The sequence below is a fragment of the Coloeus monedula genome (assembly GCF_965178545.1).
Source record: "Coloeus monedula genome assembly, chromosome: 6".
Lineage (NCBI taxonomy): Eukaryota > Metazoa > Chordata > Aves > Passeriformes > Corvidae > Coloeus > Coloeus monedula.
In genome coordinates, this window is record NC_138786.1 from 27022179 (window position 1) to 27149082 (window position 126904).

Sequence of the window (126904 nt, forward strand, 5' to 3'; positions counted from 1 at the left end):
CAGGCCTCCATGGTTACTTGGCTCCTCTGCTCTGGGACAGGGATTGCAGAGGTGACACCAGTGGGGAGCCTGCAAGCATCAGTCTCTACAGCAGGTCAGCAGGACAAGTTTCAGCTCTTCCCCCTGCCATTGCAAGAGGACATAGAGACTGACCGACACCTAACCTCATTTCCAAGATTCTCTCCCCCTCCACCTGGTCTCCCAAGTCTTTCATTCCCCATTCCTCTCATTCTTTCACTCTTCACCCTTTCTCTGCTCCTTGATTCCCTGCCTCTCCTCTCCTCCCATCCCACTCTCATTCTTTTTTTTACATTTCAGTCACAGCATTTGACTGTTGTGGCTGCTGGAGGATTTTAAATGCTTGTGCTTTGCCAGTACATTTGCCTTCCTAGATGCTTTGCAAGGTAAGAAGCCCGGATAGAGCAAGGCACAAGGCACACGGCCAACCAGAGTCAAGTGAGAAGGAGAATTCAGATCTGCAGGCACTGAGTCACCTCCTGCAAACCCCAAACAAGGTGCTTTTTTTTATATTTTCCCCAGCCTTTTTTTCCTCTTCTTCTGTCATTCCTTCTCTCCTTTGTTCATGTTCTTCTCTCATTTTACCCTCATCTTCCCTTTTTTTCAGTTCTCTCACTTCTGCTTTCCAGTTTTTCTGGGGTTTTGCCAGTGAGGAGGGTATCTTTCAGGGTGTAATTATCTTCCATTGGGCAAGAGTGAGGTATTCACAGAACAAATGTCACTGACTTCTCACACAGCCACAAATGAGGCCCCTGAGAAATGCTGAGGACTTTCTTTCAGGAGCAGTGACATACACTGATGCAGCAAAATGCCCTTTCTCACCTTGCCCTGCCTGGTCTGCAGCAGAGACACTGCTGCGTTTCCAGCTGTAGTTAACCTTGTCCAGCTCCACCCCAATAGGAATCGTTGAGAGCCATAATGTAGATTAGTGCCCTGTTAATGCCACTATTTTTAGGAGAGTAGGCCTGGCTTGTGGTTGTTTCATTCCTTCAACTTGAGCACGGCAGCGCAGGCTTGACAAGGGGAGAGGGGCTGGAGAGGGAAAGGTAAATATGGTATTAACCCGCCCACAGAGAGTCTGGAGCTGTTAGGAAGCTCTTCCACCCACAGTGTCTATTACAGCAGTTGTGGGACTGCTCTACATTATTTCAGCTTTCTGTGTGCCCTGGGGAGGGCTTTTGGTCTGTAGCCCACTCCACCTTCCCAGGCGAGATGTGGTGCCACCCGAGCCCCAGGCAGGGAGCACAGCTGGGAGCCAGCCCCACTGGCCACTCCTGCTGGGGCTCCAGGCTCTCCCTGCAAGGCTTCCCCTGGTGCAGGTGTAGCACTTTCCAGAATTAGTCCCAGCCTCTCCGAATCCAGAAGGTGTCTGGTCCTGACAGAGCATGCCACTGCACTCTGGGCTGGGGGCTCTGCCCTGCTGGCCTGGCCGCCTCCGAGGGCCTGGGGCTGGTCGAAGGAGCTTGTGGCTGCACTGAGGACCCACCAGGGACCTCGCACCTGCCAAACCTCGGTCCCACGAGGGATGGTTGTATGCTGAGCAAGCTCCATACCATTTTGTCACATGGCTGGTGGAGATTATTGTCCACTCTGACTCACAGGAGAATGCAATACGATCGATCGCAATACATACAGTCACTTTCAAAAACAAAGTGTTGTCTCGCCCTACCTTACAAGCAGGTGAGAAACTGAGCCCCCAGAGGGGCTGGCAACAAGTGCTTCCTCCCAAGTCCATTTTGTGTGTATCAACATGTAATATGAAATTTGTAAAGTCATATTGATATGTGTAGATTATATGTAACTCTGCATACTTATGTGGTGATTTCTTATGGCATTGACTGTTGCACCATGTTAAATACAATTTGGTTTTGTTTGATGAGTCTGTTTCGATGTGCTCTGTTTATTCCAACACCAGAAATGGAAACATTGGCAATACCTGGCTAACCTGCTGCAAATGATGGCACCATCAGAAAGGTTTTTAAAATTCTTATGAGTTGATCTTTTTTAAATGTAAATACTTCATGTGTGATTTATGTGACATTTTCATACTGACAGCTTGGCATTTATCATAAAAGACAGATAACACATATGATGTGTTAGTTTATCACCTCTAAAAAAAATAACCATCCCAGACACGTGGAGGAACAATGTTTGGGCTTGGGTTAATGATTGTGATTGGGCTGCGGCCAAACTGGATAACCTTGAAACTTACAGAAAAATCCAAATTTAGATCCACCATACAGTGACCCAATCCTAGTCTCCCATTTACACCATGATACCTGCCACACCCAGGCAGAGCTGGGAGAGTTTGGGAACTAGGAAAGGATCAGGCCTGAAAGCTGACTCATACCTGATATCCTTGTATTCTAAAGACAAAGTAAATGCAAGTCTTTAACAGTGTTCCCTGTCCTTCTCTTTATTCTCACAGAAAGTTAAAACCAACACATATGAAAGATGTAGGAGATGGAGGAGGCTGAAACAGAGAGGCTGGAATATTTCAACACAGTTGCTTACTAAAGAAGGTGGCAAAGAGGACAACAAGAAGGGAGAAGGGAAGAGATGGTAGAATAATATAAATTAAAAGGGAACAGAGTTCAGCTGTAGCTAGGATAATTACCAAATGAGCAGTGTAACTCAGTTATGGTAAGCTTAGCCCAGACACAGGCAGGATGAGTTTCAGCCTTCTTGTGAGCTGCTGTTGCTGCTGTAGCCACATGTGACTTTAAGTATCGTACCCAAGGTCTCAGGATGACCAGTTTTGTCCCACATGTATGCCAAGATGGAGGGTTATATTTGGGTCCTCAGAAGTGGCCACGTAAACACTATTATTATCTGACATGAACAATCCATTATGATGGGTTGGGCAGAGAATGGAGACAGTTTATTCTCAGTTTAATCTTTTTCAGTGACCTGAAAAGCCACTGTATTATCCAGTATTATCTCAAGCTGTGTCCTTGGCAAGGTTTGGAAAGTCCTCAGGGTTTGTGCTTCCTCGGTCACTGTGTTCTGGCCCAGCTTTGGGGCATTAATTTGAGAAGCCATCCCTAAACTGCAAAAGCCCTCACACACATGGAGCTTCCTCCTGTCACTTGCTGTAGCCTCTGGTGGTGACCAAAAAGCTGGGAGCAGCTCTTTTTCTAGTCTGGGACTAAATATGCTGGCTTCCACAGATGTCCCACTCAGGAAGCACCTGAATAGCCATCCTGGGTCTCCTACACTGTAGAGCAGAGCTACTCCTGTACTCCTGCAACCCTTGAATGCCACTTCATCCTTGCTCTTGCCATTGCCATGGCTTCCCAATGCAGGATGAGGGATCTGCCCCCTAGCAATAGAGGGGTTAATTCTGCTTTTCAAATCCCAACTCAGAGGATGGAACGGACAAGTTCTTGAATCCCAGTGCAAACCAGGCGGCTCTATGGAAAACACCTTGTACTAAACAGGGATTCTGTATCTAGTTGCAGAGTGACTACTTTGACAATGAAACAGTGGCATGTGCCAGCAGTTTTTGTTGAACTTTTAGGGCTATGGCTTCTCATGTGGAAATGGGGGGTTTGGGGTGCTTTTTCACTGGGTTAACCTGTCCCAGATGTCCTGTTGGGTCTCAGTAGTTAGAAGAGGCTGAATAGTAGAGGAAGGTGAGGAAGTCCAGCAAACACTTCTCTTCCTTCTGCCTTCTCTCCCCTTCCTCCCTTTTGTTCTTTCTTCTCTTTTCCTTCATCTTCAGAAGTTTCCCAGTACTGGGCATTCACCTCTGGATTATCGTATAGCTCTTCAGGCATTTTCTGGAATATACCTACATGTATGGCTATATACAGCATGTCTGGTGAGATGTGGCAACACATTATTGCAGCAGAAGTAAGGAAAGAATGTAATCCAGAGAGCAAACAGCTGTGTCCTGTATGTGTGAACAGTGAGGACTGTCACTGATGTTACAGCTTGAAGAATAAAGCCATGGTGCTTGATTCAGTGCCACAAGAGGCCAAAAGAGTTTATTTATCTTGAGGTCCTAAAAACATTTAAGATTCACCAGTTCCTTTGATTTTTGTGTGGTAATATTGCACTCCTCTGTAAGTTTTCCCACCGCAGTTTGCACTCCAACTGGCAGTGTGTGCAGGATTTCAGTCCAGCTTTCTTATGGCTCTTCCTGCCTGTCACTGTTAACACAAAGCCCTTCTAAGAAGAGCTGAAGTCAGATTCCCTGATGGGGAAAATTCCCCTTGGTCTACTGCTTCCAGCAAAGCTTTGCTCTCTTACACCAGCCCAGAATCTGGCCTGTGCCATGCTACAACAACTGGAGCACTTCGGAGCCCATGGGACCAGTGTAGTGTAAGCCTCTGTAATTGTAGGGCAGAAGAAATCCTTATGAGAAAATACCATAGAAACATGTCCTTATTCTAATGGCCATTATTTTTTTCTCATGAGACAACTAAAATCTGCAAAACTAGCTACCTTCTGGAGGGTGCTATTGCCATAGGTGCAGAAACACACCATGTAGCTGGGTGGGTACATGGGGGAGACACAGCAGCAACAGCAAGTGTGCATGAAGGTTTTAGCAAGCACCAGCACAGAACCTCTCAGCCCAAGAGCTGTAGTGATGCCAGCGATTTACTATCCCCAAGTGCAACTAGACTTCCTACAAGCACTCGAATGGATGGCTTTGTCAGTGTCTCCTCCCAGCTGCATCATTGCAGCAGGAGGCACCGGGGAGGGAGTGACATTTCCATTCCAGTAATGAAATCTTCTTGGCATTGCTCCAGTCCCCCAGGAATTCCTATCAGAAATGCAAATGACTTGGGGGGGAGTGAAGATTAGAGTTTGCAATGGAATTATATGAGTTTGCTGTGCCTCAGTTTCTCCAGCCCCCTCCTGCGGATAATGTAGTTTCCCTGCACTCCTCCGTTTAGCCAGGTTTCCAGGGTGTCGCAGGAGCTGCTGGGCAAGTGCTGCACGCTGATGGCTGTGACAGAGCTAAGAGCTGTGTCGTGTTGTAATGATATTGCTCCTTATGGCGCCTTTCAACCCAGATTCTCACCGTAACTCCTACGAAAAGGCAGCGCCAGATTTTTTTAAATACTGTTTGTAAGTGACTTTTTCCACGCCGTGATAGTAACCCTGTGGCAGCGGAGATCTCCCTCCTAAGTTCTCTCCCCACTTCTCCGCTAGTGGAAAAGTGGTCAAGGCCGAGCCGATCCTGCTTGAAGGGCACGGGTGGATCTCCTCACCTTGCCGGTGCTCCTCCACAGCCACAGCTCAGCCGCCGGGATGGAATGACCGACATCCAAGGAGCCAGGGGCCGAACGGTGAGGAGAGCGTGGCCGAAGGAAGGAGCTGAAGCTGGAGAGGGCCGGCCGAGGGAGATGGGGCCGGGGGTACTGCGTACATGAGGCGGGGCTCTGCTCATCCCGGCAGAGCCTCGGCTTGGGGCAGGGCTGAGTCCCGGTGGTGGCCCCAAGTCCCCCTGCCCTGGGGGCTGGATGGTGCGCCGGGGCTCTAGAGGGGCCACATGCAGGTAGGGGGATAACCGGCGCCCCGGCAGCTCCCGCGGATGTGGGTCACCCCCTCCCGGCGCTCTGGAAACCAGGCCGCCCGGCGGAGCAGCCCTCGAGGGGCGCCGCCTCCACACACCTCCTCGACCGCTGCCGCCCCGCCCCGGCCCGCCCTCCCGGGGGCTCGGAGCCCGGGCCCCGTCCCGGGGCGGTGGAGCGGGGGCGGCGGGCGCGGTGATTCGCCGCTTCGGGGGCGGTGGGCGCCCGGCTCATGCATATTCATGACGTGATGTCAGAGGGGGAGCACAGCGCGCGGTGACCGCCCGAGAGCGCCATTTCCTGAAGGAGGCGGTGGCGGTTGGGCAGGGGCGGACAGACGGACTGACTGACTGACTGACGGACGGACGGACGGACGGACGGACCCGCAGAGTGGCGCCGCGGCGGCCGAGCCGGCAGGGGGAGATCGCCCGGCGGCGGCGACCGGACCAGAGCGGACCCGACCCGACCCGACCCGACCCCACCGACCCGCGCCGTCGCCCCGCAGCAGGTTCTCCCGCGGCTCGCCCCGGCCGGAGCCAGAAGTTTGAGCGTCCCCGTAGCCTCCCGGGAGAGCCCGGTGTCGGGCGGCGACGCGGGGCTGCCCCAGCCGCTGTCGCCGCCGCCCGCACGGGCGGTGGGAGCCCCCCGCGGCGCCGGGAGCAGGGGGGAGGATGGTGGTGCGGGAGCGATGGAGCTGAAGCGGAGCATGGCGATCCCGCGGCTCCTCGTGCTGGGACTCTGGGCTGCGGTACTCCGGGGCGTCGCTGCCGTGGCAGGTGAGCGGGGCTGACAGCCCGCCGGTGGCGGGGCGTAGCGGCGGGGCACTGCCCCCCGAGACGCCGGGTGCGGCGGGAGGGGCTGCGGGGCACGGCTTCTGCCGCCGGCCGGGACCCCCGCGGGCAGCCCCCGTCCCGCCGCCTCTCCGAGTGTCGGCAGCCCGCCGAGGGTCGCCGGACAGGAGCGGCCGGGCGCGGCCCCGGGGTGCCTGGTCCGCCCGGTGCGGCGGCCGCGGGGCCTCGGGCAGCCACAGGTGGGGGTCGGGGCCGGAGCATTTTGCCGCTCCCGGCCGGGCACGGGCTGCTCCGCCGCGTTTGTGGAGCCAGCGACGTGGCGCTCGGGAGCCGGCGGTGCCGGCGGGGAGCCCGGGCTGTGCGAGCCTCTCCCGCCTGCGAGTAGAGTAGCGAGTAATCCTCCCCGGTGTTTGCGGAGGCATTGCTCTGCTGTGTGCCTAGCGCGGGCCGTCGCCGAGGAAAGCCGGGCGCTAACGCATTCCTGAGTGGCTTTTGTTGTTTTTTTTCCCTCGTGAACTCATTTTCCGAAGTTCCACCCCCCAGTCGGCAGGGAAAGGCAGCGTGCTGGAGCGTCTCGGCGCCCCGGCCAACCTCCTCCCGACTTCAGCGGGAGTTTGGGCTCCGCGCTGTATGTGGAGCGATGTGCGCGCAGTGAGACGGAGCTGGGGAGGCTGTGGCACAGGCTGGATCGCTAGATCAGTGTCCTAAGGAATCTGAGGAGCAAAAAGCCTTTACCCCGGCATGCCTGAGCAGACGTCTTCCTCTCTTTCCACTCCCAACATCACAAACAACATATTCTGTTCCTAGGAATTAAAATATTCAGAGGTAGCAAGTTGAAAAAACAAACAGATGTGTCATGTATTTTGACAACTAGTGTGTTCACTTGCTGTCAATTCAGACAACTGCTTGAAAAGAAATTTAATACAGTTTTATTTCCTATCTATACATGTCACAATCTGCAGCTCTTACAGGTAGGCTTGGCAGAACCTATCTGGATGAAATTATTTCTTGCACAGTCAAGAATGTTGTCAGATGAGAAATACTGAGTGGGAGAGTAAAATGAGGAATAGGTGGAAATTAAAATCCCTATTTGCCTCCTAGGTGATTCTTCCTGATACCTGCAGGAAGAGATGCTGCAGCCAAAACTGCATTTTTGACCTATGAAGTTATTAAAGATACCTGATCTCTAATTCTTCATTTTGGTTGATATTGGTGGAGGATTATACTTGGACAATATGTACAACTCTGACTGAACACCTGTACTGTATGTTAATTTCCTACATCATTGATTTCTATGCAAACTAAAAACCATGAAGGGTCTCTAACAATATTTCTTTGTTTAATTTGTGGCTAACTCTTTCAGCAGGGCAGTCTGAAGGATGCTGAGTAGTTTGATTTTCCATGAAGGCACCTGTAATGAAAATGTCTGTCAGTTTGTGTGTGTGTTCAGCAGCCTGACTACATCAGTTTTCTGTTAGACAGAGAGAGCTGCTATGAAGCTTTCATGTTATATTGTGAGTGGTGAAAGGGAGCATGCTTTCTGGCATGCACTGGGACATGTCATTTGTGTTACGTTGGAGTTAAGTAATGCAAGGTTAGATCATCCTCACCCAAGGTGATTAAATTGTTAGCCCAGCAAACGATCTGTAGCAACTAAACTCAAATGATCAACTTGTCCATTTTCCAGTGCTCTCTGTGAATTTGCTAAATGAATAACAGCAGATAGAAAGGCAAAAGACAGTGTGGGGAAACCAGCTGGGGAGTCTCATTAAGGAAAGGAATAAAGACCTTCTGCCTGTGTTCCGCGTTTGCTCCTAGACTACTGGTACTCATCTGGGTACAGGCTGCTGGTGGCAGAACACTGGCTGGTCACACAGTGCTGGGTCCCCTTCTCCCAGCTGTTACAACCGCGCTATGAGTTCCTCTGCTGCTCTTCTGCCCTGTGAGGTGGTGCCCTCGTGGCTGTGGGAGGGTGGCATTTTGGCAAGAAGGGAAGTGGCACATCCGAAGTCTGTGTTGGATCACTGGTAAGGCTTTAACAGAGTTTGAGAGCAACAGGGCTGCTCACTTAGCAGCGCTTTCTGACTGGCTCTGTGGGCTAGCAAGGCATCCTGTGAGAAGCTGACCAACCAGTGAACTGGGTGGAGTTGTAATGTACTGCGATAGATGGCCAGGCAAGAGGGATGGAGTAATTTTTCTCTGAAGGATGTGGAGTCCACTGCCAGGACATAATACTGGACAAGGCTAGACCTGTTCTGGTCTGTCAGTCCTGTGCCACTGCATAGGGAATAGCCACTCTCCCTAACAAAACTACCTGTACATTTATTTTCTACCTTCCTGCTTTCCCATGGTCTCCTTTGATCTTCTGGTTCCTCCTTTATATGCCTGTCTTTCTTAAATGCACTTAGATAGTTGGCTTCCGTGTCTTCTCATGGTAACAAATTCCATACATTTGCTTCTGCTTGAGGGAAACACTCCCCATCCACCCACACATGTAACAGTGCTCCGGGCCAAATTCTGATCGCTTCTGTGTCAATATAAACCTGAGCAGCTTTGCCAGCTCTGGCCCTGCTGCTTTGGGGTTGCAGTGGTGTAGCTCTGGGTACAAGGTGGTCCTTTGGCTGGACTGAAGGGTCCTCCAGGCAGCTCATTTAGCACACACCCACATCACGCGACAGAAATATCTGTTCTCTAAACAGCTCTGCTCCTCAGTGAGGTATGCTGTGGAATAGGCTTTCATGGGTTTTGCAAATTGTAGAGAAGCTTTCTGTAATGCAGGAGAACAGTGTATGCTGAATAACAAGACATAATTGATTCTTTCTCGTATCCAAGCTCTTTACAAATGCATACAATGGAGCAAGCGTGATGATTTTGTAGCAGCAGAAGAACACCGTAGCTTAAATTCAGGCCTGGGGAAAAGAGGGGGGTGCGGTAGCGTGTTGAACGGATGCAGTTAGCGCTGCTGGATCACTGGCACGGCGAAGCTCCCGGCGTTTCTGTGCGTCTCTGCTTGGGCACTGCTCTGCAGAACATCACCCTGCTGTTACACAAGCTGAAAAAATCCCCATGTACACACTGAACCACCACTTTTCTCCAACAATTGTGCTTTCAGTGCTTGTATTTGCCTATTGCTTAGCAGACATAGTAGAGCAGTGCTGAGACTAACACACTCCTCTGCAGCGTGTGCTGGTAGGGTATGCAATTCCAGACCACCAACCTAGAGTAATTTGCTGTACTCCAACCCCCCTTCTTCTGGGGGTGGGGCGGAGTAGTATTTTTTTTTTAGGTATGAAATTTACAGGACCTCCAATCAAATTAAAGGTGTCCCAGGGTCAACCCGTGAAACTAAATTGCAGCCTCGAGGGGATGGAAGATCCTGAGATGTTGTGGATCAAGGACGGAGCAGTGGTGCAAAGCATAGACCAGGTGTACATTCCAGTAGATGAAGAGCACTGGATCGGCTTCCTCAGGTACAACAGATGCAGAGAAGGAAGAATATCGTGGAAACTATTGCACAGTTTTCTGCTGTCAGCTATATCTCTGCAACTGCAGTGCCCTCAGTGGGGCAGGGTCCTGTGGTCTGCAGTTCACTGTGTGGCAAGGGCATAACTGAGAGCAGAACTGAAGCCACTGAACGCTGAGATTTTATCCACTAGAACCATACTGGTTTTCTGACAACTGTGGGGACAGGTGCTTTGCTAATGCTTGCGATGCTCGAGACGTGACTTCAAGGTGAAAGGATGTTCTTGCTTTGTTTGCTCATCTTGTTCTGCCATGCAGCAGTATAAATAGGTTTTCTCTCTCACACTCATCCTGTTCTCTTACTCTCTCTTTTGAGCTGTCAGTCTGCCTGAAGGGTGAGGATTGTTTATTGAAATGAGACTCCCAGGACTACATCCCCTTCCTTTCTTTGGGGAGGAGTGTTCGTCCTCTGAACCATCTCTGATTCATTTTGCAATGAATTCTAATTCATTCCTAGTACATTTACACTACATAGTATCAGTCCTGCCCCATTCAGAGGCACAAAACTCTTGTGCAAAGCAGATCTCTGTGCCTTTATTCCGGCAGAAGAGGGATGTCAGCTAGTTCTGGAAGTACTGAGTTAAACAAGACCCAAGGTTCTGCTCTGTCTTTTTTTATGCATTAAAAGAGCTTGTACAGGCAAACATACCAACACCATGAGAGCTTAAAGCTGTTGATTGACTGAGAATCACTCTTTGCTGAGCTCTGGCTTCATCTCCTGTTAGGTTTCTTGGATTGACATTGCACAGAGTCTCCAGTTCCACCAACTAAAAGTCTCTGTGTTAAAGCTTGTCTGTTAGAAACATTTTAGTAGGAAAAAACATCTGTGCACAGTAAAACTATTGCATAACATTATGTTGTGGAAACAGTTTGTCTTGAAACTATACTGTTTACTTCCCCCCAGTTCCACTAGTTAATGCTGCCCTTCACAATCTCAGTCTACTCTCCTTTCTTGTCTCTTGTTTTACTCCACTGAGAACTCTCTGCAGCACCAGAGATAAGTTAGGGTGCTAAATCTCGATGCATTTTTCTCCTTTTTCCTTTCTTCTCCTAAAGAAATCATTTCTACCACCCACGTGTGACTCTCTGCTGTGATCACTGTGTTTCAGAATATGGGCAGGACAGCTGATGCCATTTGAAGGTCCAGCTCTGAAAATCGGGCTGTAGTGGGTCCATTTTGTGCATTTCGGCAAACACTCTCCCTTTTCTGTCTTCCTTCCTGAGACGTCCTTCCCCTTCTCCAAGGAGGACTGCTAGCGTTAGAAAGGTGGGCATCAGCTCTGCGGAGGATCCCTGCATGGCAGCAGGCGCATGGCTGTGCGTCCCGCGGGGAGCAGTCAGCACTGGTGCATTGACAGACTCTCAGAGTCACACTGGTGCCTGTGGTAGCTGAGACCTTCTTGCTTTGGCACCAAATTCGGCCCTTGCTCATCATGCACCAGCATAACCCCTTGAAATCACAAACTGGGAGGCCTAAGGAGTTTTGCAGAGTCAGCCGCTCTTGGGATCAGAATAGCACTGAGCGCAGTTGCCACATGAGGCTGTTGCCAGTCCTGTCACCTGAGGCAAAGCAGTCGAGCTCACTGGAGGTTTGCAGTGTGGAGTTTCCTGCTAGCTCAGATGTTGTAGGCCAAGCTGTTGCACTTAAAGGCTAGCTAGAGTCATGATTCAGGATTGAGATGACCCCTTCCTATCCTCAGAGGACACAGATGACTGGTTTTCTGCGAGGATGTTTTGGAGGAAGACTGCTCTGTGAGGACTCTCTCCGCCCACTTTAGAGAGGAGCCTCCCATCTCTGCTGTTTTGCCATGTGCTTTGTGCTGGCTGGCTGTTGATCTCCTCCTCAGAGCTGGCTGTGTCTCAGTGGGTGTTTTCCATGCATCTGGTTTGCCAAACACTGGAGGGTCCTTTGGGGCAAAAACATGCTTTATCCACATAAAATATCGATATGGCTTTTGACTTTTTTCAGCTTGAAATCCGTCGAGCGGACAGATTCTGGGAAGTACTGGTGCCAGGTTGAGAACGGGGGGAAGAAGGAAGAATCACAACAAGTGTGGCTCATAGTGGAAGGTAAGGAGGAGTAGTAGTGCTGGTTTCCTTTCAGGGCTGACCCACCAATATGCTCTAGGTTGAAGTGGTGAGAGCAGATTGCTCCAGTGACAGGCTTCTTGGCTCTGAACCATTGCTGCTAACTGCAGGGAGATCGCTACAGAGCAGGAATAAGAAATAGAAGAACTGCTTCAAAGAGCAGAGCTGTCAGTTCACTGCCTTCTGGTTTTATTTTGGCATGTTAGGAAACAATTCTTTTCATGCAAACACATTTCTTTCCAGCTTTTAAATCCATTGTTGCGTTGATCTCTAAGTAATTCATAGAATGGTGAATAGTTCAGGTTGAAAGGGATCCATGGGGCACATCTGGTCCAACCCACTTCTCAAAGCAGGGTCACAGCCTGTTTCTGTGTATCAGCCAAACAGGTCTTTGTGGGCAAGGTACAGTTAACCCAGTTGTGAGCTTTGTGAGAAGTGCTGTACACCAACACTTCATAGCTGTGACTGTTCCATGAGCCACTTTTCTGTCCAGGGTTGTCTGGTAAGAATAGCTTTTGCATGGCTGCCCAAAAGTCACCTAAGGCAGTGTGGATTGGTGCCTTCTTACTTTCTCTAGGTTCATTTCCCTTGAGCCATGATTCTGTTAGATCCTCAGAAGCTACTAGTCATAGGATGGCTTCGTATTTGGTGAAGAAGTTGACAAGAACAGTGCATTTGCAGCAAGAAGTAGTTTTTTGGATGTATTTGGTAACATTTTGGGCCAGAGGCGAATTGACAGTCCTAAACAGGGGGGAGCAGGGAGGGTGTCGTGGGAGGTGATGTGGTCTGGGTATTTTACAGCAAAGGTCTTGCTCACTCAGAGCATGGAAACATTCATTGCAGCTCTCACAAGAAGAGTAACACATTCTGCCTTCCATCAATCCCAGGCTTTTGTCCCCCTAAATTTTCAGGTGCAGTGTCAACTGGAGAATGTTGTTTACAGCTTAAAACACTCTCTTGTGCAGAGTTTCTATTTCTATCCAGTTATCGTGGCCTGCTCCAGAGGTGGCTGCATTTGCATGGTGGGTGTGTTAGGAGTGTCTGGGTAACTCAGTGTGCTAAGCTGTCTGAAGAAAACGTGCTGCCCTTCTGGACTGCACAGGCAAAAAGTATCAAAGTCACAGAAAACCAGCTGCAGTTAGGTAAGGTGGAGTGTGTTGAGAATGAAGGCCAAAGCTTACAGCAGAAGTGAAACAAATGCAACCAGTTGCCTTTATGAGAAAAGCAAGTATGGCAGAAGGTAGTTAAACTTGAACTGGGCATGTAGTCATATGTAAAGGGACTTGGTGGATAAAATTAAAAATTAACAAGTAGTGATAAGGGGTGGAGTTTAAAAAATGTGTCAGCTGTTAGCATAAGAAAACACCTGGGAATACAAAAGCCTATCAGATCCACCTTCACCGTTACCTCTATGTGTTTCTTCCTGAGACGTGCCAGCTTTGTGTAGCAGTGGTTGCTCTATCAATAACAACTGTCCTCTGACTGAGAGAGGATCTTTACTCTGGTGATTTGCAGCCTTCAGAAAGTGCTGACACACTTCAGTGTGGCACACAAACAAATGTGGACTATTGGTGATCTAACTTTAAGTCAGCTTGACTGGATTTCTATACTGTATAATATCTGCCTTGAGATCTGCCTAGGTAATCTGTATCTGCCAGATTTTCTAGCAATGGTATTTGAACTGTCTTTGCAATAAAAATGTTTGATCTTATTAAACACTTCTTAGAATTTGCATGAACAAAATTATTTTGAACCTGTTTCCTGCTTTAGAAACTAGTCTCAGGCCTTACTGAGAATATGATAGTGTTTGATGCCTGGAGAGGTGATCTCAGAGGCGCACTGTGGAGTGTTAAAAAAATGGATTATGTTTCTTACGGAACTTTCCATCTGAAATTACACCTCTGACTATGTGGCTGTTCCTGGGGCTGCTAGACCCATTGTGGCTACAGTCAGAGACCAAGCCACACCTGTGTGGACACGTTCCCCTGAATTAGCACTGTCTCAAAACTGAGCTGTACATAAAAATCAGCCTTATAGGTCAGATGCTGGCTTGGAAGGGGGAATAGGTGGGATCATTTCCTTGTTTCGCCACTGATTGCCTGGCTGCCAGCTGCCCAGTGCCTCCATGGGACATCTGTGAAAGGGACGTGCTGGCACTCACCTCTTGTACCAGGAACTGGGAGGCTAAATGTGTCACAGGCAGCGAGGTGTCCAGGTAACATACGGACAGAGGCAGTGTGAGTTCCTCAGCTGGATGAGTCACTCCCTCAGTTATGAAAGTTTTTAATTGTGGTCTTGTCTGCTCTGTTTAGCTGCTCCCAAAGTCAGAAAACCTGCCGAGCTGGGCAGGATCTTCCTGAAAGTTTACCTTGGGTGTCATGACAAATGGACAGGAGGCAGGGATCCTGCTCACAGGTAGAGAAATGGTGATTATTTTCCCTTCTAATCTTCCTCAGAGAAGGAGGGCAAAGCAGGCAGTGGTGTCACAGCTGGTATCTCAAAAGCTTACTCGGTTTTATTGTTTATGTGTGAATGCAATAAATAAATGAAGTAAAATACGTCAGCAAAAACAAGCAGTATGCCATGACGATGTCCTGAACATTAGCCTTTGCACAGATAGGCACTGTCATTCCTCAACAGACTTGGATTTAGACCTGTTTTAGTCTGTTCGTTTACGTACTGCTCTAAAGGAAGGAGGCAAGGAAGGCACAAAGGAACTGCCACCTGAAAGACACAAACAGTGACTGCACAGTCAGTGAAAGACTGAAGAAAGCACTTTTGGCTGTAGCTTGGGGGAAACATCTAGCGTTAGGCTTCTAAATAATTGCCTGCTGGTGGAGGTGTTCAGCATCTGGCACACTGGTGCAAGCCCTTGGGCCTTTGGCCAGGGACAGACTTGTGTAATTTCAGCATGTGAATGCACAATGTTGTCAGTTCCTCTGTTTCTGTGAGGCAACAGATCAGCTTCCAGAACACATTTTTTCCAGCTGAGAATACCAGATTTTGGGGTAAGTGCAGTTGGTAGTAGCAGTGCTTGACACACAAAGATTTCTGTATAGAACGGAACTGAACATTTCTCTGGGCCTTCAGCTCTTCCACCAATCACCAGAAGTACATACTGGCTGTCCTGCATGGTTGGTGAAATTTCACTGAAACCGTGAGAGTTTTCACGTTTCCCGCAAGAGGAACCACATCTCTTGATGGGTCGAATTACACTCAGCTATTGCCACTTAGAGCTGACCTAAGGTAGGTAGCATTGCAGCTGCATCTCGCTCCCCACGGGCCTAATCGGAGACCTGTTGTACCAGCCGGGAGTCTTTCCACGGTGGGGAACAGATAATTACCAAAAGAGCTGTGTCCGTGGATAGCCTACAGCTCTGAAACAAATTACCCCTGACTCCAAGGCAGCCCGGTTGTCGTGGTGTCAGAGTGTGCTGGAAGGCATCTCCAGTCAATTAAGCTCCAGAGAGAGCATTGTAAATGCTCCCAGTCTCTCACTGCGGGGATTCTTTCCTCATTCATGGGTTTGTTAAAGCCAGTAGTTCAACACTTTCTCAAGCTTCACTTTTTAACGCATGGCAAGAAGTATCTGCAGCTGGATTAGCTGTCTTTTAAAGTGGTGTCTGCCACCACTGAAGTTTTTGACTGTTGCCTCTTTGAACTCCAGTCTCTCCAGCTGAAAAATTGAGAAAATACTACCACTAAAAGCTGTTTCATAAGGGAGTCTTGAATTGAAAGTGGTTTTTCAAAGGCATTGTGGGAAGCAAGCACTCTTTCTCTCTGACTTCTAGTGGTGGTATTTAGGCACTCATGCCCTGAGGTGATCCAGCATATCTGACCCTTGGTTTTTGTGAAGGGCTTAGAGGGCGTCGGGTTCAGCATAGCAGCTGGACAGATGGATGTCCAGTGTTGAGCACTGGTATTAGTGGAAATAAACAAGGGGCAGTTGCTCCAGTTATTGTCAATTGTCTGTTGCTTTTCCAGGTGTGCCCTACTTCACTGTGGAACCTGAGGATGTGTCCGTGTCCCCTAATGCCCCATTTCATATGGCCTGTGCTGCTGTTGGTCCCCCTGAACCAGTGACAATTGTCTGGTGGATGGGAGACTCTAGAGTGGGGCTTCCAGACGTCTCCCCCTCCATCTTAAATGTGTCAGGTAAGGCTGCTGGTGCTGCAGGGGATCACTTTGAGCATCAGAAGAGGAGAAGAGCTCTCTTCTGATCGTGCCTTGTACATTGGATAGCCAAATAGTGTGGGAGTGGTGTTTAACCCTGCATTAAGGGTTGAGTGGTCATGATCACATACAAAGATTATCTCAAGGGGTGATGGTTGCTCAGTGTGTTTTCTGCTGGCCTGAGGCACACAGGCTCTTGAGGCACACAGAGTTTGGGTGTGACTGGCACTCTTGTTAAAGATGCTACTGAACAGATGATGCATTGGGTGTCTCGTTCCATCTCGTGGAGGGTGTTCATGGTTGTATTGAGTGACTCTGTTGGTGCCATTTCTCTTGGAATTCTCCAAGCATTCACATGTAACAGATGCCATACCCTCCTTCTGTGCACAGCCCTGTCACACACTGCTTTCCCCTCTCTTACCCACCTCCATCTCTGTTCTTGCAGGCTTGCTGGATGCTCTTATCATTAAAATCTGACTGCCTCATGTAATTGTTTGACACTTCAAGAGTGATTGTATCAGTGCTGAAGTGGGCTGGTTGATACCCTTCAAGACCAAGGTTTGCCCCAGAGCAGAGCTTTCCCCAGCAGGGTCAGCAGAAGAACTCAGGAGCCAGTAGGTGTTAGGGCCTCTCTTCAGACCCCTTTTAGAAAAGGGTGATGTATCTCTACCAGGAACTGACTGCAACTGTTCTTGTGGTTACCTCTTAAAAGTAACTTGATTCTAGTTAGTTGTCCAACAGCCTTGTGTTATGTTTTCTGTTTGCTGCTGTTTTATTATTCTCAGCAGCCCTGACCCAGAGTTGAACTAGTTATTTAGAAAGAAAAGGTTTTACAACTAAGACCATGTCTGGAGCCTCTTTATCAGTGTTAATACAGTTACACCCAGGGTGAGTTTTTGTATGTTTTTGGCCATCCTTTGAGCTATCCAGTCCTATTCAGGCTTCCCTTAGAACCATATTTAAATGCAAATCAAAACATGATTTGTGATTTGAAATGGTTTCAATCATCTGCTCCCTCTCTTACGTAGCCACTGATGCTATTCTAAGTTGGAAATTAAAACTGCTCCCTTATGATATGATCTGCCTGTTGAAATGGAAACGGAAAAGATGGATAGGCAAGAGGGAAAAGACAATAAAAAAATAAGTCACTCCTTCTCCACTAAACTCATCGCATGGTGCCTCAGAAAATTTCTGGTTTTGGGGGGCAGTGGCTTGGAGGTCTGAAGAAGGACATCTACTCCTAGTGATTCTCCAAATTAACTGCTATTTTATATATTAAGTGTCATCGGCACCTTTATTTGCTTTCAGTGTTCTTTGGGATGTCCCTTGGGCACACTCTTCCAGTACACTTTGAGGTGTCCCTTGGGCATATCTTGTCTTTGCAGCTGAAAACATGTAGCAGGACACAACCTGCATGGCTGGATTACCAAAGTGTGTCAAAAAAGACAGTTGGTAAGAAAATGAGCATTGCTAGCCGAGGAAAGTACCACGCTCCGAAGAAAATAGTAACAAAGTACTTGGATAGAAAGCAAGCATTTAGAAGCTTCAGCAATGTTGTATTTTGGAAAGCAGTGCTGGCATGGTGCTAGGGAACATGCAGTTCCTGGTTTGTGGTGTGTTTTGGATTTTCCTCGGGGCAGGGCTGTGTTAGGTTCTGTCTTGGGACAGACCTACCAGAGCAGGTGCTGCTCTGCTGCTCTGCCTGGCCTTCAGCCTGCTGGCAGCATCTTCCTCTGGTTCACAGGGATGAGAATAGCACTCCCTCCTCTCTTCCATTACACCTTCTTTGCAATGCTGTTAGTCTCGGGCTTGGGAGATGAATCAAAGGTCAAAGACACTGTGCAAGCTGCTCTCTGCGGCTCTGAAATGTTTTTCCTTCCTAAATTGTATGCCCACAGTGTGCCAATCTTTAACTTTTCTCAGATAGAGCCTTTTAAGGCAACTGAGGGCCCAGACAAGTGACAATAGTTGCTGGACACAGTTCTCCAGGCAGCCTTGCAAATCTATCTCAGTTCTGATTAATTTGCAATATCTATATGCATCTTGGGGCAGCCAGACGTCAGCATGATGCCATGGGATGGAGGGATGCTCACAGAAGACATTCTCACTTGTATCACCCCTGGAAAGTGTTTCAGTGCTGGTTCAGTAGCATTTAACTTCTACTTCCTTTGTGTGTGTCTTCAAAAGCAAGGTGAGGGACAGGTGGGCACTGACTAGCAATAGGCAGCATCTGATTGCAAGTTTGCCTGGGCTTATAGGCCAGTTAGAAGATGAATGTTGCTCAGGTGAAGGCTGAGGCCCAAAGGCTTTGTGTGAGCTCCCAGTTCAGCACAATCCTTGCTCCAAAGATGCTCACCAGAATGTGAGAAGCACACATCTACTACCTGAGCACTGTAAGCTGCTGTCCTGACAGATTCATCCCTCTTTTTCAGTGCTTTCTGACACATCCATGAAATATTTTCTATGTTGCTACAGTCCCTCCATTAAAAATGTGTTTAGCACATTAGTTACTGAAATCTGCATGCCTTTGATTGGCACCCAGCTCACCCCTCCAACTGCCTGTGGAGCTTGAGCTGGATGTCACAAATAATTGAAATTCTGCTGAAGTTGAAGCTGGATTATATAGCTATTTCTGTTTCCTTTTCTTGGCTGATCTCCAGGTATTAATCAAAGCACAGTTTTCTCCTGCGAAGCTCACAATGTAAAGGGATTGTCTTCATCTCGGACTGCCACTGTTCAAATCAAAGGTGAGAGACTGGGTGCAAGAGACTGGGCAATGGCCTTGGATTTGCTCTCTGGGGAGGGAAAGTAGGGCTCCTTAATGCAAGGAGTTGCCTCAAAGCTGCCAGCACCAGTTGGAGCTCTCAGCAATCAAAACAATGCTTTGTGTTCTAACAGCAGTTCCCACTTCCTATGCAGGGCCGTATCCCAGGCTGTTGAGAATAATCCACGTCTGATTCAGGAGTGGAAATGTGATGTCAAATGACAGCTTTTCCTTGAAAAGGAGAGAGCTGGGGCAGTTAAGTTGTTTGTGAGAGATGAAGCTGATATAAATTTGCAGCAGGGAAATCTTTCCCTCTTGGGAATATATGGGTCTTGTTAGAGCTGAAGAGGCCATTACTTCTGCTTGCTTTTATTAGCATCACATTAGATGTTGAAAAAAATAAAGAAGGTGATCATCAGTGGCTAGTAAGGTCTGCTCATCCACACTGAGTTTATGAATTTTATTTTTTTAATTCTTTGCTCTTTAAAAGCTCGTTGAAAACAAGTAATTCCTAGCCTGTGCATGACCAGTTGCCATTTGGAAGTCTCCAGGCTGATGTGACATTTGCTCTGTTCCTCCAGGTGACTGAAACAGGGATAATCAGAGCAATCAGCTCTTCCCCTCCTCTTCATGTTGAGATGCTTCTGCATTTGAATTTTTAGTCATGCTTTAATGCACTTTTAATTACACAATCATCAGTTCCAGGAGAGGCATGGCACAAAAATAATTTGTTCCGAGTGGTAGCTTATTGCTCAGCACAAATACAAGCAATCCTTTATGTCTGTATCAGTATCAGAACTCACAGTAGTAGCTAATGTTCATTAAAGGACAGATCAAAATCCAGCTGTATCTACTACTCTTGGAGTGTGTTTTTGTTCAGGACATTGTGGTTACTGCTATGCCAAGAATGCAGAATGTTGGACTAGTAAGATTTATAACTTAATTTAAAGCCATTTGGAGTTGTTGCCTTGAAGGCTTGTCTACCCAGGGGAGTTAGTTATTGTGGAATTTATCTTCTATGGATATTTTTATCCTGGGATAGAATTTAGTTCACAAAGCTATTACACTTTAAAAAATCTCATCAAGCCATAATTTGAGAAGACATTTAGCATAAACAAGCTCTTTAATTTTTTAGTGTTAATACAGATTATTATTTTTTTTAACCATTAATAAGATGAAGGAGTAAAGACCTCAGAAGTCTCTCATTTCCCAGCAATTATGTTTAGCTGAAAAGCGCTCCTCAGGGGTCAGTCATCAGCTAATGAATCCACACAGCCTGTTTAAGAGGGACATACTGCCATCACACACTTGTGTCACACACACATGTTCTAGAGCTGAGAAAGAGCAAGCTTAAGTGACTCAACTAACATTGCACCAGTATGTGTGGCATGTCCTAGAGACAGAAAATCTAGAAGCAAGTCCAGTGCTGTAGTCATAAAAGTTACATCTGTAATACCTCAAAGATGTGTCTAAAAAAGTAGTTATACATTTACCTAAGTGATGAGGCTTTTCTGAATAGAAAAAGTTCTAAGATCTAGTACAGACCTGTTAAAATTAAAGCAAGGCTCCTACGCAGCAGAAATAGGGCAGGCTCAAATAATGTTTATTTCGTTCGTGATCCTATAAACATACAGAATTCAATGAAGTTGCTCCTGGGAGTAGTTGTGTGCACATGCATGTTCAGGGCCTTCCTCTCTTACACAAACCCATCTGCTAATGAGGACTCTTAAATCTTTCTACCATTTATTAAACAATTAGTTTCTCCTGTGTTTCCAGAGGCAAATATTTTTGCTAGGACGTTGACAAACTGTTAACATTTCTTCCTATTTGCTCCTGTTGTTGTTCATTATCTATTCTCTGTAGTGCCCACAATGTGCTGGGTGTACTCCAAGCAGAAAATTACTGTTATTGTAGCCCACAGTCCCCAGCCATGTACAAAGCCCCATTGTTCAGCCACTCTCTAAGCACAGAGGAAGTTAACTCTCATTATGTTAACGCTCAAGGTCCTGTTTTCTGACAGGCTTTGCTTTCCTTTATATGTGCAGCTAACACTTTTAGGGTTGTATCCCGTGTTTCAGAGCACAACCGGAAACAGCCGCCCACAGTTTTTTCCCAAGAGGTGGTGGGGAAATGCATCTGGCCCTTCTACAGCTTGCAGAGTTAGGGGAAGGTGCTAGCAAGCCTGCCCTCCTCAGCCCCTCGTTTACAGAGGGAGGGGGTGTGTTAGCTGCTGATTATTTACTCTCCCTGGTGTCCCAGCACGTAGCTCCTTCGGGCCTGCCATCCTGCCTTGAAAATCACGTGTCGCCCAAAAGCTAACGAGTGTGTCTGCAAAACTTAGAGTTACGGACAATGTTTCAGCAGTACCCAAGTAAGCAGTAAAAGCAGGATTTTTTCCCCATAAAGAGCTTACAAACCTGAACACTGGCATCGAAAGAGAATGAAACGAAGATGCAGGAAAGTTAACTCACAAAGAACTCATTGCCCAGCTTCCATCCCAGACCCTTGGTCTGCTGCCCCACCTCACACCCACACACCCTGTTCTTATCTAGGTGGCAGGCCACTGCCCTGGGTCCTGGTAACTGGTTAACCAGCCAACAAAGGCTTTATAGAGTTAATCTGTGTCACCATCTATTCCTCTCCTCCAGGCCCTCTGCAGAGACCTGGGCTTTTGGGCTCTGCATTTCTCTTGCAAGATGGCCCTGTGGAGATGCTGAAGGCAGCAGTACTGAGGTTGTCCTTGGTGCAATGAAATACAAGGGTGCTCTGGCACGGTAGAAGATGCAGCTGGAGAAATCCTGGCTTGCAATTACTTTTCCATTGCTGCTTTCTGGTGGATGCAACTCAGGAGACATGGAAAACTTGATCTGCAGGCAGAGCCTTGTCCTGAGGATGGGTTTTTGAAAGAAGACTCCTGAGGGTACAATTTGTTGAAGTGCTGCAGGGAAAGTATTACAGCATCAGCGTAGAATTTTTTAAAATGAGAAGAAGGTCAGGGGAGAGGTTAGTATTCATGAAGCTGCTAATTTTGTCAGGAGTGTCAGGAGGTGCCTGAATGAAAACTCAGAGGTGAAAAAGAGATGGTGAGTGGAAGGATAGGAATTAACTATGTGAAATTACAGTGAGAGGAAAGAAGAAGTCAAAGGGAAGCATCAAGGATCCTGAAAGGAAACCAAACAGTTTGGTGCTGTGCTGTGGTGGCAGGAAGCACAAGCATCTCGTTAACTGCCCAGTCTTGGAATCCTGATTTTGTTCCTGGCCCTGCCCTTAATTTGTAGAGTGGTATCAACCATGTGGCAGGCACTCCCTTTGGCTTGAATTTCCCCTCTGTAAAACAAAGTTTATTCATCCCACGGCTGAGGAGGCGGTTTTCAGTCCAGGCTCTGTCCCAGGGTGTTTCAGTGGGAGTCTGCAATGGACACCTGGAGGCAGCACAAAGCAGTCTACTGCAAATCCAGCTCCAGGGTATTCAGGTCACTACATCAAACCACCCTCCACCTGGTGCTGGCAGAGCTTGTGTCAGAGGCTGGACTGAGAACCTGAGGTGGGATTTTAAAGCCCTGACTTAGTTCACAATGCGGGTCCACAGGCAACCGTGTGCAGGGCTGAGTCATGCGCTGCAATGGAGGGGGCAGGAAAGAGCTGAGTAGCAAAGGAGTGAACATCACACACTGGCATTGCTATCAAAGAGATCAACCTGTGTGCATCCAGCAAGTGTGCTGGACAATGAGAGAATATCTGACAATAGCTTGTTCAATGTTAAGATAATAGTTTCATTCACAGCAGTCAGGGACACTCTCTAAAGATGTGATATTGTACCACATTTCTGTTAGTGATTTCACTGCATAATTTTTAGCCTCAAGCCTCTTCCACTTCCATGTGAATACCTGCTCAGTTCTGTGTACACTGAAAGGTCTCTTTGTTTCCTTCCTAGCCATGCCTCTCCCGCCTCTCAATGTAACTGTAAGCCAAGTCACCAGCAGCAATGCCAGCGTGGTCTGGGTGCCAGGATTTGATGGCCGTGCACCCCTCCATTCTTGCACTCTTCAGGTATGGCCTCTCTGGATTGTGCCCTGCCCTGCATGAATAACAGGACTCTCCTGAGCCACAACATTTCCTGGGCCATTGTCTGCTCTCCCATCTTATTAGCAGTGTTTCAGTTCTTACTTCACAGCCTTAAAGCATGAAAGCTTAACAGGAGGCAACTCGGGGCGTATATAGGTGCCAAAGTGCAGGTCATGAACTTCATGCTCAAAAGTTAAGTGTTAAAGACAGGCCACATTCTCCTTGCCAGCAGGTTTTCACATCAGTTGCTTTGTGGCAGCTAGTCCATGCAGGTCATTACACTGCAGCACACATGAAGCACACAGCACTCTGTGGGAAGTGCCCTTGAGCAGCTGTGGCTGCAGGGTGTGCACCCTTCCTGCATGGAGCAGTGGCCCATGGTAGCTTATTCCAGTGCAGGTGCCTGTGAATCCCATACCAAATCAGGCCTGTGCTGTGGGATGCCAGAGGAAGTGCAGGAAATTGGACATACCAATGAATCCAAGGGATGAGGAGCCTGCAAAGTATAGGATGTGGTACAGGAAAGGTAGGAATGATGGAGGTAGGAGACAGACTGGGCTTTTTGATACAAGATCAGGCCTATTTGCATGTTTCAGAGCAATTTGAAGCCCTGTCTCTAAATCTTGATTGGTTTTCCATTGTCAAAGACCAGTTCTTCCTAGAAAATCAAGCTTGATAATATTCTGTAGCTCTCCCAGGTGCAGAGTACTCCACATCTGAAAAATTGGTCTGCTTCTTGAAGTTCCTGAGAACAATGGTATGTGTCCAACCTCAGGCAGAGTTAGTTTCCGTCATTGCATACTTAGCTGTAGAATCAGATCAAAGAACAGGTAACCAAGTGAGAAAATAAATGGTGATACCCAAAGCAGGCTGTGCAAACACAGCTAGGCACGTTCCCCATGGATTTATTTGCCAGGCCTCTATGCTTTCCCTACCTGATTACAGCAGCATTGTGATCTGGAGTGGAATTTCTATGGGGTGTTGCCAACCATGCAGAGGAGGATTATAAACTCAAGGTATGCTGGAAGCAGTCTGGATAATTTGCTTGCAGTCCTCTTTTTATTGGGGGGGGAACAGAGATTTCATGCTCTGATGTTTATTATATTTCAGAAGTAAAAGAAATCATCTAGTTTTAACTGGTAGAAAGAACTCCTGAAGGCAGCTGGCCCTGGTCTCTGGGTTTTGTTGCTGCTTCTGTTCTTGCTCGCAGTTGAAAATGGTTTTCTTCCTCTGTTTTACAATGCCAGTTATCTCCAGCTGGAACAGCCTATTCTCTCTGGCTTGCATACTGCAATGCTAATCATTCTGGGGTTTAAGTTGTCCCTCTCACTTTTGGCAGGGGCAGGGGTGGGGGATGGGGCATGTGGAAAAGAGGTTGAATCAGAGCAGCCCAGTTTCTGTCCACTCAGCAGTCTCTCACCCCTTTTCTAAGCCTTTTCTGTTCTATTTGGGGAGGATGGAGTCTGGGAGCAGGGTAACTTGGCAATGACCCTGCACTGTCAGAAAACCGTGCTTCCTCTGACTCCCACATTGAGACATTCTGTGTGAGGCATTGACCTACATTTCCATGTGAAAATGCACGTGCTCCTGGCTCCTCATGATTGCACTTCTGCTGGGAGTCTCCCAGAAAGAGAAGGGGGATTGGAAGTTTGCTGTGTTTTTCTGGCACTCAGGCATTGCAGCGGGTGCCCCAGGAGCACCATGTTCAGACAAACAGATTGCTTCTGGGGACAGGGCAGGGAATGGCAGCGTTTTCTGACTTAACACAGGCCAAGTTCCAGGGTGTGAAAGGGGCAGGTGCAAGAGCACCAGCTCTTGGGAGTGTTGAACAGAAACTCATCGTCCAGCAGACAGGGTTTTACACAAAAGTTGTCTTGTTTTTTCCTTGCTTTGGATGAGACTGATAATGACTAACAACATGCTTTTCTATTCAGGAAACTTGAGATTCTTCCTTTCCACCAGCCAAATAAATCAGTGTGCCAAAAGTGTATGTGAGAGTGAGCAGAGGGGCAGTGAGAAAGGGAGAAAGGCTGCCATATAAAATATATAAAGTCCATATGACTCTTTCGCTTTTGTCAGTACATCTTGCTTTTACTCTCAGCTTTGCTATTTGATATGCACTTGAGGAGAAAGTCTGAGCCTGGGAGCTGTGCAGTGATTTCTGCTATTGTCAGTACAAAAGTAGGAACACTGAACCTGCCTGTGCATTAAAAGCACACAGTGATATCAGATTTAAATTGACATTCATGCTGCTTTAAAGCTCAGAATTGGAAACAAAAGAAAAAGAAGGGATGCAGGAGTGGTAAGAAGTTTCTTTTCAGTTAATTTTGAAACAGGTTAGTTGAACATGTCTACCATGTCTCTCATCCACTAAAAAATTGAAAGTATACAAACTTCTGGAAAAAAGAGGTTGGCAAAAGGTGACAGTAGGCAACAGGCAAGTTGCTCTACCAGTTTCCATAGTTTTCATTGCCCAGATTTAAACAAGCCTCAGAAGCTGGCTGCTACCACTCAAAACGACAAGCACATTTAGTTTTCTTTGAAGGAATAATAATCAACTGTAGAAATTGTAACATAAGGGAGGAAATGTTTTAAAATATGGAACCAAATTTTCATCTGGTGGAAAATTTTTGTACTGCCCGAGTGATGTCACTTCATGATTTTTAGTTTGACAACTCCCTTTTCAGTATTTTAAGCATCACTGGTACTATATCTATTCTTACACTTTCCTAAACTGACAATTAAATGGGTTGTTACCCATATGGACATGTTAGTCATATTGTTTATGGTAACAGTCATCTCTGTTTCACTCTTGGCACAGGTAGCTGAGTCACCAGATGGCCAGGAGGTCTCCACTGAAGTCACCCCAGTGCCACCCTTTGCCTACGGCGTGCAAGGCCTGAAGCATTCCACCAACTACAGCGTTCGTGTGCAGTGCAGCAATGAGATGGGCAGCTCCCCTTTCACCGACAGGGTTTATTTCCAGACCCTGGAGCTTGGTAAGAAACAGCAGACAGGAACAGGACAGCAGTTCTGAACCTGAAAAAGAGATGATTATAAATGTCATTAACTCCTTGCTAGTTCTGAAATATGGGAAGCATTATGCTGTTGGATTGCTCATCCACTGTAAGGGTCTCCTAGAACAAAACAAGAGCAGACAGTCAAGTGTGGTTAACAGCAGTGATGCATAATGCAGGAGCTGACCCAGCCATGGGGCTTCTGCATGCTGGTCCCATTAGCTCTGTGAGATTCTTGGGATCTTGAGAGAAATGAGAGCTGCTGACCTGTCTTCTCCACTTGAAGCCACAGAGTGCTGGTGGCTTGCAGAAGTTGTTCTCTGCCCTCACACCCTCTCTTTTCTGGATGATCTCAGGAAAGAGGGTGAAAATGCCATTTTCAGTGTGGATAGTGCCTTATTTTCCTGCACAGAGTGATTGTGTTCTGTTCTCTGCTTTCAGCTCCAAACAGCACCCCTCAAAATATCCATGTTATTCAAAGAGATCCTGGTCTGATTTTGGAGTGGGAAGGTGTGGCTCCAGATGTGCTGAAAGAAAATGTCCTGGGATACAGACTGGAATGGATTCAGGATAATGTAACTCAGGTAACAGATTGGGAAGGTACTGAGCCATTGAACACAGAGCTGCAGAAGGTTCATATTAAATTTTCTAGGCATTAAGGTCCCTCAGGGGATTAGATTGGTGACACTGCTTTTGTGCAAATGGATCTATTCTGACTTTAGGGAATGCCTCAGTATTTGACTTCAAGATTTAGGGCCATTTCCTCCTTCCTGGCATATTCAGAATTCCTTCACTTGAATGTTCTTCTGCAGTCAGACCAGTTCTCTGCCATTCCTTGTACAAGAAGGACGACACAGAGAGAATCCACTTTGTCTCTCTCTGACTCTTTCTTGGGCTGTCCAACTCAGACAGTGCAGGATCTGGGCTTTCTCTCTCCTGTGACTGGGCCTTGGCTTTCCAAATCCTAGGAGCAAAGGTGTATTTAACAAGTGAATGAGTTGTGCTGTAAATCACAGAAGGAAAGTTGTGGATTCTTAATACTTAGGGAGTTGAAAGGACCCTGACAGCATGAGAGCCTTTCATTTGTTCTTTGGCATTGACCTTTCCCAGGTATCTGTCAGCCTTTGAAGTTCACAGCATTTCTTATGGTTTCTAGCTTCCTAATAGGTATTTACCCAGTGCTTATTAATGAAGAGCAAGCCTATAATAATAGACAGCTGGAGGAAAAAGAGACTTATTTCCTATTTTGTATGACCCATTTCATACTAGGTCAGCATCATTGACTTTGAGTGATGGTGGTTTGAGTTCTCATTGAATTTACACTGTGTCAGTGGTGGCAGCCAAATACTCATGGGTTTGCTGTATGAAGAAGATCCACAAAACTACTGAAAATATGTTGGCCTTGCCATCCTAAGTGAAAATTGGCGCTGAAATTCAGAAGCCATTTAGGATTTGGTCAACAAGTTAGAACAGACAGACAGACTCCTCCCTTGGATTAAAACCACCAGATGCTTTACAGTAAATCACAAGAAGGAGGTATATCTTTTAATAGCAGAGAAAACCATATTTCTATAGCAACGTGCATGGGAGGACCTGAAAGGAAGAAATTATTAAACCTCCTATCTGCCTTATGCCTTGGGAAACTGCTAGCAATTTTTGGGAAGAGAAACCCAAGACAACAGCCCAAATCTCAGGCAAAACTGAGCTAAGGACTGAGGAGTCACAATTCCCAACCCTTGTTGTAGTGCCAGTGAAGTACATGGTACTGTTTTGGTTTAAAGGTGAAGTTTTACATTAGATGCCTTTTAAGACAGCTCACAGTTTGTTGTCATTTGCACTCAGGGGGAGATGGTCGTGCAGGACACAAAAGCCAATCTCACCATGTGGAATCCTCTCAAAGACCTGATTATCAGGGTGTGTGTGCTGAATTCTGCAGGGTGTGGGCCGTGGAGTGACCTCTTCCTGCTTGAAGCCCAGGAGGTCATGGGTGAGTGTCCACTATTTTCTCTTCACTTTGGGGGAAAAGTCAGAAATACTGGGACTGCTGCTTTTTCTGAGTCTTTTTCTTTCAGTGCTCACAACTTACTGAGACATATGGGCTTATACAACAGCACACTTCATCAAGGAGACTGGAAATTCAATAATCTTTAAAGAGCTAGTATAAACAAAACACTTCTGGCCTCTACTGTGTCTTCTTAGAACAGTGTTTTACTGTGCTTAGTGCAGAGCAGAAGGGCAGACACAAAGAAAATATGCAAATGAAGGTTTATACAGATTTACACAAGTAAATGTGACAGAAAACTCCTCTAACACAGATTCTCTTCTTTGATTTAGTTTTATGCCATTCCTGCTAGTTTTAGTGAAGCGTGGTTTAAACCATGGCCACACGGGTGTTCATAATGGTTTTTCTGAATGTATTTTTATTAAACCAGTTTAGCTGTCTCCAAGGAAAAGCTGAGCTACTGGTAGAAGAGGAAGATGATGGTACAGACGCTGTACCTTGCAATCTGGACCACGTGGAAGGGTTTGTTGGGAGCAACATGCACGTGTGGAGTGCACTCCTAGTGCTGAAGGGCAGTTAGGCTCACCTGGAGTGATTTGCTTCCTGCTTGTGTTTCACAGTGAATGGGAAATAGGAGTCAAGCTATGAAGCAGGGCAGGATGTTACATGGGGAGATGGGTAGAAGGAAGAGAATGCTCTTGCTTGAGAAGGAAACTGTAACAAAACTAAGGGGAAGACATTCCAAATAAAGATAGGGATTGGTGATAAGAAGTCAGTGAGGTGTGATCATACAAAAATCCCCCAGTCTCCTGAGGTTTTGTTTCCAAGTGCCCATGGCAGGACAAGATAGCAATCTCTAATTTCTGCTGCTGACCCACCTGCTGTTGCTAGCTTCCCACTCCACACGTTGTTGAGGAATCACATGGACATTGAGCTCTCCTGATCCCTCCACACTTAGGGATGGCAGGGGGACTCTAGAGGGGAGCTCCCAAGCAAGCAGGAGGTGGGGGGTACAGGCAACCAGTAGAGAACTGCATCCTTACCTGCAGGAGTGCATTTAGTGCTGGTTTTAGCATGCACATTTCTCAGGTCCTTTGGTAGCCCAGTTCCTGTGATGAAGTCAGCACTGAAGGTCAAGTGTGAGCACACAGTCACTGTGGGATCAAAGCCCTCAAATTATTTAAAACAGAATGAAGGGGTGTGGAGGTTCAGAGCTGAGCCTACTGAGGTTGGTCACTGGCTCCATCAGTTTTTTCCTCCTACTTTTTGATTAGGTATTTTCTGTGGTACCCAAATACAGATAAATGTATCGGAAGGAACTAGGAGTTCCATTTGGAAAATGGCCATCACTGGCAAGGAGCCCCAGGAAATGTTTAGGGTTTGCGTTTTACAGGGAGCTGGAATGGGATAATCCTGACAGCACTATCTGTTGTTGTTTGATTGTTTTTATTTACAAACCACTTCAAAAAAAGTAGCATCAGGAGTGGTCCTTGTTTTGGCCATATGTTGTCTGGAAGCACATATATTTCTTCGCAAGCATAACAGGCAGGAAGTAAAAGTTCACTGTGGAAACACTGACAGGCCTTAGGCAGCAGAGCTGCAGAAAGACTGCATTTTTGTTTCAGGCCTGGTAGAAAACATAAGTCGCTTGCTTTCCTAAAATAGCAAACTGGCACTGGTTGCTTTATGTGAGAAATGCCAGGGGTGGTTTCTGACCAGCTCCCAGTGCGGCAATAAGGATGACTAAGCTCGTATAAACTTTTACTCAAATTTGTCATCGCAGTGAAGCTAGTGGGAGCTCCACCCTACTTATGCAGAGATCTTGTGTGCTGTTAACAAAGATTGTTTTAATATTTTCAGAAACTTTCTCAGTCAAAACCTCTTTTTTTTCATTGCAGAGCAAGGAACAGAATGGTTTCATAGCTTTTTCCTCTCTGTAATCTTCACGATTGTAGGCTGGAGAAGACTCTTGGATTATGTTCTTTGCACACCTTTGAGACATAAACTTTCTGCAAAATAGAAGGACTCATCATCAAGGGGCTCCTAAATACTCTTCTAAACTCTTCTAATAATAGTCTTCTCTCTGCCTCGTGCATTCTTAAGGCACATGCTGGTTGAAAAAGGGGATGCAGGAGATGGGAGAGAGACAGAGTTGAGAGAGAAGAGGCAACCTGTGGGCTGCAGCCTCCCTCAAGCTCAGTGACACGAGTGGGAAGCAATGATGTGTGGGGCAGAGGAGGAGAAGCAGTGAATTTCAACATTAATTTCTATTTTTGACACATTTTCTATAAACTGTGGGATGGGCTCCTGATTCCCAGCCGTTCAGAAACAGGGAGAATAATTTAGTTTAGTTTTGTTTTCATCCACACTCCTTTTGGAGGGGCTCCCCAGAAATTGACCTAAATGCCTGCTCTCTCACCAGAGCAGCCAACAGACAGAGACTAGAAAAAAAAGCCTTGAGAAGTTTGTCTCACCACAAGGGAAGGAAACCTTGTTGTTAACTAGCAGAGAGGACCTTTTACATCAGTGTTGTTAGCTGTTTCTGATTGTTAAGCAGGAACAGCCCAAGTGATTGGCTTGGGAATTGTGGAGAGGGTTGGAATTACCTTTATTATATCGGAGAAATACAGCTTCTGTTTCTGATCTCTTCCTCTTCACAACAGCCTTGAAGGCTGGGTTGAAAGTTGCAACAAGAGGGAGTATCATAAGATCAGAGTCTGTAAAGCCTTCTGGGTGGTAAAAGAGTATGTGAGTCACTGAAGGAGATAAAATACTGGAAAATAAGTACTAAGGATCTGATAATTTGCTTCAAGTGGAGAAGTACTAGTTGCTTCCTCACTGGTCCACGATTCTGTGTCCTTAAACTCTATCTGTTTTTTAGACTAATATTACTTCTTTAAAAACTTGGATGATAAGGCTCATCAATGTAGCTGGTAATCAAGCCTCAGAAGCCTCTTGCCTGCCAGGACTCTGCCAGTAAGGGTTGTCTGACTCTTTGTCATATGCATCTGTGCAGAGATTCATCCAAATTCCAGCCCATCAACCTAACATCTCTTTTAGGAACAGGTTTATTTATACTGTCATGACGTATAACAGGATTACTTACATCATCAAAGATGACTCTTCCTTACCTTCTGATAAAGGGCAGTCAGCTGCTGAGGGTGAGCAAGTGAGCATGGAGATGAAGGAAGTGCTCAGGGACCTGGTACCTTTTCTTGTTAGCTCTTAAACAATTTGGAGATATGAGGGCTATCCTAGATTTTAATAAACCCATTCAAATTCACATTTAATCTTCAGTAATTGTATTTGGAGAAGAAGTCTCTCAGGGAATTGGATTAATTTATCATTTTTTTTTCCAGGCATACGTAATATTCTTTTTATTCATAACTGTATTGCTTATCTTCCTTGCCTGGCAGCTTGCTCAGATTGGCAGCATCTCCATTTTTTCTGTAGACATTTTGTACTCAAAAGTATACATATTCTGGGAGCAAGTATTATTTCAGTCTTGGAACATGTAGGCTGACTAACTTATTTCTTGACTCACAGTGGACTTTAAAATTTACCTTTTCTTTGGGGAGAGACACTGAGAAGCTGCAACCAACCAACCAATGTTGTGAAGTTACAGCTAATACCAAGTCCCTCAGGGTGCTTTTCTTTGTGGGAGGGGTTAGAGGAAAAATGTAAATATTTTTAACCAGATTGCCATGAGGCAATTGTCCTTCTCTGTGGTCTTTCAAAACATTGCCTGGCTGACATTCAGGTAGTGCTCAGTAGCCTGGTCAAGATTCTGATGTCTGTCTCAAACAGGACAGGGTGAAACCTGCACACAGAATGCTCACATTAAGCAATCTTTTTGTCATGAAGCTCCAATTTGAAGTACCTCACATCATGAGCTCATGTGAAATAGTACAATCTGGTGCAGCATCTATTACCTTCTCGAGGCCCAAAACCAGTAGTTTCTGATAACTAGATGCATCTGCTCTGCCTTTGCTGTGAGAAAGAGCTAGTTTTCCTGATGATTGGCTGAGTACTTGTTTATGCCAAATTCCAGTATACAAAGATCCACCAGGTCCAGCAGCATGACTTTCCCATTTAAAAGCAAAAGGAGAAATTGGTCTGTTTACCATTGATAGTCTTCTGTTTCCTGACTGGTGTTTTCTCCATCATCTAGGTGGCCAGAGACATCCTCCTTATGGGACATCCTGGGTTCCTGTGGCACTGGGCATTCTCACAGCTCTGGTCACAGCTGTTGCCCTGGCTCTCATTCTCCTTCGAAAAAGAAGAAAGGAAACTCGGTTTGGGTAAGGGAGTTTCTTCTTGTGCTGGATAGAGAGCTCTCTACTCTCTCTTCTATTGTGGTTTCTGACTCAATTATTTTTCAAAAAAGCATTGTGGATGGAGTACTTTTGGCAGCTTCTTTGGATAACTGTATTGGTTGGGTTTTTGTTGGGATTTTTTGGGGGGTTTGTTGTTACTGGGTTTTTTCCACAGTTTTGGGGTGCCTGCCTTTTCTTCAAAATGAGAACACCAAAAATACAGTAGAAAAAATGTTATGTTAATAGCTAGGCCTTATTAGACTATAGAAATATGAACTTGATTAAGGTAATTCTTAGCACTGCTGCTTAGGAGATTCAAAGAGAAAAGACCCACAGATGAAACATCTGTATTCTTACAGGCTGAGCCCTTTATCCCATGCTGGTTTTCAGTCTATCAGCTGATTGTAACTTCCTGACTGCCCAGAACCCTCTGGATCTGCAGTAAAGTTTCCTTTCCATCACCTCTGACACTTGGCTGCAGTTGGCTCCCTGCTGCAAACAAGGTTCCCGTTCTTTCCAGTCTCCCAGACCTCCCTGTCACAGCAGCATCTCTGTTTAAGTGACTCCTGCAACCTGTCCCAACCCGCAGCTTCTCCCAGGCACTCGGGAGGAGTGATTCCCCTGTTTTGGAAGGCTGTAGGTGCATCAGCAAAGCAGCATAAACCTGTTGTTCCCCCTCTCCAGACACACCCTCTTTAACAAGACAGTCTGCAGTACTTACACAGCAAGGGATGAGAAATCATCCCTACTGTCCAACACACCCTTTTAGAAGTGAATGGCCCATGTAATCATGGCTCTGTGTGTCTTTTCTGCCTCCTAGCCATGCCTTTGGCAGTGTGGTTGGCAGAGGGGATCCAGCAGTCCATTTCAGAGCTGCCAGGTCTTTCAACAGGGAGGGCCCAGAGCTCATTGAAGCAACATGTAAGTAAAGTGACTTGAGTGATTCTGCCTGGGAAGAATGTTCTGCATGTTTTCTCTCTCTGTTTTCACTGAAACTGATGTTTTTTGATCAAAAACATAGGATTAATTTACAATGAGGCTTAGATACTGTGAATTGCAGAGGTGAAGGGCCAGAATGGCTGCTGCCATGCCAATTACATAGCCCTTGCTAATTACAGCTACGGTCATTGTGTATATTAATGCAAGACACAAATTCGCTGCTCCCCTGCCCCAGTTTCACTCTACAGGGACTCCTTTGACTGGACTATAATCCAGTGGCGAGATAAATATGGCTTAACAATATTAGCAGTACTCTTTAAACTCAGTGTGCTGAGCTGTGCTACAAGCATGAACCAATTAATCAGTCTTGGAAAGCCAGGAATTAGTAACTTATCAAACAGGAGATTGAGTCCCAGGAATGGCCAGATGATCCATTAAGGTGATCTGTTTCTGTCTCCTGGTTCAGGAAGGGCATGGCTCCCTGTGACAGCACTGCATAGCTGGGTTAGGATGATGCTCCAGTCATTAAAATGGTGCAGCTCCATCAGCTTAAATTAAGCTGTGTGAACCAGTGTCTGTCAGTAGCTCTTTGGATTGGATTTTTGTCTTCTCAGTGTTATTTACATTATTTCTGTATTCCTGTTGTTCTTGGAGTGTTTAAGGGTGGTATTATCACACCCTCTCCCTTTAAGTACTCTAAGTACATTTTCTGATGTTTAAAAGTTGCTGGCCTCTTGTCTATGGTGAGGCTAGAGGACATGGAAGAGAATTCTGTCTTTTTCAGTGTTTCCTCCTTACAGTGTGGGAATCAGATTGGAGATGGAGATTGGAACAGGTGACTCTTGATGTTGTGACGGAATATTTAAATATCCCTTATTTGATGCTTCATTTTTTTTGTTGTTGGGTTTTTTTTTCCAGTGGAGAGTATAGGGATCAGTGATGAATTGAAGACAAAACTCAAAGATGTCTTAATCCAGGAGCAGCAGTTCACCTTGGGAAGAATGTTGGGCAAGGGTAAGAACCAAAACTGAACAAGGCTTACACTGAAAATCCCACTTGTGATACTTTTACTGTTGAGTAGGGAGAAGCAATTACAAGCAGCCTGTTTTCTCTCCAGCTTGTTGATGGAAATTTAAATGGTAATATCCCTTCCACTGGGATAAAATGTTTCAGAGATTTAGCATAACTGAGAGGATATTGGCTAAACCATTCCTGTAATATGGCTCTACACAATCATGAACTGCAGTCTACGCTCAGCTTTCCAAAGTAGTGTTAATTCACTGGTGTGTGAATTTCTTTCAGACATTTAAACAAAGGAATATTCAATTAAACTTCACCTTTTCCTTTTCCTTTATAAGACTAGTTTTATTGCAGGTTTTTTTTGACCCTTTCCTATGGGGAGCATTCTTCCACTCCATCCCTCCTAGAACAAATGTGTTTCTTTCAGAGCAGGAAGATGACCTTCCTGCAGAAGTGGTCTCAGAGGGATAACAATGCTAAGTAATTAAACAGCTGTGTCATCTGTTTGTGAGTGTTAGCTCTTGGCCAGTTTCTGGGATCCTGCTTCAACCCTTTTGGGCTGCCCCCATGGCAGGTAACAAACTGAAATTGGCTGCAGAGGGGCCCCAGGGCATGGCCTTGGTGTGGGGATGCCAGCTGGCAGGATCTGGTCTGAGTTGTCAGCCTCACTCCCACAACCCTAGGTTACAGGTTATAAGATGACATAACTGCGTTGCCTTGGGCTCTGCTGACTCTACAGCTGAGCAACAGCTCCATAGGATGGAAGCAGCACAAAATACCTTTGTTCCTTCCCATTTTCCTGGTTTGTGGTCAGATCCACTGCTTATGGTTTATGTGAAGTAAGCACGTGCCATAGAGTAGTGAAGGCCATTGGTGAAAAGCTAGTGGAAAGATAATGCTTCTGGGGTAGGTGTCCTGAGTGCCATATTTTGCTTTCTTCTTTTCAGTGTCAGAGTTCCTCACACTAGTGCATTTTGGGTGGGATAAGTGGTTACAAAATTAGGGAGAGCAGATCTAATGCAAAGAGGCTGTTGGGCTGTGGTATAAAGCTTCTTCAGGCTAAAATATTTTGAAGAAGTTTTGGCCTGTTGCATTTCCTCTTATCTCCCTTAGAGAACACACCAGGGCAAACACTGCCTTCTGTTAATCATCATATCACTCACACACAAGTAGGTACTCCTATGTTTTCTCTGGTCAGCTGTGATTCATAGAAGTCATTCTCTGAGTTCTGAGAGATAAGGCTGACTGTATCTCAAATGGTTGAGTCCTGGCACCATTGCTCTGCCCTGATGGCTGTCAATATTGAGAGCTTCCTCAGCCAACCCATCCACTTGCTGCTCCACCTAATGGCCTCCTCTCTGAACAGAAGCTCACTCAGACTTGTCCCTCATGATATGGCTTCCCCAGAAATGTCTGCCTGTGATCCCAGCCTAAACTCTGTCTCTGCATCATCTATCTGGTCAGGGATTGTTTTTTTCTCTTCTTGTTTTCCTTTGCCTTCTGGGCTGCCAGCACTGTGATCCCTGTCTGCTGGTAGTGATATCTCTTCTAGACACACATATGCTGAAAGCTGCTGTCTGGAACTGCAGAATGAAACATGAAGCATTTCTTATGGTTACTCAGCTTCTTTGCTAGTGACCCCTGAAGTGAACCTGCTGTGAATCATACTTTCTTCACAAGAAGCTGTTCCCTCATTGCCTACTCTGATAATTTTGCAGGAGAGTTTGGGTCAGTTCGAGAGGCACTACTGAAGCTAGATGATGGCTCTTTCCAGAAAGTGGCAGTGAAGATGCTGAAAGGTATGTGGAAGCAGGGCTGCCTGAATTACTTAAGAAAAGAGAGCTTGGAAAGATTAAATGTTGTCTGTCCTATTCTCAGCAAATATCCCTGATGCTCTTTATTCCTCCCTGAGCTTCCCACTCAGCCATTCTACCCATGTTGTCTCCCATCCCTTTCATGTCAGTCTTTTCGTAGTGGACAGTCTTCAGGAAAGGACCTATACCACCTTAGTTGCTTCTACAGCACACAGCACGTGGTGAATGCAACCAAAACCACTACATCATGCAGCACAGACAGCTCAGACAGGTCTGCTCTGCCCTAATAATTCAGCAGTGAAAGGACAGTATTCCTGCAAGCATGTAGCCTGGAATAAACAGAGTGTTTGGGCTGAATGCAGTGACAAGCTAACTCATCTCAGTCAGCACATTTGACTGAGCAGTCCAGCTCCCATCTGATTTGTCATTTGGTGAGTGTACCTAACAAGGGCAACTAACACTTTCATCAGGCAGAAGTCTGTGACAAGAAAAGCAATTAAAAGATAGGTATAAATCAAAGGAAACATGAATATATATGTGTTTATATATGTTAACCTACCTTATTTGATCCCTTTTGCCTGTAAGGCAAAAATTAACTGTGACTGAGTGAAAACAGTCACACTCACTTATCTCTGGAGCTCAGTTTGCTTCATAGAATAACAGCTTGTACTAAATACACTAATACCATTCAAGTGTAAGTTGTATCATTTTATCCAGTTTCAACAATAATTCTAATCAGTTTGCAAGCTTTTGTGTAGTTAGAATGTCTCCCTTCAGGCATCTAACTTAGGAACAATCTGTCAGCTTCCAGAGGCACCTTCCTTTCTTCATTGACTGTAAAAAGGGAATCTCCGTTTTGTCTTCTGAATCATATTGAAATTACTTGCCTAAAGCAGATAATGTGAATACTCCCCTACAGGTCTGAGTCTGATCTTGCAGCAGGACTGGAGGACTCTTGCTAAATTCAGCAGCAGTGGTGGAATCAGTCGACTGGGATACTTCTTGATTATATTGATATATTTCCATAAATCTGGACTCATAGCAATGAGAAATAATTTACTCCAAAATTTTTCTCATCTATGTCACTGCTGAATTTTGCCCAAGCTGTCTGGTAGTGTGGTTATTTAAGAAATCTTAGCTCTAGCACCTTACAAGACTCAGTCGTGCTAAGAGACATAAAAGCATTGATCTTTCATGCCATCCTTGTCAGAGATGAATTGGGCCCTGCTGTGCCAGTCAGGGGCTCCAAGGCCATCCCCTCAGTTTCAACATTTGTGTGGTGTCTCCCCTCCCTGACATTTGTTGTTTAGGTTATTTTACCTAATTAATTCTTACATCTTTAACCCCCACACAGTTTGCACAGCTTCCAAGGAAAGTTCTTACTGAGAAAAGAGCTGCTAACCAGTGGGTCTTTACTCTGCCAAGAACCAATTTACCAGATGTCCCTGATAATGTGCTTACTGCTGCCCATCCCAGGAGAGAGAGTCAGGCTCTGCTTTGTTGTAAAATGGCTTATCTAGCTATAGGTCTGAGAAAATGTGTTGCGCCACAAAGAACAAGCTTTTGATAATCATTATTTGTAAAGTCCCTTGGAGCCACCTACAAGGAAAGCAAACTTACAGTCACTTTTTCCAGCGGACATCTTCACCTCGACTGACATTGAGGAGTTCCTGCGAGAGGCTGCCTGTATGAAGGAGTTTGACCACCCTCACGTCACCAAACTGATCGGTAAGACAGCGCTGCTGCTCGTGCCACAGGGCACCTCCTGTTCCTGCATTATCCCACACAGCCTCCCTCCCCCCAGCAGTGCTGGTGCAGGCTCCTCTGTGCTGCCTGGAGTCCTGCACAGGTCAGCACTGCTCCTTCCCAGGCCCAGAGGGAGTTGGAGTGTGTGCAATGCTCCCCACACCTGCCCTCACACACCAGTAACAACCATCTCCTATTTAAGCTGTTTCTTTGGTTCTTGCAAATGAATCAGGGAGACTTTGGCTGGCTGAGGCATGTTTAAACTGCTGTGAAATGTGAGCAGGTGGGCTGGTAGTCTATAAATAGGAGGGAAGATTGTGCCTTTCCAAAATACTGAGTAAGAAGAAGACATTTGTGGGTGGACACTTTGGAGTGCGGGTATTTTCCAGAAGTGGAGATTGCTCTGCAGAGCGTGGGGTTGGGGCTGTCTGGTCTGGAGTGATCCTAGAAACACCTGTAGTTGGTCCTGCAAGACGAGCTGAGAGGCACTAGGCTCTTAGTACAGCTTCTGAAGTAAACAGGGTTAGAGGCATTTTACCACCCCCTGGCATAAAGTCATAGAAGCTTGGAGCATGGAATCTACCCACCAAAATGGCACATTTTCCTCCAGATCTGTAAGAGGAAGGTGCAGCAGTCTGTGAGATGGCCCTGGGAGTGATCTGTTCGCTAACGCCCTTTCGCTGTGTGTGTCCTCATCAGGAGTCAGTCTACGAAGCCGTCCCAAGGGCCGTCTCCCAATTCCCATGGTGATCCTGCCCTTCATGAAGCACGGAGACCTCCATGCTTTTCTGCTGATGTCACGAATTGGGGAAAACCCATTTGTAAGTCTGTCTTACTGTAGAATTCCTTCTGGGAGGGTAGGGATTTTCGGAGAATGTATTTGGAGCAGCTCAGGATTGGTCTCCCAAAGGCACTGGCAGATGATTGGATTTTAATACCAGAGAAGGTCGTGAGATGTGATCTTAAAGCATTTCCTTCCATCCATGTTGAGGCCCAGCTCCTCCATTCTATCCCATCCCCTCCCTATGTCCCCCATCCCTGCTCTGTAAAGTGGCAGCAAACCTTGCAGTTTTGTCATACGTGCTTGAAAGCCTCCAGTAGCAGAAGCTAAACTGTTCTTTCTTACAGAACTTGCCTGTTCAGACACTCCTCAAGTTCATGATTGACATTGCCAGTGGGATGGAGTACTTGAGCTCAAAAAATTTCATACACAGGGACCTTGCAGCTCGGAACTGCATGTAAGTGACTCATGAGTTTCAGAGAAGAGAAAGACCACAGTGGGTGAGGGAGGGATGAAAAACCTTTTGCATGACAGAAGCATGAGGGGTCCTGTCTGAGAATGCTGATCTTTGCATTTAAGTGACAATAGACATAGGGGAGTCAGGGTCATTGTGGTGGAGTGTGTGGTGGGGCTGCTGGGAGCAGGGAGCAACTCCTAAAGTCCCACTGAGCTTTCAAACAGACCCTTTTTATAAGGAACTTTGCCATCATTGGTCTGCACATAAAGTTTCATAGAGCTGATTACAATACATGTTTGTAATTAGCCACTCTAGTGGCTGTGTGTCAGCATAGGCTTTTTGTTCCACATTATAAAATAACAGGAGGGAATGGGTTTGGCTGTGTTAGTAGAAAAGAACTTTCATTGTATCCTGAAGTCTGTATTTCTGGTATCTATTTTGAGGACTTGATTATCACAATATAAGAATTGTAGTTTCCTTGAAAGCTTGTGGAGAATGCCTTTAAAAATAATCGCATGGTGAGCACATCGTATGACCCCACTTCACTGTTCTTGACACCAAACTACCTTGACTGCTTTGAAAGGAAGAAAAGTCCTTTTTTTATCCTTTCCACTTGGCTTCTTCCCTGAGAATGGAGTAAGGAACAACTCATTGTGAGAACAGAACTCTGCCTCTAAACAAAACCACAACAACCAATAAAATCCACAATGAGACACAGATTTCCAAAGGCATTTTAATGTCCAGATGTACGAAGAGCCTGATAAAGTCATGATGAAAAATGATGGGTTAGCCTGCTTTGACATTTATGAGGAACCCATACTGATTTTCTATTTTTGTAGACATCCTCCAGAGGAAGTGGAATGCCTGTTTCAGCACATCTTCTGGGGAAAGCAGGGAGTCCTTTATGAGGCCCAGGAGCATGAAGTCGATGTGGGCTTTACTTGGACTATCTGTCAACGTGTATAGGTTTAAGAGGGTGACAGAGCAATTTAGGACAGTAACTAGGCCTGGAGAGAAGATGGTGCAGATCTAGTTCAAGCAGTTTTAACAGGCAGTCTAGGCAATCACCTTATGATGTTTTCTTATTGCCAATATGGGGTGCAGGCCTTGGTGATAGCAGTGAGTATTGCAGATGTGCTCTGATAATCCTGGAAACGACAGAAAGTAGCTGGGTTTCTTTTGTGTGTGTAAGAGAGTAGACCATCTGAACATAGCCACTTCCTTACTCATAATTATTTCCCTGTTAGTCTGAAGGAACTAGTTTGAGACCACTAAGCTACTTCACATTGGTCACCAAGTAGATGAAATCATTCTCTTTTTGTGTAATACTTGGTGAACTATATACCTCAGTTCTCTGAACTTTTTTTTTTTTTTTTGCCTGAGGTAGCAAATAAATGCTTTCCTTTCCTCAATTGTGAAAACTTTCCCATAGGTTGGATGAGAACATGAACGTGAGTGTTGCAGACTTCGGACTCTCTAAGAAAATCTACAGTGGAGACTATTACCGCCAGGGTTGTGCCTCCAAGCTGCCAGTGAAGTGGCTTGCTCTGGAAAGTCTGGCAGACAATCTGTACACAACGCACAGCGATGTGGTGAGGTTTGCTCTAGTGCCTTTGGGGACCACTTGTATTCCTGCTAAAGTGGAGGAGTCCCACTGAGGGTAGGAAAAGGCCCTGGTGATAGGAAAGGGAGTTGACCTTGTGTTTGAGGGATGGTGCTACCTCTGCCTTGGGTGCTGTCAGAACTCAAGACTAAAAATATAGGAGAGCGGTTAATGGCAGAAGACATTAAGCCTTTTCTTCTTGTTGTCCTTTTGTCCTTTATTTTTCAGTGTTTATCCCCATCCTCCTCTTCACTTTTCCCCTCCTTCTCTTCCTTTTCCTCTCTCTATGCAGTTTCTTCTCTCTTACTCTTTGTCCTTTCTCTTCTGCCTGACAGTTTGAAGGTGACATTTGAAATGCATGTAACCCACACACTTATGTACAAGTGCAGCAAAGGTACTCTGTGCTGCAAAAGGCATTGGCAGAACTCCATAGCTCTGAATACATCAGTGCTTAGACACTCCCCGTAACTTTCCCCCTGGGGAGCGAGGCTAAACCCATTCATCTGAAATTGTTACTTATTTTTCTTTTGGGATTTTTTTTTCTGATACCATTTTCCCTCTTCCTTGCTGCCTTTTGATCTATTTTCAAACTAGCTTCCTCCTTCAGTCCTGTGGACTTGCCTTTCCAGTTATCCCTGTCATGATGTCCTTGAAGAGATAACCAAGAGTGCCTTCTAATGTGGCTACTGTGTTGCCCAGCCATTGCTGCATTCACTGTAGACAGTGTTTAGTGATTGGGGGTCACTAGTTCAGCCAGTTTACACTAGACACTGGACAGGGGTTTGCTTATGAAAATAATAATTTTTTACCCTCACAAACCTTGCAGTTTAGATGAAATGTACAACTGTGCAGAGTAGAGCAGGAATGAATGTGAGCCATAAGTGGTTTGTTCCTTGCCCTGCTTATTGGCTAAACTCTGCTTTCAGTTGTACCTGTATATTACTAGGAACTCAGAATCTGGTTAAATGAATTAAGAAACTGACTTGTGAGCCCTAAACCAAAATCTTCTTGTAGCTGGGAACCAACAAACTGATACCACATACCTTAGAGAACCATAAGTAGGAGAGGTCTGCAGGTGGAAGACAGGAGTAGCTCCCAAATCTTCCCCCGCTGCACTGCAGGATGGGGCTGGGCAGGGCCTTCAGCTGTCTCTTAAGATGATGTGTCAGCATCAGCAGCATCTGGTGGGTCATTTCTGTTTTCCAGCTAGAGTTTGGATAGTCCTTGCATCACTGCTGCTCAGATGACATTACCCAGCACAGTCTGAGCTTACTGAAACCAACCCCAGCGAGCAGGGAATGGTCTGTTCACTTGTTGTGTGCTGTTCTCTTTCAGTGGGCATTTGGGGTGACCATGTGGGAGATTGTGACCCGAGGGCAAACCCCTTATGCTGGCATTGAGAATGCAGAAATCTACAACTACCTCATCAGTGGAAACAGGCTGAAACAGCCCCCGGAGTGCCTGGAAGATGTGTGAGTACTCCTCACCCTGCTGACATACGATTTCTTGAGAAGTTTGGCTCACTGGAAGGAAACAGGGGCAGCTGGCTGGGATGCTGATCTGAATCTATCCTCTTTCCAGTACATAGAGCCATTCACTAGAAAGTCTCTGGGTTAGATACTAGATACTCTTTGCTGGCAGAGCTCCCAGGAACCTGTGGTAACTACACAAGCAGCTAACTTGGCTCAAGGGTTTAAACAGTGTCAGCATTAGCAGTTCTTGGCTTTGTGGAAACTGTAACTGTGTTTCCAGAATCACTGAACCCTGCCTTCTCAGGCCAGCATCTGAGCAAAGGGATGAGTTCCATGGCACACCCTGAGGGCTGAATAGAGAGGCAATCCAGCAAGACTATAAGGAAAGTGGATTGTGGAGGCAGTGGCCTTCATGTGTCTTTGAAAGCTTGGCCCTGTTTTCAAAATTTGTAATCTACTGGTCTCAGAAATAGCAGGCTGAGAGAGAAGAGAGCAGACAGGACAACCTAAAGTTGTGTAGATCAGTGTCCCACATTAAATTACATCTGGAAACGAATCCAGGACAGTCTTGAAGATTGACTGCAGACATTGTCAGACTTACAGGAAGGACCTAGATAATTCACAGGGCAGCAGGTAGCCACATGCTGCAGCTTGTGCTCCTGCCTTAATCCTGCTGCCAAGGGATCACTCTTGGCCAGCAGGTCACATGAAGTGTTTGCTCAGGAATCCTTCTTCCATGAGTGTTGGTTGGAGATTCCTGGTCTCCTCACATAGGGCTGAGATCTCCCAGGGAGTGTCACCATAACTTATCCCAGGGTAAAAACTTGCCTTGTCCGGACAAGGTGAAATCATTTCACTGAGGCCCAAGCAAGTCTGTTTTCTATGTGTTGTGCCCAAAGCAAGACGTAACTATAAGCACTGACTTTAGTGATCTAAGTCCTCTTTCCTCCCTCTTCCCCCCTACTCTGATGGTGGATTATTTCATGTGATTGCTTTTTCATTTTTCTTTTTTTCCACATAGGGAATAATCTGTACTCCTGTTACTGAAGCTGTACACTTTACCTTCTCAGCAGTTTGTTTTAACTTTTACTGAGTATAAATGAAAACATTGTTTTATCACTGCTTAAATTCATTACATGTCTGCATCTTGACTGCTCTGAGTAGCTTTGGTTCCAAGTTGTGGAGCTTATGGCTGTAGGATGTTAGAGATGCAGAAAGTAGAGAAGAGACTCAAAAACCTACTAGGTAGGCATTGGAGAAAAATCCATCAAAAACTACTGAAAAGGTACAACCACTGTTTTGTGAGGTCCTGTAGCTGTAGGTTATTGAGACCTGAGAGAATACCAGAAAGATCTCACTACATACTCACCCTCAGCTTACATGCTTTCCCCAAGCTACTGGGCTCTGTCAGTCATAGGGTGCTGGGGCAAATGGACTTTTGGGCTGATTCAGTAGTCAGTAGTTTTCTACTTTTCCTTCAAATGAATGACAGCAAGGGTGAAAAAAAGTATTTAATTTGGTGCCACAGAATTGGAAGTTTCTCTTTTATCTGCAGCATTTAGAATTATTTCTACTGTTTGTAAGGGATGTAAATCAGGATTAAGGCAACTGAATCATAGAAGCTTTCTGTAAAAGTAGTGTGAGATCAAAACAGTCTTGTGAATCTGATCACAAGCAAGGAATATAAGAAGTAAAATAAAACCCATCATGAAATGCTTTATTTCCCAGTAAAGGCCATATCAGATTTTTTTCCATTTACAAGTTTAACTGAGGTTCATTTGTATGCAGTGTTTTTCAGTGCCAGCACTGTGCTTTGTTCCTGTTCCCTGAAAAACTGGCAACAATAACACCATAGGAATGCAGCTGCCAGTCTTGTGGGTGATGCACAAAGAGGAGCAGGACAATGGCTCTGGCCGTGCTCCAGCGCAATGCTCCGGCCAGAGGCCTGGCCGGCAGGAGGGCAGCCAGCACAGACACTGAGCTGCGGACGTGGCCGCAGGGCACAAGAGCTCCCCTTCCTTTGGCCAAGCACAGGCCAGCAGAGCCAGTGATTGTCTCCTCATGCTGGCCCTGGGGCAGCCAGAGCTGAGGTAGCTCGTGTTTGACCATAGGAGAAAGGCTGCAGGATGGGACCTGGGCCTGCTAATGGCCCTGAACATGTCTTCGGCGCAGGGGTGGTACCTCTGTAGTTGAAAGGCCATTTCAGCATCCCTCTTCCAGCGTTGTCCATTCTTTAATAGCCATCTAAACAAACCCAGTGTGCCTTTTTCCAGTCCTGTTGACATCCTGTCAGGCAGCAACAGCAGCACACTTCTGTTACTCTGGGAGTGCTGAGTTAACATGGCACGAAAGAAGGAATACTCTGGAAATAACATGCACCTCCCACAGCTTGATCTTTGTTTTCTTCCTGTGATTTATCTGCTCTTGATATATATATGACAAACTAGAATTTGGAGGGATGGCTTCAGCTGTGGCAGAGATTGTGAGTGTGCTATTTTGTGAATAAATTCAAAAGCTATTACTAGGTGATGTCACACTCGCGGTCCTATTCTAGCTCCCTAGAGACAGCCGAACAAGGGCCTTACCACGAAATTCAGTATACTTTGACAGGGCTTTTGGGGTTTTTGATACTGTCTAAATAACTATTTTGACCAAAGGGAGAATGCCCTTGAAAATGGCAAGAAACAAGAAATTAGATCCACAATGGCCATCCATGCTGTCCCACTTGTGCAAGGCCAAAGCTGATAGGTTTTGGGGGAAGCATCAGTGTTTTTTAAGCTTCACTGCCCAGAGCTCCTGTTCAGAGGTGCAGGGCATGGCTGCTCCGCTTCTCAGTGCTCTTGTCTCCCTCTATGTTGCAGCTATGATCTCATGTGTAGATGTTGGCATCCTGAGCCCAAGCTACGCCCCAGCTTTGGAGTGCTCCGGTCCCAGCTGGAAATGATTCGTGGGAGGATGTCCACACTCTCTTCCAGTCAAGATCCTCTCTATGTCAACATTGGGAAGGACAAAGAGTCATCTGCAAGTGACCCTGCCCTGCACACCTCCTTTGGAAATGTGGATGCTGAAGAGACTGTTGCTGGGGCAGCTGCTGCTGTCACAAGTGACTATCGGTACATTATGAGCCCCTTGTGCCTTGGAGATGATGCTGACAGTGAAAGGCATCCAGATGGACAAGAAGGGGAGGACAAAAGCCTTCTGTATGAGCTAGAGACAGAAGGAGAGAAAAGTTGCTAGCCTGTACATAACAGTGACACTCTGCTTCCCTGGGACTGGATGTGTGCAGCATGGTGCTGTGTCTCCTGGAGCTCTGATGCCAGATCTGGAATGGTTTTGAACAGCACTGGCCAGGGCTCTTGGGCAGCTTTTGTAGCTTTCACCACCTGCGTGGGCTGCAGTGGCAAATAGCTTGGAAGAACTGCAACCCAAACAACCCCTTGGATTTGGGGGAGGGAGGCAGTAGGATTACAGGGTGACCACATCCTGCTGAAAGGAGTTCAGAGCTAAGGCAGCAGTCAGAGTCTGTGCTCTGCTCCTTCTCACTGAATGCTGGAGCAGAGCTCAATATACCTTCTGTTCAGTCAGTGCTTGCTCTTGTGTAGATGTTGTCTTCAGTCCTGGCTGCGTGACTTTGGGACTGGTACCTCTGAAAACAGTAGTGGGTATTTATACTGTCATTCAGGACAAGAGGGCAAAATTCCCCTCGTGTTCTCTCAGCAGTACTGCCTAGACTTGTTGCCTACCTCAGTGGTTCTCAAACTGATCAGCGGATCTGCTCCTACCCAGCACTGAATTTGAACATCTGGCTCATTCCATGCAGTGACATTTGCCACTTCCTCAGTCCAGGGCTCTTTTAAGAGTCTCAGACATTTTGGTGAGCAAGGAAATCAGAAAAAAAATGAAAATCCAGCATTCCTCTTCTCTCCATGTACCTTTTTTATGTCTTTCTTTTTCTTCTGTTTGATGCCAGTTCAGGCCTGACTAGACTTGCAGCTGACATTAAAATGCAAAGGGAGGAGGGCAGCTGGCTTGTGTGCGGGCAGAATCCAACTTCAAAGGGATGGAAAGGAAGCAGTGTAGAGAGGACTTAACAGCAGTATGGGGAAACAGTGCTAATTAATGCTAAGTACTGCCCTCCAGGAGAGGAAGAAGACTGAGATACAGAATGACAGACTTGCTCAGTTTCAGCAGGAGTGGGATTCAGCATTTGCTTCAAAACTGGATCCTTTAAATCGTTCTCTTTATTAGTCCTATGACTTCTTCAAATAACCAGGAACTGTAGCTGCTATAGTGACATGTGAAATCAGTTTCAGGAAGACGTGCGTGTTGGGAGAAGGGATCAAGTGGGAGATCTCTTTCTGAAGAGAGATGCTTCATGATGAAAAAGCTTGAGAACCACTGGCCTTCCTATTGAGGAGGTTTTCTGGCATGCTGTAAAAGTCGCATAAAACATGGAGTAGTATCACTGCAGCCTTCCAGATGGGGCAAAATTAATGGGTTTGCTCTTTGGGTTTTGTTTTGTTTTCCAATCAGCATGTCTGACTCACTGTAACTGCAAGTGCTTGTGTGGTTTTTAATAATTTAATATTTTACTATAAATCAGCATTTGTTTTGTGCAGTGGTTCCCAGCAAGGAAGTGCAGTTACATCTTACTCTACTTATCATAAATATTTGCTAGATCTTAATTTCTTTTATTTTCACTGCGCTGAGAACTTGGCAGTATTACTTAGGATTCCACATTGCACTTCCTCAAACTAATACCACAAATGTCAGCATTTGCTGAGTTGGCAAAGGTGGGACCAAAAAGTCAAATGAGATTGCAGACTTGGTATGAGAACACTCCACCCTTTTATACCCAGTATTTGCTTATTGTAAGGTTGGGGTCTAACTATAAAATTCAGGTCACGTTTCAGCCCTTAGTGAGAACTCTTCCTAGGGAAGGGGAATTTCAGCCTGGGACTTGGGCATGGGTCCTTTCTGTAAAGTTTCCTACTGAACAGAGATGTCCTACAGGTGTCTCCAGCAATGCAGTATGGTTTCTCAGTCACAGATACAAATTCTGCCATCTTACACCCCAGGCAGTGCAGGGTTTACTCTTCACTTAGCTGGAATGCTGTAAATGCAGGAGAGAAGATAACACCTAACAAAGGGTGACAAAAACCTGTGCAGTGCACTTTTGCCGTGAGGGCAGAAGGCTGCGCTCCCTGCAGCTGCCTAGGAAGTGCGGATGTACATATAGACTCTAACTCTGGGAAGCATGTCTTTAGTTTTTATGCATTTTTTAATAATAAAACCTGTACTGTGTTTGAGTCCCAGCCTCTTATCGGTGGCAGAATATGTGATGATGCTCACTATCTGTGTGGGGTCATAGTCAGCCCCAGCTGAAAGTCATCTTTCTACCTTCACTGAGCATGGTTGGGCTACTTGTTGGAGGCAGAGAACATGTTTGGCCTGCCCAAGGGACAGTTACTCTGCATTGCTCCAGCCTTGAGATTGTGAAGACCAAAATCTGATGGGTACGGGCCAGTGGTTCCAGAAAGAGACAGACTGTGGCCACCATTTTGTAGGAACCTGCGGAAAAGCCCTTACTGGGATGTGCTGCTTCCTGCCCGGGAATGCAAGACCTTTGCATCAGTTCCTCCCTGAAAATTGTCATGTGCACCCATCCAACTGCTGCCAGTACTCTCAGTGGAAGAGAGGTTTGGGGGCAGTGGGTAAAATTCAGCTCCTGACTCAAATGTTCCAAGCACAACATAAAAGAGCCCCTGGGTTTCCAGCTTGCAGAGAAGAAAAGGTGTACCTCATGCTTTTATTCTTCACAAGCAAGCAGCATGCTGCACGCCCTCTGCCTGCAGCTCACACAGAGAGGAAGAGTGATGGGAAACTGCACAAGCGCTCACCCCCCATCTGCAATGCAGGAAAAACGACTTCTGAAGCATGAAGCAGATGATTTAGTTAATATTTTAGGGTTCCAGTGCCCAGTGATGTCCCTTAGATCTGGTTCAAATGATGATTTAATCCTTTTGCATACAAGCCTGGACAGACCAGGTACAAATGAGGCTGTGTTGTGGGTGGGAGAGGCAACACCAGAAGAACTAGTGAAAAAAGAGTGAGGGAAGGAGATTTTAAAATGCGGACAGATGGGATGAGCTGTCAAGAGGGAGTTGGAAAGCAGAATGTGAAATTTTATGTATGACATACCAGAACAGAGAGGGCGTTGCCTCAGCTGGGGCCGAGCAGGTGTTGGAGGTGGGGGCTGGCTGTGTGTTTTGGTAAAGGATGAGGTGCTCTGGTCCACCCCAGGTGCCCTGCAGTGTTCTGCTCTTAAATCACAAAGAGGATGTACAGAGCTGGCCTGGCCCTGCGTCTGTTTGGAGACATCACTGTGATCCTGACCCCAGGGAAGCTCCAGCCTAACAGCTCTGATTGAGGCACCAGCCTAGCACACCGTTTCCTAAATAAAATGTTTCTCCCACAATCACCCATTTTTTCCACCATCCCAGTACAACAGTGCAGTCCCTCCCATCTTCCCAAGCAGCAGCCCTTGCCCAGTCTGCTGGGGCAGTGGGATGGCCAACATGTGCATATTTATGCTGAAGCAACTTCTGTCCCATACGGGTAAGCCTGACCACACTCCTTCATGCACATCTCCTGGAGGATGAGACAGGGTCTCCTTCTTTTTAACAGAGACTCAAGCCACTCGGGGCAGTTACCAGCTAAGTTGTGAGGCAGCATGACCCCACAGAACCTAGCAAGAGCACAGCAGAAGCTCACAGCACTGCCTGTGTTGTGTAGGGGTAGTTAGTGCATGAGGAGACATGCCCCTGTCACCTCCAGTGCCGAGGCTGACTGATGAGCCTCAGACTGTGGGCTGTGCTGGCAGGTCAGCCTGCAGATATGGGGATGCTCCAGCCTGATCCAGTACCTCATCAGTGTGGGGAATCTTGTGTTCAGGGCTGACAGCTCAGCAGGTGCTTGCAGTGAGTGCATGGATATACCTTGGAGCTACTGCACAACTACCCTGGGAGCAGCCACCTTCCTTCTTGACCTGTGTTTGGAGGAAAGCGTTGAAGTCTTGACTCTGTAAAAAACACTCCCTTGAAGTGAAATGCAATTAATTTTGAGTAAAAATCTGAGTCTCATTGATCAGTGAAAGGAACAATATTTGCACGTAGATATTTTCCTGATCTACATTCTGTACATTGCTGGTAGTATTTATCCTCCTCTGATGCTCAACAACCACCAACTTACGTAAATCCTCTTATTTTTTACCAGGGATTTCTGTGTGGAACCGATTTGTTATTTCACACCTGCTGTGCTCCCTTAAAACAGCAAGTTTTTCTACAAACACTGTATTCCTGTGGATTTGGATCCAATGGGTGATTGCAAGCCCTGGGTGAAGCTTGCCCCTACGTAAGGTTCTTACATGACCTTTTCCCTTGGTGGAGTCTCTGGTGCCCAATACTCATTGAATTTCCATCTGCAGTGAAGGTACTGATGTGGAAGTAATAGGGTCTGCCACATGCAGACTTTTCTCAGAAAACTTGTAGGAACTTAATTATTCTTCAGACCTCAATCTTGCCATCACATTTGGCTGAAATAAAGCAGTGGATTCAAAAGCTATTAGGGCCAACACATGCAGCTGGTGATCAGAGAGCCTTGTTACCATGGGAAACAGAGCTAGAAATCAATTACTTAGTCCAAGAACAGAAAAGACCGATGGACATGGGTTTTGATTGCATTTTCTGTCATACGAAAGGAACTCAGCGTCAGTATGAATCAGACCTCAGTCACTGCACTGAGGTCTAGCAACAACAAAGATGATTGACTCCTCACTCCCTAATTACTCCATGGATCCTCCAGCTTGAGGCATGCCAAGCCAAGTCACTCCCAACTGCAGTTACGTGAAACAGAACATCTTTTGGTTATATTTGACAGTAGGACTGAAATTAGCAAACAGGTATTTCAGCAGCACAGAAGGTATCTAAACAGCTTTTGTTTCCTCCAGATTCTTTTCATTGGCTCAAAATAGAACTGAAAGAAATGTGTGACCCCAGGAAATAGATGGCACTTGTTGATTTAAGCTTTGCTCAATTAAGTATAGATTTTATGGAACTGGACTAGTTTCCACAAGAGTCTTTATAGGAGCTGGCTCTTGCCAGCCTGTGGCGTAAGGAAGCAGAAATTCGTGACAAAGAAAGAGGGCTTGCATGCATAGATGATCCAGCTGGAGTACAGGAGATTGCAGCACATGCTGCAATGATAAACATACAGTGCCAGTAAATGTGACAGAAAGGGGGAGCTGAAAGAAGCAGCGGGTCATTGGAGAGAAGCAGACTGTACACTGCAACATGGCAGTGCAGCAAATTCAGAAGGTCTCTGCTTTCTTAGTTAATATATAAGACAATGATCCTGGCTGCTACCCTGTCATTACCTGAGTGGGAGACTGCTGCTGCCTCTCTACTTCTGTTCTGCCAATGAATGCCTCTGCGACAGCGACTTTGGCTTGTGTGACACGGTGCTAGCCAGAGCAGAGAGCCCTTTGGTCACTTGCTGCTGCCTCTCACTGTTCCTTCTTATTAAATTACCTTTAAATAAGCTAAAAACCCCCAAGGTTCACACTGCTAGATGACGTAAAGCAGCATGCCTCCCCAACATCAGGCAAGGTTCAGGGCTAATTAATACATTTCCTGGTATATTTGTCTACAGAATCCCACTTCTTACACAAAGATACACAAAGAGAAAGAGGAGCAGAAATACTGTGCAGGCTTGTGGCAGGGCATATGAGGAGGGACTGAGCTTTAACAGCCTTTTGTTGACCATGAACCTTAAACCTGAGCTGCAGGGTGTAAGGGCAAAGGAAGATGCACATTTGGGGCTTATGCAGGGGACACAAACTGCATTCCAGAAAGAAGCAGACACTTTGCTGTTGCCAGAACCCCTGCTAGGTAAAAAAACAAACCTGTGTCAAATCTGAAGTTCAAGGCTTGGCATCTCATCAGACAGCCGGGGCAGTTTAAGACCCTCTCCCCAATATTTGTTTGCTCCCTCTCTGCTGTAATTGGGGACCCCATCAGCCAGGGTGGTGCTGCTGAGGGTAGCGAAGATGTAGCTGATGATGCACAGAAAAGGATGAAGCACAGGCACATGTTTCTACCAGCACTGCTGTGGGGGTGGAAATCTCTGGCAGAGCAAACAGCCGGTGACTTCTCACACTCCCTCCCCCTTGTCTGATTCACTCCAGCTTGTCTGCCAACACTCCCAATTACGCCAATGCACTTCCATTGAAGCTGATATGCTGGGCTGTACCTGAGGCAATGATCAGGCTCACTGTGTGAAATCTTTCCCATATTTTCCACCTATTGATGAAGTCTCCCTGGGTCACCACTGAAATTGCTCAGGGCTGCTGCCCTACCAGCCAGTGAGTTTTTCTGCAGGCATCATCAGGCAATGAGCCAAATGAGAGGGGCTGAACCCATTCATTTATAGCAGAAATTAGCATGGCTCAGTATTTCTCTGTTTCCTCTCTTAATATACTCCAGGAAATATTGCCAGTATGCTGAGCTCTGTCGAGCTGTAGGGTAGGGAGCTGCAGTGCTGGAACTAAAGACGCAGTTGGCCCACAGGGATGTTTTGGGGGGATTTATGCTCACACACTCGACCATTGTTTTCTCAGTGGAGCAGACCTCATCCCAGAGGCCTCCTGCACTGCCAGTCTGAACCACCCACTGCTGATAGTGGTGTAAATCAGTGAGACAGGCACCGAGATCATCAGAGCTTGATTTCTGGCATGAAAATAACACAACTGAGGGAAGGATGTAGTCTATAACCTGGAAATACAACCAGTCTGCTTATATACCATGCCCTGACCTCTCCTGGGTGAAGACGATCTGCTGGGATGACGTTGGTTTTCTTCCTTGAGCCTGTTCAGCTGCTGAAGCATTATTTAGCACTGCTGAGCCCTGATGCTGATCCCACAGCAGGGGCACTGCGCAGCAGCTCACGGAAGTCCAGGGGATGATGCCGTCACAAGGCTGGCAAGAATTCAACATCGTGCTTTACAGCTTGCCTGTTTATCAGAAATCTGTGAATGTAGAAAATATGTGCTTTCCTTTGTTCCAGGAAGGCTCTAAAATTTCATGGGAAACAATTAATGGATTTATTTTTTCCATAAACATCTTACAGGGTGTCACTGACACTGAATATGGCAAACAAAGAGAAAGCTGTTCTTAGCTCAACATTAGTGCAAATGGGGATTAAATCTTAAAGAAGACAAGGCTTTCTGTGGTTTTGCTATACAGTAGTAGGATGAGGTGTATCTCTGTCTCTCCCACAACTCTCTTTTCCTGGACCTGCTAGCACAGATGGAAGCAAGGCACTGCCTTGTTTTCACCAGGTGTGGTTAAAGGGCACAACACGCCTTTCCCTCAGTGCAGGTGAACCCACAGACAATGGCTTCTGTTACCGCAGTTACTTCTCACTTGAGCTTTTGCTTGTAGGGAGGATGCTGGGAACAGGAGCTGGGGATAATGTGCAAGTTGGGGACATTTTTGACTCTGTAGCATGACATTTGTGTCTCGGAAACATCAGTCTCCTCTCCCACAGAGGGAATTGGAGCTGCTCTTGAGACTCATATGACTTTGCCTGATTTTTAAAATCCCTCACATTGATTGTTTATGATCCTCAGAAATACGCCCATAAAGGCAGTTGAACATAGGCCCTTCAGAAAGCTGAAGACAGTTATTTAATAATCTACAGGTCTGTAGGGGAAACCTTTCCCTGCAGGTTTTTTTTCCCCTGCAGCTCTCCCTGCTGCCAGCTCAGCCATGAAATCCTATTTTGCATCCCACAAAAGCAATTTCAGTATCTCCCTATGACCACACTGTCCTTCCAGTCCCTGCCCCAACTCAGATTGAGAACAACCATCCTGGCTGGCTTGGGGCAGCCCCAGTACCACCAGCAGCCCCTGATCCCTGCTAGCACTTAGACCCACAAGGATGCTGTGCATGACCAGCTGGATCCTTCCCCTTGCTGATCAATTCAGGATCTTTGCCACCATGCCACTGAACTGTTCTGAGGCACACTTCTTGAGACAGCCTCAGTGCTTTACTCTGCTTAGTGGCTTTGCCGGTGAACAGTGAAGAGTAATTCTGCTTATGTTTATGAATGTTTTTTTCTTGTAATTCAGCTGTCAAGAAGGAGTGGCAGATTGCAGAGTGAGAGAAAATTTGATTCTCTGGCTCCATGCAGTCTTAAGAGTTGGGAGATTTTCTTGGCCAGACTTTACTTCTGCTCAGTTATACCTATTGACCCCTGCAAAACTACAGGAAGCATCTGAAATGAGAATTTGGACCCAAACTAGTAATTTTTTTCTCATATTGAATTCAGCATGCAAAACCTGATGAAATTTCTGGATGTAGAGTTGGTGAGCTGCCCTATGAAGCAGGCTTGGGAGAGATGCAGAGACACCTTCAAGTGCCAGCTCTCAGACCACACAGAGTTCGTTGCTTGTTTGCTCCCTAGGCTGCTTGTGCAGTTTTGTGATGTGGTTATGTTGTTTATCAGCAGCATCTATGAAGAAACTGCTTTGTATATTTGATGATTGCCTTGTCTGTGCCATTTTAGTAGTTTCTCTGGATGCATGTCAGTGAAATATATAACATGAAAATACTGGCTTGAAGCAGACACCTTAGCATGTCCTTGCTTTAGACAAGGATGCTGCACTTATAGTGAATGTCCTGACAGTCCCTCTTGACTGCATGGGGGAGTTTTGGCTGAAGCCACACTGGGAGATACCTGTGAGAATGCATCTACTGCTCACAGGCTGCCTGAGGGCTGCCAGTTCCCAGGCCTGGTGAAGAGCTGGACTGAGGAAACCACCCTTGCCCAAATGGACACAGCACAAGCAGCAGGTTGCTAATGCCAGCTGCTCTGGTCTGTGAACATGCTCTGACTGCACTGCACACTGATGCAGCTGTAGCTTTTCAAGTAAGTTTCCTTGCCTCAGGCCAGACTGTGAGATCTGGTGCTCTGCTGCCAGGTGTCTGAGCTGGTCTCTGCATTGCATGCCTGCCTCAGGAGCTTTATTTTTGCTTTGCATCAGCCTCAGAGGTAGGACGTGGGCAGCAGACAAGTGCCTAGGGCAGCGAGTTGCTTTGGATGGCAAAACTGCCCATCCTGGTGCTTAGTCCTGCCAGGGCAGTGCTGCTGGGGCCAGGAGACAGGGGCGGGAAGAGGGTGCCCTCATGCTCAAGTGGGCCAGCCAATGGCTTTGTCTCCTCTCACCTGCTGTTGACCACTGAAACACCCTTGGGGAGGGCAAAAATTTTTCAAATGCGTGGGAGTCTCTAGATGGTCCGCAATGGTCTATGAATGGTTTCCAACCCACCCAGAAAACCTGTGCCCCCACTGCTCGCCCTCTGAGCAGTACCCCAGTGCTTGGTGCCTGCCTCTTCCCTTTCCCCTACTCCACTCTGTCCCTTTTCCTTCCTCCATGTTACCCACCGGGTAGGCCTCCTGCTTTGGGGAAGGTCCAAGGCCTTGGCCCCACTGTTCCAGTGGCAGTCTGGGCTGCAGGGGCAGAGCTCTGCCCCTTGCAGGAGGGACGAGTTGTGCCTGCTTCATGTCTCCTTTCATCGGGAGAGGCTGCAGGGCACAGGTAGAGTCTGTCTGTTAGATCTGTAATATCGTTTGGGGCTCTCAGAATTGCTTTAAATGAGGATGTTGCAGCGTGAGAACTACTGGCTTCACATATCTGAGAAAACACCACTTTCAGTTTAAAAGGAAATAATTCTAGGAGCCAGGAAGAGGCTTGGATGCTGTCGGGAAAGTCAGCCAGGAGCGCTGGCATCGGGTGCCTCCGCGCCGCAGCTGCTTTCGCACTGCCGCCGGCAGACGTGTGCAAGGGGTTTGCAGCTGGAGCTTCCTGCCGGGGCTCCAGGACAGCTCCGTGCTCACGTGGATGACGAGCGACCTGCGTTTGGGTTCCGCGGCGTGTGTACGGCCACGGAGGAGGAGCCCGGGGCCGCGGGCAGGGAGGTGCCCCGCCCGCCCGGGGCCCCTGGGGCAGTGCAGCCGCCGCCCCTCCCCGCGGCGCCGCGCCCCCACAGCACCTCAGGGCAGGTTTGTGCCCCGGCCCCCGCCCCCGTTTATTAGCGGGGCTCGGGGCGATGGCGCTGCGACAGCGATCTGAGCCCGGGAGCTGCGCGGCAGCCTCCGTCCTCGGGGCTTGGGTGGGGGAAGCATTAACCCCTCGCGTCCCGGTGTCGCCCGTCACCGTGAGGAAGGGGCAGCCCAAGGCCTGGGGACGGTGGGTTTGAACCATTCGGGCAGGAAAGGGTTTGTTAGGCTGCGGTCCCTTCAGAACGGGAAAAGGAAGGAAAAAAGACGGGTCAGCTAGGCTTGTGGCAGCAGAAAAGCCAAAACTGCGGCAAACAAAGCAGTTGGGAAAGCGAGGCTGGGGGAGCTCCGCCGGGATGGTCGGGGCTGCTCCCTTCGGCGAGCGATGATCTTTGGCCGCATTCCAAAGGTAGCTTGTGCCCGTTAGGAGCTCGCCTACAGCAAGAAAGCCAAATCTCAGTGTTTCGTCGCTGATTCGTTCCCAGGGAGTTTCTGGGTTCAATAAACACCGTGCCAGGGGTGAACTGCAGAGAGACGCGCCGGCGCCAGCAGCTCCCTTCCTGTGGGTGCTGCCGCAGGTCTCCCTCCTCCCTGTAGAATGACTGAGGGTGAGGAGCTGAAGTGCAGCCCTATTTCACCCTGCCATCTTTGGGCTGGGGAAGGCAACAGCTTGGGAATTCAGAAGTCGCAACTGTCCCTGGCCCTCGCGGAGGGAAGCTGGGACGATCCCTCTAAAGAAGAGGACTTGGCCACCACCTTGCAGTCTTCTGTAAAAGAGAGCAGAAGCCCAGCCTCAGAAGCACGGGCTCCTGCAAGTGTCCAGAGACAGGAAGACGTAAGAAGGAAGGCTGCAAGGGGTGTCACTGAAACTGCGGGAAAAACAAAAAACTCTCCAACAACATTTTTAATGTTAGAGAGTCAAGGCATTACTTTATTATCTGGCCAGGATGTACCACAGGAATCATCTCATCCACACATAGCGCGGGTGTGCAGAGAGAATCATTGCACGACACATTGCATTTACTAGATTTTTCAGATCTTTTATACGGTCAAAACTCATACAAACTAATTGGGTCAGTGTTCACTGGTCTCAAGTTGTGTAGTTCTTAGTATTTGGTCTCCTACTGGATGCAGATTACTTCACTTCCGATGTTAATTAGATCTTCATTGCTTGATTTTCTTGTAAGTCTTTTCCGGAGGAGACTCTTCCAACTCTGCCAGAGGCGGAGTCTGGGGTAGATGTTCATAGATGGCCGCTGATGTTCTGTTGATGTTCCGTCGATGGCCTTATCTTGTTGGGGCTGCTCCCAGTCTGTTGAAATGCTGAGTCCATCAGCATTTCACCTAGAGAAACAATGCCCTGGAAAGAAGCTTCAGTTCCCTTCCCCTGGAGCAAAGATGAACAAACCTGGCGAAAGTCATACATAGAAATTTTTAAACTGGTATGTTTTCCAACAGGGGGAGCGGTCTGGAGACCTCGATGAGCTTTGGGGGGGCTTTATCACCTCTGTCAAACAAAAACAGCAATAAAGCTAGGGGCAGGTCTTCTACTTTGCCTGCCATTTTTCCTTGTCGAATTATTTAAGAAAACCTGGACAGGCTGTCCTACCAACTTTACCTCTCCAGTCCCAGTGCCTAATTCCTGGCCTCTGGCTTTGGAAAGAACCTTTCTTGCTGTACAATTACACTGCTACCTTTGCAGCCCTGGTGACCGACATAAAGGGAAGGTTCAGGTTTAAATTGTGATGAGGATGCACAACAGCAGCGGCTCCAATGTAACCAAGACAACTGATCTTTATTAAACTTTGCCCAACAAGAAAAACATTAGGGAAACTCTTAGAAAGCAGCCATCATAAATGAACCCTTTCCATGTATTAAGATAAGAAAGTCATTGTTTGGAATCCAAAATCCATGCTGGAAAGCTAGTAAATGTCAGCTTCACAATTATCTCAGCAACCTTTATCTGGTTCCTATGTGTGCAATGCTGATTTCATGAAAAATTCACATATTATTTTCTTCATATGATCCTGACTTGCTCAGTGCCCAGGAAGTTGCACCCTTAATTCTGACATTTTGCAGGCTTTGAATGATTGATTAAAGCATTTAAATAACATACATCAAACATAAGGGTGGTGGTGGTTGTTAAATGCAATTATTGTTGTTTAAATGTAATTATTTTTACATTTTGACTAATTATAAATGGATATTGTTAATGGGAGAACAAAATTTGTTTATAGGGGTTTGATTTCTACAGTTATCAGGAATAAACAGAGCAGGTAATGGGTTTGGCAATAAAATGCCAGCCTTAGGCATAGACCAGATTTAGCACCACCCTTTCTCTTTGTATCACACTTCCTTCCTCCCACGAGCTCAGCCCACTCAAAACCTGCATCATTTCTTCCTATAAAAGGATGTGCCTGTTTCTGCTCAGTTTTCTAAAGCCTTTATTTCCTAAATATGCTCCTCAGTGGGAACACTCCTGTTGGATTTCCAGGCGCATTTTATCACTCTTAATGGGATGGGTGGGGATGGAAGAACTGAAAAAGTTGGGTGTTGATTTCAAGTGAAGGAAAGAGGCCCACAGTGAGCGGTGTGTGAACAGGAGGGTGGAGAGAACTGGGATAGTGAGTGGGAGCCTCTGGGTAAACAGATGATGTGGAAGAGCAGTGTGGTCCTTGGGCAAGCACACCCCTGGAAGAACAGGTACTGACTGCTCTTTCTCCACCTTCCCCTTTTAAAGGTTTTATTCAGAAGGGAAAGGAGGGGGAGAGGAGGATTATTATTTTTCTTGCTTATTTAAAGTTCCTAAATCTCTAATGGACTTTAGTTTCCCAGTACTTAGCTTTCAAAAAAACAAAAAACAAAACCAAAAACAACCAAAAAACCCAACCAAACAAACAAAAAAAAAAACACAAAGAAACAAATAGCCAACAAACAGAAGGATTTTTCTGCAAAACCTCGCTATGTAATTTGGGCATCTCTGCTTTATATGATGTGCACATTTTTGAAGTTGAGATTTCCCAATCTAATTTGCATAGGAACTTCTTCAACACAGCATTCATGAGATCTACCTCTTTCCAATAAAGGACATTTTTTGCACTTAAGAGACCAAAACAACACTTTCCCCTCCCCCCCACCCCCCTTAGCTGTAACACGCAGTTGGCTCATTTCTGTGATATTCACAAACACCATCAGGTTTCCTGCAAAACTACTCTAGTCATAATGTCTTTTCCTTCTGAGAGATTATCAAAGACCTACTTCCCCTCCATGTATTATCTTTTATTTGTCCAAAACTCCAATATCTTTGATTGCCTTGGCATTACTTCTTTATCCTTTTCTATGTTTGCAACATCATTACAGTTAATGCCAAACAATAAATTTTATTTGCCTAACATTTCCTCCGTTTGGCCTATTAACTAAAACAGATCTTGCAGCTGGGAATTGGGCACTCCATCCCTTAGAGCAGCAGGAATTTCAAAGAAGCTATCCCCCAATCTGCTCAGAAATTCCAAAAAGACAGGTCCTAAGCCCACCAGCACTTTCTCCATTGTCACCCAAACCCTTCTGAACTTCGGCTGTAAGATTGTAAAAGCCCAACAAATGTTTAGCTTATGTACCAGCTAAAATATCTGTAACCTTTGTATACAGATTCCTCAAATATACTTATCTAAGACATGAAGGAAGTTATCTTTGAGCTTCTCAGTGACCTGAGAACCAACCACTCAATTCAGTATCAATTCAACATGAAGTTCAATTTTGCAGAAGTATAAATCTACACCTAATTAGACACTTCCCTTTTTACATCCCTCATGGACTCCCCAGCCATATTGTCACACATTCTCAGTAATGTCACAATGCCTAGGGAATGCAGATTGCTGTAGATTGCTGAGCACCTTTTGAGGCCAAGACCTCCAACACAGAAATTTCAGCCCAGGGCTACATGATGGTGCTGTTTACCACCAGCTTTTGTTTAAATTTTAAATTAGTTTCCATTACATGTCATCTTCCTTTCCCCTAGCCAACATGAAATTATTTCTCAAGACTGCACAAGAGGCCTGGCCTTTTTCATTGACACAGTTATAGCCCTCAGTTGGTTACAATTGCCACACAGTTCAGCCAACCTGCACACGCCCATGTTACCCAGAGCTCGGGGGGGGGTTCTTTATATATTTTTTTTTCCTTCAACATTTGTTTCATTATTTCTCTGTATACCAAATACAGACTTTCTGGATAAAAATCTCCAGAATCATCTTTTGCCTAAACCACGCAGGCCTGTTATATTAAGAGGTATTAGTGAATACATCTCTATGCTGATGGACCTTTATTTAACTCTTTCAGCTCACACGTAGCTTCAGGTAGCTTCCCGGTAACTCGGGGATTGGTGTGAGTGCCAGTTCAGTGGGCGCTCGACAAACAGGCCCGTCCCCGGGAGCCCTGCCAGGTCCGAGAGCCTTGTGCGAGCGGCAGCAGCATCCACAGCGTGGGAAATCCTTAGGAACCCCAGCATCGCACCGTCGGCGTTCTCTCGTAGCTCTAGTTACCGCCGGAACATCGCACCCCGCCGCACAGGAACCCTTGTTCCGTGATTTACAAATGCTGCCGGGCAGAAGGCGGAGGAAAGACGAGGAGTCCCGGGAAGGCGCCGCGGGCGGCCGAAGGGAGTGCGGTGCCGCGGGAGGAGCGCGCCCGCGGGGCCGGGGCCGGCGTGGCCGTGGGAACGCGCTCAGGGCCCGGACACCCCTCCGGAAGGGCGCGCACCCGGCACGGCCGCCGAAGGCGCTGCCGCGCGGCCCCACGCGCGAGCGGCGTGTTATCCCTCGCGCACGGCCGGGGGAGGGGCGGGAAGGGCGTGGCCCGGCGGCGCCCGGGGAGCGGAACTGCGTCGGCGGGCGGCTCCGGCCAATCGGCGGCGCGCCGCTGGCGGGGCGTCGCGAGGCAGCTGCACCGGGCGGCCGCCGCCGGCCCTCACGGCCCCCCGCGCACCGCCCGCACGGCCGCGCTCCGGTATCGGCCTCGCGGGGGCGGGAGAAGAGCCAGGGGAAGGGGCAGGGGAGCGTGCGCCGCCCACGTGATGGGCCGCGGCGGCCAATGAGGACGGCAGGAGGTCGCGCGTGGCGGGCGAGGGCCGCGTGGACCAGGGCGTTGCCGGGCGGCGCGCGGAGCCGGCGGCGCGCGGAGTCAGGTAGGAGCCGCCCGGCCCCCCCTTCCTCCCTTCCGTCCGTCCGTCCTTCCTTGGAAGTTTTTCACTCGAGGTGGCGCGAGGCGTGCGCGCGTCACGTGAGCGCGGCGGCCGCCCAATCACGCGCGCGCGCGCTGCCTGTCCGCGCGCTGCCGCCGCGCCCGCTTTTGAGGCGAGGGGGTCGCGCGCGGGACGGGAACGGGACCGGCGGCCGCGAGCTCCCTTTCGCGCGCCCCCGCGGCGCTCCGTCCAGGGGCGCGAGCGGGCGGGACCCGGGGGCGCGGGTAGTGGGTAGCGGCCGGCGGTCACCTGACCGGGGGGGTTGTTAAAGGGACCGAGCGGCATCCGGGCTCTCCAGCCGGGAAGGGTCGAGGAAGGCCCGGCCCCGGGCAGCTGCCGCTGCTCCCTAAGCCATCGCTCTCCCAGGGACCGGCCCCCCCGTGGGGGCGTGGCCGGCGCCACCTGTGAGACGGGGCTGGGCTGCCGGGAGAGCCTTTCCCGGGAAGCGGCCCTGGTGCCCCTGGGGTGCCACAGGCCGGCGGGCTGGCCGGGGGCGGAGCGGGGCCCCTCGGCCGGGGGCGGGGCGGCCCGCGGGCGGCGCGCGTGCGCTCCGGCACGTCGCGGGGGGCGGCCGCGGGGGCGCGCGGGGCAGCGGTGCCCTCGTTGGTGACCTTTAGTACCGTCCCGTTTGAAACTCCTCGTCCTGAGCTGATGAATTTAAAAGGGAGTCGAAGCGCGAAGGCGAGCTCAGTGAGGAGTAGGTAGGCACGAGGGTCAGCGACTGTGTCAGTAGCTCGGGGAGATGAGTGGTTTCCCATTACGTGGTTGGAGTGTATTGCCCGACTTCTTAAGTTGTCAAGTCTTACACAACAGTCACGCTGCATTGCTCTTGGCGTGAACTGTGTGAAGGCATGGGCCGTCTGTAATCGCACTTGATGGCATCGGCTAGAGCCCCGAAGATTTGAAGTTGCTGCAGGCTCTGAAAAGCGAGGGCGGATGTAAAGAAAAGGGCAGACTGATGCTTTGGTCTTGTCGCTTGCAGGTGTTCTGCCCGATGCAGCTGCAGTACGCTTTCAGTGCCCTCAGGCACAGTGCCTTGTGAGTTTGTACTGAGGACTGGAAAGGGAAATTGATTCTGCTTTAAAAGTATTCCTGTAGGTGAGCATTTTTGTGCGCCTTTATGTGGCGAAAAAACCCCATATTTCTTAGGTCTGGTGGAGATGGGCAGCATTCATTCACTTCTGTATTTCATCTAACAGCAGCTGGCTGTTAACCTCACGCATTGCTGGCTCAGTATTGGTGCAGATGCTGTTGAGCCTGCCATGGTGGGGAAACGTGCAACTGGAGGAAACCACTTGTGAATAAACTTTTTTGGTCACCTTCCAGAAAAAAAAAAAAAAATAGGAAGTTCTTTCCCTTTGACTTTAGACCACTTCTTCATTTATACACAAATCCCCTAGATCATTTCTGAAGTTCGTGGTTGTTTTTAAAACCTGGTTTCCTAAGGAATGGGAAGTCCAAGACATTTTTCTTACAAACAAATGGAGTAGGTCTCTGCCTAGTGGTGTGAGAAAGAGCTCTTCCGTATGAGGACGCTGTTGTCTGTTTGCTGTTTCATACACGGCAGAGGATCTACAAAACAAATTCAGCCATCGCATGTGCATAGGGAATAGTGTCATTAGCCGTGGCACCAGCAGGGCTTACTTCGTGTCTTATTCTTCCCTAACTAAGGATGTGTTGTGCTGTGTTGGTTTGCTTTTTTTAAAATCTTTTTTAAGACTGGGTAACCTTAGAACAAAGAATCAAGTTATGATGGTGGGGTTGCTCTTCTCTCTCCACACAAAAATGGAATGTGCTTTCACTGTTGGATTTTGGCTAGTTTTAGTACCTGGAATAAATCCTTGATATGTCTTTTGCTGAACTGGATAAGGAAGAATGCAGTGAGAATGATGTGTGTGAGAAGGACGATGAAGGCATGCCATGAGAAGAAAGCAACCAGAAGAAAGTTCTTTTGTTTTAATTTTTTTTTTAAATCAAGCCCGAAACAGAAAGGCATTAAAGGAATGTGAACAGCATAAAAGAGAGAAAATGAATGTGGGAAACAGATAAAACCTATGTACAATAAAAATGCATTCTTTGTTCCAATCATTATGTTCAGGAAAAGCCAATTTGGAGAATGACAAGACTGTGACCCAGATACTGTTAAACTAATACATGTGATGTTGGAATTGTGCTGTTTTGCTAACTCTTGTACAGTGCTTTCTGCAAATGTGGTGTGGTCTGCCTGACCACAGAGTAAGTCAATAAACAGTAATGAAGATGGATATAAACCTGGAACACATTGCCAACAGTCTGGGCTTTAATTGCGTCACTTTCCTTTTCACCATAACTTAGAAGGGGAGTACAGGTTCCTTGGCAGTTCTAACTTGCTGAGCCATTGTTAACTGTAGCAATGAGTATTGCTATAAAAGAGCTGAATATGTAGGATAGTCCTGAACTCAGGTGAGGGCTTTTTATTTGCCTCATTTTTTTTTGTCCTATGATACAGACAAAATCCCCAGCTGAACATTCATGTATGTGATAAATGTTCCCCATGATGGTCATAAAGGGATTGAAATTCATCAAAATGCTGCTATTCCTGCTGATTATAGCTAATTTCTGCCAGTGTTGCATGGCAAAAAGCATAAAACATTGCTTTATTGTTTTATTTTGTGATTTTTGGTAGTTAAAATAATAGTATATTAAAAAAATACAGCATTCACTGAATGTATGAGTAATGGGCATATCACTGAGTGATGAAATATGGGAAGTAATTAAAAAACTTTAATCCAAATGTACCATGTTGTATACAGATAAAAAAGAGCATTTATTTCTAGTTAACATTGGCTTTTCCCCCTGCCCTCTCGCCAGTGGTTCATTCTTTACAGAAATCACAGAATAATTTGGGTTGGAAAAGACCTCCAAAATCATGGAGTCCAACCTTTGACCCATCACCACCTGCCAAGCAGACCATGGCACTGAGTGCCACATCCACTTTGGTGTGTTTCCATTGTGCAGTCCTCAGTGTTTGGGAAGTGTTTCCCAAAAGTTCAGGTAACTCTTGAGAGATGCAAAATATTGTGCATTATACGTTGCAGGATTAATGCTGTTTGACAAACTACTGACTTTATGGGGAGCTGGAAGTTCGGGCTCCGTGGCATGGTATGGGTGTTGGAGAGGTGAAGCAGGAGTTCTCCCTCCCCTTCACCCCTCAGGTATGTGCCCTCTTCCTCCAAAAGCAGCTGCTGCTCTTGCAGGCATGTACCTCTCAGTTGGTGAAACACTTTCTGAACTACCACCTATTCATCCTGCAATAGTTGGGGCTCTGAGTGTGAAGTGAATTTGGTTTTAGTATAAAGCAATGCTCTGGGCTGAAATCTGGCAGTGCACAAGCTGTGTCAGACTTTGTGTGGGGATAAGTGCTTTCTGACTGCAGCTGTGTTTCAGCATGTTTGCATCAGTAAGAAAGCTAAAAAAATTTTTTTAAATGTCTGAAAAAATATTTTTTTCCTGCAACAGTCCATTTCTTTCAATATTGTTTTTCTTAATCTCATTTTTTGGCTAGATTCTGCCACCACTTTCATCTTTTATCTTCTTGGCACTGAATTATACTTCTTCACTAAAGCTAAAGAAAGAATTTAAGCTAGTTTCCTATCAAAAATAACATTACATAAACTTTTTTTAAAGTACATTTGGGCTGGGGTTCTGTTGCTTAAGGACACAGGTCTGGAGCTGACATAGATGCTGCTAATTACTAAAGACATCCGTGTGCAGCAAACGTTCAACTCTGGGAGACTACTATTTGTCCGGAGAAGCAGTTGGAGGCCAGTGGGGCTAGTTACAGCATAGAAAATGGCACTAGATACCTTTCTATATGCAGTTTAATCCAGAGTTTTGGTTGGATTAACAGAATTTCCTGTGGGGTGCTGCTGTTAATCATTCTCCAAGGTGGCAAAACATTGTCTAAAGAAAGTATGTTTTTTGTATTTTAACTCTTCTAGTGTGCACATTGCACAACGCTTCTGACTGTAACATTACTAGGTTTTCAGCTCTTTAAATGCTTGTGGATTTTGGTTTTTTGGTTTTGGTTTTTTTTTTTTTAATGGCCAAAGTTTTGGATTTTTGAGCCCAGTCAGGGCTGTCTGGTCATAGTGAGTGATAAACTTGTAGCCTGCTGTAATAAACTGCTGTCTGCCGCTGTGGGTGTGTTACAGTGGCACAGCTGGTTTTGATAGCTGTTGTTTCCAGCTAGTGAGCGTAGTTTCAGCTAGTGCTTGTTTTTAGCAACTGAATTTAAGAGCTTTATGCTCCAGTAATGCTCCCGTAGTAAGTGTCTTTCAGACTATACTGTGTGACAGAAATGCCCTGTCATGTATCTACTTGTGTAGTAGCAATCTTTGTATTCAGGGGATTGCTAACATAAAATGTGATCGACACCTCTTCTGTGTTTTTCACAAGTCGGCAGCTGTTCTGTTTTGCTTAACTATGTATAGTTACATGTATATATACTCTACAAGGTATGTTGTTCTCTCACATGAACATCTTTAGTGAAGCTTGGGACTTGTGACCCTCCAATTCCTGATTTGTTACTGAATCTTTACCACAGGTTAGACATAAGAGTGGCTGAAGAACAGTTTGTTACTGCAGCTCTAGCATTTTCAGTCTCTTATTATATATAGCATGTAGGCTTGAATGGGTGCTTTATAGCACAGCACTATGTAGGTGTTACTGAAGGGAGGAGTGTGATTTACTGGGTGCTGAAATGCAGCTTGTAAAGACTGTAGTTCATACCTTCAAGGGAATATGTCTGAAAGGAGCATTTGGGGGAAGAGTGTACTTCTTGGTGGTGAACTTGAGCATCTCAAATACCTTATACCAGCCACTGAGGGGATGGTTGTAACTCCCTCTGATCAGGGAGGACAGTATTCAGTAGGTTCAAACCAGCTCATTTCTGTGCTGCCAATTCATGTTTAGCACAAGCAAGTCCTTAAAACTGGTGTTTGTACTGATCTAAATGAGATGTTGTTCTTTACTGCAGTACTGCAGTTTCTTATCAGCTTTAAGCTTCTTAGAACTGGGTTACTTATGCTGGTGGGAGTCTGTAGTACTGCTGTGACTTCTACCGATGAATCTGTTCTCTTGATAAACCAGGGGTTCAATTTTGGTGTGGGCAAGCATTTCTACTTGCCTTAGGTAAAATTGTAGCAAAATCTCTGGCAATGTCAGCAGTCTCTGGTTTGTTTCTTTTATCATCACTGGAACAAGTGGCTTGTGGGCCATGAACATGGGGCACTGTCTGCTCTTCAGTTCTGTGTCTGCTCTCAGTTGTACAAATTACTCTCTTGCTGAAAAAAAACCCTACTTATTTTTGTACTGTCATTGTTCAGAAGCAAATTGGTTAATACAAAAACAGAGTTGCTATCCTGTGGCCCTAAAACTTGATGACCGTTCTACAGAATATGTGATGACTGTAGGTATAAAATGACTACTCCTGAAATTGGTATAATTATTTCTGACTGGATTTGTTACAGGAAAAATACTGTGCTGGATCCAACAGCTTGAGGCTGTTGCAGCTCCACACCCCCAAATATGACCAGTAATAAGGCTGAAAATAAATTGCTGGTAGGCACAAGCCCATAGAGCACATGCACACTGACATTTACATGTAAACATGTCTGGTCATACGGATCAGGCAGACACATAGATACAGGAGCACAGCAGAGACAGCCATATCCTGTTCCCTTCCCTATCTGAGGAGGAGGAGGTTGCACACATATATGTGTGTGTGTGTATACATATATAAATTTATATATTTATATGTATGTCCTGGGTAGATACCCTCCAGCAGCTGAGCTTAGGCACTCTAGGTTGGTTCCTGAATTCCAGTCTCCCTGGTTGCTGGCATGTGGACACGGCAGCTCCAGAGCCAGAGTGCTGTTCCCAGGGCTGGCACGTGCTCTTTCTCAGGTGGCTGAGACTACCCTGCTTACCTGATGTCCAGCACCCCTCCACCCACATGACCCTGCCATTAGAGACAGAGGTGTGCATACATGCACAGAGCCAGTGGCATTCCCCTGGGCCTCTATACAGACCCACCTATGTTAATGTTTTGATGCACATTTATCAAGTTTCTTAAAAATGTATTTTCTTTAGTTCTGTGCTTCTGAGATAATTTCCTATAGCATAAACTTACGTTGCCAAGAAATCTCCAAAGAGGTGCTGGCCTTTTGTAATGTTGCTCTTGTTTTGCCCATTTTCAAATAAGGCAAAAAACCCCAAATAGATTGAGGAACAGTCCTGACAAACTTAAATTTTTGTAACAGTCAGTGCAAAATTCGGGTATGTGGGTGAGCCTGGACCTTGGTGTCACCCTGATAACTGATGTCTTTGCCTTCTGGCACCATGTGTAAGCCTCTGTCGTTTCATAATGGATGCAGTGTTGTAAAATAACCTTAATGGAAAAAGGGATTGGGGGGTGGGGGGTGGGGGGGGGGGGGCTTCATGGAGGCGTTTCTGTCTGCAGCCGAGATGCATTTTAGTGTGAATTCCCTTAACATCCAGAATTCTGTTTTAGTAGGCCTATTGTCAGGTGTTTATAACATGTAATTCCCATGGTGTATGTGAAGGCCTGCCGGGCTGGGCATGGGGCGGCACCTGCTCTGTGCAGTTCTGCGGGCGGGAGGGCTCTGTCGAGGCCGTGTCAGAGCTGCGCTGAGCCCGGGCTGTTCGTTCGCCAGCGCGCCCGTAACAGCGGCCAGAGCCCGGCTCCGGGGCGCGGTGTGACAGGTCTGTGTCAGCCCCCTCAGAGTCACGGAGCCCTTCTTCAGCTGCGAGGGTCAGAGTCTGAGCCGCGCTTTGGCCGGTCAGAGAACTTGCTCAGACGATGGAAATACCGCTGACTTCGTTGCTTCCTCAGCTGAGGGTTTCCCGGGGAAGCGGCCGGTTCCTGCCGGCGGCCGCGTTCCGAAATGTGGAGAGGCGCGGTGCGCGTTGCCTGTGCCGAGAGCGGTGTTCCTTTCCCGGAGGAGGCGGCCGCTGCCCTGGGAATGGGAATGGCGGGGCGGTGCCGCCCCGCTCGGCCCGCCGGGGAAGCTCCTGGGGCTGAGGCGGCGCCGGCCCCGACCGCCGGGGGGCGCCGTGCGCCGCGGGCCTCGCGCGCACTCCTCGCGCGGGCGCGGAGGGAGGCGGAGCCGCGCGACCGGGGCCTTCGACGGCCGCCGGCGCGTGAGCGATGCGCGCGCGCGCCCGTTCGAGAAGCTTCCCCGCGCGCGCGGCGCTGCGCGGGCCGGGCCGGGCCGGACGCCGGGCCCTGCGCGCGGCGCGGGCACGTGACGGGCAGGCGGGAGGGAGGGGGACGCGAGCCCGCTATACGCCTGCGCGCGCTGCGGCGCCATGACGTCAGCACGGTGCGCACGCACGTTGTCCCCAGCTGGCGGACACACGGTCCGCGTGAGAAAGGAAGCGGGAGGCCGCGCGCGCTTCGCGCACGGTAACGACCGGGGAGCGGGGCCGTGCCGGGAGCAGCGGCCGCCTCGCGCGCGAGTTCCGCGCGCCTCTCCGCGCGCCCTCCGCCCGCCCGCCGCTCGAACTGCGAAAATTGACACCAGGCGCGGGCACGAGGCGGCCGGGCCCGGGCCCGCCGGCCGCGCCCCGGCGGCCACGCGAGGCGCCGTTGCGCGCGGGCCGCCTCGGGAGCGCCGGCAGCGTCCGTCCCGCCGGGCAGGGCTGCGCCGGGTCCCGGCGAAGAGCGCCGCGGCTTCCCCACGTGCGCGCGTCCCGCTGCCCTTCGCCAGCCGGGGCGGGAGGTGGTTCCGGCTCCCGCTGCTCCTGGGCGGCCGCCGCAGGCGGCCGCTGCCGCTCTCCATCCCGAGACTTCTGGTTAGGGTCCGACCGGCGGGGCCGGGGAGGGGAGCGGGGGGCAGGTGGGGGGGGAGGAGGGCGTTCAGAGCGACAAGTGCTGCGCTCGGCCCGCAGCCGTGACGCCACCGGCTCCGGGCGGGGCCCTCGCCGCCGCGCCCGGGGCGGCCCCTTCAGGTGCCCGCTCGGTCGGTCGGTGTTGAACGGCGGCGCGGCGCGCGCCATGGGGCTGCCGGCGGCAGCGCGCGGCGGGTGGAGGCGGGTGGGGCAGCCCCGGGGCTCGCGCGCTGCCGCCGCTCCGCTTCCCACGGTGCCTCCTGGTGCCCGTCCGCCCCGGAGCGCCGTGCGCGGCGCCGCGTCCCGGTGGCCGGGTGGGGAGTTGGGCTGTTGGGTTTGTTTGTTTGAGAAGGACGCTCTCGCGTCTGAATGTCGTCCCGCTTTTGGCGGGTCTCAGTGCGGCTTGTGAGTGGTTTTGGCTGCTGCTTCTCAAGTACAAGGTCTGCGTGTAGAGAAATCTCTGAAGCTGTTTAGAACTTCAGCTTTCACAAATACACGTGTTTCCCCTGAAAGACTGGTTTGGAGTCTACGTGCTATAATGAAACAGGCTACTGTGTGTCACCAGATGTAATAAAACGTATGAAACTGCTTTCTGGTAACAGACCATACTAGTGGTGAAATAATGTAGATTTTGATGACTCTAATTGCACATAATAATATTTTAACCTCGCATGTCTCAGACTGACTTGATACTGTGCGTGGTGCCTGCAGTAGAAATAAATGCAGCGGTATAACGTAAGAACTTTAGGTGTTGGAGAACAGGAACTGTTACTCTGTAGGTCTTTATATGCATAGAATTTTAGCTAAACTCATGGTTGTTGAAGTTTTTTGTCATTTTTTTTTCTGGTATGTCTTAAGTAAGATAATTTAATCTAGTAAATTTGAAATAATCAAGTAAATCTAAAGCTACAGGTGTTCCACATATCTTAAACCATGTCTGAAAACCCTTTGATAGTGTGTTTCCTTTATGAGCCAATACAGTTCTGGTGCATACTGCACAGCATTAATGTGAACTCACTTTCTGACTGTATGTTTACTATACAAATGTTAGCTTCACTTACCTTGCCAGTATGGACCTCTGAGGGACACCACTTGTCACTAATGTCCCCTGGGACTCTGAGCTGTTGATCACTACCCTCTGGATGGGACCAAACAGTCCAGCCATCAAATCCATTTCTCTCCAGTTTGAAGAGAACTTTGTGGGGACTGTTTCAAAGGCTTTATGGAAGTCCAGATAGAGAACATCTGTAACTCCTCCGTTGTCCACCAGTGCAGTCACTCTGTTGTGGAAGGCCACTGGGTTGGTCAGGCAGGACTTGTCCTTGGTGAAGCTGTGCTGGCTGGCCCAAATCACCTCTGTCCTCCATGCACCTTAGCATAGCTTCTAGGAGGATCTGTTCTATGATCTTCCCAGGCAGGTTAGTAGTTCCTAGAATACTTCTTTCTACCCCTTTTTAAAAAATGGATGCAGTATTTCCCTTTTTCCAGTCATCTGGGACTTCACCTGACTACCATGATTTCTTGAATATTATGGAGAGTGGCTTTGGCACATCAGCCAGTTCCCTCAGGACACTGGGATGTATCTCAGCTTTTAGCAGTGGTGATTAATTTTGGTCTCTGGTTCCCACCAGCTAGATACTTGATGTAAGAACCAATAATTTTCTGTCAGTGTTGTATTCCACATACAATAAGGATCAAAATACAAACATCTGGATGTGGAAATAGGATTCTTGTGAGTTACCAGAAGTGCATATTTTAAATTTTCACATAGAGAAATATACAGGCTATTTGAAAAATGAAGTAGTTTATGATCTTTAGTTACAGTGTTGACATAATCCTTAACTTGGGAGGTAGACACACAAAGGTGGAATTGTGTATATGCAGATAAAAGTAACTTCCTTAGTTCCTTAAACAGTGATTATGTTAATCATAACAGTACAAATGTTTTCTTGTTTTATTTAAATTATTTCCATAATTGAGAAGATAAAGGAAGCTAAGGCAGCCCAATGCTTCACATTTGTCCATTTAATCTTAGCTGCATGGCCTTTTGGGGGTTAGCTTGTGTCTTTCGCCAAAGCTTATCCGTTTGAAGTATTTTGTCCCTTCTTTTTCTCTCTGCCCTTGACAGGCAATTAGAAGTTCTTGGGGTTGGTGGGGGATGTAAGCAAATTCCAAACACAAACTTAGATGATTTCAATAAAGAAATTCAGAGAAAATGTTTTTAACTTTCCTTTTTCCTTTCTCCCTTTAAATTTTTGACAAGTTGGAGACCTCAGGGGACTCTTCTTTCTGGCAAGACTTTCGCCGTTGTGTCAGAAATATGCCATTCGTTCTCATGAAAACTCCTGCATGTTTTGCCTGGTGTTGTTAAGCGAATGATCTGCAGAGTAGAGGTAATGTCAGAACAGATTGCATAGAAATACCAAGCAAAGTAAGGAGTTCTGATGTTGCAAAGCCTATATGAAAAAGCAATTTAAAGGTGTCATAGCCCCCATGTCTATATGGTCAAAATTATATACACACATGCAGCTTTGATTTGTTACACCCTGATTGTACTGTGTTTTACAGTACTGATTATTTTTTTAAGTTCTTAATGTGGAGAGCTATTGCAAAAAGAATATCTTACGTGACTTAATTACTTTTTTAGGCTGTATTGGAATAGTTTTAACTGTGTTTTCCTTTTCTTCCAGAATGGTGAACACACATAAAAGATTATCAGAACTCTGTAGAATTTGCATTTGGTTTGAGAGCTTGTGAGAGTGCTCATCATGGAGAAACAGCAGATTGTCTTGGCTAGCCGGGATGGTGGGACTGTGTCTGGTGTAGCGCCTGCTTTCTTTGTCATCTTGAAACAACAGCAGGGAAATGGAAAAGCTGACCAAGGAATCCTCGTAGCAAACAGTGATGCTTGTGCTCTCGCCAGCAGTGTATCAACTCCAGTCAAACCCAGAGTCAAGACCTGCCTCCCAGCTGACTGTGTCTCAGGGGGCATCACTGTCACCCTAGATAACAACAACATGTGGAATGAATTCTACCATCGTAACACAGAGATGATCCTGACGAAGCAGGGGAGGCGCATGTTTCCGTACTGCCGATACTGGATTACAGGGCTGAATTCCAGTCAGAAATACATCCTGGTCATGGACATATCCCCTGTGGACAATCACCGATACAAATGGAATGGCCGTTGGTGGGAGCCCAGTGGAAAGGCAGAGCCACATGTTCTAGGGCGAGTGTTTATTCATCCAGAATCCCCTTCCACTGGCCAGTTCTGGATGCACCAGCCAGTATCCTTCTACAAACTAAAACTTACCAACAATACCCTGGACCAGGAAGGTCACATAATTCTGCATTCTATGCACCGTTATCTGCCACGACTTCACCTGGTGCCTGCAAACAAAGCCACAGAAGTCATTCAGCTTAATGGCCCTGATGTCCATACATTTACCTTTCCACAGACAGAATTCTTCGCAGTTACAGCCTACCAGAACATCCAGATTACCCAGCTGAAAATAGATTACAATCCTTTTGCTAAAGGGTTCAGAGATGATGGGCTGAATAGTCGACCTCAGCGTGATGTGAAACAGAACAGCAACTTAGAATTGGTAGGAGGTGATGTTTTTAGCACTCCTGCCATTTGTGGTCACCCTGCTGAAGTCGATGCATTAGAAGTGCATCAGAGAAGTTTAGATTCTTCATTCATTGGTCAAAACCCATCAGACGTTGAGCTGGATAAAGAGTCCTTTAATGCAGAAGGAGACTTCCTGGGTCTCCTGGACAGTGACCTGCCTTCAGGTGTTATGCCAAAGCTAAAACAAGAAGTCTCTGAAAGGTGGGTTAACACTGCATTTTTAGTACAACTGCTGGTTAAGTGGGATGTTTTGTAAATAAATAACAGGATGCTCAGTGTACAGGTTTACAGCTAAAGGTTGCATGACCTGAAATGGCAGAACAGTTAATATTACTAGAAGCTTTTCTTTGCTCAATCATGTATCAGTCTTGACTATCTAAGGCGTCTGAGGAATGCAAGAGTTCAGTATTATTTTCTGTGTTGCTTTAGCTCCCGTTGTTGAGAAGCACCGAGGGATTTCTTTTAACCCTCTTAGCATTTTAGAAGGCTAAATTAATTTTTTCAGCGTTTTAGACAGCACATTGCAGTTATCAAAACGCTGCCTTTGCTTTTAGGGTTGCTCACCACTGTGACGTGCTGTCTCTATCTATAGCTTCAGTTTTCATTAGTGAAAGTGAATGGTGTGTGGGTATTTAGGTTGGGCACATGTAGGGATTGCTGCAAGGCAGTTGTAACTGGCAGCAAGCCACTGTTTTGTCAATAACTGCTTGGTGTGAATTCTTTTATTCCATGAAGAAGTATGAGGTAGCCTGCCTGTTTGTAGTCAGTTGCCTCATACTTGCTGTGAGGTAAGGGAAGTACTTCAGAATAACTTGGTTTTTCTAAAGCAAGCCTGGCAAAACCTATTATTTTACTGCACTTTCACTTAGTTATGAAAATCCAAGCAGTAGACGAGAGCAGGCTTAGTGAATAGTTAATGTGCATGTAGAGATACTTTGAATGCAAAGAAATGACTGAAAAAAATAGAGGTTTCTTTTCTGCCATGTTGCTTCATGTCACTTTGTTAAAATACCAGGCTTAATCTGCCAAAGATGTAGTGACAAAAGCAACCTTCATAGACCAGTACACAAGAGAATAATTTAACTGCAGGATATCAGGATGATGTTAATGGTGAAATTAGAGGTCAGTTCTTACAGGAGAAAAGTTATATTTGTGATGTAATTGTATTACTGTACAACTGTATTATACAAAGGCTGTATTACTATACAATTGCGCTGTGTTTTAGAGAGGACAGAGGTTCCCTCAATTGTTTTTTTGTCTGGCAAGAAGGATCTCCTTGCCTTTTGAGTAACTTTTGAGTAACTTGAGAAAAACTTCAAATTACAAAGTTATCCATGCTTTGGCACTTTATTGAGTTTATTTGTAATAAATCTTAAGAGTACTAGACTAGTTTTGAGTTCTAGAGTGCCCAGGCCTTTCTTTTGCAGTATTTTCATGTGTCAGTCTATTAGAAAGAAGGTCTTCTAGACTTATTTCATTCTCAAAAAAATGCTGTTCTAACCCATCTTAAATACTGAAAATGCACCAATGACAGAGAGGATGGGCTTTTTTTAGTTCCTAAAACCATGGAGAAGGGTTTGGATAACTTTGCATATTGGGAGTAAAACTCAGAAAATAATTATTATCAGCTTTATTTTGCTTTCATAGTGATACTTCATTTGCCTGGAGAGGGTCATTGAAGCAAATTTTTTTGAGAACTATTTATTCCCAAGGAATAAAAAGCATTGTTTTAAGGACTCAACGACCTTCCTTAAAAATAGCTGATGCAAGTTGGCAGATTTAATTTCTTTTGGTGCAGAGCGCGTTAGATTCCTTCTCTGGTTCTGCCTCCAAGGCAGTTGATCTCTGAAAAGTGCTAAAAGCTGCGCAGACAGGAAAAGGCTGCAAAAGATCTTTCTGTTGTCTGGCTTGGAAGCACCTGCCACTTGATGAATAAATGATACTGCTGTCCTAGAACTACTTTCAAGCATTGTCCAGCTTTTTGTTACATGTTCTTGTAATCTGTGTGAAAAAGTCAAATTCTTTACTTGGAAAGAGAAAATTGATCTTATCCAAGAAATGGTGAAAGTATCTTTGTAAATGCTGGAGTTTTTCAGAATATTAGTTCTCCTTCTTTCTTCTGAATCTGTTCGCTGTGTTTTCATGCCATACGGTTGAGTTTAGATGTATATCAGCCTTTCAAGGACAGCACTGAGAGTGTGGCATTTTTCTTTCTCAAACCAAACACATTAATATTTACATATTAATGAAGTCTGGGCACTATGGGTTTTTTTGTGGTGGGCAAGCTCTTAGTAGTACTTGATAGGCACTATCTTGCTTTTAGGCAGGGTAGTGATTTTTGCTGAGCTTAGATTTGAGTGAGAAGCAAGTTGGAAACTGCTACCTGTCAGATAATCCTCTGTGAAATAAGTGGAATTCCTAGTGCTGTTGAGGGTGATACTCCCCACCAATACTTAATTCTTCTGGCGTTTTTGAGAATAGAACCATGTTAAAGGTTGCATATATCGAAGAGTAATTTTAATCCTGAGTTATTAGAGGACTTCAGAAATAAAGGACTATTTTCTTTATCCACAGTATTATGTGGGTTTTTTCCCTCCTGCTTCTGTGGTCTGATAGTATGTTTAGTTTAATTAGATGTGTTGTAAAGAAAACAAATGTTTGAGTTGTGGATACTTCTATAGAAATGCTTATGCCTGGACACACTCAGATGTTTAGGCCGTGGAAGGTACCACAAACAAACTTTACTGGTTCTTAGGTCTTACAGGCTAATGTACTCTTTCTCCCTTCCAAGGTCTTTTGAATTTCCTTCTTCAAAAATAAAAAATCTGTGGGATTTTTAATGCTCCAGTAGTCTTGTTACTCTAATTTAGTTGTCTTGTGCTTAGTCTTGACAGTTCGGTTTTTTTCCTTTCTTGCCTTTGTTTTGGGAGAAGAAGGAAAGTGATTATCCTTCAAACCTCTGCCATAGATTGCTAGATTAATTCCACAAGAAATCAGATTCCCCCTGTAACTCCTTCCAAGTGTATTTTAAAATGATGTACCTACAAAAAAAAGTGTCTTGGTACTGTCAAAGAATGAGCATCTTAATGGTTTTTAATCTGGAAAACGCCAAAAAGGCAATTTCTCTTGCTTTTGTTGTCATATTGCAAGGGTGCAAAATACATTACTTGGGCTATAAGAAAGTTGGTTTAAATATGAGCATTATTCCATATCAGGTGAAGAAAGAGCTAGTTAAGACACTGTTTCACCATTTTTACCTGATCTTGGATTAAGTTCAGTATTTTGAGAGGACAAACTTTGATTCATCTTCCCATAGATTAGAGGAAGAGAAGTTTCTGTGACTACTTACGTTACCGGTAACTTTACGAACTAAGGGCCAGATGAAATTGCTTCAGTGTTAAAAAGCAACTTTTTTATTCTTTGAGAAGGTGGTTATTGCATCAGAATTTAAAAACAGCATTTTGTGCAAATCCCTTATCTTCTCGTGCATATACATGCATGGGTCATACCTCATGCTTGTCACCACCTGGCTTATGGTTGCATTATGCAGAATAAAACAATGTTTTTGTCTAGAAGTTTCAGTGTTACAGCATGGTTTTTTGGTTTGGATACTGTCCAGATCCCTAATAGAAACGTGATCCTTAGCTTGCATGTACACACCTTGTAATAAAGGAAAATTACTAGAGAAGTCCAGGTTTTACTGGGCTTCCAACTGGAAACAGTAAACTCAGATGAGAAATTTATTTGTGGCTTGCAAGTTTGCTAGGGTTTTTTGCCTTTTTATTTTCAAGAATTTTAAGGTAGCAGAGCTGATGCATCTAGCTATATTTAATTGTGGATCAGCTGTACTGAATCAACCTCTTAGCTTAGTATTGTGGCTGGATTTTCAGCTGCCAATAACCTATAAGTAGTCTGTCTGCATTTCTTTCACGGTAAACTCACTGACCGAGAAAAGCTTTTTAATCTTACATTTCACATTATTAATTAAATGAAGGCTAGAAAATTTCTAATAGACAACTCACTGTCCAGAGAAAACAGTAGACAAAACAGGACCGGTATCTACTTTACTGCTGCCTGCTGTTCCCTCACAAGTCATGTTTTGACTTAAGCTTAATGCTGGTTACTTAGTGTCCTTGTGAGTTGCAGCAAGTTTTCTAGATGGCTTCTCTTGTTCTTTAGAATTTCATATGTAAATATATAAATCTGTATCTTGACTGTCAGCACCCTGTTTAAATACTGCAGTCTTTCTTCATGAGGGGAATACTCCCAGCTCCCTGTGTCCCAGCTTTTCTCCCTTAAGTATGTCCTCAGTCTACACTGGAAGGAAGCAGCTTCTTCCTCCACTTCTTTTCCCCTTTCTTGATTCCAGCTGTGGGTTCAACTGAGCATAGCACTTTAAAGGGGGAGGGGTGGATAATATTAATGATAAAATATACACACATACATATATACATCCAATATATGTAAAGTAATATTCACTGTATATAATATATTAGTACTACAGTTATGTTAAATTTTATTTGAAATTTTCATCATTAATGAAGAATTTTACTTTTAATAACATTTTAATACCATGAAATTGACAATAATAATTTAATGTAATTAAAATTATATGCAATGTATCATATAATAAATTTTAAGGTATTATTGGAATACTGTGTGATACATTGAGTAAATAAGTCCTGACTTTTTTTTCTGAGTTCTATTCTGGATGTGAGTTTCTGGCTTCATACCTTAGCAGTTTTCTCTTATGACAAGGAGCTGGGTTCTGATACACTAAACAAAACTGGTGACTGTAGTTCTTTGAGTGATGTGTCTGGCCCTCAGAGAAGCCCATCATCAGAGTGTAGCTGCTTGTACTGTTAGTCTTCAGTATCTAATGCATGCTATTTTGAATTCTGGTTAGGTTAGTACTCAGACCTAGTGGAAAATGCAGCAGGATTCAGTAGGATATTAGTATTCTGTAAGTGTTCAAATAACAGTTGAATTTAGGAGTTGTCATTATGTGGCTTCAGCATGCATTAACTAAAATTTTGGTGCATTAAGGGCTCACTTGGCTTCGTACTTGCAAGCACAATGGCTTTAGTGTCTTAATGAGATACACAGCAAACTAAGGCCACTTCTTGAGCATTTCAAATATGACAGCTTATCATGAGTTCATGCTGAGTAAAAGAGGAAAAAGTGCAAATGTCACCCTGATATTCGCAAGGAAGGAAGTTGTGCTGCTGCCTTCAGATAAGAAGTTGGATTGTTCTTAATAATGGCAACTTCTTGGGGTTTCTTGAGTGTTTACTTCTAAAAACATAAGCTTGTAAGTGACAACTTATTTAGCAGACTTATGTCTGGGAGCATTTTGGAAGCTTTTTACAATATGTAACGAAGGATTATGGGAGATGGCGGAATTGTGGTGAAGGAGATTTCATAAAGATCTTATGTTGTGTTTTGGTTTTGTCCCCTCCCTCCCACCCCAGTTCCATTGCTAGCAGTTACGAAAGCAATTCCCGTGTGGCATCTCCACTGGACCCAAATGGACACTTCAATGTAGTCGTTAAAGAGGAGCCAGTAGATGACTATGACTACGGGTCAAATATTTGCACACAAGAAATAACTGTGAAACAGGAAGACACAGATGAAGAAACTGATGAGTATTCCAACACTGAGGATGATGATCCCATTGTACAAAAACACCTAATGAGACGCCATGAAACAGATGGAATTGATGGAGAATTCAGGTCTAGGAAGCGTATGCTAACCAGTCCTTCAGGCGTTGCCAAAGCAAAAATGTTAAAACTGGATAGTGGTAAGATGCCTGTGGTCTATTTGGAACCTTGTGCAGTCACAAAGAGTACAGTGAAGATATCTGAGCTGCCCCAGACCATGCTTTCCTCTTGCAAAAAGGAGAAATCACCTTTGGGTGCAGTCCTGGATTCCTTGCCCATGTGTTTTGAAAATCACAAAGACTCCTGCTCAGGCACAGTCCCTGTGCCTGAGGAGTTAGTTATGAAAAAAGAATCTCCTGGGAGTAAAATGTCACAGAAATACTGTTCAATCGGAGAGGCCCAGTGGGCTGTATCCAAATCACCTAATTTTAATCTCAGGGGCTCAGTAAGTTGTGACTTTCCGGATAAGGAGATGTGTGGCAGAAAAAGGCCTGGGGTACTGAAGAACCCTATGTCCCTCAAAGGCTCTGGTAACAACCAAACCGCCTTATCATCAGTTACAAATAAAAGAGGAAGGCCACGGAAACTGAAAATTTCCAAGGCTGGTCGACCACCTAAAGGTATAGGGAAAACTGTAGTAACGAGCAAGAACACTTCTCTGGGGCCTGGCAGTATCCTTCCAGATGTTAAACCGGACCTTGAAGATGTTGATGGTGTTCTTTTTGTGTCCTTTGCATCAAAGGTAAAATCTCACTGTTGTGAGTAAAATCCAAAAACCTTTTAAAGCCCTTTGTGCTTACAAGCTGAAGTTACATGTTCTTTTAACCTGAGTTTGGAGTTCTGTGGCCTCTTTCCAAATCTGTTCGTATTTTGACCCTGTGTTACTTATAACATTGTCTTACTTCTTCTTGCAGCTTAGGAAAAAGTAGTGGAACCTAGAGTTCTGTATAAAAAAAATGCATGCTTGTTTATGAAACAGTCTCATGTTTTGAGTAATTTGGTGATATTTGATGTGGCTTAGTTTGCATCTAAGTGTTTTAAGGCATCTTAACTTACTCAAGGCTCTTCATGTATGTAGGAAGCTCTTGACATTAACACTGTTGATAGAGCTGGTGGAGAAGAATCACAGAATCTTCAGGCTCCCCTGTCGACTACAAGTGATCCAGGTACTTTTTTTTTTTTGTGAGTGGCTCTTCCCTGCAATAAGGGAATTTGTAAAGATACACTGAAAAATAAATAATGAAGTCAGTTTTTTTGCATGGCAAATGTTTTTTCTATGTTCTCTTATTTTTCGAGTAGATTGTCAAGCAAGGATACAAGTACTGGAAAAGGAGTTGATGGAAGAGCTGAAGACCTTGAGGCATAAACAAGTAATACATCCTAGCCTTCAGGAAGGTAAGTGGTGGAGTGGTGGTGTACATACTGCTGCACCTGGTTGATCATTACACTTAGTCATACTGAGCTGATAATTTCCTACTGGTGCCAATACTGTATATGCCTAATAAAGCTGGGACCTGTCTTTTCATTTGCACACATTTCTGTTGCAAACTAGAAAATTGGGAGGTGTCAAAAGGTGAATCCTGACTCTCCAACAGGAGAGCAAGAGTCTGCATGTTATGTGCCTCTTGCAAAAGTTGCTGAGCCTTCCAACAGTGCCTGTTTTGTAATGATGTAAACCTGGTTGAAAGCAGATGGAGTTGGTTTTACTCCTTCATAAAAGTAGGCATTTCCTGGTACTAGAATAGCTAGAGATCCGGGAACACTTAACTAAGACTACATTTACTGTGTTTTGAGTCCTGATTTCTTTGAGTCCCTATTCATCCTGTTCACTAGCCATGTGAAAGGGCCAAGCTGAGGTACTTGCAGTTTGTGATCTATTTATATGCAATGTTATCTTGAGGAAGATGGAGGAAAGTCAAGGATCCACAGATTGGAGCTTCGTGTTCTTTCTACTGATGATGTTGAAAGACATCAACAATAGTAGTCCTGAGACCAATGGCATTAACATAGGCATCGAAGCAGGTGATGAAATTATTGATACACATGGAAGTGTTGTACTTCATACTCCTGAGGTTCTGGCACTGAGTGTTTCAAACACATAACTGTAATACTGTAGGGACTGAGACTCCGGGTACTTATCTTGACTCTGATATGAGCTGTTCTGGACCCTCACAGAGCTTCTGTGGTGAAGAACATTGGATTATCTTGAATGGTTTATGCATGGGGTATGATGAGAACTAGCAATGTTAAGCCTTTTTAGGATTTTATTGTGGACCTCCTAGGTGTTACCTTTACCCAAGAAAGTATGATAAAATTGCAGTGTGTTGGCAACCATGGATAGATTGGCAAGTACAGCACTAGTGAGGGCTCTTTTACTTATGAGATGATCCTGCAGCTGGGAACATGTACAACCCACATGCTTTTTCTCCAGCTGAAGTGTGAGTTGCCCTCTGAAGGGTTTTGAGCAGTTCAGAGATACTACAAAATGGACAAGAAATGTCAAGCATTAGGCTAAGAAAGAGACATCTGAAGAATTTTGATTTTCTTGCGTGGTTATGACCATCATTTCCAGTGTTGGATGGTAATCTGCTGAGCCTATTAAATAGTGAAATTGCAATTCAGCAATGATGGAGATGAACCACAGCTTCTAATTTTTAGAGGGAAAAGAAGGTATGGGAAAACTATTGGCAGCAAGAGGTTACTACAATAGATGTAGTCTGATCAGGCTGTAAAGTGAATTACAATATGAATACTTTTGTTATTAGACTTCATCTGCTGCATGTGAACAAGGAACCAGACTTTCTCCAGAGTACCTTCATCTACCAAATAGTTACAGATCTCTTATCTTGCAGATTTGAGATTGTGGAAGGAACAGACATAGCAGTTTTGATGTTAACTCTGGTTTTGATTCTCAGCAGTGTAGTTGAGAAGTTTAAGATTCTTTTTGAGATTCACTAATGAAATGTTGAAGCTGTACCTGAGCCCCACAATTGCTCTTGACCTGTGAAGTTAATAACAGGGTAATTGAGGCTGTCTACATCTTAGAGGCAGAATTGCAGGAAGATGCTTCAGAAAGAAGGAAATCCAACGTAAGTGTGTTAAAAGGAAAGCTCCTGCTGGAGCATTGCAAATGCAATGGGATGCTTCTTTTATCTGAGCTAATTTGAATCCCTGATTATATTCTTGAAAATTGACGGCACTGTTGCCATGTTTCATATTTCAGATTAATCAGCTGCAGCTGATGGAGAGGAGAGAGTTCTTAAAGTTCTTCATTTGCTACTGTTTGCTTACAGCAACTGAAATTTAGCAAGGCTCTGGAGATGATAGAAATTTTAAAAAGTGATAGTTCACCTGTTGTGTATGGGGATGTCTTTACTGACATAATACTTAACTGTTACTGTTCGTACTCTGTTCATACTGTCTGCCGTCGTTAGACGTTGCACTTCTTGGACTCATCCCTCTTGGGTTTTGTCTCAGTGTTTTTTATTGCATGATTCTGAACTGAAATAATAGATATCGTGCATGCGTGATGTTCTTATTTTTGTTTGAGTGTAAAACAAAGATAGGCTTGTTTTTGCAGGTGACAGGAGTGTGAAGAAAAATAAACTCTACTCTTTCCATTTTACTTGAGTAGAGAAAAGAAATGGTTGGCATCTTGACATTTATCAGTTGACATGTTTTTATACAAAATGCCAGATTGACTTGCTTCTCGTTTTCCCTATGTAGATATGAAAATTACATCTCACTAGACTGTCTTTGATAACAGTATCTGTTTAAACCACCATGCCTGAGATTTTGTTTCATGTCAATTGTTTTCAGGCTGCTAGTAATCTGGTCACTGTGTTTCCACTTGTGAACATAAACATGTACAGCTAGCACAAGGTTTGTACTGTACATGCAAACACTACTTTGTTTCTTGAGCCTTGTCAAGGCATACATTTTCAGTTTCAAGATGCATACATTTAATGTATTCATTTCGAACTTGTGGGCAACAGGAGCAACATTTGTAAGTTTCTATAGCTAAAGATCAAAACAGATGTTCTCAGCTCCCAGCTGTGAGCTGAATTTGATAGACAGTGATTTCTTTAATTCAGTGTAACAATATTTTCTGAGAAGGTGCAACATCAATTTTCCTAGCTTTTGCTTTCCTCAGCATTTCTATATCTATATTTGTTTTGCCATTGACAAAGATAGCTTTTGTTACCAAGTAAATCTTTCATTTGACTATTGGGGGTTCTTAGTGAAGGAACATGTTGATGCCATCACAAATACTTGAGTGCCTATAACAACAGAGATTGTTTAGTTTCTTTATAGCCATTTTCCCACCTGTTTCAGGGGAAAAAAAAAAAAAAAAGCTGTTTTATTGTGAAGCGCAAAGACTGGGGAAAACTGTAGTGTGCTGAGCTTTGGAGAATTTGTTAACCCGAGTCCTGAAATTGCTGTCTAAACTAATTTTTATATCATAACAGTCAATCAAACACACACACATTCTTCAGACCTAAAGTGTGGTTTGTTGTCTCTTACTGCTGGTTGAAACTGATAAATGCTTGGTATATGTTCTTGCATGAGTTTAGCTCAGTGCAAAAGGGGATGTATAAGTACTGCTGGCAGGCTTGGTAACTTAGGGATATGAAGTGTCAGTCAGCTGTGTTGGGTTCAGAGAGTAACTCTTGCCTTCAAAGATGTAAATGGTGCTGACTTCTTCAGAAAAACAGACAGAAGGTTTTATTATGAGATTTATTACGACACTGGCACTGTGGTTAATAAATTTCTTTGAAAACTTCAGTAGCAATCAAAAAAACTATGAAAAGTAATTCAATTTTTTTTCTCAAATTCCCATAGTGTAAAATGCTCTTTAATTTATACCTGCTATAAATCCGGTGTAACTGTTATAGCACTAATGCTTTTTTTCAAGTCTCTTAAAATGGTGGGTGAATGCCAGAAAAGCCCGTGGTAACTGAATGGTTTATCTTTTAGTAAGTATCTTAACTTTCTTTTTTCTAACATCTTGCTGCATTGTGATATTTACTGATGCTTGCTTCTTGTAGTGGGACTGAAGTTGAATTCTGTGGACCCAACAATGAGCATCGACTTGAAGTATTTGGGTGTGCAGCTTCCACTTTCCTACTCAAATTACTCTCTGTGGAGCTATCCAGGTACCAACCCCAATTCTCCAGGTGTGTAGAATATGAATTTGCTGTAATCTCAAGTGTCACTTTTTTGTTATCAGTGATGAGAAGAGAAGGGCTATTTAGTTCAACTTGGTATCTAAAGAGATTAAAACTAAAGTGACAAAATAGGAGAACTTCCTTAGATCATTACATGGTTACTGGGCAAGGAGTCCTGAGTAATTGCAGCTGGATTGTGTTTGGGGTTGCCATTTTGGAATGGCTGTGGTCCAGTAATAGTATCTATTTTATACTGACCTCTCAAATTGCTCAGAAAAGGCTTAAGCAATCTGAATTTGTCTGATGTTGCTCACATACCAAACAACAAAAAAAGTTGTCTTTAACAGAGCTGAGTATCAGAATTTTCCAGAAGACCTTGAGATGCCTTGTAGGGGCTACCCTATAACTTCATGATAATTATTTATTACAAGAGTTGTGACTGATTGTTCTTTTTTAAACTTGCTTGGTATCCAAACAAGTGGATTTCTCATTATACTGTGACTATGATTCTCATACTGTTGTTAGGTACTGTTTTTAATAGTGAACTGGATGGACAAAGTCCATCTTGTATACTTATCTGCCTTCTAGTTAACTGCTTCTCCCACTGTAATGTTCTGATTACTTAGGTCTTTCTTAGTCTAGTGCTTTTAAGAGCTGGTAGAGGCAAACGTTGAATTTCAGATTGTTTACACTGCAGGAGAGGAAGATTCAGTTCAGAAGACCTCAGTCAGCTTAGCGTCCAGTGCAATTATTTCTAGCCTAACAATATGTTAAATGGCCACACAGATCCCTGTTAATATTGTAACATTCCATCTTAGTTCCCACAGTTGATGCATAACTTGACAGAGATGTTACTGTTTTCCTTTTGTGGTTATTCACTGTCCATGTCCCTAACTGAAACTCATCTGAATTTGTCAGAACACCGAACGTTAAATCAAGTTTCTGCAGGTGTCATAGAGGTCATTGGCTCAACTGAGGGGAGAGAATCAAATTACTCTTCTTGCTGAGTGAGGCTGTAGTATCAGCTCAAAACCTGCCTGTTCCATTTTAGCCTACTAATTAGTTGATTGGCCCATTAGTCTCTTGGAGCCAACTGCTTTTGCACATTGCTAAGGAGATTAAAACTGAAAATAAAGGAAACACTTTTTGTATGGGATAGCAGATGCTCGGCCATAGAGCAGAACTCTACAGGAAGCTTGGCCTTGTTAAATACTCTGTTAATTAAAAAAAAAGTGAAAATCAAGTTGCTTCAAACCTTTTGATTTTGCTACTGTTCACCTATCCCTGAAAAGGAATAAGCAGAGTTTGCTAAGACACTAATACAATCAAACTGGGTTCATAAACTGAGGCTAGATTTCTTCTTTTCCAGATAGTGGATTTCCTTTTGTTTCCAGGACAGGAAAGACAAACGATTTCACAAAAATCAAAGGCTGGCGAGGGAAGCTTCATGGTGCTTCCAGAAATGAAGGTAAAAAAAGTAAAAAGAGAGAGATCAATGTACATATTTCCAACATGTGGCCATTTTCTTGACCTTCCATAGACCTTGCAATCTGGTATTTGTGTGTCTTAATGAGATTTTTTTTTTTTTATATTGAAACTGTTACGATTAAAAGAGTTTTTTAGTACTGGTTCCATAGTCAGAATGGAGATTAATGAGGGAAGAGAGAAACTTTGAGTAAGATAAAAATACATGTTCTGTGGTACACAGAAGGCTCAAGTGAAGAGCAAAGGTGTAATAGTTTTGGTTTTGTGTTTTAAGTTTATATGGAAGTGTGGTAATTCTAGAATTCTGTTGTTTCAGGGACCCTAAGGAACCTGAGTAATTTTCGTTTATATTGGTGTATCTTAAACTCCAGTTAGAGCACGTATTCCTCACATATTTGATTACTTTGCCATATGTCAAATGGACTGTTGAAAATTTGCCAGTTTTTTACTTTAGATCAAATATTTAAATGGTACCTTCTGCACTTCTATGCAGTGTTGTGTTGGAGTATTCCAGATACGTCATGCTATACCAGATAGGCCAGGTGCTTAGGACAAATAAAGAAAGAACAGAAGCACAGAAGCCCTGTAGTGGTTTTGTGCACGAATGCTGTGTGGGGTCTGGCTGAGCTGGAGTTCATTTTCCCCACAGCAGTGCTCTCAGTGCTGTGCTCTGCACTGGCAGCTGGGAAGGTGTTGGTAACACACCAGTGTTGTGGCTACTGCTGAGCAGTGCTCGCACGCACCAAGACTGCCTCTCAACATTCCCCCCTCAGCAGTAGCCAGTGGGTGGGCATGGCCTTGGGAGGGAACATAGAACAGCTGACCCAAACTGATCAAAGGGATATTCCATGATGTATGTCTGCTCAGCAGTAAAAGCCTAAGAGAATGGAGAAGGAGGGAGGGCCTTTGTTACTTGATGTTTGTATTCTGGAGTAACTGCTTCTTGTTCTGAAGCCGTGCTTCCTGGGAAGTGCCTGAGCATCACCTGCTGATGGGAAGTAGAGAACAAATCTTTTTTTTTCCTTTGCTTCCACACATGGCCTTTGCTTTTACTTTATTAAACTGCTTTTATATTGACCCATGAGGTTTTTTTGCAGCTTACTATCAACCGTCTGTTCTGCTGAGAAGGGGAGTAATAGAGTGGCTTGGCAGGCACCTGGAGTCCAGCCAAGGCCAACCCACCACAAATACATGTGCAAGATCTCCGCAAAAACAGTTGTGCAGGCTGCTGGTTGTGTTTCAGAATGGATTATATTTGGTGTGCCTATGTTATATGCAGTTCTTGTAGAGGAGTGCATTTTTTGGAGATGTATTTACCTATCCTACAGTGTTTAATTATGATAAGATTTAACTTCGGGAGTTAAAGTACTCTTCATTTATTTAGGTGGCAGTTCAGAAGGTTCTTTGAAGAATCGCTCAGCATTCTGTAGTGACAAGCTGGATGAGTACCTGGAAAATGAAGGGAAATTGATGGAAACAAGTATGGGATTCTCTTCTAACACTCCCACTTCTCCTGTGGTGTATCAGCTTCCCACTAAGAGCACTAGCTATGTTCGAACGCTCGACAGTGTTTTAAAGAAGCAGTCCACTGTAATTCCATCAACATCTTACACATTCAAGCCTGTTCCTCCATCATCTACCTCTAGGAAGACTAAGACTCAAACCAGACAGACATCTACAATCAGTAGAATAAAATCTTACAAGCCTATTCTGCCTTCACCTTTTCCTGCAAAGCAGAAACAGAACTCATCAGGGGAAAAGGCTGCTAAGTCTGCTAGCAGTTCGAGTAACCAAGCAGATGGCTGTGCTCTGCCAACTGTGGATGAAAACACGTTTCCAAAGCAGATCAGTTTGCGTCAAGCACCACAGCATCAACAAGCACTTCGTCCACCAGGTTTGTCTAAATCTCAAGTGAAGTTAATGGACTTGGAAGACTGTGCTCTCTGGGATGGGAAACCACGGACCTATATTACAGAAGAGCGAGCAGACATCTCTCTGGCAACCCTGCTTACAGCTCAGGTAGATCTGTAATGGTTCTTTCTTTTCTGTACTGTTGCTTTTTTTAATCTGCCCACTTATGGATGTTGCATAGAGATGCAGAAAATAAGACCGAAGCTGCTAAGGATCATGATAAGGCATGAGATTCCCTTGTGGTGTAGTCTTTGCAGTGAAACTTGAGGAGTGCTGACTTAGCAGTATGTGAAAAAACTACTTGAGATAATAGTGTGTTGATACAAGTCATTAATAATTTGAATTGTTTAAAATTTTCACCATTAAAAATTTGGGTTAATACAATTGTTATTCAGTAACTACATTTCCTTGCTATTTTCCTTTTTATGTTTTCTGTTGAGCTAACTGCAAGAAAATCCTGGTCATGTAATCTGCTTGTCATATGATAACTTCTTTTGCTTTTTTCACATCCTGCTTATTACCAGGATGGTTTTGCTGTCTCCAGTTGCCTCTCAAAAGACTTCAAATGCAAACTCTGTTCTGTTGGGTTTTTTTGGTTTTCTTTTTGTATAGAGGACAAGTTTTCATATGTAGACAGTGTAACTGGAGGGGTTTTCTAAATGAACTTTGAATAGCAATTTTGCATATGCTTGATTTAATTTTACTAAAATATTTCTCTTACTAAAATTTGAAGTCTGTGCTTCTTTAAAACTTCTTTTAGGCATCTCTTAAAAGCAAACCTATCCACAAAATAATAAGACGACGAGCACCTCCTTGCAACAATGATTTCTGCCGACTGGGTTGCATATGTGCCAGTCTGGCACTGGAGAAACGTCAGCCTACCCACTGCCGCAGGCCAGACTGTATGTTTGGGTGTACCTGCCTCAAGAGAAAGGTCATGCTGGTGAAGGGAGGATCAAAACATAAGAAAATGATGAAAAAGGCTGTGCGTGGAAAGCTGGTGCTGTTCGGAACAAAAGGACAACAGCAAGAGGATGAAGATGTGGAGGAAGAGGGTGATGGGGAAGAAGAGGAGATGAAGCAGAAAGACAGGAAGAAGAGGAAAAGGGTGGAATACAGTGAGTATTGGTGGAGATTACAGCAAACAACCAGTCTTGGTGGGCATTTTTTATTAGGATGTAGTAGTGATGCCATTTCTAAATCCAGCTGACTTACAGGAAATAACACCTTTCCTTTTTTTTTTTTTTAAATTCTTACTTACGTGATCAGCATTTTGGGCACTATGTAGTTATTTATTGAACCAAATAGCTGGAGTTTCGTTTTGGTAGTTTAAACTCTTGTTCAACTCTCCAAATGTCTTTAAAGACTATGGATATGAGATAACTACTTCTGTCATTGTTGGTAATGTTCCCTGTTACAGTGCTCTTACCTTTCCCTGTTAACGAATTACGTATCTAGAGCTGTGTTTTCAGTTGCTGTATGTCGCTGTATAGTTCATGGATTTCATTGAAATTACAGTTATTTATGGTAATTTCAGATCTGGCCTAAGATATGCTCAGAAAACCAAATTGGTAGAAATTGTGTCTGAATTTACATTTTCAGTTTCTTCCTAACCATACTTTTAGGAATAGCTAAAACAAAGTATTCTCTGGTGTTCTACTGGAATAAATTATTTCTTCCATACAGCTGCAGTATACAGGTCTGGGATTTTTTGGGGTGTTACCCAGTTTTTCAGTATGCACCATCAGTGAAGGTCACTAATTTTCAGTGATTTTGTGTATCTTCTATCACAGTAAAAATGAGAAACGAGGACTAGTGTAGAAACATTTTTATTTTTATTTCTTCTTTCTTGTAGACAAATCCCAGTCACTTTCGACTAGAATTTGAGGCAAGAAAAGCAACCAGCAGAATTTTCTGGCAGTTTGAACTAGCTGCATGGCTAGACCTCAAACGCAAACAAAAAATTCTGTTACTGCTGTGATAGATGGTGTTTCACTTGTAAGTAATTTTTGGTTTTTTCTCTTTTTTTCAGCTATCTGTGACTCAGAGCCAGAACCACCTGTTAGGAATTGTCCATTGTGGGTGAAAGTAGAAGGTGAAGTAGATCCAGAGCCAATTTATGTCCCAACACCATCTGTTATTGAACCAGTTAAATCTATGGTACTGCCCAACCCAGAGGTCTTGCTTTCTAGTAAGAACAAATCTTCCAGTGGAACAAAACCAGGCAGAATGTACACTCCTAGACCAAATCCAGTGGTAAGAGAAAAAAAGAGATGCATGTTTTTCTTTGTACTGAAAATTAAAACAAATACTACCAAAAGCTTCTGTGCTAGGCAGTTCTAGAGAAGTCTGAGGTGAAAGCCTGGGACTGACTGCCCATAGGTCTGTTGATAAGCTAGGATGAATTGATTGTATACAAATCTTTAACTATGTCCTTCTTCTGTTGAGAATTTACTGTAGCAATATGGAGATGGTGGAAAGTGATTATGGTTCACTAATAGCCTCATTTAAAAATACAGTATTATATGCTATTTTTGTTGAGATTATTATTAGTACTGTAATATTTATAAAAGTAATTAGCTACATAATGTAGCCTATCTAAGTATGAATTACATGCAAAAAATGTTTGGATACAGACATAGTGTTCAGTGTAGTTCTGTAATTTTTTTTTTTTGTCCTTGAGGTTTCACTGCCAGCGTTCTAAGAATCTGGCTTTGTGTCTCCTCTCACCTTAGCATCAGTAAAAAGCAACAACAGCAGTAGAGGAAAAACAGCCGTAGAGTTGAGTGTAGTTATATCTGAAGAACAAACATACCAGAGTAGTTATTTAATGTATAGCAGATAATGTTAAACAATGCATGACACTTAGGATTTGTTTCTTCACTTAGAAGAAGTTTTTTTAATTTTTGGAGGCTGGTGGTGGCAGACTGGACTATGTGATGATACTGAGAGGGCAGATCTAGCTTTACATGCTGGACTTTTCTCTGACTCTTAATATTGAAGCAATTATGTTGAAGTGTTGTTAGAAAGCAAAGCTGTTCCGTGAATCCAATGTGCATCTCGAACAGAGAGGAGAAGTTTTTGTCTATTTTTTTTTTCTTTTAGATTCGAGAGGAGGACAAGGATCCTGTCTACATGTACTTTGAAAGTTTGATGACTTGTGCAAGGGTGCGAGCCTATGCACACAGGAGAGAGGAGAAAAAGCAGCAAAAAGACAAAAGTGATTCACAGAGTTGTAGTGTAAAGGTAAGAAGTTATACTGTAACTAGTGTGTATTATAGAGCAGGCAGAAATATTGAAAATGTTTAAGTAATTTTTTCCCCAGAAACTCCTACATGACATGAGGGCTTGACTTGCATTTGATGGTGGTAGGGCTGTGGAAGCTGGAGCCTAAATAGCTTTGCAGTGCTGGTAAACTTACGCTGTTACTGTGCTACACATTGTCTCATCTGGGGAAATGCCTGGCTGCCACAAGTACATTATTATGTAAGGTTTAAATGTTCACTGTTAATAGAGCCCTTCTAAGATGAAACCTGTAACATTGTCAAACACAACATATATTTATGATTTGGGGTGAACTAGTTCATTTTGTGCTGTAATTTTTAGTGTGGAAGTGAGATGTATAGGGTGAATATTTCCTTGCATTTCTTTCCTCCAGCAGGAGCATGAACCAGAGCTTCAGCCTCCTGTGAAGGCAACCTGTGAAGTAGACAAAGACACTAATAAATCCAAAGGTAAGAGCTGAGTCGTGAGTATAATTCGACCTCTTGGTAGTTACACATTTTTGTGGTATTTCTTAAAGTAGCTACTGATGAAACAGAAGTCTGTTTGCTGGGGGAGTTACTACAGTTGTTAATAAAAATCTTACGATATGCATACAGTTCTCTTAGCAGCTGGGGGGGAGGGAGGCACATGGAGGTACAGCAGACTAAATATCCAGTACTTGCTGCTGCTCTAAATGTAAAATGACCTGTGCTGCAGCAGCTTGTTTAGCAATAAGAGATAAAACTGCACGACACTTGTCTTCAAGAGAGTTGATTAGGTACTTAGGAAGAAATGGAGATGAATGGTTTTGCTTTGTCTGGGTATTTTTTTCTCCCTCTTCTTTTGTTTACTATTACTTTGTAGTTACTGAAAAATTAAAAAGTAGTACTGGGAGGATGGGATCCTCATATTCTTCACATAGAATTGTGTGGGACAAGGAAGTGCCTGGGCTTTATTTGGAATTATTTGATAACTGAATTTGTTCAGTTCAAGTTGAAAGATTGAAGTTTTGCTATGTTACAGATACTGGGTTTGAGTTTCTAGTTCATGAAGAAGTAGGCTAGACATCCGTGTTCTCTTTCAGTCTGAAGCGGCCCAAATCATGTTACAAGCCTTAAAATGAGACATTTACTAGAGGCATTGTCATCCGCTAATGAACTGTATCTGCCTTTTTGAGCTTAATTTTTTACTGTTTAATGAATACAACAGCACACTCTACATTTAAGGATAGGAATGGAAAAATAATACAGTTAGTTGAAAATGCCAATGCATTGGTAGGTGAAATTAAAATGGCCAGGACACAGGGCTCAACATCCTTACAGTTTTGCAAAAAGGGACATTGTATCTCTAATGACATCAAAGGTCATGCTTCTGTTCACACATCTTGTGCAAAAGACAGTTCTGCTAGCTGTGTGTCCTCTCATGCCATTATAGGACACGGGTGCTTTTCTGACTCCAAGAGAAAAGTGCCATCTCTTGAATAACCAGTGATGCTTTCTACTGTGTTGGTGTGTTTGGAGAACTTCCACCTATGTATTGAAACAACCCAGCTTTGTTTAGCTTGTGATGCAATGGGATACAACCTGACGTGGTATGGCTGCAGGGATTGAACCGTGAGAAATAATTACATTAGTTTTGCAGTGAGTTTTGGCTTGCTTGTGAAGCTCTACAAGGGGAGGTGATGCTTTGAACAGTTCTTTTACTTGCTGTTGGCCTACAGCTGAGCTGAGACAAGGGTGGAGGTGTGGGCAGAATGAAATTGTTTGACTATCCAGGTGATTAAATGCCATAGTATTGCAGAAACCTATTTCAATTCTTTCTCAGAGAAAAGCTGGTGGTCTTCCCGTAGTGAGGGGGACTCTTTCTCCACCTCCTATGTTCATCACACCACTCGAGGTGAACCAACCAAACTTATCGAGATTATCTCTGACTGCAACTTGGAGGAAGATCACAATAAGATCTTGACCATCTTATCACATCATATCAACAGTAACGCGCCACAGTGCCTCAAAGTGGGTAGCTTCATTATTGAATTGGCTTCGGAATACAAGGCCCAGGATGAGAACCATCCTTCTGTCTGCTCCTCCAAAGTGAAAATTTCAGTGCCGTCCTACCAGCACAAGGACGAGAAGCCTGAGATCCCTGTCTTGGAGATTCCTGATAGCGCAGTGGCGTCATGCAGTAACTCAGAAAATGTAAAGGTCATGCGGGCAGAGCCAGTGGACAAACTGCGGGAGAAGCTGCATTGGGGCAGAGGCTTGCCTTTTTATGCAGGGGTTTCTCCTGCGGGAAAGCTGGTTGTCAACAAATGCAAAGCTAATACGAGCCCCTCGGGCTTGATTCAGGTGGGTCCCTCTGCCTTTACTGTGGAGATTAGATGCATCTTCATCCAGTACTATCCCAGAACTCCTTGAAGGGGAGAACACTCTTTAATTTGTCTGCATAGTCTTGTGCCTGTCTGGACAGGAGTTCTTAGAATCTGGTGGCATTCCTCTCCATAAGCTTGTCCCTTTCAAGATTTACTCAATAACAAGAAATCGGATTGGAATCCTGAAATCTGATGGTTTAACTTGTCTTTTTGGTAATTTGGGTCTTGTTGACCCAAGTGTGGAATCTCTCTCAGGATCTTTTTAAGTCTTTCTAGAACCCCCTGAAGGTGCATTTGACACATAATGCTTCTAAGTGAATGACTGTATGAGTCCACAAAAAGAATATTTTCTGTCGAAGTATACACTGGGACAAAACTTTAAAACGAAAATGTAAACATTAAATTGCTTTTTGCTACAGCTTACTGTTAATCTTCACTAACATCCTGAATCCTCTTTGTAGAATATATGTTTTTCATCAAGAGACTTCATAATCCTAAATTCAAAGGCTCTTTTCCCTGCAGTTTTGTGTTGCTGGCTTGGTGGTAAGAATTAGTAGTAGGAACCTCAGGGTTAGGGTGAAGATCTTTTTCCATCATAGCTATTTGTGATTATAGTAAAACCACTTTCAGGAAAACCGAAAATGAGAGTAAAATATATTTTCATGACACTTTTCAGATGTTACACTCTCAGAAAGAGAAACTAGTGGAGAGAAAAAAATTAGGAGATTTCTTACCTTCAGTAAAAGTTGATCCATAAAAGCTACTGTTTATTTTAGTAGTGTGTTAAATGCATTTGGATTTTAGAAGGTATTAATAAACAATTTGAAAGCAGAATGCAGCACTACCAAAACTTTCCATTGTCCACTAGGCATAAAGCCTGACATGCAGAAAGATGTTCTGGTTTTTTTTCCTGTGCAGTCCATTACCACTACAACTTGAAATTTGAAGTTAGTGAGCTCATCATACCTTAATTACAGTATCAAAAAACAGTGTGGATAAGGAAAAAGTTAGTACAGCTTTTACAAGCTCTTTAGAGTTTTGTCTCAATGTATATGTCATCAGTATTCTTTCTTTTGTGATGCTAGGTCTTAATTAGGTTTGAGAATTTTATCCAAAGTTGTCCTTCAGTTAGGGAACCTATTTTTATTCAGGACTACTACAGCATAAGTAAGGGATAGGAAAAACAGATGCTAGCTTCACTCTTAGCTAATTTTAGTGATTTCACATGTTCCTTGGACTCTCTGGTTTTATGTCAGAGTCTGAGCAGCATTTAAAATCTGTATTACAAAGATAAAACAAGAGTTGTTTGAAGTTCTCCTGGGCAATAAGGAACTTAGGAATTCCCATTCTGAATTGCAATGGTTTTTTGAAAAGGACATTTAAGAGTCCCATGGAATGAAACACTTCTCCAGAAGTGGTGAATTAGCATTCTTTTCACAAAGTTTCCCTTTTCCCCTTTTTTCAGGTTAATGATAAAAGGTATCCTCAGGCCAAACTGCTTTTGGGACAGATGGGGGCATTACATCCTGCCAGTCGGCTAGCAGCTTATATCACAGGCAGGCTGCAGCCCACAGTACTTGATATCGCAGCCCTCAGTACTGTGATCTCCAAGGTAGCACCCAGTGCTAAAACACCTGCTTCTGGGACACCATCAGTCCAGGGGCGCACAACATCAGCTCCTAAAACTACATCTTCCACCAGCACTACTTCAACCCCCACAGAGACGACTCTGAAAACCCATGTCCCAGCACAGAGACAGATAGGTAGGTTGGAACTTATTACTGTGTTTTAAATTGCGTGAAGCTGGAGTACAGAGTGAGTGTACAGCATTAATGTTGATTTCTGTGCAACGGTGCATGCTGCCTTTGGCTGCATTGCCTGCCTAAGATGCCTCTGCAATAAATAACCTCTTTAAAACAGAAAGTTTTATATTGACTTCAGAGTAAGATTACAGATGTTGACTATTAGTTGTTTTATTAATGCTGCTAGAGCATATTTTCAAGAGGCGAGAGTGGATGGAGACTCGCCAGATATTAACCGGGATTTTTGTTTGGAGTTCCGTTACTATCATTTTTAATTGCTTTTCATCAAACACAGATTAACTTCAAATGAGTATCACTAATACATGGTTCTTCGCTGTTAGATTTTCTGCTGATGTTGCACTCATAATTCTTGTGACCACCAAAGATGTGTGAAGCAGCAGTGAAAGACAAGATGGTCCAAATCTGGATTAGCGAATCAACAGGTGTGCAGCCAATAACCACGCCAGCCTCTAATCTCATTGGATTTCACAAGCTAAACAGGGTTGGATTTAGCACTTTGAGTTCAAAAAACAAAAAAAACCAAACAAAAGATTGGAAGATGCATGAGTTACTTGTTTATCTGAGTTGGTACTGAAATGGTTACCCCAGCATGGAAGGAGAGGAAGTTGCCTTTTAACTATTACATTTTGCATGAGTTTAAAAAAAGAAGTCTAGTACCCATCCATATAATCCCACACATAATTTAAAGACCTGAAGAAGCTTTGCGAGGGAAAAGGATGTTACCTGTGTCCTGGAAAAACTTTAATTTCTGATTGATTATTTTGTTTCTTTCTGCCTAAATTTTCATTGCTACCTAAATGGGTGTGTTGTTTTTCTTGTCATATAATAAAACTTGCTGTTTTGTGTGTTTATGCAATTTGAAAGAGCTGGCTGTGTTTCATTGATGGGTGAAGTCATTGCTGCATAGTGATTTAAGTAAAAAGTATCAGTTCTGGCACAGTCTGGGGTAGACATGCTGTATGCATAAATAACTGCAGTGTTTAAATTGGGCTTGCTCCATAATCTCAGTGCTGTTGTACTCATCTGTAGGCATCTGGAGTGATGTAAATGCAGTAAATTCTGGTCCCTTGGAGAGCAAGGGATGAGGTAAAGGATCTTCCTAACGGTGATTAATTTCTATCAGTTAAATTTGTTCCATCCAGTGTGCAGTCTGAATGTTGCTGCAGTTAGAAGGGGAAACTCTGTATCTCCCCCATCCCTTTCCCCTGTGGCTGTGTAAGACGAATACAGTAGAAGGGGATGAAAACCAAGAAGCAATAAACAGGGGAAGATGACACAAGCTGTTACACAAAGAATTTGAGGTTTAGAGAATAATTGGAACTCATTGTTTCATTTAGGTGTTTGTTGTCCTGCACTGTTAGTTAGGATTGTCCATAGTTTCACAATGAAGAACAAGCCTTCAAGACCTGATTCTTTTGTGTGTCTGGGAAGAAATGCAGTAAAGAGCTATAGTAGTGGAATAAGGCAGACATATTTCTAACATGTAAGGCATATCCAGGACTGCCATAAAGGTTGATTTAATTTTAAGGTACATAGAAAAAGGAGGCTCAAATTCATGCTGAAATTACAACTGTAGCACCTCATGAACGGCGAAGAGGAAATCTATTGAAATTTTGACCTGCAAGTTTTTATTTGCAGCTGCCCGACCCTCACCTGGTGGTGTGTTTACCAAGTTTGTGATAAACAAAGCAGGAGCTCTACAGCAGAAGATTCCTGGAGCGAGCACACGCCAGCCTGCCTCAAGGCGACAGTTGCTCAGTATCAAGCCCACACCGATCACGGTCATTGCTCCCGTGGTTCCTTCAGTGCTATCTCCAGCTCAGTGCACAGTCTATCCTGGGGTCACTACGGCCAGCACCATTTCTCCAGTTGCTGTGGAAAGTAGCAGTGTAGCAGCATCTACTGTGTCCACTCCTAACCAGACAAAAGCTGGTGAACTTCCCTGCTCTCCTCCTGCAATTACAGTCACAGCTGCTCCTGCAACACCTGGACTCAGCACCTGTACTACTCCATCCACCACTCTTACTGCTACTGTGAACACAACAAAAACAACAGAGGTGGTTGCAGCAGTAGCAGCTACGTCATTCCCAAAAATTGTAGTAACACCACCAACTGTTACTTGTCCTGTTGTCACAACATCCACTTCGACAGTTGTACTAACAACAGCTGCAACAGCTACACCTGTGGTGACCACACTAACTTCCTCTGCTGTCTCTGTTCCAGTGATACTGTCAGGAGTCAATTCAAGTCCTCCACAGAACCCAAAAAGAGGTAATGCTTAGGTGCTTTGGGTTATTACTCTAAATGCTTCTTTTTATTAATTCTGCCTCTTTCCATAGCTGTAATACAGTCTGCAACTGGTTTCAATTTAAATACGGATTCACTTGCCTCGTCCCCCTTTCCAAAGCAGGATAAGAAATGTTGTCTCTTAAGTTGCTTTTTGTATTCCAACCTGAACTGGTAGAGAAGGGAAAAAATGTAACTATCTGGTCAGTGACTGCTGTGAAGTGAGCTGGAAGCCTCACACCATTCCTTGACCTATAGAAATGTATAGCACAGTTACGACTGCTAGAATTTCATGGTTGGCATGGAGTCCAGGAATTAGGTATGGATTTACTCTTCCTGTGTCGTGGTTGAGAAATGTCAGTGGAACTACATAGAAAAAACCCAAAACTCTTCTGACCTGGTTGGTTCTATGTGTTCTGTGAATAAAGAGTAAAACTTGCCTTCAAATAAACTTAAAAGAGATGCAGTTGTTTGCAAAATATTTGCATTTGTATTTATTAAGAATAATGCCTGATCAGTAGGCAGTCTCTTAAACTGATTTTTATGTAATTTGTTGAAATATTTCAGACGATGCTGTTCCACAAGCTGCAAGTAAGACTCCCCCAAAGATAGCTCCTGGAACAGACAAACGTGTTGGACCTCGATTGCTGCTGATTCCAGTGCACCAGACACCTTCTTCACTGCGACCGCTGAACAACACGCAGCTGGCACAGAGGCAGAGGATGGTCCTTCAGCCTCTCAGGAGCCCTGGGGCTGTGAACCTGTTCAGACATCCCAATGGGCAGATCATTCAGCTTGTTCCCCTGCAGCAGGTTCGAGCTGCGGGTGCCCAGCCCAGTGTGCAGCCAGTGATGCTCCGCAATCCAGGTACAAAGTCCAGTGCTTCCTTCATGACTGACCAGTGTGTTACTCAGAAATGAACAAGGAGACATATCTTTGTGATGCTCCTTTCACCTGCTGAAAGTCATTGAACAGGGTCTAATTTGGTTCTGTGTGAGTAGTTGAAGAACATAGTGTAATTATTCAGATGCAGTGCAAGTTAAATACCATGTGTATAATATTCAGAAAGTGCAGTTAATAGCTAAGTCACCAAAATTCGGGAGTTCTTTGCAGCAAGTAAAAGGGCCTGTGTGTGTGTGTGTGGCAATGAAGCCATGTCCATTGTACTGTCCCAACTTAAGAGACACTTGACCTGGTGATTCAAAAATAATTCTTGTTGGAGATTCTCTTAAAAAGAATTACCTGTTACCCATGTTTTGTTGGATGTGCTGCTCTGTTTTTGTTAGGTTTTCAGGTTGGTTAGTGTGTTTACAGAAGATACTCAGATGAAATTTTACATTACAGTACAAAATTGCCAGGTTTTTTCCTCCTTAAGAGTGTGAGATGAAAAATAAGTGTGATTTTCAGCTGTTTCTGTAGTGCACAGTTGAAGACAGGGTTGGAAGAGTTAGAAATTGCAGGTTGGGTATGCTGTTGTATGTATTTGTAAATTCTAACCCAAATGTACTTTAAATGCATGTTTACTCTGTAGTAGGACATTTTCTTCTGTTCTCTCTGTATCAAAACACATCTCAAAGAGAGGGAGATAGAGTGGGGTGGAAGGGAGAGCGAGAGCAAGCACAGTAGATAAAACTCTGGGGAGGAGAGAAAACAATGCTGAGCTTTCATTGAGGTTTGATCATGAGGTGTAGTAAAGAATCAGTCAACAAGTTTATTTCATTTCTTTCTGTTTTGAGGCCCTTGCTGAACAAGAGAGACTAGTTGCCATTAGTAATATTTTTCCTTCCTGTTTATGGAGTGTTGAAACACTGCAGAAGAGTTCATAAAGGTGAAAAAGATGGTGGTATAATTTTGTAATTTTGACATAGTTTTTCTCTTTGCAAGTCTTTTTCTGAGAGAAAAAAAAAGTTAAAATTAAATACTATTTTTTTACTTTTTTATTTTGCAAAACCCCAATTTCCCTGTTTTCCAGTAAAAGGGAAAGTAAAATGCAGGACTTTCAATGCTGTGTCTTTTTTGATTAAAAAGCTTAATGCTAGAACTTGGCATTAAATCTGTTCGTTTTAGAGGGGCCAATTCATTGGTTTTATTGGGGTGTTACTTAAAAAAATTGAAATTTGTATGTCTTTATGCAGGACCAACTTTTCCACTGAGAACTTGTGGTCAAACGCCTGATTCCATTATGATCCTTGAGAGTGGTGTCTGCTTTTAGTACAGCATCGAACATTAAAACTGAAAGAAAAAAGTTGCTTTGAGAAAGTCTCAGTTGATGTTTTGTTTTCCTCACAGGATCTGTTGTAGGAATCCGGTTGCCTGCGCCTTCTAAGCCTCCTGAGTCACCTGTTTCTCCCAATTCCTCTGTGTCTTCCACTTCTCCTGCCACAAATTCAGCTGTACAAACTGCAGTACCCAAGTTGTCCCCCCCATCCAACCCAGCCACTCAAGCATCTTCTCTTCTTCCTTCAGTAACAAGTTTTGTATCACAGGCAGGCACTCTGACTCTGAGGATCTCCTCCTCCGCTGCCAGCAATGTCCCAAACCAAGCAGCCTCCGAGTCTAAAATAACCTGCAGCTCAGGTGGTCTGCCAGCCACCACTGCTAATCTCATACCTTTACAGTCCGGAAGTTTTGCTTTACTTCAGCTCCCAGGACAGAAGACTGTGCCCAACTCTATTCTTCACCATTTTGCATCTCTTCAGATGAAGAAGGATTACAGGAAAATATGCAAGAAAGAGGACTCAGGTGCTGCTCAGCAGAAGGAGAATGGGAAAGCTCCATGCTCAGGTGACCCTGAAGTTACAGAGTCTGAGGTCACAGTGCCAGATGGGAAACAAGAAGAAAATGAGTTGTCGATTAACCAGGCGAATGCTGTTGAGGAGTCAGCACCTGGCACAGTCACACCTAGTGGTGGTACAAATTCCACTACATTAGAGATGGTGGAGAAGAACTCAAAGGTGCTAGAGAGTTCTTGTGATGATAGCTTTTCTTCTCAGCATGATGTTTCTGCAGATGTTGTATCATCTGACCATTCATACATCAGCGAGAAGCCAAATGATGAGGAAGAAAAAGGGGATTCTGAAGAGAAAGAGGGTTCTGTCAGTTCCGAAACTGTTGTGGAGGCAGTTTCAGCTAACTCTGAAACTCTTTGTGGGTCATCAGATCAGTCTTCAGTTGCTCCTCTGGATAATAATGCACATTCACAGAGTCTTGAGAATCAGGAGACTGCCCAGTTGAAGAACCATGGGAAGGAACAAACACATGCTGAACACGAAGAGAAACCAGTAAAAGAGGAGGAAGGAGATGCAGAGACACAGATGGAGGAGGACAACAGAGCAAGTTCTGGACAGTTGCATAGTCAACAAGAGCAAGGTATGCAGCTGAAGATCAAGGAGGAACAGAGAGAGACTGAACTGTTTCAGAACAAACAAGAATGCCAGGGTGATGCTGCACAGCCAGGTATGGAAAGGAGGGAGTACAAGAGCTCTATAGAAGTGGAAAACATAGGAGGGAAAACAAGAAGTAGGCCTGAAGTTTGTTCTGCAAAAGGGCAGGATAATGCTTCAGGAGAGAAGCATACAGTCGATACTGAGGACAGCAAAGGAAACATAGCTGAGCAGGAAGGCAGTAACAGCAAAGAACGAGCTGCTTTTGATTCTCTGGAAGAAATGAAAACAGGCCACGATATTCTAACACATGTCAACAGTTCTTGGAGCAAAATATCTAGCATTGTACCCCCTTTAGAAAATAGAAGTGAAGTGGATGGCCAAGCTGATACATCAGAGAAAAGTAACTTCCTGACAGCACCAGAACAGAGGGCACACAGAAAGGGTTACATGCCCACTATTGATATAACTGCTGATGATATGGAAGAGGATGAAGAGGAAGATGAGGAGGAGGAAGAAGAGGATGATAAAACTGATGATTCTGCTGATGAGATGCTGGATGGTGCTTCTGACTCCGCAAGTGAAGAGGAAATAGATGTTGAAAAAGTGGTAAGCATTTAACTTTTTATGGAAGGATATATATATGCACTTTTTTTTTAATTGCCCGACTAATGTGTCATAACCCATGAATTTGCAAGACAGAGTATGATGTTTGTGTTTTGGACTTCAGTCTCTTTAGGAAGTGTAAATTGGGGTTCCAAATGGAAATGTCTTTTATTAGTTGCATGCTTTTTTTAGGTAGTAGTGGCCTTGTAGAAATTGCCTGTTTTTCAGATAACAGGAGTTACATTGAGCAATCTGTAATAAAACTGTTGCAGGTTGTCTTCCTCCGATATTTACTCAAATAACTTGGTTACTTGAAATGTGACTTAATGATCCAAAAATGTAGTAGCCAGTGTAGTATTTCTGTTATTTTAAGGTGTTTTCTTCTATTTAGTTTTCGTAGTCTTAATTAACATTTATATCTGGAAGGAATGTTTGAATCCATCCTTAAATTCATTTTTAAAGTTAATAATACATGTAAATAGTATGTGAAAGCTGTCATTCCTTATTTGATAGAAAACAAATTGCTCCAAAAGTCACAGAATAAGGGTAAAACTTTGTAGTTAGTGTAGTTAAGATATGTTCAGATTTTAATGCTCATAAAATTCTCACCAAATTTAACCCAAAAATTAAAATAAAGCAATCCAATGTGTAATTCCTTTACTTCTGACGTATCACTACATGACTTAAGAAACAGTGCATTGTTACTTAAAATTACGGAACTGTAGTTTCATGAATCAGTCAAATGGACATATGAATCAAGCCTTTTCTCAGGATGAGATACAAGTGGAAAGAGAAGGGTTAAGCTGGAGAAGAGTTGAAGAACAGACAAATTTAAAATAGGAGAGATAATGTTTGTGTCTTCAGGATTTTGAAAGTATAGAATTCTTCTAGTTCTTTTGTGTTAATGTACTCCTCTTGGAGTTGAAAATCAGAGTTCTTTGGTACAAACAGGTCCAGAAGATTCCTAAAACACCTGGGCAATAACTTCCTGGTACAGGTGCTACAGGAACCAGGTGGGAATGGTGCCCTCCTTGAACTGCTGCTTGGTAACAGAGAGGCACCTGTGAGTGAAATCGCAATTGTCTGCTGTCTTGGCCATGGCAGCCATGAAACAATTGAGTTCAATCTCTGGTGGCAGGAGGAAAAGTGCCAGCAAAACTTCAGCTGTGGATATGAGGAGAGCAGACTTCCAGCTGCTCAAGGAACAAGTTAGGAAGGTCCCCGAGGTTACCCACCTTGCTGACCAGTGGCAACCAGTTGATTTAATCTTTTTGGATTTCAGTAGAACTTCTGGTACTTTCTCTCACAGGATCCTTCTGGACAAAATGTCCAGTACTCAGCTGGATAAACACATCATGTAATGGGCAAGCAACTGGATCACAGATTGGGCATGAAGGGTGATAGTGAATGGGATAACAGCAGATTGGGGACTGGTCACTCCTGAGGTTCTGCAGGGCTCCCATCCTTGTCCCTGTGCTCTTCAACATCTTCATAAATGACTTGGGCACAGGACTGGAAGGGATATTAAGTAAGCTAAGCCAGGAGGAGCTGTTGACTCTCAACGGTAGAGAGGCCCTGCAGAGAGACCAACCATATGAAGTTGAATGACGGCAAGTGCTGGATTCTGCACCTGGGACAGGGCAACAACCCTGAGTGTCCAAACAGCCTGGGGAACAAGAGGCTGGAGAGCAGTGCCATGGGAAAGGGACCTAGGGGTCCTCATCTATGGCAAGTTGGATATGAGTCAGCAGTGCCCTGGCAGCCAGGAGGGCCAAGCATGTCCTGGGGGGCATCAGGCACAGCATCACCAGCCGGGCAAGGGAGGGGATTGTCCCGCTGTGCTCTGCGCTGGGGCAGCCTCAGCTGCAGTCCTGGGTGCAGCTTTGGGTGCCACAGTATAAAAAAGACACTATTGATAGATTGTCCAAAGGAGGGCAATGAAGATGGTGAAGGGCCTGGAGGGGAAGCCATATGAGGAGCGTCTGAGGTCACTTGGTCTATTCAGCCTGGAGGAGACTGAGGGGAGACCTCATTGCAGTCTGCAGCTTCTTTGTGAGGGAAAAAGGAGGGGTGTTGCAGCGGGGATTTCTGCAACATGTATAGACAGCGAGGCCCGTGGAAAGAAATAAGGACCAGTTCTTGATAGATGTTTCAGAGATCTTTATTCTCCAGCTGCATGGCCGGGGTCCTGCCGAAGAACCGTCACAATCGGGATCCCCAGGGTCCTCTCCACACAGGGGAACACAAAATAACCAATGGGGAACAGGATTGACCAGGGAGTAGGAAAACCCTGTAGGCCGTGCCTCTACTCCAGGGTCTCCTCCCCCTGGACCCCACACCGGAGCAGGGAGCCCCAACAGAGGGGCAGGCACTGTTCTCTTCTCTGTGGTGACCAGTGCCAGCACCCAAGGGAATGGAATGAAGCTGAGTCTCGGGGGAGGTTTAGGCTGCATATTAGGAAAAGGTTTTTCACCCAGAGGGTGGTTGGGCACTGGAACAGGGTCCCCAGGGAAATGGTCACAGCACCGAGACTGACAGAATTCAAGAAGAGTTTGGACAATGCTCTCAGGTACATGGTGTGATTCTTGGGGATGATGTTGTGCAAGGCCAAGAGATGGACTTCGATGATCTCTTCTAACTTGGGATATTCTGTTATTCCATGATAGCCAAGTGAACAACTCTGGCTTTTAGAGAATCTCTTCCACTTCCAGAAAAACAGACTAATCAGTTCATATTCAGCTCACTGTTCTCAGACAAGATGATAGCATCTCAGCTGTATGAAGTGACAAAACTGAACACAGATGATATTTTTGGAAGTTCTTTTAAGTTGAAAACGAAATTGTTGCTCTCTTGTCTTCCATCAGGTGGTAGCAGTTTCATATGTCCTATGTCCTTCAATAACTTGAGCAGAGTTATCACCAAGTTTTGAGAATTGCAGTTAATTCATTCCTGATGCCAGATGGACTTTCCAGACACAAGTCTTAGGAATTTGTTGGTAAACCAACAATAGTATCTAGGTCACAGAGTAGTCTATTATCAAGGTTGATGTTTGAAAACTGTATATTCTTTCATCCTGCTAAAGGCTGATGAAGCAAAAGAGTAATTATTAGATATTGTAAGAAATGTTTGTTTTGGAAGAAATGTATTGCACAGGTTTTGACTAACATGGTTTGGAAAGCTGTCTAAGGGTATGTCTTCACCACAAGCTCACACAAATATGATAAGCTAGCCTTGGTTCTAGAGCAGTAAAGCTGAGGAATGAGATCTCAGAGGACTGTAAAAACCTGTCTGGAATTTGGATTTATTACTCTCCGTTGCCTGCAAGTTGAGTTAGCGTGTCAGTGCCTAATGGAGAAATCAGTTTTGGATTTAAATCTGTTATTTTTCACTGGGATGTACTCTTCCCTCAGTGTAGTGCTTACAAGACAGATTGCACTGGTATTGTTTGTCAGACTGGATGAGTCAGAGCACATAAACAGGCTAGTAGAGGATGTTTATCTGCTTCATTAACTTAGTGGAAACAAAGACGCAAAGAGTTACGTGCATGTCCTCTAATAGTTTTGTTTAGTGGAAATACTTAAGACAGCTCTGTTTCTATTAGTTTGGAATGTGTACTGGTTTTAGTTGCTCAGGAGATGGCCATTTGAAACCTCAGAGAACTCCAGTGAGAGTCAGGATGATTGCTACCTAGCTGTAGTAGCTATTACTGTTTATTTTTTAGCATATTTTTTCCACACTGGTTAATTGTTCTTAGTTTCGCACATCAGTGCCCTTCAGATTACCTTCTTACCTTGTGCTGACTTTGTGTCCTTGACTTTGAGACTTTTCTAGTCTCCTCTACTCAACAGAAAGAAGGTTCCTGGGATGGTATCTTTGCCCTTTTTCATTTCCTACCCTGAGTTGCATCAAGAGAGGTTACGATGGTGAATCATTGTGGGTTTGGTGATGTGAATAAAACCTTCTGGGGATATCTACAGAAGCAGACTAATGAGTATCAGGACCTGCTGTCTGAACAAATTCAAGTGTGATGGTCTGGGAGATGATGTTAAACTCTTGATCCCCAAGGCATGATGATTGCACACAGAGTTCCTGCTGAGAAGGACTGCTTGGCCTGGGCTAAGTCACAGACTGAGACTTCTAATTGTTCACGAGTCCTTGTTGGCTTAAGCCAAAACCGTGCCAGGGGTTCTGGTATTGTAATGCTACAGATAAGAGTCCCACAGTTCAGCTTACTAGTCTAAACACAGCTTCTGTGTCTGGCAAGGCACTGTGTTGTAAGTGTTGTTTAAAAGTGTTTTTCAGTCATTCTTTTTGTGAGCCGAACACTGAAATTAAAAGGACTGTTATCAATTATTATAAAATGGTAAGTTTAATAAAAAGTGCAAGTAATATATTTTGTGGTCAGTACAAGTTCTAACAATCTCTTGCATGTTCTCAGCTTTTAGTTCAGACCATGTGTGAAACCTGCAGACACTGCAGCATAGAAAGCGGCTCCAGAAATTAAGTTTACTTGGGTAATGTGTAATGACATCCACTGTCATCAAACCTCCTTCCTCAGCACTGTCTCTGAGGATCCTCTACCAGCAGGCAATTTGCTCTTTAGGTATCAGCAATAGGGGTTTAGGCTGCCAGGAACAGAGAGAAAAATCAGAGGAGAGGGCTTAGAACCAGACATTGAAATACAGAGAGGGAAAAGTGCTGTCATTTCCATAACAACTTCAGAACTCTGTTGTTAGGGTGGTATTGCTCCTCTTTATGCCTTCATTCCATATGGTGTTTTACTCCTACTCAAAGGCATTTAGAATTTATGTAACTACAAGAAGTAGTTTGGAAAGACTGAAAGTAGTATGGATTGACTGATGCTAGAAAGGTAGGGCTTCCAAAAGCATCTTCAAGAATCATGCTGGGCTATGGATAAGGTTCAGCCTATGGCAGGTTGGCACTACTTATATAGGAATAGCTGTTCTTAATGTCAGAACTTAAGTGGACTTCTGGTGATCATGATTGTGATATTTTTCCTCTTGATCGGAATTCAAGGGTAAAGAGGAAAGATTACCAACCAGAAGCATTTTTCCCTTTGTTGCTAGATGTAAGAATGAAAAAATGAATTACTTTTGTTTTTCCTATGTCCACATTCAGAATGTGTAAACTTAAAAGATGTGAAGTTCTTGGTGGGCTGCAGAGTTTTTTATGTCTGTTTTTTTTTTGTCCATCTTTCATGAAAAGGATGCCACATACTGGGTTTTGAATACCATTTTTCTAATATGATAGCATGTACAAAGTTTTAGTTCTAGAGCAGTTCTAGCTTGATAATTGCTATCAGCCCTTTGATTAGCCCAATATAACTTTCCAGCACTGAAAAGCTTTAAGACAGTGTTTCTATGGTAAGCGAATTTCCTGGGGTGTTTTTCCTCTTACTCTCTGGGTTGTAGCATCTTTTTTGAGCTACCCTGCCTGACCACGTTCCCATCATCAATGTAATGGTGTCCAAATGTAGTTTAGACAGGGTGGTCCTGCCCACTGAACAAAACCAGTATGCTTCCCTTGCATGTAAGGGTCACAGAAACTGTATAAAGTGGAAAAGCTAGAGAAAGTATCAGGAGGCTTTCAGCATCAAGGTGGGTTTATGAATGACCCAGGAGAGCAGGCAGGAATCTGAAGTGCTCTTTGTATAAAGGAATAGATCAATGTTGCGACTACCTCTTGTACATGCAGTATTTTCAACATAATCTGTTCAGTAGTTCTGTGATTTAAATATTATCTTTATTTGAAACGTTTTGAAACAGTTTAGGCGGGATAGTTCAGGGAACTGGGTGAAATAGAGTAGAGGGTGAAGTGTAATTACATTTTCTTGCTTAAGGAGTAAGAGTTCTTCATTCTGTAATCAGACCAAAGATTATAATAAAAACTTCACTAAAAACTATAATACAAAACAATTGGTTGAATAGGCATGTGTTCTTGGGAGGGGGGGTATCACCTGAAACTACAGATGGTCACAAGATTGATATTTAACTTTTGTTGTTGCTACAGAACTGCAGTTGTTCTTTATCTCTCTCTTTGCAAAATAGCAAGTTTTCTTGCTCAGGCAAGCATGGAGAAAACATACTCTTCAGAATATAATAAATACTTAAAATAATGATTTGGTAGCATTTTGGAAAGAGCCAAAATCTTACTCTTCATCATGTAAGCAGTTTACTGTATGATCCGAAGAAGCCTGACTGTATGATGTTCTGACTTACCCTGTCTCAGGTATGAGAGACCATTACTAAGGTGATAACTGTTTCAAATTTTGTAAAAAAAAAAATTAATTAGAAAGAGTCTACGGTAGTAGGTTGTAAAGGCAGTTTAATCTTACTTGAAGATAAAGGCAGGAAAACTCTCTGAAAGCTTTTCTCTCACCCGTAATAAAAGCATAAACAACAGAGATGGGTTCTGCCCTTACGAAAATGCATTTCACAGAGTTGCTAGTGGGAGGAATTCCTGGAGGCGACAGTTAAAGTAAGCCCCTGCTAAGCACTGTTTATTGGCCAGTGTAGCTGGAGATGTTGATTCCTTGGTGGTTCTAAATGTTATGATGTAATCTCCTTTGAGACTAAAGTGAAACTGTTTTGGCCTGAGCGCTATTGCTGAGTAGATACTCATTTTAAAAAAACAAAACAAAACCTGTTCCAGGATGCGTGTGAATACAGAGAGGATGACGAGCAGGTGGACATTGAGACCGTGGAGGAGCTTTCAGAGAAGATTAACATTGCCCGTCTGAAGGCCACAGCTGCTAATATCGAACCCTCCGACCAGAAGTAAGCACCCCTGGAGAGCACTGCATACAGTTGTGTATCCTACTGCTGGGCTGGCGTCGAGTGATCCCATTAAACAACGGGTGTAATGTGATGGCAACATAAAGCAAGGCTTCTGTCAGGCCTTCCTCAGCACTGGTGCTTCCCAGTGTCTGTGAGAATGGTGCTGGCAGAACTAAGAGTAGTTTCAAGGTGTCTTAGCCTTTTTTTTTTCCCCCCCCTCTAACTACTTCGTTTATGGAGATGGATCTTGCAATGTAAACTTAATGAGTGAATGGCCTCCCTTCCTGCAAACTGAAAATTAGCAGGGTTGTCTTTGTTTTCAATATGATTTTGCAAGCTTTGTTTATTCTTGCTGGTGGGCTTCTGGGCAGGAAAAGTCATTAGGTTAATCCCTGACCCTGTAAATGAAAGATTTGTCTTTGGGACCATTGCCCCAGCAAAGAAAGTATTTTCTTATTGACATATAGTCTGCCATGGTTGGATAGCTTGGCTTAATTTTTTTGGTTGGTTTGTTTTTGTTACTGTTGCTGCCCTTGCATTTATAATGACAAAGGCAAAATAAAAACATGGCTTACTTGAGGAATGTAATGATAGTCATGGCTATTTCTCAGTTGCATCAAACAAAAGAATGGGGAATGTTGCATCTATAGTTCTTTTTGTTTGTAGAATTTTTTTAAGAAACTTTGAAAAAGCTGCTATCTACCAGATAGTTGTGGGGGTTTTTTTTCTCCCCTTTAAAGATACAGCTCAACTTTTATCCTTAGGTGGTGACTTTGCTTTAAGTTTTGAAGATCTTTCAGAGAGAGAGAAAAACAGATGTCGTGTTTTGTAAAAAATAATTTTCAAATGTGTGCTTTCTTTGTTTTCTTGCAGCTCCTGAGATATGAGGAAGCTGCTGTTACTGTATATTAGGATAGTAATAAATGTGAAGATTTTGACTGGTGGTTCTTGGTGGGGGAGAGATTACTCTGCCGTCTATATTAAATCAGTGTTTATTAAAAACAGAACCAAAACGTAATTAAAGAAGATACTTTATGCAGCTCACAGTCACAAGCTGAATTTATTCTCTTCAGCATAGAGTGAAATAGTTTCTTTTGCACTATGAGATAATTTCACAACTTTCAGCACAGCTCAGTTATTTCCAGGATGATGGCATTGGAGAAAAGAGTTCACTTTCTTGAGAGAACTCAACAGTATCCTGCTTTTATGCCGTTATACCAGAAAAGTTAATTTCAAGGCATAAAAATGAGCAATTCTAGACTGCTGGAATGTAGTTAATGAGGATAGAGTGTATGAGATGAGTAGCATTGGGAAAAACTTTTTACCTTTCTTCCAGATACCATCCTCCTAATTCTTCGGATGAAACATTATCAGAAAAACATTCAAAGGTATATGTTTGCTCTCCTCTTTCCTTTTAGTATCACATCTCCATTTTAAAGATAAACTTTCATCTCACATGCAGCTCTTAATGTGATTTATCTGCCTTGCAGATACTTGTGATTAAATGCAAGAAACTAAATGTGCTGGGGGGGGAGGTGCTCAGTCCAAATCTCCTTAAAGCAAAAGGGCTGGTGCTGGTGCCAGTGGGTTTCAGATTCAGCTTTATGGGAGGAAGATCTGCCTTTCATTTATGACTCCGTTTGCTTAGGGTTTGTGTTCTTGGCATGAATAATTTTTATAGCACACTTAAAATAATAAATATTTTTATGTGTTAAAGACAGTATGTAAGATTATAGAGGCACAGCACTGGATGAAGGGTTTCTGAAAACAGAAGTTTAAATATGTGTTTAGGCAAGTTAAAGATACCACAGAATCTTTTCAAACCAAAACTCACTGCAGTCCTTCAGAATCTTGTGCTGTATTTCCGGTGTCTTTGAAGCCAGTTTCTCTGTCCATAACTGACTGTGATATACTTGACGTCAGCTCTAGAGCTTCCTGCTGTGGTGGGGTGGGGCTTTGAGTGTGGTGGGAACCTGGTGTAAGTCTTACCTATTAGAGCAGACTGGGATGTATGCCTTTGTCTGAGACAGGGATGGGTTCCAGGATTCTCTGTCTGCCTCACCTTCTCCATGTATCCTCTTCTCTGCCCTGGAATTTACATTGCAAGGCCCTCCTTTGACAGGAACCCACAGCTGACATAGGAGCAGATGCAGCTGTACTGTGCTCATGTCTGCCTGTGAGGGCAAAATGGCTCTCAGGAGCCAGATTTCAGGAGACAAGTCTTCAGATTCCTCCTAAGGCCATCAAGCTCCGAAATAGTATCACTAAATCTGAGGAGTCTTTCCACTGATGCTCTGGGGTTTGAGGCAGGCCTAAAAATATCTAAAAAACGGCGTTAATTACTTCCCCATTAAATAAATAGCGTAGTTGTGCAAAACCTGGAAGAGTAATGACGACATAACGAACTTTTAAATCTGTAGAGATCAGTAATTTTGCTTATTGTCTGGCAGTCTTTTTAGAAACTTAAGCAAACTCAAAACCAGAGGCTCTTGGCCACATTCTGTTTGTTGCTGGATGTCTGGGGTGATAATTGTCAATGCCATCTTCCACATTCTGACTTACAATGTCTCTTGGCACCAACCCATACGAACCTATGAAAGAAAATGGAAATCAAACTAGTTTAACTCCAGGAAAGATTCAAGTCTCTTGTGTTTGATGTAATTATTTCATTCATTAGTAGACCTTCTTGACAAGCAAAAACCAAAAAATACTTGGCTCAAACGTGTGATTTTGTTGTAATCCTGTGGTTTATCTACGTAGCCTTGTGTTGCAAGAAGAAAACCTTATGAACAGAAGGGACTCATGATCTTTTCCGTTAGGGTTGATGTGATTGTGTTGGTCACTTCTTTGGTCAGTATTTCATTTCTTACTGCTTGTGCTTCTGATTCTGAACTTTCAGGGGAGACATAGTAGCAGGATAGCATGACATGGAATCTTCAGGTGTCTGTAGAAGGGCTGTAAATCTCACGTGCATTTGAACATTGTCTGCCATTGCATTGCCTTCTTTACTTAAACTGGTCAATCCGGTTACTTCTCCAGCAAAAGCATCAGACCTGGAAAAGAAAGCTGAAGTCCCAGGCAGAAGCCTTTGCTCATTACCGCCAGACACACACGGCAAATGAACGTCGGCGACGTAATGAAATGAGAGGTCTCTTTGACAAGCTGAAGAAAGCTTTGGGGCTGCAGAACCTTCCTAAGGTCTCCAAATGCTACATTCTCAAGCAGGTAGGTATTTTGGAGCTTAAGTGAGGAGGAGAATCATTTAATCTGGACAGAGTAATTATGCTAGTATGAACTCTTCAAGCGAGTTCCAGTGAAGAGGGAACTTTTGTCATCTCTGCAAGACTCTCTAGAAGAGAACAATACCTGAAAGAATCTGTATTCCTAAAAGCTTAGTCTTGATGACATGCACGCATATTTTTGGATTAGCTCTCCCTGTGTATTCTTTGTGAATCATGGAAGGTTATGTCTTAATTCTTTAGGGGTTGACTGTGTACATCAGGAAATTTTTAAATCCATTGAAGGCTTACTTTTTTAATGCTTGAGAAGATAGCATTCCATTAGACATTTTACTGACATTAAAAGCTTATTTGTAAAGATGTAAAGGACAGGAAACCAAACATGAATGGTAGACATATGTAGACAGATAATTATGCTTAACAGCTGTACCTAGAAACTAGGAGATAAATTTTGGGATTTTTCTTAAAAATTGCTGACCTTTGGAGGAAGGACAAACAAGATGTTTATCAGTCTTCAACTGGCATTTAGGGAAAGCTGGCATTCATGGTACTTCACGTGCTTTCTCTCAATCCTGTTTTCTCAGGATTACAAATATTTGTGAATAAACCTTGTACACGTTTCTGGGAAGGAAAATTATTATTCTGTGTGTCACTGGTTTATAAATCAGTTCCCTGATACTATTCTAGGCCTTTGAAGAAATCCAAGGACTGACAGATCAGGCAGATAAGTTTCTTGGACAGAAGACATTGCTGACACGCAAACGAGATGGTCTGATTCGAAAAGTATCCACGCTTTCAGGTGAGATTGGTTTTGGATGCAAACCCTCTGTAATAATGAAAGAAAAAGCTTTTAGGAGTGAGAGTGGGTGGAGTAATTGGCAGATCCAGGTGCGTCATTGGTTCGCATGAAGTTCAGACTCATGATGCCAAACAAAGTTTGATAAAATGGCTTTTGTTTTCTATGCCTAAAGGATGTGTAGAATGCTCTCTGTGCTGTGAGCCACAGGCTTGGGTTCCTTTGGAAGGGTGGGGTGATGGTGTCACTTGATTCTGTCATTGGTCACTTCCTGAAATGCCCTTTCTGCTCTGCCCTTCACAGTCGCACACAGCTGTCTTTGGTCGGTACTAAAAACTGCCGACTCCTTGCATAGCTTTGCAGATGACTCCTTGTGCTGCTTTCCCAAGAACCAGTGCTCCTAGTGGCTAGAAGGCATCAGCTTTGTACATAGAACAAAACTGCAGTAGATTCTAAGCTGCTGTTCATCCAGACATTTCATGTTGTACTTACTGTGTCGTTCTGTCTCATTTGGAAGTGTAGGAAGGCTGTGACACGTTTTCAACCAGCGCCAAAACGTGTGAACAAAATACTCTTCTAATCGTCTTACAGTCTGGGAATATAAACAGGAGAATACCTGTAAAGTAGAAATGAAAGATACTTAAATCTTTTGTATTTGTGTGAATTGGTTCATGCATTTATGAGGTATTTTATTTATAAAAAGTAAAAAGTCTTTTAGTGAAGTCTAGTAATTCAGAAATGTATGAGAGGCCTTTTGAGCAGATAATGACAGTAAATAACTTCACAAAGTAGTTATCTGATCTTTTGCATTCCTAGTGAAGACTTCAGATTTGATGAGGAAAAAGTCCTCTCTCAAGACAATTAGTTAAATATAGACTTAATTAAAGATATACCATGATGTTAAAACGTAAACACTAGGCAGAAAACAAGCTAGTGTAGTTACTTGAACTTTGGTCATATTAAACTGTGTGCATATGCAGAAACCAGATTATTTATAAAATCTGTGTGTTTGTCCAAGGTTAGAATTTTCATGGCAGTGATAAATTGTATGTGAGTTTGCGTTCAAATGTCATTTGAGTAACAGGATCCCCGAGTCCAAGAAATGTCACGCCAGGTAAAGGTAACATTTTGCCCAGTAGTTGTATGCTTATCATTAGGAGAGGTGGGAGGGTTTTTTCACAGCTGTGAGTGTTTCAACTAGAACTTGTTCAGCAAGAGCCTATGCTTGTGCTGGATGATTTCTGCTTATCAAAGTGGCAGATAAATTCTAAAATGTGTGGAGGTTTTTGAAAGAAAAGAAAAATTGGAATAAATAGGTAGTTGCTTCCCTCTGATACTAAGTATGCTATTTACTTGGTGGGGATGATGGTTATCTGTTTTATAGTAATTGAATAATGTCAGCTTAACAGGTTATTAGTTCTGCCTTCAGCATTTTAGTTTTGGGAAGAGAGTTTGAAAGTAGGCTGACTCTCTGATATTTTTTCTGTAGGAAAGACAGAGGAGGTTGTCCTGAAGAAGCTGGAGTATATTTATGCTAAACAAAAAGCAATAGAAGCACAAAAAAAGAAGAAAGAACCTGAGCCACAGAAACCAGCTGCACCCTCAACTGCAAGCACCCAGCAAGGATCCTCTGCTTCCACCAGAGAGCCAACCCCAATAGCGATGACAAACAGAAGGGGCAAGCCATTGATCCTTGCAAGGAGAGGAGTCCGGGCCACAGGTGGGCCAAAAGTGCTGCATGTTCTGCATCAAGGGGAGACAGCCATTGAAGCAGCACCCTGTGGGAGGGCAAAATGCCAGCTGGCTTGTGCAGGCAGCCTCACTCCTGAAACAGAATTGTGCATAGGACCGAGAAATGTCCATATGATAGGTGTGGAAACCACTTGCTTTCAGTAAGGATGAGACCAGCATGGCTGAGGTCTTCAGGTGAACATAACTTCAGAGTTTCAGAATGATGGGAAATAAATTCTTACTAAGTTGTCCTTTGATCTAAAGGAGTTTCACTGCAATCCAGCAGTAATTTCTAAGAGTCGAGGTGGTTCTTTTTCTGCTGACTCAAAACCTGAAGTTCAACCCCCAGAATGCAGGATTTGCCAGAACAGACTCAGTTTTTAAAACCTCCCTCCTCAAAAAGCTAGCTCTCAGTATGGTGGAGGCTTGCTCTTAAGTTAAATGGCAGAGTTGTCAGACACTGGAGAGTTTTTTGTAGCTGAGGACTTGTAGAGAAGCGTTCAACATTTGTGGAGATCTTCACATCATAGATGTAGGAAGGAATGAAAGAATGACTCCTTCCAGAGCTGTACCTAATGCTGGATTGCAGGGTGCTGTTTGCCATCAGGGTGCTGTGCCAGAATAAATGAGTGTTTTACACATTTCTTGCAGAGGACTCCTCAGCCTCTCTCACACTCACTGCTGCAAGCGTGGTGATGACTCCACAGGGGCAGGTGCTTACGCTGAAGAGCCCCCTGGTCCCAGGGCAGGTGGCAGCTGTTCCTTCCACGCTGTTGCAGGCTGAATTAAAGCCTCGAGGGGTCGGTACTGCCATGACAACACAGCCAGGTAGGATCATGTGAGATGATGTTAAAGAAAATCAGTATAATGCTGTTCCTAGATGTGTAGAGCAATTTATGAAGTAACGTGTTATTGAATTTACTGTAATATTTCAGATTTTTTACAACTTGACTGAGGTAGAACTTTGATAAGAGAGATTTGATGTCGTTAACTCAAACTTAGTTTATCAACAGGTTAAGTAAAACGTGTTAAATTTTTGCTATTCAGAAATGAGGGAAACATAGGGAATAATTCCTAATCACACAACCAGTCTGCATTTCTGTTTCTTCTACTTTAAGACGTTACTATAATGTAAAGTCTTGCCTTGAAGTGCACAGCTCCTGTGTTCCAGGAGTATCTGAAGTACCTGAAAGTACTGTATCTGAGTATCTGAAAGGCTTTGGTTTCCACTTCATCCCCTCTTCCGGTTTTCTTGGATAAGGTATTACTTCAGTGATGATTCAGCTGCCAGGATCAACAGTTCCTGTCCAAGTAAAAGGAATCCTTACTAACTCTACTGTTCCTATTACACTGTCAACTGTTGCTGGAAGTCCAGCGCCCTCAACAGTGGTATCAGCTATGGCACCCCATTCAGGTAAACTCTTTGTTTTTCATGGATCTTTGTGCTTGCGTGCAGGGAACGTTATCCTTGCGAAGCTGAAGGTAAACTGTTTTCTCACTAGGAAGTAATGGTAGGTGTTATTATCTGGCTGTTCAAAGAAAATCACTATTAAATGTTTTGAACAGTGTAGAGGGGCCTCTAGGAGATTATGGATTAGAGCTTTTTAACTTTCCTTCATCCCACTGAGCCTCCTTGCCCTCAGGAAAGACAGAATAAGTGGATACTGGGTTGTCTGTGTTGTAATGCATCCTACTGGGGAAGCTTCAGTGCAGAGTGGTGATGGGACTGCTGAAAATCTTTGCCTGTAACATCCAGGCTCTTACTGTGGCACAACCCTGTCCCATACCCTGCCAGCTCTGCTGCCCATGGGAGGGCTGTTTTTCAGAACCCCGTGCTGTACATTGGATCTAGGTGTGGGGTGATTCCTGCCAGCAGGGTTCTGCTTGCCATCTGTTGTGCTAAAAGCAAGCTGCTCACTTCCTGCGTCCTTGTAGTCATTTGGTCATAATGAAAAAGGAAAGTTCACTTCAGATTTGGGGCTGGGAAAAATCTAAGTGCTGTTAACAGGCAACGGCTTGGAGGCAGAAAATAAGTAATCATTTAGTCCCTGGAATGCCTCTGTAGTGCACAAAACCAGTACTGCAAGATGCGATCATAAAAAGAAAGGATGAAAAACAGTAAGAGGGAAAATTCTCCTTCTGTTTGCCTTGTACATCACCATCAGAGCTGTAAGCATTGCAGTTAGTTGCACTGGAGCTTGCTCTTGTTCCACAAGTTGAAAATTAAACTATTGGTGTGTTAAAGCTTCACTTGACAAAAGTTGTGTAATTAGTTTAAATTGCAGTTTACTTGAGGAAGACCTGAAGGTGAGCAAATTACGCTTAGTTAGGAATTAGCTTGCAGTTAACATGTATCCTGATGGATGCTGCTTTGTGTGCTTTTGCAGAAAGCGAAGATTCATTCATGATGCCAAAGATTGTTAATGTGACATCGCTGGCTGCTGAAGCAAGCATGAATCTAAACCCAAACCGAAACAAAAATTCTAATGTAACAGCAGCTGCAAGTACTCCAGCTTCTGAGCAATCCTTGGCTGTAGTACCCCTTGAACCTATGAAGAGTGACAGTGTCCTTTCAGAAGAAAAAGCCAAACCATGTCTGGGAGACAGTGGCACAGATGGAAGAAATACCGTAGGTCCAACAAAAGTTTTCTTTGAACATAAAGATGGCCTTCCACAACTCTGGAACGTACCATGTAAAAAGGAGCCTTCAGAGTCCTTCAGCAAACAGCTCTGCATTGGTGAGTTTGTAGGAAGCCAAGCCAGGAGGAAAGATGGTGATTCCGGAGGGGAAAGATTAAAATGCAAAGAATTGTCATTCCGCAAGCTCCAGATCAAAGATTCGAGGATAGAAATGGAATTGAGGAAAGTAGCATCGGCAATGGAGGAAGCAGACCTGGATACAAGTGAGATACTGAGCAGCATTGAGGAGAGTGATGACATGGATGAAACCCTCACTTCACTGCTCAATGAAATCGCCTTCCTCAACCAGCAGCTGAATGATGATGCTTCAGCCATGCCAGAACTGCCCAGTGCCCTCAGCTCAGATTTCTCTCGTAAAGATGCAGAGGCTCGTCGGGGAACAGCCAGTGATCTCTCCTCTGCAGATGGGTCATCCTTCCAGTTTGGCCATTTGGGAGGCAGTTTTAAGGACCTTTCTGAAGTTCCAGAAGGTGGTGGCTCTTTAAGCCCTCTCCTGTTGCACCTGGAAGATGATGACCTTAATGATGGGGACAAGAACTCTGGGGAGCCTTCATCTGAGGCAGATGTCTTAAAGATAGTCATAGGTACTGAAGTGAAGAAACCACTTTCCAATCTGTCCATAACCAGTGGTGGGAATGGCAAAACAGTAACAGCCTTGTCAGATGCTGCTCATGTGACTCCACCAGTTTTGCAGATGAAGACTAATCCCGAAGCCAGTAATGCTGACACGTCATGGAGGCCCATGCCCAAGCTGGCACCACTTGGTTTAAAAGTGGCAAGTCTGCCAGTGGACTCGGAAGGGCAGAGTAATAAGGTGATGCCCTTACTGGCACCTGTAGTTGCAAAAGTGGCACCTAGTGGGGTAAAAAATTCATCACCTGCAACTCTTCAAGAAGGACAAGATAACAAAGTGATGCCCGCATTAGCACCTGTGGTTGCAAAGTTGAATGCTACTGGGACCTTGCCTTCAAATTCAGCAGGCAAATAAGTGCAGATATTTTTTATCAGACTGGAACAGAGGTCTAGAGCAGTGTGAGCCAGTGTCATTGTTCAGCAGCCTCCATTGTCTGCAACACTTGTTTTCTGTACGGCATCAGCACTGTGTTCATCTGAAGGGCAGGCCCCAAACTGACAAATAAGTGTTGTGAAACTTTAAGCATGTTGATATATTTTTACCTCACTGTTGTATTCTGGGTGTTCCCCTTCCCCTTCTCAAGACAAAAAAGATGATCTATAACCATTGCTGGGCAGATGGTATCCTTCCAGGATTGGGTTCTTCACAGAAGTAGTTTGTCAAGGGACTGAGAAACTGAGGCTGTTGAAAGAGACTTGTTCTCTCCCCAGTAGGGAGGCAGCTATCGTGTTGGGGAAAAAAAAAGGATTGTTTGTTTTTGTACCAGGCAAATTATCTATGCAGAAATGGCATTGTTCACATTTGCTTGTTTTAATATTTGTGGAATATGGGAAATGTGCAGAAACCAGGTTGTAGTTACTCTCAAGGTTGATATCTAGAGCAGCAGAAGGGAAATTTGAGACTGGAGGGGGCTGAATTGAAAAGGCTTTTTCTTTGGTGCTAGATAGTTCTCTAGCAGAGACTTTTTAAGAGCTTATGCACAGAAAAATTTTAATAAACATTTCTAACTTCCACTGCTTGGGGAAGAAAAATGTATTTCCCAATGTAATTGGAAGTAGGACAGTATGTTAACTTCAATAATACTGTCCTCACTTTCACCTCCTGCCCCCACATGAATATTTCCCCCTTTGATGCTTAGGACATCTGTAAGGAAAACGTGCAGAGAGTTGAAAGAAAATGTGGGCACTCTATTGCTACATCTTCAAATACATCGCTGAAGTAGCTCGAGTGTTTTCCCAGGTCCTATTTTCTTTCCTTCTGTCATTTTTCAAGATGTGTGTGGTGGCTGGGAATGTTAATACCAAGTACTGCTTTGTGAAAACGCAGAATGCTTTCAGGAGTCTTGTAGCCTGGCATAAGTGAGCGAGGTGTACATGTGAATGTAAATATGAAAATATGTATATAGCTTTCCAAACCTTTCATTTCTTTATAAATTCAGGAAAGGTACTCAGAGGTTTCTCACTGCATTTGCACAAGCTGTGTATAGCAAAAAGTCAGCAAAAATGCTCATTACCAGGGAAATAGGGCAGTATTGAATCACAAGATGTATTTTTATTCTTCTCTGCCACTGCTTACTCAATAACCTGTAGATGCTCTTCACTGTTCAGCTGTTGGATGTGAGGGGCCTGCAGACTGTAAAGATATTTATATTTTTGTACACAATTTCTGTTTTCATAGTTTTCTTGACAAATGAAGTTTTCAGCCTCGGAGAGATGATTTGCTAATGAGTGTATACACAATCTTTTCCTATCAAGTTTGTAAATATAAGTTACGGTGCGCTTGGGGGGCTTCTTAACTGCTCTGAAAAGGTAAAAAATGTTGCCGTGAAAATTATACAGAATTTGATGGTGCATTCTGTTTTATGTTTAGGAATGTAATTCCTTGTCTTAACTGTTCTAGCAACAGCAGCTGGGATCACCCCCTGCCCTCTAAATTACCCATTTTCAGTGATGCAGTAATACAGGAATTCCATCCTTCCAGCACTGAGGTTGTGCAGGTGCTGTGAGTGATGTTCTTCCACAGTTAGGGAGCAGTGTTTGTACAACCATACACCCTGTTCAGTATGCTGCATCTTCTGGATCCATGTCTAGGTTAGATCTATCAGGGAATATAAGTACCTTGGGTGTTTCCTCATATTTTTGTTATTTATATTATTCCACAGAGGAGAGAAGCCCTTCAAGCTCAGTGTGTGTAAAGTTACTCCAGAGACTACGTAAAAAAGATTTTTCACCTGGCCATTCTAAGCAGTGTGTTTTAAAGTAGTTACATACAACTCTCTATTGACTTTTGCATATTTACTGTTCTAATATTTCATACAAGTCTTGCATTAATGATGTGGAAAAGAGAGTTTAGGTCATTATGAGAGTCCTGCCGGATGTTACAGTTGTCACTGACTGCCTTAGGAAAGGAGATTTACAATCCCAGTAAGTACTTACACATATTCCTTGTTAAGGAATTTTGACCTTATTTTAAACTAGTAGAAATCTGGAGTAACTAAATTATTTTACTAGCACTACATCAGACTTAAATGTATTTACCTGGGAATCTGGTTCTGAGCATTTCCAATAGGCTGAAGTTGCTTATTTTTTTAACTTGTGGCAGTTTGTTTTGCCAGTAGATTTCATTCCTCCTGTGTGAGAAACAGCAACAAGACACGTGCTGTGATAACTTTTAAATTCCTAATCACTGACCCTTGTTTCTGCACCTCACCCTTTTATGGTTCCAAACAGCCAATTTTAATTAGCACACAGAATTGTGTACTCTCTGTGGGACAGAGAAGGCTGTAACATGATAACTGATCGCACATGATCTAAAATAAATGCTGTACTTTCGAGGATGTTCCATTCATTATCTGGTAGTGTAAAATTTCTGGATGTGAATTTACTGTTTTGGCACTGGGCAGTAAAAAAAATTTTACTGCAGTAAAAAATGTACTGTGTCAAGATGACAGCAAAACCTTTTGGTCCCTAAATGTTACTAGTAAATTAACTAAGAACAGCCCCCAGCCTGGCTGTAAAAGGTGGCATTTGTTGCGGTTCCAAAGAAGATCTTTGATGGGTTCTACCAGCCGGCAAAGCATGTTTGAAATGCTCTTGGGTTTTGCTCGTTTCACTGTCGTGTGTCTGCAGCACAGTATTTTGCTATGGATTTAAATGCTGACTCTTTGCTCTTCCCTTAAGCTCCCAAACTTTTTGAAAATGATATATGCTGTCATTTGAGGCAATAATCATAGAATATGTCACCTAATGAGAAGATTTTGGAAACAAGAGAACCAAGGAAACCCCTGCAAGGCGCACGCTCTCGCTAGACCAAGAGACCTGGAGATTTTCTTTGTTTTTTTACACATCTGTAAATAGACTGGAATGTTTTTAAGAATATAATGAAATGTCAGATTTAGCTTTTTTCCTTTTATATATTAAAATATATCTTTCCCTCTTTTTTGCTTTTGAAAAATTGATATTTTTGTAGAAATCTAACAGTACAAGACTCTTACCTGTATGTGAGGGACAAAGTGTAAAACTAAAATAAACCAATCAAGGTCAACTAGAAACTCGCTTTGAAAGTTTGTTCCAGGGTTGAGAGAGGGAGCAGAAATGATGTGGTGGTGTGCTGTTGGTGACACGTGGCACTGGACCTGAGCAAGTGACACACGAATGCTGTGAGGCAGAAGCTTTGGCAGCGCAAACATCTGGGTTTTGGTGATCAGACAGCTCGGAGACTTCTCCCTTCAGTCTTAGCAGTATGCAGGAAATGGCATCACTTGTAAGAGGGGATTTTGACTTGCTGAGTGCGGAAAAGGTACCAAAGGGACTTTATTTTTGATGAGATGCATCCTGAGTAGGGAGCCAAGGGGGTTAACATTTGATCATGGCTTAAAAAGAAAACTAACCCGAGAGCTGAGAGATTAAGCCCACAGAAAAGCATTCTCCAGATTCCTTACCCCAACCCCAAGCCTGGGTTTATCCTTTGTATGGGTTTCCTTTAGAGAGGTTGAACGCGAAGGCTGTCCTAATGGAAGAGGTTTGCACATCTGTCTTCAAGTGAAGTGTCAGAGGAGAGAGGCTTTTTAAAAAGAAATAGATAAAATGCTTGTAATGAGTAGCTGGCTGTTGCTTCCGTAGGCAGTAAATGGAAGATAACACACTTGCAAGTGTGGGGGGGTTCATTTGGGGTTTGTTGTTGGGTTTTTTTGTTTTGTTTTGTTTGTTTTGTTGTTGTTGGTTTTGAGTTTCGGGTTAGTTTGGTTTAGTGTTTTTTTTGGTTTGGTTTTTGTGGGGTTTTTTTTGTTGTTGTTCTTGGTTTTGGTCTTTTTTTTGTTTTGTTTTGTTTTTTGGTGGGTTTTTGTTGTTGGTTGCTTTTTGGGGGGGGGGGGGATTTTTTTCTTTGTTATGTAGTAAATGTCTACAAAGGAGAAGTTAGTTTTACAGACCTGAGAAGAGAAAATACAAGAAAATACAATGAAGAGAAACGCTGCACATGAGGGTTAGCAATTGACTGGAGAAGAGATGTCACAGAATTTATTTTTATTTAGAGGAGCATCAGACCTCACAGGAAAGAATGAACATATTTTTTCAAATTTCTCATGAAACCCTTCAGCAAGGCCTCATCTTATTACACCTTATTTTAAAGGCAAAAGTTACTTCTTGGAATAGAAAGGAATACAAGCATAAAGTATATCCAATCAGGCTTGCAATGGAAAGAACTTTCCAATAGAAGCCAACAATCTGTGCTGGGGATCTGTGTTTTCCAGCGTATTTGTCGTGTTCTTGGAGATGCAGATGGTGCAACAAATAAACTCTGTTAACAGACAGTGAAGTTACAGGGAGCCTGCGCAATAACTGATGCTAAAGTCAGATTTGAGTCCATAAATGCAATCCAAAAATGTGCAGGAGCAGTTTGTGCATAATTAGCAGTGAATGGAATCTAAATTAATAACTGTCATTTGGGGTTGTGGTAGTGGAGGAATTGTAATGCCTTTTGTTGTCACTTAAGCTCAGTGCCTCATCTTTTTGCCCTTTTAACTGCTGCTACAGACCAGGAAGGCATCATTACACCACTGTGTACTTGGCTGTTCCTGTTCATTTGGATTTTGTGTTGCCTCAGCTCGCACTTCAGTTGTCCATCTTGTGTCTCTTGGGAGTTGGAGGTGACAGGTGAGAGCTTTTCATTCTGTCAACAGAATTGTACCCCTAGAAGGATTTAGTCTCCACTTGCTTGAGTCTTTTCTGATGAAGAGGAAAGCCTCTGTGTGTCCTCCTGACCATCCACCTGGGCCTCGCAGGCCGCCAGGACAAACCTTCTGTGCAGTGTTTGAAGCAGCTGGGAAGCCCTTTGCCCCAGGCTTCCAGCCACACAACCTCCCACACACTCAACAGCATGAGCATATCCTGGTGCCAGTGAGGTCTTTGGGACCTATGGTTGTCTGTCTAATCCAATTATGCATCCAGCCCAGCAGCCTGGGCTGTCAGGCCTGTGTTGGTGTGTTTGGGAATGTCCCTGCTGTCCCCTGTTTTGGTGGGGCCGCTCTCTAGCAGCCCCTTGCTGCCAGCAGAGTTCCTGTGACACAAAGGAACCTCGAAGACCTGTCCTTGCTGTAATGGTGGTCACTTACCTGGTTCATCTTGCTCTTGTGAGGGTTCCCTGTTTTTTGTAGGGCTGTCAGCATACAGGACTGTGGTTCCTTGAGGTTACAGCTGTTGCACCTGGCTCTCTAGTGAAAAGCAGATGCTGGAAATCAGAGTGGAGGGATTTGAACCCGAAGGCAACATTTCACCCATCTGTCTCTGCGTCCCTCACTCCTCAGCTCAGCATGGGAGTAGCTGCTGGGCGGATCAGATCCCTGCCTGTGTAAGATGTGGATGTGATGGGGGTGTATCAATGGGCAGTCACAGCTATGTGGGTGTGAGCAGGCGGGCTGCAAGAGCAGGGCTCAGTCTCTCTGCCAGCCTGCTGGGACCAGCTCCGAGGAGGAGGAGACAAGCTTTCCTGCTGCCTTTGACTTCCTTTCCCGTCCCTGGCGAGCGCAGGGCTCCCTGTAGTTCCCCCGCGCGGCGCAGAGCGGTGCCCCTGGCAAGTGCTGCAGCGTGCTGTGCCTCGTGGGCTGAAACCAGGCAATTAAATAGCAGCTAAAAAAAGATCCGCAGACATAAGCTGTGTGCCATTTTTAGTGGCTTTCAGCACCGATTAACTCCTTAGACAACAGCTGTATGAAACAGCCTGCCCAGCTTTTCCCAGTCTGTCCCTCTGGTCAAACCCCGGCCGTGCTGGGGCAGGGCTGTGGCTGCCCCCAGCAAAGCAGCAAAACCTGTGGGTGTACAGCTCTTCCCTGGCTTCTCCAGTGCACAGAGGTATAGAGCACAAAGCTGCTGGGCAAGGTCTGTAGGTTTGCCTGGGTCTGCAGAGCTTACATGAGCAGTGGGCTCCAGTTTGCAGCTGAGGCTACTGAGCACTGTAAGGATATAAAACTCTTCATGCCCTTGAGGTGCCACTGGTCCTGGAAAAGGGACTTTGGATCTCTGGACTTCAGAATCCAGTGACCTGTGATTGTTATTAGACAAAAACTGTAAAATAACCCCAGTGTAAATACCAGTCATCTTAAAAAAAGAGGCCAGAGTTTGTTTTTTAAATTGTGCTGGATCCAATCTACATAAAAAAACATAAGTGAGGATGAATGCATGACACAAGCTCGCTGGTTTATGGAATAGCACAGTGTGTTTTCAGCCCATAGGGATGGGATGACTGATGACCCCCACCCTTCCCCTGGACCTTCTGCAGTGTGAAAATATGATCAAGACTTGTTTGATTTGTAGCTACTTGACTGTTCTGTTTAACAAGAAGCCCATTAGCGGGACAAAAAGAGCTTTACAGGTGTTTTTAGGACAGCACAGCACTGTCCCCTGAAGGCTGTTGCAGCAGCACGTGCCGCTGTAGCCTCCATTTCAGTGCCTGGCCAGGATTTCCTGCAGCAGCGAGAGGAGAAGGGTGGGTCTGTGCTGGAGCTGACTGAGTAGTTTGGCAGAAGCAGTGGGGGAAGCTGCTGCCAGCTCTTGCACCAGCCATCCCTTGCTGCCTTCACAGTGCCCTGTGTGCCAGACCCTCTTGCAGGAGCTGCACAAGCTGCTCTTGGCCTGAGAGGCAGGGGCTCATCTTTCTCCCCTTCTTCCACCAGTCCTTCTGCCTGCTCCGGCCTGGACCTCTGAGCCCCATCCTCTGTGTAAGGAAAAGGGGCTTAGACCCTGGCTGCTTCCCGCACTGCACCCTGGCCTGCCAGGACACACACACACACACCAGCACCTCAAACCCAGGCCTGTGGCTGCACTCGCCTTCTGGCACCAAGGCAACTGCTAAGCACATGCTGGGTTTTCTCTTCTGAAGAGCAGCAGTGTCATGCCAATCCCTCTCTGCTCTCTTCTGCTTCCCTCTGCCTCACCCTGCCCTCTGCATGGCTGAGGGCTTGCCAGCTGTGCTGTTTTATTCACAAAACATGTTCTAGCCTCAGATGTCCTAAAACAGCAGTAAAATTTTTGAAGGGATCTTGGAATTCCTTGCTGAATTTCTTTTCTCCTGAAGGAAAAACCTCAGTGGAGACAAGGTGTCTGGTTTCTTTTGGTATCCAATGAAGGCTGGAGCTGTTTGTATAAACAGCAGCTAAAGGTGCCTCATCCTGCAAGAGCTGCTTGTTGCTTGGCACGGGTGAAGTTGTGCTGTCCTCAGCCACGAGCCCTTGGCCCCCATGGCCCCCCCCATGGGGCCACAGCTCTTGGTTAGACAGCCTTGTCTGTCCCTGCCTAAGCCTGAGGCATGGGCAGCACTGAGCTTTGAAAAGGTGTGAGCTAATGCTGTGCCTTATTTCAGAGATGTGCTGGACCTGGATGTTACTATAAAATGTTATGTAGCTAGAGTAAAACATGATTTGATCAATCTTTGGTGTCCCTTTGGGGCCTGGCTGGAGCTACATTTGTATGCTCAGCCTTGGAAAGGCAGCAGGGCCTGGACAAGGTTCCCCCTGTGTAAGATGTGGATGTGATGGGGGTATCAATGGGCAGTCACAGCTACAGGGGTGTGTGGGCAGCCCTGTGTAGGAGCAGCACACTGGGATGGGGGCCTGTGGGAGTCCCACAGCATGTGCCCCTTGGATTCAGGGTGGGGGCAGCTGCTGGCTTGGCCAGGGCTGGCTGGGTTTGGGGTATGTGGGAGGTGGTGGTGTGGTCTCTCTGACGGGGAGATGGGTTATGGGGCTGGATCACTTCAGATGGGCCAAGCTTCAGCAAACTTCAAACACGTGAAGGTTTCCACATATGAGATGGATAACACAGCAGTACAATTTTCCTGCTCTGGTTATTTTGATACCTTTTTTAATGGTGTAGATCTGAGGTGATCATGTTTTAACTTCTGTTAAGGTGACTGGATATAAAAGCACAACAGAAAAAGGAGGTGCTGGCAAACCTTTTGCAATAACAATGATTAACTCCTGCTCCTCAAGCAGTGTCTGCACTTCTAGATTAAAATGGCTACTTGGTTTTAAAAAATGGCTCAATCAGACTTGCAGCTTGTGACTGCTTTTGCAAAGCTTTGAATTGGCTTCCTCAGCTTTTGAATGTAATGTCCATGGCAAAAAAGTCTCAACCCACATATGTTTTGTGGCTCTGATATGTGGGGCAATCAACTTGAGCTGGAAGGCTTAGTCTTCAGGAAGAAATTTTAATAAACGGCTCCCACCAGGCGAACTGAACTGATGGCAGCCACAGTGGGAATTGTTACTACTCTGCTCCAGTGTAGACAAGGCCTCATTGTCTGGCTTTGATGGGGAAAATGTCCAGTTTCACAAAGTTTGCTGAGCAAGGGAGAAAATAATTATATTGCAGATCAGCTTACAAGGGGCACATTCATGTTTGAAAGAAAACTTGATTTTCATAGGGTGAGGAAGAAAAGCATAACTGCCAAAGGAAAAAGCCAGCGGTGTTGGTGACCTACTAAAATTCCCTCAAGTCAGAAGTTATTCCTGGCTGAAGGTGGGTCGCAGGGGGCTGGATCCCTGGCTCTGGCTGAGAGGCAGACAGTGGAAGTGGGAAGTGTGCAGGAAACCAAGCAGTCCTGTGCCTCTGAAGGTGCTCTGTGCTGCTGGCACTCGGGTGCGAGGCAGACGTGGCAGAGAGCAGAGCCCTTGTGTGGCTGGACACAGAGCTGCTGCTGCAGCTGCGCCGCCTCAGGCCACAGTGCTCTTGTGTCTCCAGGCTCCCCCATGGGCACTGCCAGGGCAGAAGCTGGGGCAGTCCCACATCCCCATCCTCAGCCTGCTGTCTCTGGAGCCTGCAGGGGCTTTGGGCAGGCCAGCACAATGTATCCCCCATGGGTCAGACAGCCCTGCCGCCACCCCGGCTGTGTGACTGGCCACAGCAGCACCACTGCCTTGAGTCTGCCCAACTCCCAGTTAATGCAGCTGAGATTTCATTTGCAGTATTTGAGCAAAACATGGGATGCGTTTCACTTCATGTGCTTTTATTTAGGAAGACCACAGGGCAAACGGTGCAGGAATATGCTTTACAGCACGGGGCTGGCTGTGCTGAGCCACATGAAGCTGGCCCTGGCTGCTGACTGGCTGCCTCCCACTGGCACTGGGAGTGTTTGCTGAAGACATTTTGGTTGTCTCCCCAAGGGGGAGGATGTAATTATCTTCTTTTTGCAAGATTGCATGTAATTTTCTCTTCACTGCCTTAAAAAAAAAAAATTGAAACAGAGGCAGAAATGAACTGTGCAACAAGCTGATAACCAATTAATTCTTTCATTAGATTGAAAGCAAAGCTTGAATGAATCTAGTGCTATAAATCTTGGGGGTTTTGGAAGCATTTCTCTCAAGGAAGCGTGCACTCTTCTCTTTTCAGGAAGCTGCAACACCAGCAGAAACCCAGTTTGTTGTCATGGCAATGTCAGTAGTTGCCTCCTCTGTATGCCAAATCATAGGCACTCACTGGATCATAGGAAAATTCACATAGGAAAGACCCTCTGGAGATTTGTAGTCCAGCCCCCTGCCCAGGGCAGGAGCAGTCATGAGATTAAACAAGGCTGGTCAGGTCTTTCTCCGTCCAGGACTTAAAAACCTCAAGGGATGGAGATAGTGCCTCTTCCTGGGCAGCATTTCTAGGCTGTTGCTACCAGCCTTCTAGCCTTCCTAATTCTAGTCTTTCTGAGAATAATATTTGGGTTTGCTGTGACTTTGGTAATTAGTCACCGTGTTTTCTGTTTTTCACCACCGTGAGAGTGTGATCTGGTTATACTTTTATACTCCCCTCTCAGTCAGTCGTCCTGCCAGATGACTAATGGGCTGTGTTTTCTTGTATTTGACATGGTTTTCTGCCCGCATTCGCACTGCTTAAGGAAAGCATCCCTAGTCAGACCTGTATTTGCACGTTAGCAATGGGAACAAATGCATCCATCCATACACATTAAACGTGGGCTTGAGTGCTCTTCAAATAGACTTACAAGCATGCAAATGTTGCCATTAATCCCAGTCCTGCTTATTTGTTGTTGTCTATGTAAAGTGTGCTGGACTGAAGAAAGGAGAGAGTGTGTGTGTGTGTGTGTGTGTGTGTGTGTGTGTGTGTCCTTGTCCTGAAGGGCACCCTCTTGCCAATTCTCTTTTAACAGGATTGTTTCATGAGTTTTGTGTTCCACTCTCCTCCTGCTGGTATCGTATTTAGTGTACCACGTCCTGTCCAAGGACCAACTGCTGTCCAAGGTTTGTCTTGTTTAATTGAATTATGGTTGCCATGGGGAGGGAAAAGGTCAGATTTTGTTCTGTGTGGTGAATTTTGCAAGCCAAAGTATGTTACAGAGGAAGAGGAAAACCTGGATCTCAAAGTCTGCGTCAAGGAGCCAGAGGTTAAACAGAAGGGATTTAAAAAGGGGTTTATGGTAATTTGTTGCCCTACTTCCCAAGGAAATTACATTCGAGCGGTACAAAATTTAGGCTTATTGGAAAACCCCAGTTCCACAACCAAGTGCCACAGCTCTTGTGCTTATCTCCATGTCGTCTCCCTGCTTGCAGCTCTTGTTGTGCTT

At 44.5% G+C, this 126904-nt stretch overlaps 2 protein-coding genes across 7 annotated transcripts; both read left to right on the top strand.

The window, feature by feature from the left end:
• The first annotated feature begins 6132 nt into the window (after positions 1 to 6132).
• TYRO3 (TYRO3 protein tyrosine kinase) lies at positions 6133 to 45481 on the top strand. Its single transcript, XM_082283620.1, has 19 exons — positions 6133 to 6319; positions 9621 to 9804; positions 11826 to 11926; positions 15929 to 16099; positions 18778 to 18864; positions 22816 to 22931; positions 25768 to 25945; positions 26405 to 26547; positions 27806 to 27950; positions 32137 to 32266; positions 33102 to 33202; positions 34139 to 34234; positions 35959 to 36039; positions 37690 to 37782; positions 38500 to 38621; positions 38929 to 39038; positions 40471 to 40630; positions 41977 to 42113; positions 44975 to 45481. The coding sequence occupies exons 1-19, from the start codon at positions 6232 to 6234 to the stop codon at positions 45348 to 45350; spliced, it is 2619 nt and encodes an 872-aa protein (XP_082139746.1). The 5' UTR covers positions 6133 to 6231; the 3' UTR covers positions 45351 to 45481.
• A 14686-nt stretch (positions 45482 to 60167) lies between these two features.
• MGA (MAX dimerization protein MGA) lies at positions 60168 to 119396 on the top strand. 6 transcript variants are annotated; one of them, XM_082284473.1, is made up of 26 exons: positions 60168 to 60414; positions 70628 to 70757; positions 71055 to 72196; positions 77467 to 78397; positions 78734 to 78821; positions 78955 to 79050; positions 82704 to 82832; positions 84193 to 84291; positions 85693 to 86327; positions 86980 to 87337; positions 88252 to 88475; positions 89325 to 89465; positions 89878 to 89953; positions 91308 to 91828; positions 93317 to 93614; positions 95313 to 95945; positions 96528 to 96827; positions 98250 to 99952; positions 106622 to 106746; positions 108083 to 108134; positions 109786 to 109971; positions 110673 to 110784; positions 112271 to 112501; positions 113164 to 113340; positions 113774 to 113926; positions 114900 to 119396. In XM_082284473.1, the coding sequence occupies exons 3-26, from the start codon at positions 71133 to 71135 to the stop codon at positions 116198 to 116200; spliced, it is 9633 nt and encodes a 3210-aa protein (XP_082140599.1). In that variant the 5' UTR covers positions 60168 to 60414; positions 70628 to 70757; positions 71055 to 71132; the 3' UTR covers positions 116201 to 119396. The 6 variants fall into 6 exon arrangements, with proteins under 6 accessions (XP_082140599.1, XP_082140602.1, XP_082140601.1 ...); XM_082284476.1 differs by having other exon boundaries at positions 82704 to 82811; XM_082284474.1 differs by lacking the exon at positions 60168 to 60414 and adding an exon at positions 67894 to 67939.
• The last annotated feature ends 7508 nt before the right edge of the window (positions 119397 to 126904 follow it).

Coding starts and splice junctions, on each gene's coding strand:
- TYRO3 (XM_082283620.1), top strand. CDS start 6,232: ATGGAGCTGAAGCGGAGCATGGCGATCCCGCGGCTCCTCGTGCTGGGA. Junction 11,927..15,928: donor AGTGTGGCTCATAGTGGAAG/GTAAGGAGGAGT, acceptor TTGCTTTTCCAG/GTGTGCCCTACTTCACTGTG. Junction 34,235..35,958: donor GGGAAGAATGTTGGGCAAGG/GTAAGAACCAAA, acceptor ATAATTTTGCAG/GAGAGTTTGGGTCAGTTCGA.
- MGA (XM_082284473.1), top strand. CDS start 71,133: ATGGAGAAACAGCAGATTGTCTTGGCTAGCCGGGATGGTGGGACTGTG. Junction 78,822..78,954: donor GTCGACTACAAGTGATCCAG/GTACTTTTTTTT, acceptor TTTTTCGAGTAG/ATTGTCAAGCAAGGATACAA. Junction 108,135..109,785: donor TATCAGAAAAACATTCAAAG/GTATATGTTTGC, acceptor TTACTTCTCCAG/CAAAAGCATCAGACCTGGAA.